The sequence below is a fragment of the Zophobas morio genome, unplaced genomic scaffold (assembly GCF_036711695.1).
Source record: "Zophobas morio isolate AGI-343-1 ecotype UQ-CSIRO unplaced genomic scaffold, CSIRO_AGI_Zmor_V1 ptg000021l, whole genome shotgun sequence".
Classification (NCBI taxonomy): Eukaryota; Metazoa; Arthropoda; class Insecta; order Coleoptera; family Tenebrionidae; genus Zophobas; species Zophobas morio.
In genome coordinates, this window is record NW_026972126.1 from 7,337,267 (window position 1) to 7,448,996 (window position 111,730).

Here is a 111,730-nt window from a genome sequence, read left to right on the forward strand (position 1 = left end):
AATAAAGAATTTTGCCGCATGTAAAAATGAAGCTGTTACATGCAATTTTATTTTTCTGATCAAAATTTAAATAATCAGAAAAATGTTGAAAGTGGCCGACATCTTGCTACAAAAATACAACCTAACCCTTCTTATTCCAAAATATATTTTGAAGCATTTGTTAATTAATATTGTTGCAGCAATTTATAACTTCTTCCAATACGTCATCCACATTATACGTTCTTCTTTTAAACATTGCTTTTTCGCAAAAAATTAAAAGTCAAATGGCGTTAAATCATGAGATCGTACAAATCATGCAAGAAATAAACCTCTACTGATGATCTGATTATGGTATCCTGAACTAAGAAATAAAAAAAAACAACGCCATGAAACCGCACTTGGAAAATTTGAATTAAAAAAAAACGTGTATGTTCTAGAGCATTTAGGGAACTAATCAATGTCACCCTGTAGTCTTGAAGGTTCGGAGTGCTGAGGGGTTGGCATGTAACACGTATAAAGCTCCCACACTTGCTCTTTTATGTCGGTCAATTGTGATTATTCTGTTGCGAGTGAAAACACGTATTAAAACTGATAAGATTAGATTTAGTTTGTAATTCTGTGAAAGGTTAATTGTTTAAACAAAAATGAGCCGCATTCGGTGCCACAGTGTAATTATTGTAAGACGAGTTAATAAGCGATTTTCTAATCTGAAATGAGTCAAAATTTTTGTTTTATTGTTTCTAAATTCACATTTCATTTTAAAATTTTTCGTTGTTACGAGATTTATAATAGTAATCTAAAATCTAATTTTAAGGGAAACGACCTTGAAAATTATTATCTGTTAAATTAATATCATGGAGTCGAAAACGAGAGATTTTTAATATTTTCTTATAATGATATGAGGTTTCGGTCCACGAGGTAATCTGTTAATTGATTTTGATTTGATCCAGAACTGAAATTAATACATAAAATAACCTCATTTAAATTCTTTGTTTAAAATTCTTGATAACGTGGTGTAATTAAATTTTACTTGCTTCATTTCTTAAAATTCTAATATTAATTGAGTTATCGTTATAATTCGAGAAAGATAGGAGTTGAATTTTAACTGAAATAAAAACACAAGACCATATGGCGAAAGCAGATCACACAAGTTCTAGTTAAGGTTTGCATGTTCTGGCATTTGCCCAAAAGGATTTTTAATTGAGAACTTCATGAAGAGACCCGCGTCCACGTAAAAGGTGCAGCTTATACAAACAGATGGTTATTTCGGGAAAATCGGGTAGAGACTATAATATGCGGCAGATCTTTTAATTAATTGTCCATCGCAGACAATAAAACTGCCACTATACGACAAGCAGTCATAAACATAAAACTTTTTCTCTTCAATGTGGCATGAAAAGCAAAGAAATTACTATTAGTCAATAATTAAATTGCTAACATTCAAAATATTGATACAATGATTTATCCAGGTACTTATCAAATATAGCGAAGGTACCTGTCATTTCATAAACCAGTATAATGCACAACAGTTTTTCAAATCTTCCCCCATCCACAATGCAAATTATCTTTTGTAACTTAAAGTCGCCCATAAAATGTGTACCAAATTTAATTATACCTTATTCATTTCCATAAGCTATTATTTCACCAAATCCAGCAGTAATTTTACACACACCATAAAATTTGCTATTATGTGTATTACGTTACCTTTTAATTCTTACGTCTTTTTTTAATACTTTGTCACTTAAATTTCAGGACATCACTCTTAACTGGGAATTTTTATCTCCGTCACTAAAACACAAAACATCCTGAAAAAGTTATTAGAATTAAACTGTTTCCAAGTACGACTTCCCATCAGCTACTCATTTCCGAATTTACAAAATACAGATTCGTGTAACGGCACTGATAAAGATGCAATAGAAATTGTATGTTCAACGAACCATAGAGTTTATCGTGACGCATGCCACAAACCGGTCCCTCATGAGTCGATCAAAAATGAAAGGGGATTTACTACAACACCAAACACTTCAAAGAAACTCGAAAGAAGAGCTTGCGCGTCGTCGACGCATTTCAGTCAACAATAAACTCACACTAGTAGTCTAATAAGTCAGTCTGTGTTCAGTTTTTGTCATGACATCACCAACACTGAAGACGACCACGTGATAGTGACCTACCTAGTAGTGTACCAGCAAAAAATGTTTCAAACTAAAAACTGGGCATTCTACGGTTTAGTGATTGGATTTTCTTTGTTTCACGTCTATTGTATACCCCGGGAATTATTTGGTAATTATAATTGTTATACTCTTTCGATCGATTAGTAATTTGTGACTGTAGACGCCTGATAATTCTTACAAACGTGGAAATAATTTGTAGCTGTTGATATGTTGCTGGAAAAGGTCATCGCCAATTACATTTTAATAGGTGTTTTAGTTTGGTTTTCCAAGAACAGGACTGAGAGTTATTAAAAATATGCGTTTAATTCTGACAATTTTGTTTATAGTATTTGACCTTCTAAATCTGACACTGACATTGGTCCATCACAACAAAATCATTATTCATTACTGTTGCGCTCCGTTGATTCATTTCTAGTTTTCACGAGAACATTATTGATGTTCACTACACCGACCCTAATTAGGTACACGTAGATAAGGGAAAAGAAAACATCAAAACAAGACGTATCTGAAAGACCATGAATCCTCAGAAGATCTCTTTATTGCTTACACGCCGTTAATCATTGAACTCTATGACCTGAAACTACGAAAGGAACTGATAATTATGTTCGATAAGCTGCAATTATGGGAATTTTGTATTATATTTTCAACGGCATGACTTCCAGGAAAAACCGCAACGTATTCTACCTAATAACTTAATATTTGTTTTGCGAAAAAATGAATGTTAAAGAATATCCACTTCCTTTGTTTTGTTTATTCATTGCGAAATTTTGCAAGGAAATAATAGGAAGACTTTATATTCACAACACAACTGCTTATTGTAATACACGTGCACGAAACTTTTGTTTTTACTTTTATAACTTGATAAAGATTTAAATTGTTTTTTTTTATTTTGAGAGCACGTTGTACTAATTTTCGCAAATCTCGTAAGTATTAATGAGGTACTATTTTTAAAAAGTAAAATGATTTATTACACAAAAATACCCCTATACAGTGTTAATATGTTGTTCTAGCACTTTTCTCAGATCAGAACACACTAAACACTACTTTACTTTACGTACTTTCCAGTGAAGATTTACCTAATGAACGGGAATCAGTAGTACTCTAAACCGGTATTAACAAAAACATCTGTTACGTAGGTTCTACGATGAACTTTAAAATTTGATTTATTATTATTATTTATTTTTATTTTTATTTTTTTTTTTTTTTTTGGAAAATGCAAATGTGTGAAAACTAGACGGTGTACATTTTATGTGCAATAGTTTGTGAAATTTGTCATCTTCAGAAGCTTTAAGTAAGTTTGAAATTTCAGTAATTTAGTTTCGAGAGTACCTATTACGCAAAAGGCTTCCAAGGTACAGGCCGAAATAAAAAACGTGTATTTTCGTGTCCTACATTAAAATATTAAACAAAAGTAAATATTCGTCAAATTAATCTGATATCAGTACTTTCTTTAACATTCGCACTCCAAAAGTAAAATTGGTTTAAAGTTATTTAGACAGAACTTCCCTCCTCTGTAAAATACAGCTTTTTCGAAAAATTATAAAATTTTATTTTGTTTATTCTTTTGTAACAACCCCTATAATTAAAATAGAGTGTTAAAATGAAGGTTAAGAAATATGGTATGGATTTGTTGTAACTGAGTTTTTCCGGTACAAAATTTTGAGATGACGCCATCGATATTTTAGCAAGGACGCGTATATCAATTTGAATAGATGCAGTGTAGTGGTGATAATAACAGTACTGTATTGCAAAAGTTTCCGGATGATGGGTTAAGCCATTCTTAATTTGATCAATAAAATAAATTGACTCGTTCATTAATTTTTTGAGTCACTTTGTAAAAGCAGCTTTATAAAATGTGAATGCATTAATAAACTACAATTATAGACTTATAAAATTTTCCACATTTTAGATACGATTCATTCGACACGTATAAATTTTGACCACCGATTTACCTTTAAAACGTTTGCAAAATTTCAAGCATTCGGTTTTGCAATTTCAGTGTCAAATTGTAAAATGTTGTTATATTTTTTCCAAAAATCTGGATGTCTAGGGCAACCAGTCACTACAAATTCATAAACCACAAATGTAAAGATTTGTTATTTTATAATATATAAAGAGCATTTACTATGTAGCATCAGACAAATTTAGTTAGCTTTTTACCATATAGGAATACATGATACTTCTAACATACATATACAATCTGACAACACTTGGTCCGGTAGTTTCCAAAATTTGTCTAATTAAATTCGGCACAGACTGACACACAACATATGATTGACAGACAGACGGACGGAAACAGGAGACTTTTTTTCATAATCTATGGGTAATGAAACGTCGAGAAAATATTCAAATAGCCATTCACTGGATGGACCCTATTACAATACTTTCCAAAGCGTAAGCTAAGGACAAAAGAAGTAGAACAAATTATGTTTTAACCGAAGAAACGAAATTGAATATCTTATGGTGTGACTTTGAGCGAAAATCCCCAAAAATTGAAAAACATTGGGTTTTCTTGTTGTTGACGCTTTAAAAATGTTCAAAACGTCAAATTATTCCATTTGGAGAATGAAATTTTCCAGAAATCAAGTATAAAAAAATTACATTCAAAGTAAATGTTGTTTGTATTTTCGCTGAAAAGTGGAAAACACCTTGACTTTTCTTTGTAGATTCTCGGTTACATAATTTATTTTCTATGCATGTTTTTAAGTTTAGTTGACACGCAACACCTATATGTATTTTATTCATTTTTTTACTGAAACCACGATTTTTTAAGTCATTTCTGTACACACACTTTCTTCGTTTCTTGGTTCCCACTTTATTTTAAAAAATACTTGAAATACTCAAAAAACTATTTAGCAAATTAATCGAGAAATCATTAGGCAGTTATTGTTTTCAGATATTTTTTTGCCACACGTATCAATCAATTAATATTATATAACTGTATACCGTATAAACCTTTTATATTCCGGATCCTAAGTTTCATACTAGAAATGATATCGTTCACTTCATATATTCGCCAATGATTTTATACAGTGCTTGACATGTTTCTAATATCACCCACGAGTTTTTTTTTCCACAACGGATTAAGTTCTTTTGGATTTAATCGATAGTGCACGCGTATCTTTGTCATACTGACTTATAAAAAAATGTCGATAAGAAAAATAAAAGATCTTAGATGGCTACGAAAAATGTATTTCTCCTGCTTTCACATCAGTAGGAATCACGTTACTATTCGTTTAATTTATTTAAATTTTACACGGTACTAACAAGACAATGATTTTTTGTTGCTTACCTTAGTTTCCGTTATTACACAATTACATTGTAATGAAAATTTCAGAAAAATCAAATCGTGGTATGAATAGATATTTAAAATATGGTGTATTCTGAAGTGGTAGTTTCTTAGATTTCTGTGATTCACTAGCAGAGATTGCAGAATCAATCACAACCTTAAAATTATCAGTTGTAACAACAATTTTGTTAACAATATGTTCTTATATGGTATGTTTATTTTCACGATTCACTTCAAAGAACTACTCAATGTAAAATCAAATCATAATTTTTATTCCTGGGATTTTCAAATTCATATTTTATATCCTTTCTTAATTTAAACATTTTTATGGTCGAATTCTTGGTATTTCATATTTCCGAGAATAATGTATTCATTATTAATAAGGAAAGATAATTATTATATACCCTGCAGATCTTACAAATATTAACGTAATAATTTTAATTTAAAGAAAATGTCTGCGTTTGTTACAGATTTCTACTCTTTGTTCGCAGGTAATTAAAAGGGTCTGATACTCTGCCACAAATTGGAGGGAGAGAGAGAGCAATAAAAAACACAATCAAACCATAGATTTTTGAAAGTTTTTCTTTACAACGAATCATACATATTATGAATAATATTTTACAGTTTAAGATAAATTTCACTCAATATTGTGATTATTGGCCGCACTATGCAAGGTACCTACCAATTATCCATATTAAACCGAACAAGCGCGATTCACTGACCACGAAAGTAGCGGCAGCAATAGTCTTGGTTAAAAGTTAGTAGCCACTGCTGATTGCGATTATCAGAAGTCAAGGTTAAGGGTACTGTCAGCTCTAGATAGAAATACGGCACTGTTACGCTTTCGTAGTTTTCCTCGAACTGAGAAACGAAATTTTGTAAACAAGTTTGTTAATTGTAATTATTACGTCATTGTAATAAATATACATAAAACACCTGCATATTTCATATTCAGGCATTTTAAGTATACATTTGAGGAACTAGCAACGCAGTGATATGAAAATGAAATTTCTACGATTTTTCGACCAATAACAATTTTATAATATTTGTTCATAACAGTCAATAATACTAACTCTTACATAGTACAGCAATGTGTAGAAGTAAGAAAACAGTTATGTTGAACAATCAAGAAAATTATCAATGATTTTCTTGGATGCTTTTGCAGAAGCAGTTATAACTCTACTTAAAGTGTATAAACCAATATTTTGTCTTCCCATATTCGAACAATTCTGATTGCATTGTACTTACAGATTTTCACTTTCCAAGAGTAAGATATGGAAGTATAGTAAGCCACTAATTTTGTATACCAAGAAAATTTTACAACCTCAAAGTATCCGTAAGATTATGACTTATAGCCCCTCAGTCCAATCTTGATAAAGATTACACAGGGACGAATCAGCCTTATTTTACAAACAAATGTTAACTTGTTGGTGAAATTATTTTTCCTCAGTATTTAAGTCGAACGAATCGTAAATATCTGACAACCAACTATCTTCCTAAATACAACCCTGAAATTTGTACACATTGTCATCTAAAGAACGAGTGTTCAATCACTGCCTTTTCGTTTTAATATGTGTAGACTTCTTTATTCGTTTCACAACATGAAACTTAAAATATGTTTAAATTGGAAAATTTGTATAAGGAAATATAGATTTTGTAATTAGGCTCCGCCCCATAATTGGAAAATCCATATTTCCTTGCAAAAATGTATCATTTTAACCATGTTTTAAGTTTCTTGTTGGAAGAAGATGTATATTAAGAAAAGAAAAAGGAAAAATATAAGCCCCACCCACCCGACCTATCTCAATTCTGATGATTTTTTTATTCGTCGTGAGCCAAGGGGGCGGAGCTTAATTGCAAAATCCTTATTTCCCTACAAGAAATTACCATGTAGGGCATGTTTTTGAGTATCGTGTTATTCAAAGAATACTATGTACATACCGGGTGTCTGGAAAATGGCGGATTAACTCTTCAGTACGTTATATACGGCGATTTCGGGAGTCCTAAAAAATAATAAAAAAAATCTTTATGATGTAGATTACGAAAAAAACGTAATTTTATAAAAGTAAAATTGGCAACACTGCACACACCTAATGCGTGAATACCTCCGGCTTACTTTCTGATTTCTTAGTAACGATGGTAACTGAAATCCACCTTCGCTTTATATCAGGCAAACATTGTTGTCAAATGGAATTTTATCAAATTATTACAAACACAAGACGACCATATCTTTGTACATTCTAACTGAAATGGTAATTAAACATTTGTCTAAGGAAATATCTATGTTGCAATGAGGCTCCGCCCCATAATTGCAAAATTCATATTTCCTTGCAAAAATGTACCACTTTAACCATGTTTTAAGTTTCTTATTGGGAAAAGATGGCTAGGTATAATAAGAAAAAAAGACAAAATGTAAGCTGTTTGCCCTTACCAAAAATTTAGTGACGTTATTTCAGAATTTACATGCAAACTAACATGCTTGTAGTATACTCTTATTTTTAACCTAATGTAATGTATGAAAATTTTTGAAGAAAAAAAATTTTATTAGGTTGTTTGAAAAAATTGCCGTCGTAGGATTCAATTAATTTCTTTATCTAAACACTATTTTAACAGAAATCACATTATGTGTTGTTACACTTGTTTATAACATTCATCACAACATCAGATCAGTGTTTGTTCTCTCTTTGAAATATTTTAAGGTCCTAAAGTGAGAAGGTACCGTGTCTATTGGTTAAACAATACGTGTTATATAACAAATTTTATATTTTACTCAATATTCGCAACTTTTTATTGTGTATCATGAACATGACCCGTTCTTCTTGTAGATTTATTGTAGATATAGGTTTATTTATGGTATTGGTGATTTTTGGGTGTTTTGTTCACTTTAAGCAAAAAAAAATATTTTAAGAACGTCTCCTTTTCAAGGCTGTTCCTTATTGTTTGAATGTGCGGGACTTTTTCAAATAATCGTTGACAATAAAAGTAAAGCACAGAACTTTTTCCTTGGAAAAAAATTACCAAAATGATTAGATTTTTATATTTATCTCTTCTGTGTCTATGGACACTGGTTCTGTGTATGGAGACGAGATACAAGATCAGGTTCATTTTAAATTGTTGATTTTTGTGCAGTTGAAAAAAAATCTTTTTCCAGCTTTCTTTTTCTGGAGAGAGGTTTAGAACTTTTGTAGACATAGTTGGTAGTACAATAATAATGTTTATTAAGTAAATATATGGGATTTTGTTTCCATTTTATGAGCTGATTAAATTAGTTACCTGTCTTTATTAACCCATTAAGATATTTTAAGATTCGAAATTTAATTATATACATTTTAAGCAAGTGCTTAAACACTGTGTTAAGTCTGATTGCTTCACCTCGTTGAAACCCCATATCTTTATGCAGTTTGATAACGCTAGTATTTTTGTTCCCAAAAAATTCCGTCGCACCTAAATATAGTCTGCGCTTAATTATAATTTAATTACGTATTTATTTTAACTTGGTTAGATGTAACATCACAATTTTAACTATCATACACTGTTGCTGTCGGTTGAGGAACACCTATAAACATTCCTTGTAAATATTGTATAGATTGGCACGATTATTCTCGTACAAAAAATGTGATGTTTCTATTTTTATATAAACTTGAAGTACCAGGTTTTTGGCTAACAATAATTTATTTACACTACCTAAAACGAAATTATTTCCATAAAGTAGAAATAAATTTTAGTCAGTGTCATTTATAAAAAATGATACTAATTTGCATTTTACACTTATTTAAAAAATTAAGTTAATGTTAAACCGGTTAAACACGAATAAAAGTCGGCAATATATTAATAAATTTCAGGGCGACGTTGGTGGTATCATATTAGAGAAATAACAAATGTCCGTGTAATATATCGTGGTATGATTCTTTAATATATTATATTTTTAACTGCTCACTTAATCACGTTAAAAGATAACTATAATATGCGACTCAAACATTTATTTTAACAATGTTTAAATCTTGTCCTGTAATTGACTACAGCCTGTAGGACATCTTAATAATATACAAAGTGTTGATAAAGTTCTGCACAAAATTCATATTTCCGTTAATTGGAATTTTCTTGAAAAATCTTCGGACAAGTCAATTTTATTTTTTAAAACAACACTTCTTGACGTAAAAATTATTTGTTTGCAAACTGACGTTATCAATGTTTTTCTTTTACTGGTAACCCCGTTTTTTTTTTAATTCTGATAGATCTTTTTATTAGTTAAATAGTCAGAAAAAAACTGGTACCTTATATTAGCACTTTTTAGGAAAAATTCTATTAAAGTTGAAAAATAAAAACTGAAATTTTGCAGAAAAACAAAACTACAAACGGCTATCCAACAACCATTTAACACTACCAGCACTAAATATTAAATACTTTGTTTGCCTGTTTACTGGTATCTGGGGTGATATTGCCCATTTCTATTCGAACTCAGCTGTTCTTGAAATCGTCCTGATTGTTTGGTCTGTTCAGGTAGACCTCAGATTTTAAATAAGCCCACAAAAAATCAAGTGACTTTAAATCTGGCGAACGAACCGGCCATTCAAACGGTCGCCCTATTCATCTTCCCTCTACAATTAGTTCAAGAAACTCTCTCACTTCCACGCCAAATTGCGTTTGAACCAGATTCGTTAACTGTGCAGATCACCACTTTCGTGGTTCAGAAACAAAAACTGAGCAGGCTGAAAATGATTTCAAAATTACTAGATATAACAGGTATATAGTAAAGATAATACACAGTGTTTCTGTTTATAAAGATCTTTAACTTGGTCCTAGCAAGAGGTTCAGTCAGAAGTAAATCAACTTTACCTTTAAACAGAGCGACTTGTTTGCCCAGAAACGATTTTTGTTTCCTCTCCTCAACATAGTATCACAAAATTTACAGAAAGCTACATAAAACATCCTCCAACTGAGAATTATTTTTTCAGAGAAGGGTTTATATGGTAGACTAACTGTTTCTATTTGCAGGACGGTTCTATTAAGGTGAACCAAATTTCATTGCTAAAGATTTTTCCATAAAAAAAAGCAAAAGTGACCTTCATTTCCTTCATTTTTTCTGTTAATTCTTCACGATATACTTTTCTTAATTATTTCAATGTACCGCTTTGTTTCAGCCGGTTCAAAATGTCATAATTCTAACGCTCCAGGAAAATGCATCCCTCTCACAAACTGTACTTCAGCGCTGGATGCAGTAAAGGAACAAGGTTTCCACGAGTTGAAGCGTTGCGGTTTTCAAGGATTTGTAGAAGTAGTGTGCTGCCCCTCTACAGATATGCGTGCCGTCCATACGGACAAACCACCTAACAAAGACGACGACGATGACAGAAAAGCTTCAATTAGAGGCGGCGACCTAAACAGAAAGAGCCAAAAAGCGTGCGACAAATATACAAAAAATTTACCAATAGTTCTATCCTACCACATCGTGGGTGGAGAAGATGCACAAGTGGGAGAATTTCCTCATATGGCCGCACTTGGTTTCTACAGCAAAGAAGATAGTGTGTATAGGTTTGACTGCGGGGGTACTTTAATTTCCCCTCGTTATATAGTAACCGCCGCGCACTGTTTTGTAAATGTACAGGCCAACGAGCTGAAGATAGCAAGACTGGGTGTAATCAGAGTTCCAGAAACTGTAGAAAAGCCTGATCCTAAAATAGATTATAACGTCATTAACATCACCATTCATAACGAATATAAGTGGAAAGAAAAGTTCAACGACATAGCTTTAGTCAAACTTGAGAAAAAAGTTACCTTTACCGATAGTATTCGGCCAGCTTGTTTGTACACAAAGAATGATGACCCTGAAAGGTTAATGGTAACTGGATGGGGAGCTGTGGGTTTAGGTAAGTTGTCAGACATTCACACACTTACTCAGAAATACTCACTCGTATACGTTTGCAGGAGGAGAGCGAAGTAGTATCCTCCAAAAGGCGACTTTGAGCCCTGTGCCCGTGCGGGAATGTAATACCACATATCAGGCTAGGACTCAAAAGTACATTATAGAAAATCAAATATGTGCTGCCAACAATGTGAGCGATGCTTGCCAGGGAGACTCCGGAGGGCCTTTGCAGACACAAAGCACAGCTAGCGTATTAACAATCGTTGGAGTAACATCATATGGTATTGGCTGTGGTAGCAAATATCCTGGAGTTTACACAAGAGTTAGTGGTTATTTAGACTGGATTGAAGATCTAGTTTGGCCAGGCGCCATATAGAAAATTGCCATCTCAATACATACGGGTTGACGTGCCAGTAATTGTGATAATTTTTTGTTGCAAACGCCATTGTCTTTGGGATGTTAAGTGCCTGAAACGTAATTTATTGTTAAGATTTCAAAAAAAATTATATTTCTTATGTGATACAATTATAAAGTTTATGTTGATTTACGTTGTTTTACCTATCCACGCATTAGTAAAAGTAATAAATAAAAGTGAATCACATGTTTACTCACGACTGTTGTGACTCTTTATCTAACATTATATTTTTGGTCTCACACTGCGTCAAAATTTTACATAAATTATCATATGTACATAATCATAGTTGACCACTAAAAACCTGTGCATTATGTACACAAAATTTGGTTTTACTACATCCGTCTTTTCAAATTTATTTAAATTGAGCAGTCAGGCAAACAATTATTTTGTTGAATACAGTCCTGAAAAAATGAAATTTTGGTGACATTAAGCACGTCAAAAATGCGTAATTTTTCTAGGCCAGAAATTCTAATTCGTATTTGATTAATTTTAAATAAGATCAAAAATTTCGGAAAAAATTTGCCTTAATTTCTATTTATCATTCATTTCACGTCGTTTGTAACGTCTCAACGGTAAAATATCAATATCAAATTTTCCATAAATTTTAGAACCGATATGTTGAAAAATTAATGCGAAAGTTTCTAGAAAAAATACACTTTGTTACAGATTTTTTTCTATTCTTTCAGATTCTCTCAGTATCCCTGAAAATTCCCTCAGATTTCCTCAGAATTTTTCAAGATAGCTTTGGATCCTTTCAGGTCCGTGCAGACTGATTCTTCCAGGTTTTTCTAGAATTTTCTAGATTCTCTCAAATTCTTTCAGATTCTGCCAGGCTTATCTAGGGGAAATGTGTCTGAGACGGCATGTTAGATAAGATGGCATACTATCGTTTTTACTAAGTTCGAATTTGAATTTAGCGCTTTGAGTAACGCCATCACGTCACTGTGGCGTAAGTAGAAAATGCTACGTAATTTGAGGTTAACTGGCGAGATGGTTTTCATGTTTGAGCAAACTGTAGAAACAGGTAAGTGTTAAAAACTTTTATCCGTCTCAGAAAAACTCTCGTAAGATTTATTTTGAGATAAGTTGAAGGTTCTAGTAGTAATTTCTTATTTTTATTGTAATTGCGCATAAATTCATGACCACAAACCCAACGGTTTTATTCAAGATAATTCTTTAAAGGTGCACTTTCGATTTAAACGTACTTTTATGTGAGATGGCACAGTAAATCTAAAGATGAGATGGCATGGTATGCCATCATGTCTTTATTGTACTGATTTGTCTTACACCATTGAGATTATGTTTTTATTTGTCAGAAATGGGTCCTTATCGGAGAAAATCATCTCGTCAATCATGGAGTGTATATTTTGTAATGAATTATACACTGTCTCCAAAAGTGGCGAAATGTGGATTCAATGTCAGAAATGCAGAAAATGGAGCCACACAGAATGTGCGGGCTTAGTTCGAAAAGCAAAACAGTTTATTTGTGATCTTTGCAAATAATAAAAATTGTACTTTCAGAGTTAACTAATATTTTGTTTCTTTTTCAAAAAGTTATTTTCTTTAATTATTTAATTTTTGGAAGTGTATTTAATGTTTTTTTAACGGCATTTGAATATGTTTATGATAAAAAAACGTTTAAGAAATATTTTCTATTTTTTAACATTTGGTTAATGTTTTTGTTGTAAAATTTTAATGGTATGCCATCTCACCCTTAAGTATATAGATGAGATGGCTTGTGCGGTTGAGATGGCGTAGTGTTAATATTAGTTTATGCGAAAAAGGTTATCGTTTCAAATATGCTTCAAAACATAGTTTTGTGTTAACTAAGAAAATGCCCGAGGTGAAATAAATTAAAATTTTTTTTTTAATTTTTTATGAGGCGATTACAAAAAGCATGCCGTCTCAGACACATTTCCCCTAGATTCGACTAGATTTCCTGAGATTCTTTTCGATCCCCTCTGATTCTTTCTAGTTCTTTCCGATTCTTAGTTTCATATTCCCTCAGATGTTCTTGGATTCCCCCAGACTCTTCCATATTATTTCAGATGATTCCAGATTCTTTCCTTTCGGATTCTTTTGGATTCTTTCGTATTATTCCGGTGCTTTCGGATTGTTTCACATTCTTTCAAATTTTTTAATTCTATTCAGGTCGTTTTAAAACCGTCCAGATACTTTCATATCCCTGCAGACTTTTTCAAATTCTTCCAGATTTTTCTAGATTCTTCGAGATTCTCAGAGATCCCCACAGGTTTCCTCAGATTCCTTCAAACACTTTCCAAATCTTTCAGATTCTTTCCGATCTCGCAATTTCTCTCAGATTCCCTCAAATTCCTCCATATTCTTACAAATGTTTTTATATTATTTCATTTTCTTCTGATTCTCTCCTTCATATTTATTCGATTTTTTTTTTATTATTTCGGATGCTTTTCGATGCTTCCGGTTTGTTTCCAGTGAAATTTGTTTAGATTCTATCAAAGACCGTCAGGAATATTTTTTCAAATTTTTCAATCCTTTTCAGGTCGTTTCAGATCGTTTCAGATGCCTCCCAATTCTTCCAGATTCCTCCAGGTTATTTTTTAGATTCCATTTGATTTTTCTAAATTCTCTCAAATTCTCCCAAGCTCCCTCAGATTCTTTCAAATTCCTTCAACTTCCTTCAGTTTCTTTACGAATCTCTCAAATTCTGTTAGATTCCCTCAGATTCTCTTGGATTCTCTGGATTTTAATAATAATAATAATAATAATTTGCTCCTGGAAAATCGTTCAGATGCTTCCAGATTCCTCTATATTTTTCGAGATTCTTCGAGATTCCCTCAGATACCTCCACAGAGTATGACAAAGTTTGAAAGAATTTGAAAACATCTTGAATTCTCTCAGATTCTTTCAGATTTTTTCGATACTCTCAGAATTTTTTACATCTCATATCGTTCCACATTCTTTCAAATTTTCCCAGATAATTTCAGATTCCTGCAGACTCTTTTATATTGTTCTAGATTTTTCTGAATTCTTCGAAACAGGAAATATCCATCTACCAAGATAAGAGTACCAATAATTGTTTACGTTTATTTTTAAAATATTAGAAAAAAAAACATTTTATTGGCCAGAAATAATAAAAATAATTACACAGAGCAAAATCATTGCTGAGGCATTGCCTCCCCTGCTTCATAGGGCAAGCCGCCCCTGCCTTAAGACGTTTACACGACTTCTGAACATCCGGTTACATGTCAAGGGTAAAAAAATCAAGTGTAGAAGTACGTTATTTTACAAAATTTAAATAGCATTTACTATGCTCAATTTTAAGATGACGTCATCACGTTGTTGGTGGAGATGATTAGAGAAATTTTGGTTAGCGTATTATCATCTAAAAAATATTCTTAAAACACATATACAATTTGACTACGATCGGTCCAATAGATTAGGATATTATCTGCCTAAAATTCGACACCGACGACAGACAGGCAGACAGAAACGGGAGAACTATTTTTTCATACTTCAGAGATCATGAAACGTCTAGAAAACATGAAAGTATCTATTTTATACGAAAATATAAACAATTTAAATCATTATACTTGTGAAGTAAATCAATCCTCTCAAAATATATTAAGATACTTAGTTAAAATTCTTAAAGAATTTCGAATTCTAACTAACATCACATATCTAATTCTTTAGGGTATTTTCCTCTGCAAATTTGTGTGCCCAAATTTTATACAGTAAACAACAGTTCTGAATTACCTTGTTACCTTGTAACACTCTAGTTAGATAAAGATTCCACAGTAGCACCCTTCTGTTTCTTTTAGTTTTCAAGTCAAGATGATACAGTTTTCTTAAGACTACCTACTACATTCGGGTACAGTTTTTCTTTTTCTTTGGGATTAAGATTTATTGTAGTTTGTCTTTTAGTCGACTTTGTTTTACGTTTATTCATATTTTCTTCGATTTCTTAATCTCTATGCCGCTACAGTTGGTGGAACTTCCAGAGTTTTTTTTTACGTATCCGTGCAAACATGTTGCGACGTGCTGAACCCTGTTTGCTAGTATAGGACAACATTTTCGACATTTATTGTAAAAAGGTAGTAGCAACTCTAGGTTGGTCTTATTTTTTTATTCTAATAAACAATGTGGAATCGTTGCGGCAAGGATCAAACATTCGTCAGAATAAAAAGTCGATTACCAAAAATCGGTCCTTCTCAGGACCACCACTTGTTTCTACAGCTAATAATCTTTCGCACTGACCTTTAACAATGGATGAATACATGAATGAACGAATGATAACCAACAAAAAGTCGGTATTACTTTTAATTGAAACTGAAAGTGTTTGCATCGTTTTTATTCGAACGTCTTTCCACCTACTGTTTAAAAGGTGGATCAGTGGCATCGCATCGAGGGTGGTTCGACGTTTAATTTATTTTTTCTATAGTTACACATTACTAGGGTACCTGATGCCGTGGTTACAATTATTGCATATATTTCAAAATCACCCTGTATAAACAAAAAATTCAGTACTTCCTTAAGTTGTAGCTTACGTCACACGAACAAGCGTTTTTGTGAAAATGTCGTTTTACTTTTTTCTGTAGTTACTTTTATTATTATTATCATTTTTTTGTTTTCAAAATTACTCCTAAAATATCTCAAACTTCATTTCTGTTCTTTTAATTGAATTTATTCTGCTCTATATTACGTAAACTATCTCTTACAACAAGGCAGTCATAAATATTTCGTACATCTAGTGACACATGAAATTTATAAATCGTACAGATTTGCCACTTCTTAGTAATGGTAGACACTGTTAAAATTTTAATTAATGTACTTAATATGCTATCTGCCAGAATAATTATAACACTTGAACTTTCGTTGCCATTATTATTAGTTATAACACACTGCCAAAGAGGCGGAACAAATCACCACTTGGATGAAACCCCTGCATAACCAATTTGCGTTTACTTTATTTGTTATTCCCTACAAGAAAAAAAAAACAGCATTTTAACAAAATTCAAAATATTCATTATCATGCATATTAAAGTACCAAAAAATGCGTAAAAGTAAAATATATACACTTTGATAATAATAATTGATGTTTGTGACTCGTTAAAATTTATTATATTGCCATCGTTAGTCATAATATATTTTTTACTGCAAAATTATCATTAACTAAAAAAATCAGTAACGTGTACATTCTTCAACTCCTCACGCCCGTGGTAACACTTGTTTTAAATATTAAAATATTAAATACTAACAAATAAACTGAAGTTGCGCAATTCAAACTTCGAGGACGTCAAGGTATAGTGAGCAATAAATTGGAAGAACCCGGACTTACAACTACAATTTCACTCTGGTCAGTTGCAGTCAGTGTCTACTGGAAAAATGTACTCCAAAATGGAATCAGATATTGAACCACATGTCTTAACCAGCAAATATGCTGACAAAGAAAGACAACATGTAAGTATCTGATAGAAATTAACCATTTTTTTTACTAATTAAAATTCGTTGTGGTAGCTTCTTGTGCAATCGATTGTACATACTTCAAAAATGCCAAACAAAAGTATGGCACCAAAATTAATCGAGGCTTTAAATTTTTGGTTTAAACTACCAAACGACAAACTGGATAAGGTTATCAACATTTTTCGGCTTATACAAGCTACTAACAACACGTACGACTATCTTTTTATTTTGTTTTGAATCAAAATTTACATTTTTAATCTGTTAGTATAATTGACGTCTCAGAAAATGCGATGGCTCGCAACGGCAAGTCTACAGCAAACTCAGTTTACAGTTTAGCAGATGCCCTCAACTCATCTTACTACTGCTGTTTTTTGATTTTAGAGAGACTGCGAGATTTAGAAAATTTTGAGGTCGGTTTTGTTAATTCTGTTATTTAATGATGACTTCACGGATCTATTTTAGGCAGTAAAATTTGGCAATGAGTATTTCTTAGATTCTAGTAAAGGCTACGGCTTAGAAACTTATTGGAGGGACAATATAATATGCCCATCCGAAGAAGAATATGTCAGAATGGGCACTCTAAGTGGGTTATCTGGTAATATTTAATAACCAGAATGTAATATTTTTCATTACAGAGACAGGTAGTGTTATTCGAATTGTTATCAAACTAATGCAACTTCTTAGCGGCAATAAAAAAGATCTTACTAAATTAACAAATAGTTTGGCACAATTTTTCCATATTTATGACGACTACGTTAGTTTACATGCTATGGACGATGTAAGTATTTTCTTTCAGCACTTTTTACCGAACTAAAAATATTGTTTCTAGTATTTACTAAATAAAAATGGTACGGATATGATTAGTGAAGGAAAGTTCAGTTTTCCGATGGTTCATGCGATTTGTACCAAGCCTAATGACGTTCAACTTCTGAGTATCCTTTTCACAGAAATTTTAAAAATTTTACTGGTTTTCTGACGAACTTAAAGTCTATGGATTAATCTAGATATTCATTTTCGTACACTTAAATCATGCGATTAAAAAAAACGAGAGTAACAGCTGGTTGTGGTAAATTTATTGCCTCAAAACGAAAACCAAAGAAATTTGTTAAATTTTTAAAGATTAACAACTTCGGTTCTTTTCAGTTATTGTTGTGGCAAAATCACGCTAATGCAAAAAAATAATGTGACGGTATCTAATTTTACATTTATTTTTTAAATTATTTAAAAATCCACAGTCGCAATTATTATTACTTTAGTACAAGGCTACGATTAAATCAATATATTTACGTCGTGTTTAACTTGAACTTTGAAAGCAAATAATAATTAAACCTTTAATTTATTTAAATATGATATGATATTACTAACAACTTAACTAACTAACTCCATATTTGATATTTATTTTTTTGCGCAACACACTTTTCTTCATATTTTTAAATTGCTTTTTGTACTCTAGAGTCTAACCAAATCTATTTTACTAAACTTTAGCATGCATTGTAAATGCGTATAAGTGTTAAATGCTCATAACAATTAAAGAATTCATGAATTTTGAAATGTTGACGGGTGAAGAAAACAAAAAATTTGTTTTGCGAATCAGCTCTCTGGTTTCAAGTTTTGTGTTTCAGATTTCATTTTCCACTTGACATAAACTATAGGGCATAGACAATTAAAACTATCAAAAGATATCAAAAACCGATGAAAATAAACACCACTACAAAAAAATTATATGTATTGATTGTCAGGAACTTTTGTTTTTCTAGTCAAAAATCACTTAAAATAATGTCAGAAATGTATTAATAAAATACGAGGAATACTGAATATTTTATTACATACAACTGACGTAACTATACTGACAATTCACTAGATGACGTCACATCGAAACGTAAAAGTACATGTTATCTTATCTAGAAACGTATATTATTATTTTACGACATTAACCTGATTCTGATACTTTAAGGAAAACTACGTCAAAGCGTCATTAGTTTTTTTTTTTTTAACTATATATCTGAATGCCATGTGTCATGTTATGAACGCGATAATGCTCTAGTAGTTACTTAATAGTTGCATTGACACAATTATTGCAATTTAGTAAACAACTTTAATTTTTATTTATAATGTTTTTATTATATAACCTTGATTCATACAGATATTCTACGACAAAAAACTAAGGAAGAAGAATTAATCAAGTACTGTCTTAAGTTACTGGAAAAATTTGGAAGTTTGGAGTACACTAAACAAATTCTGAAAAATCTGAAAGAGGAGGCAGAAAAAGAAATGAAACAAATGGAAGAAAATCCTCACATGAAAAAAATCTTCGAGGACATACTTTCGAAGTTAAAAATAAACTAATTTTGAAAGTATTTTGTCTTGGAATTAGACATTCATTTTGTCTAAAGGTTTTATGACAGTTCATAAAATTGGGTGTATTATGAGGATTATTGTTGTGTGCACTTTTGGTTTATTAATAAATGAGTTATATTCTTACTAGTTGTGTGCTACCTATACAGAAGTTAATTCTACTGAAAAATATGTCGCTGATAATAATGCTTGGATTTGGACATGTTGCTAGTTTAAATTGAGTATAAGTCTACGTTGGACCTGGTTGATAATAAAAAAAATCGTCTGCTATTATTCTCTAATCTCACTGCATCCCCAACAATCTACGCATCACTTGAACCCCTACGTTACTCTGACCTACTGGTGCTAACCTACTCTGACAGACAGTAAAACAACTTTTTGTATTTTGACAATTACTATTGAGTCAATTAAGTATAAATATTTCAAATTCTCAACTAAACTAATTGGAACTACACCTACATTGAAGATTGCTAAAAGTAGAATTGAAAGTTTCTGAAGATTTAGCATTGGCTTCATTTCTATCGACAATTGTAGATATTTTGAAACTTTGGTGTAGTATGTTTGTATTGTGTGTGTTAGGAACAATGAAAATGCCTTCATTGGTGTGTTTCTTTCTAACTATGGTATCTGGTCTGTTTAAGTCTATAAATATGGTGCGTCCTAATATACTTGCACTTGGTGTTTTCAAAGAATGGACATAGAGTGTCGTATCTTGGATTACAAGTAAGTTCAAATTTGTTGCTAAATCTTTGTGAATTATTTTGGCTGCGTTGTCATGTCTAGCTTTGTAGTCAGCTTGTGCCAGGATCCTACAGGATGAAGTCATGTACTGAATGGTTTTGGGTTTTTATTTACAACAATCGGTATTTGAAACTTTGATTATGTATTTTCCGTAATTCTTCTTATTAATTACCTTGGTCTTGAATAGCAAACAAAAACCCTTCTGTTTCGGCCTACAAGCTTAGCTTTTTGAATCAAATTAATGAAATGACATATTCCGGGTGATATAAATTTCGTCCAGTTCCTTAGAAAAACGTCCATGTAGTTGTTTTGTTTCAGCCCACTTGTTTCAGCGTCTGAACTGAAAATAAATTAATTTTGATTTCTTATGGCACGACATGGGTCTGCAAAAAAATCTATTATGTCTTTATGACGACATTATAACATGTACCTAGTTCATTTTAATTACAATTACGTATATATGATTATTTTAACCTTTGTTTTTCTAATTACCATAAAAAGCTAATAATAAATGCGCAACAGTATTACCATTTACCTAGTAGTCACGTTTTGTAAAAACTTTTTTTTTATTTCAAAACACTAAAAAATGTTATCGTTTGTTTGAACAAATGGCAAATAAACTTCAAAGTAATTTATGTGGCCACATAAAGTATCGGAATATTTTTGAAACGACGTCTCTTACCATTTACCATTTTTGATGGGGCATCGCCAAGGCCAAGCGGACGTGACAAAATGGCAAGTCTGTCATCCTAATAATTAAAAGTGGCCTGTTATTGGATTTTTCTCAAACCGTGTGCATTAGAAAATCAATTAATGATATACAGTTTATAGATTACCCAGACAACATGATGTCGTCTTTTTCACGTGAACAAATGGTCATCATTTACGTCATAGTGACCAAAGATTTCACGTGATATTGACGTACCAATGACGGTCAAATGTCAATAGATGACGTCATTTTCTCATGAACTATTGACGTGATGTACTGACGTCTTAGAGTCGTCATTTTGTAACGAATTATTGACGTGATTTACTGACGTCCTAGAGACGGCATTTATTGACCATTTTAAGCCGGTTTTATATTTTGATTTTTAGAAAAAAATATGCAATAAATAAAACGCTGAAATAATTTTATTTTTTTATATTGTTTAGCTTAAATAAAATATTATAATTCGTTATAATCACCATCTAAAGCCCAAAACAAAGTATATATTAATTAAACCTAAAACAAATTAGTGTAAAAAAATTAAATTTACTACAATTTTGTCAACCAACAATGAACTTCAATAAACAAATAAAAAATATGTCAATTAAACAAATTAAAGATAAACCACTCCTAAGAACACAAACAAATCTACATACAGATAATTACGAGTATAATTAGTATAAACAAAAAAAAGGATATTGTACAATATATAATCAAAAATAAACGTTGCAATAAAATATGCTATTTAAAGAAAAATCAGTTTTAAAAACACAAAGAAATCTATTTAGTTACAAAGAATATTAAAAAAAAAACTATAATAAACTATAGATCAGTCTTAAAAACACAAACAAATTTATTTACAAAAAATATTAAACAAAAAACTAGAATAAAGGGAAAAGACAATTGAATCGCATTGTTGAAGTTACTTGATTGAAAATGCACTGTACAACCACAGTATATGTAAAACTATCTAATTCACGACGACTTGACTGTCCCCAACACACAAAAAAGTACCGTTAAGAATTAATTCTGTTTTAACAATCATATCAATAACCTAAGTTTTTTAAGTTTGCCTCAATTTATTGCACTGAAAAGAAAAACCCGTTAGAGTGCATGGATTAATGGAAATGCATTCATTTTTTCATCTATGGGCAATAGCAAGCATTTAACTATTATTAAATTTAAGGGATTACAGCTTAAAGCAGAAGACTAATTCTGTATTTTAAAAATGCTAAATTTACTTGAATCTAACGGATAATCGTAAAATGGTTGCATTGACAAAAACGTACAGCCTATCAGGAAAATCTCGTTGTCAATACTTTGTGACGTCCTTCTCACGGCCAGGCTAGCTCCTTCGTCGTTGCGGGGTGATGGGTCGTTCGACTGTCTTGACCTTGGGCGCCAGTGTGTCACAAGAGGGCACACAAAAAAAAGAAAGATGACAGGAAAGCCGAAGAAGAGAAAGAAAGAGGAGTGGAATAATTAGAATAAAGAGAAGAAAAGGAAGGAAAGGGAAAAAAAGGGAGAAGCAACAAATACCCGGTCTAATCACGTATATAATCTGGATTCTATATAAAAAAATAATATAAATTGGGGGGGGCGGCAGCAGCTCGTTGGTAGGTGGATTGACGACCCTGGTTAACCGGCGACCCGTGACGATTGGAGGCAAAACAAAAAAACTGGCACAACGCAAACTGGGACGCACCCGGTTTCTCCCGGACGATCGGCGAGCACTTCCCGGCGATCGGCGCGCACTTCCCGGCGACTTACCGTATTGGTACCAATACGCAGAACGCCCGTTCCCGTCTCCGCGGTCCTGTTGAGGTCAGCTTCTCTTCCTGTGCCTCTCCTGGACTCCGTTGGCCTTTGGTGTTCTCGCCTCAGCCCTTTTCTCGTCTCTCCAAACACGGTCTCCCTCTTCCCAAAGCCTCGACAACGGCCCTCGTCGTCTTCACCCCACGCTCGCCTCTCTCCTTTTTTTTTTTTTCTTTCGCCTCGTCGCTCGTCGCTCCCGCCGAGCTGCGCCGCCGCGTCAATGTCAAATGTCACGTTACAACTTTTTACAATGAAGCGAAATGTGTATGTGTAAATAGTAAGTTACCAAAAAGTATCGTAGTATTACAGGCATCTACCGGTATATAATATCCAATATTAATGTTATATTGTATTTTTTTAACTTACAAAGAAATCTGCTTGTTCTAATATACAAACATAATCTTGTAATTCGTCAAAATTTGTTTAGGTGTGGTTTTGGCGGCATAATTTCTATTTTTGTTTACTTTTTCAGTTGTCAGATTTGATGACGTTTCCATGTTGGAGATTTTTTCACTCGTTTCCTTTAGCATTTCTTTCGTTTCGCACATGTGTTTTGTATTTGTTTCAAATCTAAAATAAAATTATGTTCATTAGCATTAGTTCATAAAAAATTGCAGTAACATACCTTTGCAATATTTTATAGCGCCTCATTTTCAAAAACAATCACCGTAAGTTCTTCATAATCAGTGGGAGTATCTTCAGTGATTAATGGTGGTCTTTCCAGCTTATCTGAAAAAACTGCTTTTGTTATCTACGTACAGTTATCAAAAATAACAGAAACACGTAAACATTATAATGATTACTTTATTAGACATTAACTTACCTACTATAAATAAGTACAACCCACACTGAATGGCATAAATTTGCACAAAACTGCGTTAAAAATGAAGTGAGTAACAGATACACGAGAAAGTTTCGGTGGTTGAGAACCAACTGGAAATATTGGAATGCTTCTCTGTGAAGTGCAATAAACATAAATACCGAAAAAAGAGAAAGTCCGAATGCACACCCCAAACATCTGATGTATTATATGTATAGTAAATACGGATAAGAATAAATTTAATAAAACTGAATATTAATCACTCTCGAATTTTTTTGGTAACCGTCATCACTTTATAAACGTCTTTATAAAATCAAATTTCGACGAAGGAATTCTTCAAAACCTTGTCCCGTTTTAGGGACAATGGACAAAGAATTTTTATGACTTTGTTTGTGTCGTTGGGTCTTTTCGCTCAACCCCAGATGTTGTACTTATAATTTACCAAGCAGGTACTTACAAAATAACATTTCCAGAGTAAACAAGTTTTCAGAAATAATTATTTTATTAGAAATTATTAGAATGAAAAAACTTGTCTTTGGTGTATTTCTAATTAAGCCGTTGTATTTTTTGCTGTAAATATAATCAAGCATTATGAAGGCCACTTTTTAAAGAATACGACGACCCACATCTAATTGATCATATAATCTATAAAAAATTACGAAGAAAGGACGGCCTTTTGACGTCATTAATTGACGTCAAAAGTAAGTCATAAAAATCTCGTCATTTTCACGTGATTTTTTGGGCGAATGACGTCGCCCACGAGTTATGACCAAAAATTGACGTGAATTAGACGACAGTCTGCTGCTTGGGTAGGGGCTATTCGACATCTGTTGTACCACTGACCACTGTACGGGGAGAAAAAATAAAAGTTAAAAAACAATATGTATACAATTTCATTGCAAAAACAAACTTTGCCTGCATTTTCGACGAAGTTAAAAAAAAATACCTGCCACTAATACGACTTACTTAACTAAAAGTTTCAATCTAGTAAAATCTCCGGTGGTTTTCAAAAAAGATTGGAACCTCTGGATCCCGCTTTAGATTAGTTCCACAGTAGAGAAGTAATTTAATATATTTATTTCTCATTATTCATATTTGCTGAATCTTAAATGTCATTAAAAACCACCCACTAGATTTCTATGTAAAACCGAACGTAATTATAATGGCGAACGGAAATTAGGCGAAAAAAATGTAGATCTAGATATACTAACAGAATCTGAAGTTGAGAGAACCGGAAAATAGGGCGAATGATAAATAAAGTCGACGCACAATGAAAAACCACTTGGCAGCTTCGTAAATGTCCATAATGTAACTGTGAATTTTTTAGTAATTTATTTTAATAACTGTTCTGTTACTTGGTATTCTGATATATCAAATCACGTTGAGATTAGCGTTGTTAAGATTGTTTTCAAGAACGCATAAGAAAAGATATTACGTTCAAGCACTCATTGTCTGTGGAAATTTAAAATTCAGATGTCAACTTTGATGACAATTTGTAAAAAAATATCTACCGATCATTTATCCACAATCACTTGAAAAGTGACCTACACTACTCTGACCTACTGGTGCTAACCTATTCTGACTGAGTGAGTGTGGGAGACAAGGGACAAGGTGCAAGCCATGTGTAAAGCTGCTCCGACTTTGACGTCAAATTTGGTGAGTCGATTCCAATTATTTTATTGTTGGACGACACTCATCTGCTGCCGAGTCACCGATTAACAATTTTTGATTTTTTTATGGTGGTCGGGATTTCTTTTGAGGAGAAAATTTAAAGATTTCCGATCTTGCATCCTTATTTTTGGATGCGAGAAGCGTTATCTTATTTTTGCTCTTCGTGGAAATAGGTAATATTGTTACACCGAAAAACATATTGTTTGCTTCAAAAATTTCTAATGATCGAGTTTACATTTATCCCAGTACCAAAGCACTAATAGATGAAAAGTAGTCCACCATCAAAGTAGAGGACAAGAGCATTGGCTAGCGGATTAATAAATCCTGCTAGTCGAATTGTTTTGTCAAATGTTTGTCCATCGATTCCCCACACCGTTTTCGAGGACAGAATTAAATCCTTAGGATTTACGGCTGTAACTCCTATGACATTTATGAAAACAAGTGTTCAAGACGAATTTGCACATGTACTTTCGTAGGCAAATACATGCTCACCCTGACGTTAAAATTAATCTTCCCAATTCTTTAGTCCTAAAGTACGATGACACAAACTACCGGGTATTCTTTACTTTTGGCGACGTTTTCTTTAAGTGTAAAATGACCGGTCATTTTGCTAACGACTGCCCGATTGAAGTTGAAACTCCTCAGACTCCGGTTACAAAATCTGTTACCACCATTAAGGATGTAGCTGGAAAGAGGCAATTAGGAGATGATTCCTCACCAGAGGCCGAAATTCTAGGATCTTACTGGTCTTACCCATACTTAATAAATAGCGCCACTTAATACCCACTGAACTACGACCAAACAATTTATGGACAACGCCCTGGGCACCAGTGATGTTTTAGGATTGCTGAGAACGTATATCGAAGACATAGGCGATGTACTCCAATTGTTGTACGACGTGTATCCTGTAGTCAATTATAAAAGCATAAAAAACAGATGCAGAAAAGTACAAATAAAAATAAAAATATGTCTTGAGCTGGAAAAAAAGTTGGCGCGAGAGGCAATCTACCACATTTGTTTTAGGATGTGTCTATAGACCTCCTTTGTCGCACATTAGCGATGAAGCGATGATATGAAGTTATTGGTGTACATTGGTGATATAACTAAAAGATATGATAAAGTCTACATTTTTGAAGATTTTAAAAATCTTCCGGAGGTGGATGGGCCGATTAACGGCAATAGTTTACATACGCCATCTGCTCAGCTTCTGGTGGATTTGCTGGTCGATAGTCATCTCAGTTAGTTACACACGAAACCAACAAGTTACAGATTAAACCAAACACTTTCGGTGCTTGACTTGATAATAACTTCGGAAGAAGATTCTGTTGCCAGGTTGGAATATCTTAATCCAATTAGCAAATCTGATCGTTTAACTTTGATGACTAATATACACCTTTGCTGTACAAGGCGATTGAGAACCATTACAGTTATAAGAAAAGTAACAGATTTCAAGGCGTTGGGAAAACAGCTTAATCAACTGGATTGGGAATCATATATCTCAGCTGTATCGGTTTCCGAAAACTGGAATTTGTTTAAGACAACTTTACCGACCGCCTCCTCACAGTGTACCTCTACTATTGTTTCAAAAAGATCGGTCTCCAAACCGTGGATCAATAACAAAATTCTAGGTTTGGTACTAAAAAAAGACAGCTGTGGCGCACCTTCAAAAAACAGGTTCCTAATCTAGTTACAAAATCCATAGAGAGTTTTCAAATCATCTTTCGTATATTATTAGGGAAACTAGATTTGTATACGAAATGCGTATAGCCGGTAACACAAATCCAAAAAGCCTTTTCAAACATATTCGTACCATTAGATTGTTAATGAGTTGTTGATGGAAATGAAATTTTAATAAGAGTGTTAATTTTATATTGGAACAGTTGCCTTGTAAAAAAAAAAAAAAACAATAATAATTATAAATAAATGATTAACAAAAGTTAATTTTCCAATTTTCTAATAAAAAGAAGTAAAAGTAAAAACCAGAAATCACAACAGGTTATGGGCCCAGAATACTCGCAAGTACTGAGGCAGTAAAGCTAGAAGAAGAAATTTTTAGAACCTTAACGAGAGAAATAAAACTCGAAAAGGAAGAAAACGTATTTGACAGTGACATAAGAAGAAAAAAAAAAGCAAAAATAATGGCGTTGACAGAAGAGGTGAATTTATTTAATAGAAAAGCTCAAAGATGAAACCACGTATCAGTTGTGGAAATTTCAAATAGTAGTAACATTTAAGGCTTATGATCTGTTTGGAATAGTAAATGGAGACAAGCTTCTATCTAGTGAGGAAAAGGAGGAAGATAAAACTAAATGGGTGAGAAATGATGCAAAAGCGCAAAAACTAATTGTGACGTCAATAGACAAAAAGTACATGATGCACATTATGGACTGCACCACCTCCAAAGAAATGTTCGAAAAAATCAAAAATATTTTTGAAAGAAGCACTTCAGAACAAATATGTAATTTGCTGCAAGAGTTCTACAGCTACACATTTGGAAAAGGTACTGATATGGCTACTCACATTAGCAAAATAGAGAGTATTGCACACAAATTAAAAAGTCTAAATCAAACAGTTGATGACAACATGTTAATGTCAAAAATACTGTCATCTTTACCTCAAAGTTATGGTTTCTTCAGGACTGTCTGGGAATCTACTCAAGATAATGAGAAAACCTTACCAAAATTGATAGCAAGACTACTATCCGAAGAAAACCGTAGCAAGGAAAGTGAGAGAGATATTGCATTTAAAAGTTCAGAAAGATTTTGTAAACATTGTAAAAGTAGTTCGCATGATACAAGATTTTGCCGAAAATGGAAAGAAAAGGGTGCTGGCGAAGTAAAATGTTTTAAGTGTGGATCCTCTGGACATATTGCAAATAACTGTCCCAAAAAGACAAATAACCAATGCAAGATTTGCAAGAAAACAAACCATAAAGAGCAAGACTGTTTCTTTAGAGATAAGACAAAATCATTAGAAAAAAAGAAGATAGCCTTTCTTACAGAAGACAGAAGATTGACAACGCAAGATTTTATAGTTGATTCAGGATGTTCATCCCACATGGTCAACTCGAAAGTGATGTTTACAGCATTAGAAAATATCGAAAGTAACATACAAGTTGCAAAGAAGAATGAAAAAATGAAGGCAGAAGGGAAAGGAACAGTTGAAGGAAGTTCATGTATACTGAATGATGTACTTTTTGTACCCGAATTAAGCAAAAATCTACTGTCAGTTAATGCTATAACAGAGAATGATGGTGAAGTAACATTTACTAAAGAAAAGGTAGTAATAAAGAAAAACAATGAAAAAATACTTGAAGGAAAAAAAATTGAAAGTGGTTTATATATGGTTAGTATAAATCAAAGTAAGGAAGAGAGTTATCTTGCAGAAAATACTTCAGTAAAAGACTGGCATAGAAAGCTAGGACATTTGGGAACAAAGAATATAAAAAGATTAATAGATCTATCGACAGGCATGAAACTGAATAAAAAGAAGTGTCAAATGGGTTTCTGTGAAGTCTGCATGAAAGCAAAGCAAACAAGACTCCCTTTTAATACAACGAGACAGAGGGCAAGAAGACCACTAGAAATTCTACATACAGATGTATGCGGCCCAATCGATCCTGAAACTTGGGATGGAAAACGATACATTTTAACAGTGTTAGATGATTATACTCATTATTGTAGAATTTTTCTATTGAAGTATAAGAGTGAAGTATCAGAACATTTAAAAGATTTTATTAGAGAAGCAGAAGCTTATCATAATCAAAAGGTGGTAAAAATACGTTGTGACAATGGTGGTGAATATACGTCATCGAATTTTAAACTCTGGACAAAAAATAAAGGCATTGTTCTGGATTATTCTATACCCCATAGTCCACAACTAAATGGAAAAGCAGAAAGATTAAATAGAACCTTATTGGAAAAGGCAAGAGCGATGATATTTGACAGCAAGCTAAGTAAAGATTTTTGGGGCGAAGCTGCGTATGTAGCAGCGTATCTGTTAAATCGAAGTCCTACAGAAGCAATAGACAAAACACCAATAGAATACTGGACCAAAATGAAACCTGATCTGTCCAGATTACAAATATTTGGTTCTGTAGCATATGCAAAGACACTGGGAAATTTACACAAACTTGACCCTAGAAGTAAAAGGTATCTTTTTGTAGGATATGCACCAAATGGTTACCGCTTATGGGATGAAAAATCTAAGGAAATAAAAATACACCGAGATGTTATCTTCAATGAACCAGGTAGTCAATCTTTGGCTGATTACAGAAGAACAAGCAAAATAAATTTTATAGAAAGCGACGAAGAAAATCAGGAACAGAATGCAGAACTAGAAGAAAACAATACAGGTGAAAATTCAGAAACCGAAACTGAAAATGAACAAGACATTAGACAAAAACCAAATCAAATAGAAGTACAAAATATAATTTTGGGAGAAGGAGAAGGCATCACAGAATCAAGAAGAGGAGAAGGCATCACAGAATCAAGAAGAGGAGAAGGCACCGCAGAAACAAGAAGTGGAAGAAAATTAAAACAATCTGTAAAACTTAAAGATTATATTGTAAACTTTGTTGAAGAAGAAGCGTTATTGACTTATGAAGAAGCAGTCAAGGGACCAGAAAAGGACAAATGGCTTGAGGCTATACGTGAAGAAAAAGAATCTCTGAATAAAAATCTTACATGGAGTTACGTGAATATAAATGAAGTAGACAAACATCGCATTCTGACAAGCAAGTGGGTATTCAAAGTTAAAGATAATGGAAAATATAGAGCAAGGTTGGTAGTAAGAGGGTGCCAACAACATAAGGGAATAGATTACAACGAAACATTCAGTCCAGTTGTGAACATAAGCTCAGTAAGAATAATGTTAGCACTGGCTGCCAAGTATAATATGTCAGTTACCAAATTTGACGTAAAAACAGCATTTTTGACAGCAAGCTAAGTAAAGATTTTTGGGGCGAAGCTGCGTATGTAGCAGCGTATCTGTTAAATCGAAGTCCTACAGAAGCAATAGACAAAACACCAATAGAATACTGGACCAAAATGAAACCTGATCTGTCCAGATTACAAATATTTGGTTCTGTAGCATATGCAAAGACACTGGGAAATTTACACAAACTTGACCCTAGAAGTAAAAGGTATCTTTTTGTAGGATATGCACCAAATGCATATTTCAGAAGAAATTTTATGCATGTACCAGAGGGGTTCAAATGTGAACAAACTGAAAACAAAGTGTGTAAATTGTCGAAATCGCTATATGGCCTAAAACAAGCTCCTATGAAATGGAATGAACGTTTTACTACATCTTTAAAACTGAATGGTTTAAAACCACTTATTAGTGATCAATGTTTATTTACGAATATAGAAAAGACCATGTTATTAGCAATCTTTGTAGATGACGGATTATTGATCAGCAAATGTGAAGAAGAAATGAAATTGTTATTGAAAAATCTTCAAACCGAATTTGAAATGACAAGTGAAAAAAATCCTAATAGGTTTTTAGGAATTAGTATTCAAAAACATGATGGAAAAGTTATACTTTCACAACAAGATTATGTACAAGCAACTTTAGAAAAATTTAATATGCAAAACTCCAAACCTGTACCTACCCCCATGGTCAAACAAGATATAAGTTCAGAAGATAAAATGGTAAAAATTAATTATCCATTCAGAGAAGCTGTTGGAAGTTTATTATATTTAAACAACAAGACCAGACCAGACATATCATATGCAGTGAATTACTGTAGTAGAAAAATGGAAAATTTTTCAAATCAAGACATTGTAACAGTAAAAAGAGTGTTTCGCTATTTGATATCTACAAAAAATGATGGACTGTGCTACGATGGCCAAAACAGTGAGAGAATGATTGCCTATTGTGATTCAGATTTTGCAGGGGACACTGAAACACGCAGAAGTACAACAGGGTACATAATATTTTTTTGTGGTGGACCCATATCGTGGTGTTCCAGGAAACAGCCAATAGTTTCACTTTCAAGCACAGAAGCTGAGTATACAGGGTGTCTCAGAAATAAGTACATTAATTTTAATCAGTTATAGAGCTCACTGAACTCAACAACTTTTTTTAGTAGAGTTTTGTCAAGAACTTTTTAATTATCAAGTTAAAAATTGTTAAAGTTATATCCCAATTAAGGTTACCCGCCCATGGATCCTCAGTCACCCATGGACACTAATAATTATTACAATTATTAATAATTTATGGTCAAAAACAGTTACTAGGATACGTATTTTCCTAATCTTGTCAATGTGACAAACATTTAGAGAGAAATTGAAAATCCTGCTCCCTAATGGTGTACGGAATTTCATCGACCCAAATGTGGGTGTTGAACACCTTCCCTCGTGTAACCGACCTCATCAGTTGATGGTATAAGAGATACAAAATTTCCTTGTTCGTTTATTTTTCTATTAACCCACTCACAAAAGTTTTGCCTACGTGGTAAGTCTGTTAGTTTCAATAACTAAACTTTCTGGTCCTGAAAGGGGTACATTTGTTCTCTGAGTATCCTCCAAATACTACTCTCCGATACATCCCACTAGACAGTGGTACGTGCTAGTGCCCGGTCGAGCTTCGACACTCTTCAAAACAGCCTCTTCAATATTAGCAATTCTCTTACTACGTCACTTACCCCTATCCTGAGATGCAGGTTTAAAAAATCCGTACTCTCGAAAATGCTGCAACGTTCTTAAAATTGCGCACATTTGGCAGACGACGATTTGGGAGGTTTTTTGAAAAAATTCGTTGGGCGCGAGTGCCGTTTCCCCGAGCTTCACTGTACGTTAAAACGATATCGGTACAGTCCAGATTTGAAAACAAAGCCATTTCAACACATTTCGTCTATAAATTAGAAATCTGTGCCTACTGTGCCAAACAAACTTTAAAGAGACAACGTTTAATAAAAACATTGACATAAAAATGACTGTCAGTGTCAAAACGGTTGCTAGGGTACCTTCTTCATTGTTGTAGTGTTGTTATTATTTAAGTTATTATTTAAGATGAACATAGACGGCTCGTGAATATATGGGTGGGAAAATTCAAAATTCGACTTGAGTTTTTGAAAAAATGCTAGATAAAAAAGTTGTTCCGTTTCATGAGTTCTGTTACTGGTTAAAATTAATGTACTTATTTCTGAGACACCCTGTATATCTGCTGCAGAATGTGTTAAAGAACTTCTCTACCTCAAATCTCTAATTGATGAACTTACCAATGGTGAAGTGAAGATAGATTTGTACGTTGATAATCAGAGTGCAATCTCAATAGTGAAAACCGGACAGTTCAATCGACGGAGCAAGCACATAGATGTAAGATTTCATTTTATAAATGAAAAGGTGCGAGAAGGTATTATAAACATAAAGTATTGTTCAACTGAAAAACAAATCGCCGACATATTTACCAAACCTCTTGGAAACATTAAATTTGAAAACCTGAAAGAACAATTTATGTCAAGCATCAATTAATAAAATTTGGAGAAGGTGTTAATGAGTTGTTGATGGAAATGAAATTTTAATAAGAGTGTTAATTTTATATTGGAACAGTTGCTATGTAAAAAAAAAAACAATAATAATTATAAATAAATGATTAACAAAAGTTAATTTTCCAATTTTCTAATAAAAAGAAGTAAAAGTAAAAACCCGAAATCACAACATAGATCACTTCAACTCAAAGATGATTCCGGTGTAGCAGTCCACGAAAACGACAGTGTTGCGAATCTATTTGCAGACACATTTGCCAGAGGGGTCATAGTAGATCCTCCTCTAAAGGATTTAAGTTTGTCCAGCAACTATAATCCGAACTGTATTGAAGACCCGAGTTTTTCTAGCGAGATAGTCTTAGTAAACTAAAGAAAACAAAAATATACAAATCCCCTGGTCTAGATCTTATTTCGGTCAATGTTTTGAAAGACTGTCCCTCGCGGTTCCACTCTCAATTTTGATGGAAAAATCTTTCATGTCGGAAAAAGCTCCCTTAGACTGGAAAACGGCAATAATTCGTCCGGTTTTCGAAAAAGGCGATAAGTTTGATGCTTCTAATTACCGGCCTGTCACTTTAATATCTCTTGTGGTCAAGGTGATGGAATCCATGATATATGAGCACATGACTGCATTTCTATAGTGACACACCAGCTCATTCCACGCGAACAACACGGATTCTTGCCCGGTAGATCTGTTCAGTCAAACCTCTTGTGCTACATGTCCGACTGGACAAAAGATGCAGATTCGGAACGACCGTTGGATAACGTATATTTTGATTTCTCGAAGATGTTCGACAGAGTTCCGAAAGGCCGACTCTTACATAAATTGGACCATCTTCGACTACGCGGTAATTTGCATCCATGGATTGATTCACTCCTAAGTGACCGAACCTTTAGAGTGAAGACTGGAGACGCTCTCAGTAGATCAATTGATGTTCTGAGTGAAGTGCCTCAGGGGTCCGTACTGGGTCCTCTGCTTTTTATAGCGTATACAGCCGACATTAAAAGAATATTATAACATCGTCTTTTGCCATGTTTGCAGACGACATCAAGCTCTACAACGTCTGCGACAATTTTTCATCCTTATCACCTGACCGTCGTTCGTTTTACAAATGGTTTCAAGTTTGGTTATTGCTCATAAACTTAGACAAATGCGTTACTTTGCATCTTGGTAAAGGAAATCCCCGACACGTGTGTAGTATCGAAAGGTACAGGCTTGCCACCACTGAATGCCATATGGATTTGGGTGTTCACGTTTGCTCCAGCCTCCTTTGGTCTGACCATATCTTGCAGGTCACGAAGAAGCCTAATAAAATGCTTTTTCTTTTAAGCAAAACACTTGTCAAAGCCAATCCCTTAGTTTTTTGAAGCTTTACAAAACGTACGTTAGACCCATCCCGGAATTTGCCAACGAAGTCTTAAGTCTCGTCCTCCAAAGAGATATTTTCCTCTTGGAGGCTGTACAACGTAGTACAACTAGGATTCCATTCGACAAAAATCGAAGATCATACCCCGATAGGCTGAAACAAATCAATCTATGCTCTATCGCTGAAAGACGTAAAAAAGGCGACCTTATATACCAGGCGTTGAGCAACGATCTTTCACCAATTAAATGCCTATTTCCACCGAACACATCTGATTGCACAAGAGGTCATCCACTTAAACTACTTAAAGACAAATTTCGCACCACTGTAAGACAGAGCTTCATAATGAATAGAGTGTTTGATGATTGGAACGTTTTGCCCAAAGATATTGTTTTAGCCTCATCCGTAGCGGGAAGTGGGCTTCAAAACCGAATATGACAAAGATTGTTCTAAAACTTAGTTTTTTCACTTTTACCCCCACTTGATTTAGCGCGGGCATAACAGGCTAGCCTCTACCCGATCGCTCTCCTAATAATAATATTAATATTAACATTAATAATAATTAGCAGGCCTAAGAATGGTAAAATTACTGATATTCCGTTACCAACATATTTGTTTCCTAGTTTTTTCATTGTGCGTCGACTATACGTTCTTTTCGTATAATCACTTTGTTATTGTTGGTTGCATATACAAAAATTTAATTTTCTTTCATAAAATTTAATGCTATAAAAGTATTGAGAATAAAAATCGATAATGGACAACTGGCTTAACTCTTTTGGTTGTAGTTTCGCAAATTAAAAATGTTTATAGTTTATTTCATTAAATTACCGTATGTTACCGTCTAGAAGAGACTAGCCACTTCCTGCGTAAATTGTATGTCGCACTACCAACCCACCAACACAAAATATTGGCAATAGCTTGACATTACTGCAATGACAGTATTGACAGCAACCATGGCAGTAGCAGTGTGCTAGTGGTGGAAAAGTGTGTTATTGAAAAATGTTTCAGTCGTAACAAGACATAAACAACGAATTTTGCTGCTGTTTGTTAAGTAGGACGTGAATACAAAAGAAATTCTTAACAGGAATTTTAAAATGTATTCCAATAACGTTGTGACTGAAAGCGGTATATTGTTTTGAAATATTCAATAAAGCTAACCTCAAAATTACTCTCTTCAGGGGATACTTTTATACCTGCTTCTCAAAGACCTGACGGAACTTGGCGTAAAGCTCGCAGAGTTAAGGAAGGCTATGTCCCACAAGAAGAAGTGCCATTGTATGAAAGTAAGGGCAAACAATTCATGAACAAAAATACGAAACCTGAACCAGTCAAGCTATCGACGGGAGAAACAGCACACCGTCCCATTCCCGGGCTTTTTATTATAGAAGACAAAGAAAAAAAACAACCTAAAAAGAAAAATAAAAGTACGTTTTTATTTACACTCGACGTTCACTCGCTGAATATTGCATGTTTTAGAAGTTGAAGAAGTAACAAAGCAGCTAGAAAACACCACAATTAGTGAAAAAACAAAAGACACACCTGCACAAACAGATCCAGCTAAAAAGCTGAAAAATTTGAAGAAGCGACTAAGGGAAGTGGAAGCTTTGGAAGAAAAATTGAAAAATGGTTTGATACCGAAACCTGAGCCTGAACAACTTACAAAAATACAAAGAAAAAACGACTTATTGATGCAAATACGCGAGTTGGAAAAACAAATTGGCTAATTTTATTAACAAGTACAAGTGTAATGTTTTATTAGGTAAAGTTTTACTCTCTTTATTGGATTAAGGGCGTCAATTTTACTTGATAGTGTCACACTGCCCACAAATCAGTAATTTGAACCTTTTGAAGCCCCTGAATGCCATATACAAGGGTGCAATATTTAAACTTGGGCTTTGAATGGTTTAAAACTCATCCACTGTGATAGTTTGTCCTGTCATTTCATTTTAAATAAAAATGAAAATAATTGCCGATTTTATTTAAAGATTTATTGACTACCATAATTCGCAAGATTTGCTAGAATCACAGGCAAATACTTCTTGGAAGTCCTTGTTATTGATTAAATTTTTTACTCGGTTGGCATTTGTGGCATGTTCATCACCAGTAAACATTTCCATGTTTGCAGACGTTTCACACCACATCTAAAAAAAATTATAATTACATTATATGTGTACTGTGAGAGCAAACTGTACCTGCGCAAAACTAATGAAAAAATATTTAAGTTTATGATTAACTTTTTTATTTTTTATAACTTCCAAACTAATTTTTAGTCCACTGCTATCAGCTATGTTCTCCCCCAATATTGTTGCATCATCCCCAAAGCAATGAATGTGTTTTCTGTAAGCAGCTAAGTCCTGTTCTGGTAGCCATTTAGCAATTTTTCCTGTAGCATCAGCCAAAATACCAGTAGGATCTAAAGAATGAGAAATTTCGTGTCCAATTAACACTCCTAAAGCGCCAAAGTTAAAAATTGTTTCTCGATTTGGGTGAAAAAATGGAGGTTGCAAAAGCCCCAAAGGTACAACTGAAACGAAAAAACTATGCATGTATTCACATTACATACTGTTATAAAACTCACAGATTGCATTTTGTAACACACTGTAGTACGCATTAACATCGAAAGGAGAGGAAGGCCAACTGCAGTACAAATTATAATTTTATTCATAATTATTTTGATTTTAAGTACTTACACTACAGGATTAGTTTTTTCGGAAATCTGCGACAGAAGGTGTTTCTGCTGGAAACTTTTCAGCTTAATTATGTTCATGAAATGATCACTCGTCATTTGAACCTTAAAACATATTTAAAAAAATATATACAGGTGGCAATTTTTTATCGTCTCACTGCTGTGATTAGTGAGACGATAAAATTTAAAATATACCACTTTGTAAAGCTTAATGAAAATGTCAGTACAGAGGACCCGCATTTTTAAGCAAACGTAGTTCTTTAAAAGATATTTTTTAATTCCAAACAACTTTTCTTAACTCGTGACTGAGGACTTACTGTGTGATGGTAATGTTCTGCTGGAGTTCCATTGAAAATTTCGGAAGGATATCCTAGATATAGTTCAATATTATTAATTTTTTCAGCTGTAGCTATTTTTGCTTCTTTACTTAACCAGTGATTATTATGTAAAATATTTACAAATTCTGTTTTAATTGAATTAACCATTGATGTTACTTTTGAAAAAACTTGAGGACTAACAAATGATTTTAAGTATGGAGGGACTAGCAAAGAACCAAAATATTTAATAGCTTTGTCTAGGCACTCATAGTCTCTCGAAATATCGCCAGTAACACCCAAAATAGCATGATCAATTAAAAAATTCAATTCTCGCATATGATGAGTAGTATCTCGTGACAAATCTTTAATAACGGACCACATTATGTAGTTAGCCACCGTTTTCTGTTTTGTTGTGCTAATCAAGAAAAGCACATTTTTTAAATATGCATAATTTTTAATAGCAAGAGTCGTATTATATTGTATCTCGGTGAAATCACCAAAAATACCATTTAAGACTCCCATCCAATCGACAGAAAATTTTTTTAGTACTTTTTTAACAGTCGTTCTTTCATGCCATTGTTTTAAATCCATAATTTTCGCCAAATGCATTTCAAACTTTATAATTTCTTTAACTTCACTCGGAAAAATACGGTCTGCCATGTCGTCATACATGTGTGTCGCGGTATCCAAAATCCACTTTTCATATGCTTCCAACTCTGCAAGATGATTTTTCCCCGTTAAAATATACTGAGGAAAAATTAAATCTCCAGGTTCTACATAGATCACAAACTGCTTAGGATCTAAATAGTCCAAATCAGCGTGAATTTTCAAAATCGGATGAATCCCCAACGTTTTTGTGATTTTTGCTAGTTGATGAAACCACTGGTAATTCGCATCGTTCCAGTTTTTATCAGTTAACGGCCAACCTCCTAAATTTTCCACCAGCGATTTGAGTTCTTGTAAATATTTTGTTTCGTGGTCTATGATTCTCATGCAAGAACGGTGGAATATTTGCGGTTTAACCAGAAGCGGATCATGGCGGGTTAGGATGTTTGATAAGCGTTGCTTTATTTTGTGGTTCACTTCTATCCATGGGTTCCAGATGGGTTCGTATGGTGGTTTCTTTACATGAGTAATCCATGAGTTGCAAGAATAAGCATAAAAGTTTTTGCATGGGTTGATGTGTGGAGATACGAAGGCCAGTTCATCTAAGGAAATAAAATAATAGTTCAGAAATGAAAGAAATCGTGCATAAGTATAATAATTAAGATCTATTGTTTTTCTGGCATATTTCACATAGGTAAAGTGAAGTGAACCTATTTATTAACATCTCGAGTTTTCACTAATTATTGAGTAAACAGTAAACCTTTTGTCTATCTGTCCTAGTTGGTCTGTCTATTGGCGATTTTATTACTGTGAAATTTTATTAAACTGTAAATAATCGTGTAGGTACGTTGTGTTTTACTGGTTGCAGAATATATGTATTGTGTGCTGCATAATTAGTGATTGGAAGAAATTCGTTACTCTACAATTACTTTTTACACAAATACTCAAAAATATTGTTTTGTTTTTCTCTAAGAATCCTTTACCTGACCTGCTGGGATTATTATACTTGGTTTGTCTCTAATCTACGACGAGTTTATTAAGAAACCAGGTAACCATAATATTCATAAGCTCTTCACCATTTTAAGGGTGAGCTCAAGCATGTTCCAGCATAGAGAAATACATATAAACTGCTACCCAAGTTTTTGTCAAAAGTATACGTTCGATTATAATAAACTTTACACCGTTGAAATGAGCGTAAAAAACCCTACCCAGACTGCTTTTCCGTTTTTTAAATTTTGTTGTCAAAAAAAAAAATTACAACGCGTTAAAATTGTGATGAGTATGAGATTATCTGGTTTTCGCTATTTATGGATCAATTTTAAATTTTCAAAAAAATACATTAGCAGAAATTGTATTAAAAAATCCATTGCGCTTTACAGAAATAAAATATCTTAATAAATAATTGAGAAAGCAGGGGCAGAATATTTAAAATTTGTGGTCAAACAAACTTTAGCCATTTTTCTGATCCACTCAAATCTATAACAGGTAACCGATAGAGCCCGTCCTTTTAAACCCCCCCATAATCCGACAATAAAATTTAATGAGGTTGTCCACCCTCTAAGATTTTCTAAACTGAACCTGAAAGTCACAACGCCAAGTAAGAGACCATTAAAGACAGACTTTTAAGTTTACATTATCTTGTAGTTTTCTTCTTTGAATAAAATCAAATTAAACGTTCGAAATCAATGCAAATATTTAAATATCACAAATTTAATAAAAACAAAGAAAAAATCTGAAGTAAAGTAACTGGATGCAAATACACAAGTTATTACGGACGTGTGACGACAAATTTAAAATTGTGGCAGTCAACAAGAGAACAACATTTTAATAAAAACTATGCAGCAGGCCGCACAGTGACAACGGCACCAGAGCTCCTCCTCGTGAATTCTTATGACTCCAAAAGTTGAGGGACACCCGGGTCGCTGTAAGAGTGTGGCGATCGAGCTATATCAATTTCGTTCTAGAGCACAGCAAAATTACCCATAGAGGGCGTTGTGGCACGAGTGGAGTTTGGGGCTTCTGGTTGTGGCTGTTCTCCTACCCCTCTATCTAACAAAGAAACTTGTCGCGCTAACAAGCCGTTACGGTCGCAAACTCGTGATTGGAAATCCCGGCTATTGGTACAAGACGCGAGCGTCACGACTTCCCGACCGCTCCCCTGACTGGTACTCAAGATCTGCGTCTCGACAAGGAACCGCGCACTCCGCTTCCGCCACGTGTTTCTGAGTTATTAGTTATTCCATTTAAATGTTCAATTTCTATAACTCTGATATTAAACTACAAGCGAACAAGCGTGAAAGTTCCAAAAAGAACAATATAAACAACATTTAAATTCGCCATACACTCTCGTGAAATTTGAAACAGCAAAGACAATTTATGATGGAAACATTAATCAACAAAGTATTTACATGGGAAAAAGCTAGCAAAGATTTATAAAAACAAAAAGAAAGATCTGATGTGAAGTAAAGCTTGTGCAGGCACAAAAAAAAATGCGTGAGGTTAGGAACTGCAGAGCATGAAAATTTACGTTCAATTTAAATTATACAGCAAAGAAAATTACTGAGGCTAAAATAGAGAAAACTTGCAGGAGGTGAAAAGTTGCAAAGTTAACAAAATTACATGAGGTTAATAACACTTTATCAACGATTCAAACAAAGAATTTACATGATGTTAAATTATGCCACATTTTATCAACGATTCAAACAAAGCACTTACATGATGTTAAATTATGCCTTGATCCAAGTGACTGGTTACTTAAAAACAATTAGCTTTGAGAGTTTATATCGTGGACTCTCCCCAGCTTATCCCAAACAAACACATGATAAATAAACACAAAATACGTCTGTATTATGTCCAAATGATAACTGCCTAAGGGGGGAAAAATTAATCCGTACCTTAGTCCACGATGTTATGAATTCTACCGCACTTTCCACGGTTCCCTTTCCCGAAGTAGAACAACAATAGGTTAATTTAACTGCCGTAAATGAACTACATATTAGCAATCTTGTGTGAGGAATTAAGAAGTGTTATAATGTAACACTTAAGTATAAGCACACAGAAACCTTATTTATAACTTGATAAACAAAGGATGAGTCCTGACTAAGTGAATCTCATAAAATCTCCTCGCAAGTAATTTATCTGAACAATCGCATGACTGTTAAGTTGTGTTATAACCAGTAATGATTAAAATCCTAACATGAATTGTGAATTTACAAACAATAAATCAAATTTACACCACGTGTTAGCGTCGGTCGAAAATTCGCATATTTCCGATTTCTCTAGCAAACAAGTGAACTTCAGTACCAACCCTCTCACCAGATACTACCCACAAATTCCCCTAGAAGAGCTACCAACTACCAGAAAAAGAACTGAACTTGTTTTAAAAAATCCTTACATTGAACAACGGGCAGTTGCGAGAGAAAGTGGTATAAGGCAATCTCCCTTTGATTCTATAAGATATTAAGATACATTAATGAATTCAGAAAAACAAGCTCTACAAGAATCTCTAAAAAAATATGTCATTAAAAAAAGTTGATTATCCTAGAAAAACGCAAAAAAAATATAATATGTCATTTAGCTCCTTACATTGCTACTGTATTATCTATATTTGTTTTAATGTATATCATATTATTACAAATAAAAGCTCACAAAATCTTTGTTTTTAATTTTTGAAAAACGCGGGATTTGTTGCACTGTACTTCAAGGGTGAAGGAAGTCGTGTTGAAATAACATTAGACCAATTTTTTCTACAATGCAATTAGCCACGTAAAGGCTAATAATTCCGACGGGAGGTTCTAGTAAACTAGCAGTTTGTCCTTCTGCTCTCACGGATCCGGTCTATGGTTACGAGTTGTTTTTACGTCGGAGGTTAAAAATAAATTGCTCTTTTCATCAATCAGTGGTAAAAATATTTCCTGTCTATACAAAAGATAATTCTTTCATCTATCATCGTTGGACCAAAAAACATATTCAAAAAATTTTGTCTTACCGGTTTGTTATTGGTCTTTAATAGCGTGGATTTGTGGTACGTTATTGACCAAATAATACCTTAGGGAACAGTGTCGGATTGAGGACATAGGAGTCCACCCAGAAATTTACAAAGTGGGGTCCTGTGGTATTGTACACAGATGTTGTTTGAGTATTATTACTATTATTATTTTCAGTTTTGCCTGCGTCATTGGCGTTTTGAAAAAATTATGTTCTTTTTAGAATTTTGACAACGTTACCAAGAAAAACAAAGCTAGTGAAAATAATGTGAACTTCCCTCACCGTTGAAGTATATAGTTCGACAAATTCCGCTTCTTTAAGAGTTATATAAAATTAGATTTTGCGATTTTCGTTTCGTGATAATTATTAACCTCTATAAAATGGCGTAATTAACATCCCTGCAACTCTATATGAAATATATTTAAAGGAGGTAACTAACTGGAAAAAATATAGACATTCTCAGTTTCCCAGTATATGCTTAACTTCGACTGTTTATGTTTATATTTCACCCGAATTCGACTTTTAACACGTTCAGATTAAAAGCGGCTAAAAGAAAATTACATTTGGTTGATTTTGTATCCTCAACGCAGAGGAAAGGACACAAAACAATTTTAAAATATCTTTATGATTTTACAGGATTCAATTTTTGCAATTTCAAAGTTAAATTGTAAAATACTGTTATACAATGTTGTTTTTTTTATAAAAATCTGGATGCTAAGGGTAAAAAGTCAACACGGATTTATAAATCACACATGCAAGACTGTTATTTTATAAAATTTAAAGAACATTGTTCGGTAGAATTCAAAGATGACGTCATAATTTTTTGTCGAACAAATCTTGATGAACGATTTATCATCTTTCCTATTACTTGCAAACGTTTGCAATATTTCAGTACATTCGCTTTTGCCACTTCAAAGTTAAATTAAAAAATACAATTTTGAATTTTGTCCCAAAAATTTCGATGCCAAGGGGAAAAACTCAACACGGATTCTAAATTACACATACATGGAGTATGTAGGTAATTCTATAAAATTTAAGGAACATTTGTTCTGCGAAGTTATAAAATGACGTCATAATTTTTTAAATGCCATTAACCAAAAAAATTTGATTAACGATTTACCATGCTTACGATAATCTTAAAAAGCTTGCAAGTTTTCAAAGCATTTGGTTTTGCAATTTTAAAGTTAAATTGTAAAATGTTATTATACAATTTTGATGTTTTTCTCAAAAATCTGGATGTCTAGGGTGAAAACTCGACACAGATTCATGAATCACACATGCAGGGGTATGCAATTCTATAAAATTAAATATATACTTATGATACCAAAAAAAGGGCAAATTATAGTAGTACGTAAAATGGTACGTTTTACCCCACATTTTGTTTTTTAATTTATTATAAGGTGCTTTATCATTTTTCTAAGGAACCAGGCTAATTTTGACGTTGAAGAGTTTTTTTTTTATTTTTAATTTTGCAAGAATCTCATCAGCGATTTCTATATGGATCTGCTGGAATCACAAAATCTTTAGAAATCCACTTTTTAAAAAATAAATTTAAAAATGGAGTGAAATGTTAAAAAATTCATTGAAAAGAACTTTACAACAAAAATTGACTTTTTTATTTTATGAAAAAAGCAATAAAAAACTCAAATTGGATAAAAACTCAACAGAGGTTCATCAACCACATGTGCAGGAGTATCTTATTTTATAAAATTTAAATATTATTTTTACTGTTGTAAATTTTGGAGATGACGTCATCAAATTGTTGATAGGGATTATTAATCAAATTTTGACAACTGGTTTAGTAGTTTCGGAGATTATCTGTCTAATAAAAATTTGGACAGACGAGAAAGAGAGAGAGAGAAAGACGGAAACGGACGTGCTATTGTTTCGTACTGAGTTTACACTGTAAAAAACATACTCTTCTTTAATATTTACATACAGGGTGTCTCAGAAATAAGTACATTAATTTTAATCAGTTATAGAGCTCATTGAACTCAACAACTTTTTTTAGTAAAGTTTTGTCAAGAACTTTTTAATTATCAAGTTAAAAATTGTTGAAATTTTATCCCAATTAAGGTTACCCGCCCATGGATCCTCAGTCACCCATAGACACTAATAATTATTATAATTAATAATTTACGGTCAAAAAGAGTTACTAGGATACGTATTTTCCTAATCTTGTCAATGTGACAAACATTTAGAGAGAAATTGAAAATCCTGCTCCCTAATGGCGTACGGAATTTCATCGGCCCAAATGTGGGTGTTGAACACCTTCCCTCGTGTAACCGACCTCATCAGTTGATGGTATAAGAGATACAAAATTTGCTTGTTCGTTTATTTTTCTATTAACCCACTCACAAAAGTTTTGCCTACGTGGTAAGTCTGATAGTTTCAATAACTGAACTTTCTGGTCCTGAAAGGGGTACATTTGTTCTCTGAGTATCCTCCAAATACTACTCTCCGATACATCACACTAGACAGTGATACGTGCTAGTGCCCGGTCGAGCTTCGACACTCTTCAAAACAGCTTCTTCAATATTAGCAATTCTATTACTACATAACTTACCCCGATCCTAAGGTGCAGGTTTAAAAGATCCGTACTCTCGAAAATGCTGCAACGTTCTTAAAACTGCGCACATTTGGCAGACGACGATTTGGGAGGTTTTCTGAAAAAATTCGTTGGGCGCGAGTGCCGTTTCCCCGAGCTTCACCGTACGTTAAAACGATATCGGTGCATTCCACATTTGAAAACAAAGCCATTTCAACACATTTCGTTTATAAATTAGAAATCTGTGCCAAACAAACTTTAAAGAGACAACGTTTAGTAAAAACATTGACATAAAAATGATTGTCAGTGTCAAAACGATTGCTAGGGTACCTTCTTCATTGTTGTAGTGTTGTTATTATTTAAGTTATTATTTAAGGTGAACATAGACGGCTCGTGAATATATGGGTGGGAAAATTCGAAATTCGACTTGAGTTTTCGAAAAAATGCTAGATAAAAAAGTTGTTCCGTTTCACGAGTTCTGTTACTGGTTAAAATTAATGTACTTATTTCTGAGACACCCTGTATATAGCTTTTTATGCGTCTGTTATATTTTTATGAATATTTATTGCATTTGAAATTGTAACATCCTAGATATATGAAAAATGTAAATAACTGTATAAAATAAAAGGAGTAGATTGTTTTGGGGCCCACCGGGAAATTTCCCGGTGTCCCGGCGGCACAGCCCGACACTGTTAGGGAATTAATAAGAATAGTTGGCATGGCAACTTCAACAGAAAACGCAATCCGGTGGAAACCAACTACTACTTCGTGTATTGCTGGTTGTGTAGATAATCTAAAAAATAAAAAAGGACAAGAAATCGAATAATCCAAAAAATAGAAAATATTCAGAAAATTCAAAAAAATCCAAAAATCAAAGAATTTAAAACCGAAGGAATCCAAGAAACTCAAGAAACCCAATCATTCCAAAAAATCAGATATATCCAAACATCCAAGAAACAAATCTTATTTAAAGTGCATAAAATACTGTGAATTATTAATTTCTTTTTCATCGTTAATTTGTTGCTTAAATCCAAAAAAATAAATAAATTTTTCTGAAGTAAATGCAACCAATACAAGAATGCGCAAAGATGGCACGGGTATTCTATGAAGTAGCATTGATTAAATACATATGTATTTAATCAATGGAAGTAGTTTGTACATACCACAGGTTTACACCATTTCGAGGGCGACAGTTTAGAGACCCAAGGGCCTCCAACCCAAGGGTTGATAAATCGCCCGAGGGTATCAACTATTGTATGATAAATAACTGATACATAAATAACTATTATTAATATCTGGAAATCACGTATTTTTCAATCCAGTCTATGTTATACGGTTTTCAAATTTGATCAAATAACAGTGTAAACCTGTTTTATGATATTAAAACTCATGTAATTATAACTCACACTAGGAGGCAAGTGGTCACTCCATAAAATAGAAATATTTTTCAAACATTTTGCAGTCTTATTCTGTACCCAGAGAGCTATTGAATTTGAATAAATCAGGAAAAACATTGAAAATTTAATCACTGTCATCCATGTCAGTCTAAACGTTCAAGTCAAATTTAAAACGACGTAAAATTTCACTTATATTCAGCAAATTACAAGTTCTGTACAAAAGTCAGCTCAATTTTCAGCATGGAAGTTAATTCACTGCAAAACAACAATTATTAAAAAAATGTGGGATGCCAATTCAAATCTATCTGCCTGGAAAGGACTCGCCTGTTTTATTTTACTGATGTTGGTTATTGTCTACATCCAGTTTACTGAAATGTTTCTATTATTACTGTGGTAACAAGTCTCCAATAAAACTTGAAATATGTCTGAGAAATTATTTTGGTAAACACATAACCGGTAAATCATACTGTGCGGTAACTGATGGTATCCACACTATTTCTGGTTTAAATTTTGGTAAAAATCGTCTCACCTGAGTAGTTCCCTGGTTTTAAAAAAGCCGGAAATTTTCCGGCCGCAGTTTTGGTATCTATTACTACAGTTACGAAAAAACACAACAGATGATGAGCTAACATTTTATTAAACTGCCAAGTTTATTAACCTCATAGCGACAAAATTTTATCTAAGTAGAGAAACTGTGGGTGCTTCAGATAGAGCAAATTATCAAAATATTCCTGGTTTAGATGATTTATTTTGGCTAGTCAACACAAATCAATTCCAAAGTAATCTTCATGCATAAACGGTTTTTTTTCAACTGGACATTACATCATAAAATTACAACAAAAAAAGAAAAAATATTGTACACCTACTACAATATATATCTGTAAATAAAACACTATACACATGGATGTTTCACTGCCACCTACTCTTCTTCCGCGTGGAAGGTGCGGACGTCGGCTGATGCATCTGTGACGCCGGTTCCGAACTGGCCGTAAACTGTAAAAAAAAATACATAACTTACAACCTCAAAAAACAGTTATCATACCTGATTCATATACTGGGTTTTAAACGCCGCCTTCATTGCTGATAACCTATCAGTGGCAGGTCCTCTTGTCTGTGTACTGGGCTGACTTGGTGATTCGGCGGAAACAAAACCTCTTGGAGCTCCGCCTCCCCCTCCTCCTCCACCACCCCCACCACCGACTTTTTCTTTGAAACCCAATCCAACTCCGCCCACATTCGGATTGCCACCTTTACTCTTATACCTTTGTTTCCTATACCAAGAACTCTGTAGTGCTAAATCGAGCACTTCCTGGGGTACATCTTGATGTGCCGCTTCAAGATTCTTCACGATATGACCCACAAATTCTTTATCTCTTGGTGTTATCAAAGTAAACGCTGTACCCTGCTGACCAGCACGTCCAGTTCGTCCAATTCGATGGGTATGGGTGTCTATATCACGAGCTATATCATAATTTATTACAGTGCGAATATGGGGGATATCTAAACCACGCGCGGCGACGTCCGTAGCCACCAGCAACCCACATTCCTTCTTTTTAAAAGCCGTGATAACTTTATTACGTTCGGCTTGTTCTATATCTCCATGTAAGAGCAAACAGTCAAATTCTTTTACTTTTAAGTCGTTGGCGAGCTGCTCAGCATCTACTTTTTTTGTGACGAATACTAAAATGGATCCTGCGGATAACAATTCAACCAAATTGTTGAATAACCAGTCTCTTTTCAACTGTTGATTTTCCATCAACAAAACTTTTTGAGTAACATCTTCATTAGCTTGTCCAGTAATTCCTTGTGAGATCCGTACTGGGTCAATTAAAGCGTCTTTTGCTAATTTCTCGATTCTTTTTCTAAAGGTAGCACTGAATAGTAGTGTTTGCCTGTCAGGCCTCACGTGATTGCAAACGGACCTAACTTGTGGCTCAAACCCTAATTCAAACATTCGGTCAGCTTCATCTAACACCAAGAACGTGACCCTTTGTAAGTTTGTGGCGCCCCCTTTAACATGATCGATTATTCGACCAGGCGTAGCCACCACAATGTCAGCGCCTTCTTTCAAAGCAAGACTTTGCTCCCATTTAGAACCTCCACCATACGCACACACTACTGTTAAATCATAAACTCTGGCAAACTTCTTTGCTTCGTTATAAATTTGTATAGCTAATTCTCTGGTTGGGGCTAGGATCAAAGCAGCCGGTCCTTCTCCTGTGACGACAGAGGGTTGCGCAGACACGTGTATCAAAAGAGGCCATAGAAACGCAGCAGTTTTACCGCTTCCGGTTTGAGCAATCCCTAAAACGTCGCGCCCTTGAAGGGCACACGGTACCGCTTGAGCTTGAATTGGGGTTGGAGACGTATATTCAGCTTTTATAATAGTTTTCAAGAGTTTCTCATCAAAATTAAAGTGCGCAAAAGACGAAATCGGTTTAGGTGCATTTGTTCCAGAGACTGTAATATCAAAAGTCTTGCGCAACTCCGCGACTTGTTTGTTCGTTAAATTTGTGATTTCCGGGTGTTCACTATAGAATTCTTTCTCAAATGGTTTGTATTCAATAATTGAATGATCAATTGGTGGAAGAGGATCAATAATTTTTTTCTTATCTGGAGGAATAGGATTTCCATCTTCATCATACTCTAGATCCGGGTTTTCGTCATCCACTGGTGCTAGTCCCGCATTCGGATTTTCTTCCATGTAGCGATAATACGATTCTTCGACGTCTTCTTCTTCGAGATCATTCCGAATACCGCTTGGTTGAGATGAAGTCCCTTGTTTCTCTTTCTGCATCTAAAAACACGCATCTTAAAGATTTTCTCGCTTCGTGTTTAAATACTAACTTGTTGTTCAATTCCGGCCATGTAAGCATCCAGCGGATCGTCGTCGTCTTCGTCAGCCACGACTTCTTGTTTTTTCTTCACTTCCACCCGTGTCGGACTTCCAGGAGCCGGTATGTAGGCCAAATCAGGTACAGCTTCTTCATCGTCGTCTTCAAAGTACCTGTAAAACACAATTTCAGGCCGTCCTTCACATCATACTTCGATAGCGTACTCATCCTCTGTGGCGGCGCGTTTACGACTGCCGCCCCATGCCGCCGACAGAGCATTTTGACTAATTGCGTTCATTGTCGAGTACCCCTGCTTGCTCACCCCGGTTAGAGGCGGCGGGGGCACAGCGTTGTGGCGTTTTTGGTTCATTTGAAAACCAGAATAATTAAACCCACTCATAGTTGAGGTTAGGTTATCAAAGTTAGAGAGATCTATACTAAATTCTACGAAATGGGTTCACTTGTGGCGGAACCACATTAATTGATGATCTTGTGCACTCGATTGAAATTTAAACACTATAAACTTTATATAAACAATCCATGGATTACAAATAGTAGATGACATATGTCACATACCAAACACGACTGCCAACCACAAAAGCAGGGCCATAAAAGTGTCATACCTGCAAAAAGACTTGTCTGAAATTTATTATTGAAATTAACGTATAAATAAAGAATTCTGTAGTAAAATATTCGTCAAGCAATAATAAAATTAAAGTTATCTCAGTTGAAATTCAACACAATTTAAATCTAGCGCGCTTCGTATTTCTACCGAAACGCAAAGACCCTAGACCACGAAACCACTGACTTATTTGCAAAACGAAAAGTTACCAAACGTCATTTATTTGGTTTTCTGATTTAGGTTATAACTCTGTTGATAAACTGTTGTGTTTACTATTTATTCAGTGTAGTTTGCGTTTATACTTATTTACTCGTTTTTAATAGCTTAATTACGCAATTCGACATAATTAAACTGGTAAGTACGGTACTTTGGGGTAGTGGAAGTAGTGATAGTGCCAGAGTGACTAATGCCTTTAACATGCTTGAAGCGTGACTAAAATCATTAATTGCTTCAGATCACTTGTAAAAATGCCAACCCAATTAGCCAACGATAACACAAATGAAATTCGAGCAAAAATCGCCTACAATGGCGAAATTTTAATTACATATATCGACCACAACATCACTTTCGAAGACTTGTTGCACGAAATTTACGTTATTTGTCGGTTTGCTCCGAATCAGCTATTTACGATGAAGTGGGTAGATGAAGAAGGAGATCCTTGCATTATTTCCACACAGATGGAACTGGATGAAGCCCTGAGATTGTATGAACTTAACAGGGACAATGAAATCACCATTCATGGTAAGTTTGTAGCAACCCTGTTTTGTTATGCAATGCAGCAGTGCATTAAACTGTAACCATATGACTTCATGTGTATGTTATTATGATGATCATTATATCGAAACCGTTTAAACTTAGTACTTGGTAATAGATTTGTGTGTAAACAGACAAGAAATCCATGTGTATTTGTGTTTGCGTTTCATTAATAAGTACCAGATAACTTGGAAAAGATAAATATATGCATTTGAATGTATGAAAATAATGATCTTACGTTGTATGACTTGTCATGACTGTGTTAATTGAGACAGCTAGTGTTTTTTATTGTTATTAAAAAAATAATGCCATGAAGTTCTCATTAGTAAGGAACTGTGAACACAGAGTTGCACTTACTGAATGGTAATAGTACAAATGTGTGCAGCGTTAATTAGTAATTTTGTCACAGTCACAATTTGTCATTAATGTGTGTAGATTTTTCTTAATTTCAGAATTAATCTGAGTAAGCAAGATTCCATCTTTCAAGCGTTATAACGAAAATATATTTTAGGCACTGAAACGTGTAAATACAACTCTGTTTGTAAAACGCTAGAGTCATAACATTTTAGTTTAGTATTTTAAGGCTTCAAGTAATGTAGTGAAACAATCATATTACAGTTCAATCTGCATGTTACCATTTAAAGAGTGTTGTAAGTTATAAGTTTAATTTTATTGTTTTGTTTTGCTCGTTAAAAAACGTAATAGTTATGTTCTGTGACCCGTTAATCATTGTTTTGTACTTCATCTTAATAACAAGTTACGCAGCTACGTTGATTACTCGTGTATTAAACAAATTATGTGGGTCTAAAGTAGAAAGACCAATATTGCGAACGTTGGTAAGTGTTTACAAATCCGGTAATAAATAAAAATGATGTGTTACTATATTTTGTATATGAGATGGAATATGAAAGAGAAAGAGGGAAACACAGAAAGAAAAAGCGAGGAAGTAGTGGACACTAAAATTTTTATAGCAGAAGTTTTATATTTCTTTTTTTCATAAAAACTTGAGACATATATTTTTTTCTTACTCAAAAAATAGAACTTGGTGCAAGATTCTATTTACAGAAATGCCTCTACAGAACTCTAACATCTTTTTTAATTTTATTGTCGGCTGCATGGAAATGGTTTTGTATGTTTTTTTTTTTAATGTTTTTTCGGTGTAAAAAGCAGGTTTCATTAACTTGGTGTTCTTAACGTGGATAAAGACTGTTGAAGGCCGAAACCGGTATCCATTACCAAAAAATAAAATTAGTGAAAAATAAAATTATCCCCAAAAGAACATTAATTAATGTTTTTAATACGTCCATAACCTCGGCTACTGCTCTCTCATCGTACTTCATTACCTTAATCTTAACCATTATTTATTGTCGTAAAACAAATTGCTGTTCACGAAATATTCTTTTTGGTGTGGAATAATGAAAAACGTGAAACTGCTTCAAAAGTTAATGCCCGGGTCTAAGTGTTTATTCGATTTCTCTAGACGTCACGATAACAATAGTTCAACAAATTAAGGTCAAATTCTTCTCATTTGAAAGATCCTCCAATCTCACAAGTACATACATGTAATAAGTACAATAATAAAAGTTTAAATCTCTTGGGTGTAGAAGATTCAGCTGGTGAAATAATTTAATTTAAAAAGTGATGTGCTTATACATTTTGTTACCCACTTTTCCCAACTGTTGAAGTTTTTTAATTTAATTTTTTGCTGCTCTGCAAAATTGACTGATAATTATTTCGAAGTTCGAACTAAATAAAATTAAAATTTGCACACTTACGTTGAAGTTCCCGTTGCAGTTGCTTTTAGAGCTGAAAATTGTCATTTATAAAAAACTACGTTACCAAGTTGTCGTTCATAGTAACTTTGATGTTCAACTTTTACCGTATTTAAAAGGGTTGTAGAAGAAAAGTGGAGAATTTAAATTGGTTACTACAAAAAATTACCATTTTAGACATGTTTTAAGTTTCTTGTTGCCGAAATAAGTCTACACATATTAAGAAACAGGAAAAAAAAAGAATGTAACCCCGCCCACCCGCCCTATCTCAATTGTGATGATTTTTACTTCCCGAGCGTAAGCAAAGGAAGTATTGTAATCGAGTCCGTCGGCCGACTCTCTACTTTTACGTTTTCTCGATCTTTCATGACCCCTAGAAGACGAAGAAATAGGTCTCCCATTTCCGTCTGTCTGTCCGTCTGTCCGTCTGTCCGTCTGTCCGTCTGTCCGTCCGTCTGTCCGTCCGTCTGCCGTCCCGGATTTTTATTAGACAGATAATCTCCGAAAGTACTAGACCTATTGTTGTGAAATTTTGCACTTATATTAAGAATATCATGTAGATGGTAAAACGCTAACCAAAATTTGTCTAATCATCCCCACCACTAATGCGATGACGTCACTTCAAAATTGTACATAGTAAATGGGTTTTCAATTGTATAAAATAACATAGTCCTACACATGTAGTTTACAACTCCGAATTGACTTTTCACCCGAAACGTCTAGATTTTTGGAAAAAAAATCAAAATTATAAAACAACATTTTGAAATTTCATTTTTATTCTGCTAACCAGAATGCTTTGAAATGTTGCAGATGTTTTAAGGCTATAAAGAGCATCATAAATCTTTAGTCAAAAAATATTTGCTTATCCCCTCCAAAAACTTGATGACGTCAGCTCAAAAGTTTGTGGAATAAATCATATCTAAAATGTACAAAATATGATGAGTCTGTACTTGTGATCTATCACTCCATTCATATTTTTTGGATTTGCATATACAGGGTGACTCAAAAAAATTAATGAATGCGTAAATTTATTTTACTGATTTACTCAGAAACTACAAAACCGAATGCTTTGAAATCTTGCAGATGTTTTAAGGTTATAAAGAGCATAATAAATGTTTAGTCAAAATATATTTGCTTATCCCCTCCAAAAAATTGATGACGTCAGCTCGAAAGTTTGCCGAATAAATCCTATCTAAACTGTAAAAATATGATGAGTCTGTACTTGTAATTTATCACTCCATTCATATTTTTTGGATTTGCATATACAGGGTGACTCAAAAAAATTAATGAATGCGTAAATATATTTTATTGATTTAATCAGGAACTACAAAACCGAATGCTCTGAAATCTTGCAGATGTTTTAAGGTCATAAAGAGCATAATAAATGTTTAGTCAAAATATATTTGCTTATCCCCTCCAAAAACTTGGTGATGTCAGCTCGAAAGTTTGCCGAATAAATCATATCTAAAATGTACAAAATATGATCAGTCTGTACTTGTGATCTATCACTCCATTCATATTTTTTGGATTTGCATGTACAGGGTGATTGAAAAAAATTAATGAAAGCGTAAATTTATTTTACTGATTTACTCAGGAACTACAAAACCGAATGCTTTGAAATCTTGAAGATGTTTTAAGGTTATAAAGAGCATAATAAATGTTTAGTCAAAATACATTTGCTTATCCCCTCCAAAAAATTGATGACGTCAGCTCGAAAGTTTGCCGAATAAATCCTATCTAAACTGTACAAAATATGATGAGTCTGTACTTGTGATTTATCACTCCATTGATTTTTTTTTTGGATTTGCATATACAGGGTGATTAAAAAAAATTAATGAATGCGTAAATTTATTTTATTGATTTACTCAGGAACTACAAAACCGAATTCTTTGAAATCCACTGCGAAAAAAAACATAATAGGCATGCAGTCGTCACGTTTCCGACAGCGAGGGAAGTACTGTCGAAACTCTTTAGACCAATTTTTTTTATTCGTCGTTATCCAAGGGGGCGGAGCTTAACTACAAAATCCTTATTTCTTTACGAGAAATTGAAAACATGTTTTTGAGTATCATATTGTTCAAAGCATATTATGTATATGTATTAAGAAAAAAGGCAAAATATAAACCCAGCCAACCCACCCCATCTCAATTGTCAGGATTTTTTTTTTATTCTCAGAAACTTAAAACACGTTTAAAATGGTAAATTTTTGTAAGGAAATAACTATTTTGCAGTTAAACTCCGCCCCCCTGGTTCACGGCGAATAACAAAAATGATCACAATTGAGATAGGGCGGGTGGGCGGGCTTACACTTTACGTTTTTGTTTTAATATGTGTAGACTTCTTTTCACAACATGAAACTTAAAATATGTTTAAAATGGAAAATTTGTATAAGGAAATATGTATCGATTTTGCAATTCGGCTCTGCCCCATAATTGCAAAATCCACATTTCCTTGCAAAAATTTACCATTTTAACCATGTTTTAAGTTTCTTGTTGTGAAAGATGGCTATGTATATTAAGAAAAAAAGGCAAAACATAAACCCGTCCTATCTCAATTCTAATGATTTTTGTTTTATTCGTCGTAAGCCGAGGGACGGAGCTTAATTGTTAAATCCTTATTTTTCTACGAGAAATTACCATGTGAACTATGTTCTTAAGTAATCGTGTTATACAAAGAAAACTAAATGTATTAATTAAAAAAGAAAACCAAAATATAAGCCCCGCCCATCTGTCTCGATCTCAATCGTGATGAATTTTTCATTCGTTGTCAGACCGAGGGGCGGAGCCTAATTGCAAAATCGATACATAAGTACTGACAGAAAGCTACAGTGTAGAAAATGATGGCAGCTATTTAAAATATGAGGGTTTCGGTGAACAGGTGATTAATTGGTTTAATACATATTAGTGGACCTCATTTTCTCTGTCAAAATTTGATTTTCGTGGAATTAGTACTGTCAACCAGAAAAATGTCCCCCTACTTCAAGGGATTTCTTTCAAGTTGGCAGCACTACACACTACTGAAATTTGATTGGTTGAAAACTCAACGTCAACGTCAGCGGCAAGTTTATAAATCGACATTTAGACAAAGCGAAGTCAAATAATAATCTTCTTAGGGAAGACGCAGAAGATAATACATCTTAACGGACAAGATTAATTTTCGTTTTCTTGAAAAATCCTTGGACAGGTCAATCTTGTTTTTTTAAATGACACGGAATTTATTTTTTGGAACCAGCTGTCTTTGCAGTGACGCCATCAACGATTTTTTTTTAAATGGCAACCAACTTTTTCTTTATTTTTTATTTATGAATTAAATGGTCGTAGAAAAAAGTTAGTAGAAGCATACGCATTTTTTGGGGGAAAATTCTATTACAGTTGGGAAAACAAAAATTCTATTTATTAATACAATATTGCTTATTTCTATTCGAATTCGGTGGTTGAGATCGTCCAAATTGTTTGTTTTGTTAATGTGGACCGAAAAATCAAGGGATGTTAAATCCGGCGAACGACCCTCGAAAAAGAAACTTTCTCGCTTTCAAGCCAAAATGCGGCTGTACCCCATCTTGTTGGAACCAAATTCTTTGGTTGGACTATCAACATTTCTTAAAAAACTAACGTTTGTCAGTTCCGGTAGTGCAAAACTAAAAGTAAAACAAAAAAAGTAAAAATATTTAATTATTATTTATTATTTTATATCATTAAAAATATGAAAATTAATTCACAACTCGTAACTGCTATTAACTAATCCATAAAATTAATATTATCGTGCATACCCAAGCTTCTACTTTCCTTAGAATGTTCTTTACTTCTAACACTCTCCATTTAATTACCACTTATTTTGAATTTAAGCCACAAATTAGATGATAAAATGTTCACATTATTTTGATTTGTATAACTTCCTTCTTTAATCGTGGATTTCAGACAAACAATTTTCAGCAAACATCTGAATTGCATTATGTAAAACATACGTGTAATAATGTATTATTAAAACTGTCATTTTTCCATAGTTAATAAAATATTATGTGGAGGAGCCTGGCATAAATTTAATGTACTTCGCTGTTCTACTTAATCTTTTTAAGGACAAGGCAATGGATAGTTAAATTTTAAAAGAATTTGATAACCAGAGCATCCGTACCAAAATTTAATTTTTAATGCTTTTTCTAGGTTTTTGTTATCCATTTTTTGCAAATTTTTAGATCTAGATAAATTTAGAACTTCATTAACTTTGCAAATTTTTCCAAACATCCAAATGTAGACTTGAAATTTCATATTTTAAATTAATAATTTTTCTATCTTGTTCCAAAAACAGTTTTTATTTTGTCCTTTGGTGATTTTTTAAGTTGGACACTTGAGTCTTTGAACAGATGATTTCTTGTTTAAGAATTTCTTCTTTAAGGTGTTTTAAGTTTCTTTAAAATCGTGTTTAAGTGTCTCAATTTCCTCTAGAGTTTTTACGAAAATTTTCCTATTTGATTTTTTTTGAGATCAGTTGTTTGGGGCACTCTCGCACTCTAATGTTTCCCAACCATCATTAAAATTTCAATCCCTGGCCTGTTTCCAATGAAAATCGATTTTTTGTTTTTCCACCTGCAGTGGAATTTTTCTCAAAAAATGCGAATGTAAGGTGCCAACTTTTGTCTACGACCATTTAACTAGTAGAAGGTTCTATTAAAATACGAAAAAAAAAATTGTGGTTTCCATTAAAAAAAAAATGTTTAATAACAATAAAAATAGCTAATTCGCACTCGAGAACTTTGCAGTAATAAATCAGTAAGTAAATTTACGTGCGTTTACAATTATAATCAATTTCTCTTTGGCACTCGTCATGTGTGTTTCTAATTGTAATTGTAACACTGACGATGTGCTACGTGCTGGGTATACTAATTTTCCTACGTCAATAACGTACCTATTGTTATGAGAAAAGCTATAACTTAATATGGTAAAACATGTTGAGTATAATTTGGAGTTTTCTCTTTTTTTTCCTGTTTTCAATATTTTCGAAGAGTTGCTGCGCACAGATTTTACGGCATTATCAATGTATTTTTACAAATGTTGTACCTTTATCTTTAAAATGCATATTAATTTGAAATTTAGAGTGTATTATGTCCACAATATGTTTCAGCACGTCGTTCATTATTTTTAATAATAATTTTGAGTTTCATAAGTTTTAGGGTAACAATCAGTTTTTAACAAAGTAACATCATTGTATAACATAAATTCCAAATCAATATCTTTCACAGCGCAATAGATATTACATTTTAAAAATGGAGTGACAATCCAGTAAAAATTGTTGGCAATCGAAATGTTGAAAATTATATTTCTGGTGTTTTAACGGTAATTTGATAGCTAAATACATTGTATAGCGCTTCGTATCATACGTTAAAACGGTTTTCATTTTATTTCTAAAACACTACAATGATGTTTGCAATGACCCGTATCCCCGTCATTAATTAATTATATTATTTTCAAGTGATGGTTCGTATCAATCTAATAAAATTTCCTATTCAGTACTAGTATTTATTTTGTCATTCTAATACTATTCTTAAAGGAATGGTGATTGTTTCACCTTCTATGACTCAATGCGTCAGTTGGTTGGTTAGTATTATGACCTCATGCACATAATTTACCTACTACTAAACGGTTGCGAGTTTTCACTGATGAGTTTTCCTGCATTATGTCTACTCCGAAGGTACGGTAATTTCATGAACTAACTTTTAAGCGTTGTTTTGTAAAACTCTGAATATGCTATTTGTTAAATTGGAGTTCATTATCCATCCAAAAAAAACGATGTTTTGTCTAAGCAAAAGCAGCCGTAGGTCGGACGAATGCAAAACCATGTAAACCTGAGCTAAAATGTTTGAATTTAAATCCACTAATTTGTTAAAGCTCAGCGATTTAGTTGTCTAGTAAATCCTATCGATTTTCGCAGCAATTTTGAATTTTTTCAATGGAATTAAGCTCACATGTGATAATCTCCACGCTTCAGATCTGTACGATTTTTTTACATAGAGCATTTTTAGATCCTGTTGAATAAGTCCTAATATTTTTTTGACATATTTAACGTTACCGTTTTTTTATTAGATATGCAGGTGTTTTAAATTTCGATTATTTATTTTTATAAATAATAAACTTAGAGAGAGGAGTAACTGTTATTTGAAACACCCTGCATAAAATATGAATATATATTTTTATGTTTACGAATAGTACATATACTTATTTAACATGCAATACTGTAGTTTTTACCATCTTCATATTAAGTAAATTACCCTTTTCTACTTTCGTATTTAAAACCTTGCTTAGAGAACGTAAATATTTTAATTTGAAGTCGTAGAATAAACATAGTCTGTAACACTCGCCCCGGTGCGCTCGTGATTAAATAAAATCGTGTCTAAAGAGGCTATAAAACTTGTTACATTATTATTTTTCTTTAATTAAATATTTCAAAACATGTATGTTTATGACAATTCTAAATAAGCGTACAATTTGTTTATGTTAAGTGTTTACCACGGCTGAAACTATATTAATTTGGGTTATACGTAAAATGAGCTTAACGGGAACATCAGCGGCCTACTTACTGCTGGATATTGATGCAACTTGCAAAAAAAAGTTTTAATGTATAGTCTCTCAAATACTACAAGGTTTTATGGCCCCACTAAACTTAATAGTGGGATATTATAATTCCTTTTGTGTGGCTAGTTACCGGTTCACGCCTAGCGTCATAAATCTAGGATTTGTCTTGCCACCTCAGTATCAGCTTAAACAGTGGCAAAGATTTCCAGCTGTGGATTTGTCTTATTAACTGCTCCATTGTCGTCTTCACAATACCCTTATTTTACAACAGCCATATAACCTTGTAGTATTTGAGAGACTATACTCGATTTTACAATAAAAGTGTAGAATAGCGTAAAAAACGATTCGGACAATCTCCACACGCATATTTATGAACAATAAAAGGAGAGTAGTAAACAATGATTTATTGCAAATTAGAACGATAAGAAATTTACTGTGTAATGACGCAATGATCGGTTACTGTAAGGAAAATTATTTTTATTGTACTTATTTTTGTTAATTTTAAAATGCTTCTTATTTCTTTTGCTTATTGAGCTTAAGCTAAGGAAACATTGTAATACGCCTACATTCAAGTTTTCTCGACCATTCATGACGTTTACATATAGTACAAAAAAATAGGTCCCCGTGTTCGTCTAACTGTGGACTGATTGCTGTAAACTTGTATATGTATTTTAGAACATCGTGTAGATGGTACAGCGCTAACCAAAATTTATCTAATCATTCTCACCAATAATTTGACGACCTCCTTTAAAATTTTCTAGTTTAAGCATTGTTTAAATTTTATAAAATAATGTACTCCTACACTTGTGGTTTATTAATCCGCCTATTTTTATTCACAATTACTTTACAAAAATGTTTGTGCAATATTTGCCGCATTTTTCATATCACCGATATCTCACGCAGGTCCTGCCAGCATCATGTAGGGTGCAGACTAAAAAATTTTTGTCGATATTTTTTTAATTCATAGAGGTCATTACAAAAAAATAAAATATTGCATATAATTTTATAATTTTTCAAAGAAGCGGGATTTGTTGGACTGTACTTCAGTAGCGAGGGAAGTTCTGTCGAACAATTTTTTTTATTTCACATGTAAAATCGTGTAAATTATAAAAGAAATTACCTTTTCATTGTACAAGAACTTCAAGCACGGCAACAACTATCTATGAATATAATTCCATAAACCCAACAAAATTGTCATGAAAAGTAAATTACATCTTCATATTTTACAAAGATTTTTATCATTACTTTATTCTGTTTTGGTATGTATACTTTAGTGCGTAAGTGCGGTATTGACGCATCTTTAATTTAAAGATAGATAAGATATTGATTACGTAACTGTAACGCTTCTTAACAAATATTGTACGACAGCGACATTAAAATACTTCAATGTTTAACATGATCCATTATCTGTAAAGTTTGTAGTAGATATTGTTGTATCAGAACAAAAAAGGATTTTATTTACCGACTAAAAATCAGTGATAAAAATCTCGGTACAAAACGACCTCATTCTACAATTACAGCGCATTTTTGTAACCACAAAGGAAAATCAGTTAAATCGGGCAAAGACTCAATTTTACATGCGATAACTAATGTATGTTAAGTTAAAAAAATTGGTCTCGTATTATCAGACAGAACAGATGGCCACTTTCGTATTATTAGCACTGACTTAGCCATCTGAGCGCTTCTGGACCTTCCTCGTATATTAATATAAAATTTATCATAAAATAAAACTCGAGGCGGATTCATAAATCACAGGTGTAGGAATATGTTATTCTATAATATTTAAATAAGATTTACCATGCAAAATTTAGGTGATGAATTAGACAAATTTTGGTCACAGTTTATCATCTACACGATATTTCTAATATACATACAAAATTTGACAACAATCAGTCCAGTAGTTCTGGAGATCGTGAACATGCACGATTTAATTAGATGATTAAAACTGAGATAGACGACAGACAGAGATGAGATATAGAGAACCACGCGCTTAGTAACTATCCTGTATCTTGAGATGATGTCATCAATTTTTGGGGGGAAATTGACAAGTTTTGGTTATCGGTTTGCGATGTACAGAATAATCCTAAAGTAAAGTAGTAGTATTCTGCTAGAATATTTCTCTTAAGTATAAATTTTTCGTCATATGTAATTGTAAAAATTTGAAGATATTTATGTATTAAATAGGATTATTTAAAACTATTTTCTAATACTTCAAAAACAATACTGATAGTACAATATGTTTTTTTAATGAAACACCTTCTTAGGCTTTGTAACCGCAATTTTTCACTGTTTTAAGAGACACGCCAACGTAATATCAAAAAGAATAAAAAACGGAGTAAAATACAGTAGTAAAATTGAGGGTGTTCAATTTGAAAAATTTGTAATATTTCATTATTTGTTTTAAACACTATTAAAATTTAATTGGTGAATCGTTTCTGAGCAGTCCTTGAAGACAGGACCTTGTATATTGAGATGATTTGACAAAGAAATTGCCAACAACATTTTAATATACACATGGGATATCAAAACGTGAATATTTGTTGAAACCTTTATCCTAACGTAATTACTTTCATATTGTTACGAAATAAACCCATTCGGCGCCCCGGTACGACGCCTATGGGTTTTCTCGAGGGCTTTCTAGTATGTACGGCGGAAGTCGCGATGGAAAGACCTCGATCACGAAATATCTAGAAGGGAACTATGGGTTTAAATAGAGGCCACCTTCGGGAATGATTCATTCAGTGAACGAGAAAATCCAGTAAAGTTGCGCCGGAATTATTTTGTCCATAATCGTCGTGTAAATTTGAGTTACTGAGAAATAAATCGTTGAGTTTTATCAACGTCGATTTTAATTACTATGCTATCAACGTAACAATATCAAGAAGTTAAAAAAAAATACCCACAGTTTCATGGTTGTTATTGTCCTCCCAACTTTTTGCAAAATTCCTCTCTAGACTGTACCAGATGCCCTACATTGTTTTAGTCTTATCCCTGCCACAACTTTTAATCTCCTAACAAAGTTTCCAGTTCCCCAATCGAGTAAGTGTCCATTTTTCAGTTGAACTTCTCGACCTCGCAACCAGCAATAAAACAGCCATCATTTTTCACCAACTTTTTATTTTTCTTAATAATATCGCCGACCACTAGATGGACGCATCATGTTTTTTTCCCCGAAATCCACCCTTCCATTCCAGCGGCCACCTATGGGCCGCCCGTCCAACTGACCAGGCTCGTCGCCGGTATCGATTCGGGGGCGCCACCGTCGCGTCCCGGCCCGCCATAGCCCCCTTGCCACATCGACGCCGCCTCGTCGACGCAGAGCGTACGGCGGCGTCGCGACGTCCGTGCCAGAGCCGACGCACCGGCAACGCTGTCGCACGTCCCCGTTAGTTTTCAGTATACCTGTCCGCTTTTCGCAAAAATCTACCCTTCCGATTTAATTTCGACAAAAAATTACCACCCGAAGAAAACTCGGTGGCGTCGTGACGTGCGCTACTCCAGTACGATCGAACGTCGCTCTCCTCCCGATCCGCTGATCTTTATTTAACCCCAATCGGTCGTAGGTGAGTTTTTCCATGGGCTGGGGGTGAATTGGTGCAGGCAGGCCTAAATGATTTAGTATCTTCTAATAATAGACCGCAGCACGGTTGCGGCGTTACGATTAATTGGCATAAAGAATAATTGGGGTTCGCAACAAGTATTCCGGTTTTTTTCGATTAGGGGTTGCTATTTTTAGGTGGGTGATACCTTTCGCGATTAAATTTAACCCTTTGAAATGTTCCACTTTTGGCAGTGTATGCAAATACTCTGTCGCTAAAGTGCTGCTGGCACTCCAATTTTCTGGTTAGTGGAGCGAATTATTTAGATGTCTATGTGATGTTCTGCATGTTTTGCTTCTACGCGTGTGTGTATGAATGTAACAGCTGTGTTCTCTTCATTTATTAAATATTCACTAAAAGGGCTGTCTAACAAAAGTGTTTCTTTCTTTGGAAAATAAAAACAAACGATAAAATTTAAATCCCTGTTAGTGAAAATATTCAACTAAACACATTTCTTTTTTAAAATCGAACACTATCGTTGCAAAAAGAAAATAAAAAAAAAGTATAAATACGTGTGTACAACTGAAGACAATGCCAAAAAATCGACTTTCGTGTGGCGCTCACAACACACAATTGTAACAAATTGTATTCATGTGTCAAAACAAATCTATATATCAAATTGGGTCATTCAACGGCAACGCTTTAAAGAAGCCGAATTTTTATTTAAGTTTTTTTGCTGTCTAAAGACAAAAAAATACAGTCTCAATTCAAGTTCCTACCCAATGTGTATATGTCGATTACAAAAAAATCACAATAAATTTTAAATATACATGTAGTGTTATTTTATAAATTACAAAAATGTATACATTAAAAATACTAAAGTTGATGAGTATTGCTGTGAAAACCAATGGAGGTTAATTCAAACACAATATATTTTGTAACCAACAAGGAGCAAAAAATATTGCACACAATAATCCGCTGGAATCTCTTTTCTTGTAAGTAAATTGATGAATTCTGTAAATTCTAAGTACATGATTCGCATTTGTCAAGAATATAGCGACGAACACGTTCGCATTTTATTACATATTAATTTTTTTCTGCGACCAACGTGTTGTTGGTTTAATCAGTGTGATAGAATATTTTCTGTTATAATAAATTAAACAAATCACCCTCGTGAATTTTCTCAACTTGGTTTTAACAATCAATATAAATACGAGTTGCTTGTCTGGAGAAAGTTTGGAGAAAATCAATTGAACAAACACAAAAATCAAAAACAAAATTTCCTGTGATTATGTATATCGTAAGAAGATCAAAGTTTTGCAAAAATTGTGTTGGCTAAATGCAATTAAAATTCCTTAAATAACTTTGTAACGTGATACACAAAGTTATTATTCGTCGATTGTTAAAAAACGTGGAGTATATTGTCGGCTTTTTTGGAATTAGGTGGCTTTTGTAAAATGATATTTTAAACACCCTAAAATTTTTTGTAACTTCGTAACGCAGAAATTGTTGGTGTTTCACTTGATGTCAAGAGTCGTTGAAAAGTTTACCACTTTGATCACAAGGTATAGATTTGCTTATTGATCGAGTGAAATAATTCTTATGCTTACTGAATTATTAACATTTTGAGCAATCTAAAATGTTTGTCAGGTTTCGAGTTATAAATGTATATATTTAATAGCACGCGTAACAGCTGTGCGTCTTTTTAGCATGCAAGGGATGGTCAACATCGATTCGGTAAATATATTTTTTATTTACCTACTGACGTAATATTAGTGTGGGTATATTTTAAACGCATAGTAGTGTAAAATAATTATTCAGTAGCAACAACTGTATTATTCATCTTCATATCAATTAGATATTCTGATGTGCTACATGATAAGATCACTTTAATTTCTTTGTACGAGAATATAATTACCTTCATTGGAATCCTTTTCTGTTTAAAATTCAAAACAAATATTCTCTGTTAGCTGTTGTTTACGTCTTATGCTTTTTTAACATTTAATTTAGATTCGTTGTTTAGAAAATTAACTATTTATGTCTAGTCACAGCGACGTAATTCGCTCAAAGAATATTGAGTTTATATAAAATTAAACTGTAAAATGTCCTGCGTATTTCACTTATTATTATAATATCAATATTTACACATAAATATCATAAGACGCTAGAAAATTTACAAAAACCTGTCTTAAAATTGTCAAATAACTAGATCTTAGATTGGAAATGAAGACGAAAGCACGTTGTCGAGTTCACTGACGCGTCGTTAAAAAAAATCTCGTCTAGGCAGCCGTGGAATTAATTTTTTTAACTGTGGTGGCAGTGCCGTTGTTTTTCGTTACTCACCAGTTTGACATTTGTATTGTCAGTGTAATGAAAATCCTCGAAACAGAACATAAAATTTTTATTATCCATAGCTATTACCGAAATGGAGTCAAGCAGGAAACCGCTGAATGATCTTACTTTCCAATGCAACAGAATTTGTTTAAATAAATTCCGTGGCTGACTACACGACTTTTTTTTTTCATATTTTTCTTCTGGCCAAGTTTGCTGTTTTGAAAACGCGTCGACTGAAAGTGGCGGAATTTACACTATTATTAGTTTTTGCATACAGTATAAATGTGGCAAAAAATGTTTTCACGTGGACTTAGTGTATAACTAATCTCATCTTTGTACAAGATGATTACAAAATATCGTACAAGGTGGCTTTGAAATTTCCTGACTTTTGCCGCCTCGTTGTGATGATTAATGATTACACGACGCCTGTCACAAATATCAATCATAACCTAACTTCCTTATCTGTGAGAATACAACACAAACTTTTAAAATTTCTTGTGATTGATTGAATACAACTAAATGAGTAATTTATGCTATTTTTAGATAGTAATAAACTGATGAAAATAACGAACTGAATGTATACGACCGGTTCTAGCCATCCCTGTACATTTCTATACCGCGTTCCACTTTGAGTTGACAGTACACAAACCCCATAAAAAGCTCGAAATTCTCGAAAAATTGATTGAATTTGATAATTTTGAAAATACAATTTTTTCTTATCACACCACATATTTTGGAATCTGTTTGAAATATTTGACGTAGATTTTAACTAATACTTTATCTAAATATTGTCCATTTTACCAATCTGAATTTTATTATAATAGCGTTCGTATATTAAATTGTTTATTAACAACAATTAATTTAGAAACCGAAAATAAATGTTTTCATTTGTGATCTAGTTTTCGTTGCCCATTATGTCATCAAATTACGTAGGTCGTGTCTTAAACTAGAACATACACCATCGTTGCGGTTGTTGCCTATAATCTCGCGGCCTAAATTGTACATCTTTTTTTGACAGTGAATCAAAACTGTCCAGGTGTTTTGGCATAGAAGTGAAATTTTCATCTCGAGAAAAATGTTCTCCAAAGATATGCCTAAGTCTTACTTCTGTAACCACCAACAAGTGGGTGTATGAAGCCCAACTCTGTTTTCAGGAATTTCGTGAAAAATTCCGTGGTGTTGCTATTCTTGAAGCTAACTTTTTAAGAAAACTCAGTTATGTGTTAAAATTATTTCGTGAGATTGGTAGCATTAAGAGGAAATCAGGAAGTCGCGCATTAACAAAACGAACTCCCGAGACTGTTGAAAATGTCCGAATATTTGAGCTCATTTTCTTCGAGTTACGGCTGCGAAATATCAGAACATGCTGCAGGAATTTATTGACCAGCTTGATCCTGAAGGATATTTTCAGCATGACGACGCAACAACCCAAACAAGTTTGAATTTTCTAAGGGAATTTTGTGGCGATCGTTGAATTAGCTCCCAGACAAACCATATTTACTTTAGATTATGTCTTTTTCCTGGCTTTAAAAAACACTATTTTTAAACAATCAGTGGATACAGTTGAAGATCTAAAAGTGAGAATCGTACAAGAGTGTGATAGTGTTTCGTCGGAAGTTCTTACTCGAATATTTGAGAGGCCAACAATTTTAGCAGTTGTAAATTCAATTAAATATGTTACTTATCAAAAGAAATTTCAAAACACTCAGCAATGTTTAGTTATATTTCTCTAAAAAAATTAAACAAAATTTTAATAAAAATGGAATTTTAACACAACTGTGGAATTACAAGCACTTTCTAGACCTTTCTTTTTCAGAAAATCAGTACGTTTTTGATGAATAAACACAACGCCACGAGTTCTCTCATATAAAGTGCGTTGCTTATGGCTTTTCTCCGCTGCCAACGCAAAGTGGAACGCACAGCAGACACGAACTTCCCATTTCCAGCGTTTTACTTGAAAATGACTTTAGTTGTTAAAACAAGAAAACTGATTTTATAGAACACTGATCTTTTTATTAATCTTACACTGTGAACTTTCTTATTACAAATGTTCAAAGTTTTGTTGTAAACAAGGGATTGTTTATAGAACAAATCTTGCGAAAAAATTACTTTATTTCGTTTTTATGTACTTCCTGCGAAATGTATAGCAAAAATAATGTTAAGAGCTTATTCGGAAAAGTTATAGAACTTAAATTTAAGTATGGAAATTCGAGATTTTTCACATTTTAAATAAAATTTTCCTTGGAGTATTTCACGCTTCCGTGGTTCATGGTCTTTTTGACAACAAAATGCACTTTATCTGAGAATAATTTAAATATAGTTAAGGTGCAGATGTAAATACAAATCGCATTACTGTCACTCGATATCGAAAACATTGTCTTCTTCAGTTTTAACATGTTCGTGAATAATATACAGGGTCAGTCACTAAACTTGCGGTTCTCGCTACCTCAATTACCGATAGGAAAAAAGTTAGCGACTAAAATCGTATGGTTCTTTCAGTAGAATACATTAAAATTATTTTCCACTATACAGAGTGTTTTGTTTTTAAGGCATATCACACAACTTAGTTTTTTAAATAGAACATTCTAATTATTTTTACATAGTTTATTTTTGAAATTCCCATATGTTATTAGATTGCTAAAAAAATTCAAAAAAATTGGAATTACGCGGTAATGTTTCATTGGACCGAGTTGTGTGTTACGCATTAAAAACAGAACACTCTGTATAGTCGACTTTGACTTTGTTTTCCATTTCTAGTCATTAATGAGATATCGAGTAGCGCAAGCTAAGTGACTCCACCCTGTATGTACTTAGATTTTATAAGCATATTAATTTCAAATTTTGTAGTATTTTTGCTCAATAGTTAGAACTGCAGTTCATCATGAGTTTAGTGAAAATTTCACTATATAGAAAAACTTTTTTCGAATTTGCATACATGTTTAAAAAATGTATGTTTTTTTTACTTATTGACGATTGCTTAACAAGCTTCAAATACCGTGTCGTAACGCTTAAAAACTGCGAAATCCAATTGTGTTTAAATGTATTGATTTTTATTAAATATTAAATTTCCGACCGGCGAAAATGTCGTAAATGTCGACTCCATCTGGAAAATTCTATAAAGAATAAGGAATTTTTTTTATTGAAATTAAAGAATTTTTAGCTTCAATTTTAAGCTCGCATACACATTTCCGAATATTTATTATTCGTACCCTGATCAGCGCCATATTTGAGTCTGCAAATAACTAGTAATATCAGAAAATCGCCACTTTCGGGTTTTATTAAAGCTGTTAAATAAAGAAACGTGTTCCTCAAGGTTCAAACACTTGTCATTTTGACGTGCAATCGCCCAATTTACTACTTAACTTTTTATACGCTACTCGTCCATACATTTTAAATTACACGAGAACTTAATAGACTGGCATATTGATCCACATTTACTTTTTATAGCAGGCAGGCATCTTTTTAATGCTTTATTTAAATTTGTTTTTACCTACATAAAGTGCGGATCAATAGATCCCGTGCTCGTACACGATCTCCTGCGAGATTAGCACATACGATATAAAATGAAATAACGCTCAAATCCAAACAAAACTATCATATTTCTAATAAAAATCCCTCTCGTGGGTAATTTTTTGCTCTGAAAAGAAAAAATATGTTGGTAAAGTTACTTCTCGTGAGAAACAGATGGCGCAAGGAAACTGATTTTTTACACGAAAAAAAAATTGTCTCAAAACTTTGGTAAAGATTTCTTAGATAAGTAGCAGCTTTTAAAAGATAAGAAGTTCTTATAGGGTGGACGGAATTTTCTGTCCCCTGCTTAAAAACTTCCTGAGTTTTTCACAGCTATACGCAAAGTAAGTGCAAAGTTAACTTTAGACAAAATATCTTAGAATATTTACTACGATCACTGTTGGCTTTAGTCGAGTTTCGCCGTTTTATTCAAACTTTAAATCAAAAATATTCAAATCTGTAAGCTCATCCGCTGAATGCAAAGCTGTCAGAAATATGTTCGTTGTACGAGATTGCACCAACTTTACGTTTGCAGCCAATAATTAAAAATCCATAAATAAGCTCCCAATTTATAACTCCAAAACTGAATTTATCTTGCACATTAAATCATACATTCAGACTTAGTTTGAATGTTTTAACGCAGCGACTCAGTTGCAGGTTACGTTTCGTTGTGTTCGATTTCCGTCGCTTTTGTCCCTTTTAATTTTCCATTATTTCGTCGTTCGTGAAGCGACTGAAAAAGAAACACGCATTTTAAAATCACGATTCTTTAGAAACAGAATAACAAAAGTGACTTATTCTTCTGCACCTATTGTTTGTTGCGAACGCCACTCGGTTAAAAAAAAATCATTAAGGCCTGCCATTTTTACCTCGGTGATATTTTAAGTAGTGGAGTGCTCCTGAACAGCTTACTTGGCTCCCAAGCATTTTGAAGTGGAAATGTCCAACGTATGTGCGATTGTTGCTTTTAGTGTAAAGGGCTGCGGTTAAAATGTCACGTTGTACAGGAGAGAGGGGAGATAACACAAGAAAAGTGTTAGCACATGGGTATTTTAACTTGTTATTTCACGCGTTTTCTTCATTTTTTAGAAATTTAACTATTAATTTAATTTAATATACAAGTGTCCATACTAATACCATATTTTTGCATTAAAATACAAATATGTTTCATTTATATAAAAAATTCAAATTATTTAACTTTTGGCCGCACAGGCAGGATATCTAGAAGTATTCTCCAAAAAGCCACAATCTTATAAATTAGTTATGAGATCTCCAAAGAAAAAATTAAGGCTGGAATATGTAACTTAATGGAACCGGCTAAATATATTATTGAAGGCTTTGATGGTGCCTTTCTCTTCGTCTTTGAACAAATTTCCGAGTTCATGGAGGAAATTGTGGGACAGCTTGATGTACTCACGATTGCTTTTAAATACAGTCCTGATTTTAATGTATGTACGCTAATATCGCTAAATTACACTGTTTAGAATCTACATCGTGATTATAGAAGGGAAGAATTCGCATTCTTTAAAAAAAAAAGTATTTAACGGTATTGGGATCAAAGGTTTTCTCCGAACGAATCAGTTTATCTCGCTGAATTTAGTTAATGTTTGAATACAGTCTGTAAACAGTGGCTTGATGATCACAGTGTTTCATGTTTTCTAAATGTGTGTAGTGCGTTGATTACACAGGTATTGGTTATCTCAAGATATTGTTGGTGGCACGTAAAGTGGAAAACATACAATATGTAGGATCAATATTACCTGGAAATTGTCAGCCGAACTGTGGAACCTCGCATCACGTCTCGGTGAATATTGTGAGTCAATAGTGAATGTATTTTATGCCCTGTCAAGCACAACCGAGACCCTTGCTGAGACGCTACTAGCAATTGCATTTGTATGTAATTTTAATTTTTTAAAGTAAAAGTTTTGTCATGGGGCTGTTTTCGTTTGGACTTTAGTTTCGGAGAAAATCTAATATCAAGAAAAAAGTTGACGAAAATCACACAATTTTGTGAAAATTGAAGTGTAGAAATTCGATAAAATGCTGCCAAAAACTTCTATTTGAAATATTCCATAAAATTACTAAAAGATATCTATAGTTAATTTCTGTTTTCTATAAATTTCGGGCAAATTTGCCTCATTTTCTTAAGTTAAAATAAACCAAGATCCAAATAAAATGCAATTTTATTTTTTGACAGCAAGTATTTGGGTACTTTAAAGTTGTCAAAAAATGACAAAGGCGTCCATACTTGCGAGGAGTCAATACGTTTGTCTCATATGGCGTTGTAAATACATATTTAGAATATAATATTTCCATTATTAACAGACTTATTGTTATGAAATTTTAAATATAACTTGTCCACAACCTTCTCTACATAACGCGAGGACACTTTTTTAATTTATTGTCACCTTTTTTTTAATATTTTAGTGAAATTTTTCATCACGTATCTTTAAAAATGTGTCATTTATGTATGGAAATTTCGGAACGCGGTTTTCACCACTATTTTCAGCTTACAAAACTACATATAAATCGTACCGAAAACATTGTCGACTTTTTTCGGAAATAAGATATGATAACAGAAAATTATATCGAAGAAAGAGTTGATTTTTACTATTACCTCATTTCCGACCAAAAAAAAAAAAACAGATTAATGTTTTCGATGCGATGTACTCACTAAGCGCGCGCTCCCCGATATTTCATTAATTATGAGAAATAGAAAAAAAAAAGTTTAAAACTAAAATTGTACAGTTCTTTGAGGACCATGTATTAAAAGTACATATTTTCAACTGTACTTAAAAGTATTTAAGGCGTAAAGCGTAAAGCACAACTTAGTTTTTTCAAATAAAATGCACATGGTATTCTTATACATTCTGATTGACCAATTCTTAAGCTTAATAGCCATAGTTTATTTTCGAAATTCCGATGCGATGTTGCTAAGTTTAATTTTTTTAATTTGATAACGGAATGGTTCACAAAAAAATTGCAATAGTTATTTGTAAAATCTGAATCACAATATTTTGTGGATAGATTAAATAAGGATGTTAACTTTATTCTGGTATAAATAAAATTGGGTTTTAGTGTGTAGTGTTTATGAAAAAAAAAAATAATTAAATTGTAACAATTTTCAAATATCGATATTTTAGTTTTTTGGAATAGAATTATTATTTTTTGTTCTTTTTTTTTGTTAAATATTTTCTATACTTCTATATCTTTTTATATAGTTGGAATAATGTGGCAACGCAGCATCGGAATTTCAAAATGAAACTAGGGTTATAAAACCTAGGTGGAGCCTAATATGTATATAAAAATTATGTAGGTATTCTATTTAAAAAATGTAAGTTATGTGCTATGCCTCGAAAACAAAGCACTCTGGATAGACGAAAATAATTTTATTGTATGTTATCCGAAAACTCGCACAATTTTAGTTCTGACTTTTTTTCTACTTCTAAAAATGAATGCGATATCGAAGACCGTGCGCTTAGTACTCACCCTGTATAGATTGCTTTGTAAGCTAAAAACAGTGGTGAAACCTGCGTTCCGAAATTTCCTTAAATAATTGAGATATGTATTTTTAAACATAAGTCCGTGATGAAAAATTTCACCGAAATTTTAAAAAGAAGGTGATAATAAACGGTGATAAACTCTTTATAAAAAACTGTAATATTTAAAATTTTATGGTAATAAGTCTGTTTATAATAGAAATATTACATTCTGAAAATGTATTAAAAATCCTAGGCCCCAAACCGGACTTAAATACTGTTTTAAAAATTCCACTCTTGTTCTGAGAAATTATAAAAATACAAAATGAGAGAATTCAAAAAACACGTAGAAATATTCGAATTTAATGAAAAAGTGGTCTTTGTACTACGAAAAATATCATTTTTTATCATGAATTATAACTGTTGATGGTTCAACAGGTGGTTACTACGTGTAAAAAAATCCATTTGTTAAAAAATATGACTGTAGCTGTAGAGTTTCGTTTGATTTTAGCATCATTTTTGATAAATTACACTTTTTCTTCTCTTAACTTATTAAATAGAAGTTAAAAAACAGCAATTAAGACCATTACGAAATTCGAAAACTACCAGGAAATTGATAAAATAGTCAACACGGAGCATCGTGACTTGAAAAAAGCAAACGTGTTTTGTCTTTGGTGTAATGTAACCTCGTCGTCTCGGTCAATAAACACATCGCCGTAGAACTGCGAGCGTCCGCCGGAAATAATTCAAATGGATTTTGTACGATAACCTCAAAACGCAAAACCGGTGTTTGCTCACAAGTTGATTATTAGTACAGTCAATCCAGCATGGGAGCTTGCATTTTGTGTAGGCAGCATTTTTTGTAGGTTTCGTAAAGATGGCCGCCGTGAGTGTAAACGTGTAAACTCAGTTTTCGGGACTGGGGAGTGTTGTCATTTGTCGCCATCTTGAAAATAAGGATGCGATTATTTTTTTGATTTATCTCCGTAAACGTGAGTTTGGCAAAAAATTATGCAGGACATTTTTGTAGAGAATATAATGGTTTGCAACTTTTGTTAATTTTGGCGTGATATTAGTAATAAATTTGAAAAACGAGGGACGAAAAACGACATAACGCTTGAAGAGAAGATATTTGTTATTGGAGTCCACACTTATGTTGTAAACCGGTTTAGGAGGGTGGCAGTGAAGAAAAAAGGTAAAGCCTTAAATTAATTATCAGTTAGGTAATGGGGGAAACGGAAGATTTATGGGAAATGGAAATGGAACATGAAACAACACAGCTACAACGGGCGAATTATGGTTAACTACATAAGAGCGAACAAAACACACACGTGAAAACAAGATTTAAGAGATCTTTCTTTGTTTTTCATCGAAAGAAGTGTTCAGCTCCACTTAATGCTACCTTCATTTTTGTTTCACTGTGTTTTATTTAATCGTGTTGTATTTATTATTATTATTAATGTTGCTGTAAAAAGTAAATATTACTATCTACAAAAATCCTGCTCAAATTTTTATCAGCCTTAAGGTTACGGTGTTAAACGAAAAAAAGTAGTTGCACCCTTAATTTTAAAAACATTCCCTTTCGTTTATAATATTGTAGTTTTTAATACCACGTAATCCCTGTACAGTCAACGATTGTGACAGCCCACCATTCGAGTAACAATCGCAGATGCGTTAAAAATTTCCACTTCACGACGCCTGCGAGTACGCCTTCGGGGCGGGCACTCTACTATAATAACTTTCAGAGGACGATGCCTCTTTAATTTCGGTTAAGCTACCTCCCACAATGGCCTGGGGTTACTGGAGCGCCACGACGGTATCGGACCGCGGCCGCAGCCCCCGACGGAACCAGAATGGCACGGTCAACCACCAGCAGAGCATGCCGGTGACCATCGAGGACCGGCCGTCGGTCTCGCAGACGTACGCCGGTGTCCCCGTCAACTCCAACAACAACAATACGTCTTCGTCGACAAACACCACGGTACAGAGTGAATTCGAGGAAGTGCCAACGTTCTCCAGACGGCCTTCCCTGGACCTGACGCTGGTCGGTCCCCAGGGAGCTCTAGCGGGTATTCTGTGTGCCGCGCACAGTAGCAAGCAGGGAGGGACGCTGTCGGCGGGTAACACTTTGACGAGGGTGGGCAGCAAGCACACGGCGGTGGAATATGCCGTGCCGCACCATCTCTATCACCATCATCCGACGTACATTGAGTACCATCACAAACAGTTGTCGTTTTCGGATGACGATAGTAGTTCTGAACCAGGATACGCCACAGGTTTGTATATTGGCTCGGGTGTGTGTTCGTTTGGCATTGACCAGTTATGACCACTGACCATTATTGCTGGGAGCGCTAAATGGGAACATGTGCGAAGCGCGTACATGCTTGACTTACGGGACTATGGGGAGCTGTAAATTGTTGATGAAAAAATATTAACAAATAGCGTGTCTAGACTGGGATGACGTTATTTTTGATGATATACAAGGTTGCTTTATGGATTAGTAGGGTGCTATTACGCAAGTCCTTTGTTTATCTGGTTGACCTGAGATGCAATAAATCTTAGAGGCGTTTTTATGACATTTGCACTTTCATCGACTATCGATCAACAACGCACCTACGTTTTATAGTGTGTGAATATTTACACTCAGTATAACGAGTCGTCTATGAAAATACGAATAACCTAAAAAACAGCAGCGATGTGACAACCCAAAATAATGTTAATGTAAAATTAATATTTACTTATAAAAACACTATGCCTAAAACATTATTATCATTATTAAAATTATTATTTTGAAATCCTTTACTTACTGAAACGATAGGTATTCAAGCAAAACTTTTATCATGACAAATATTAAGACTGCGTTGTATTAATTGATGAAAATAATGACAAAAATAGACAGCATTGATTGAAATTGATTTGTTGGCCATTACTCCCAGGAGTCTCAAATAGCTAGTGTGGTCAGCGGTCGTAATTTAGTTCTCGCCACCACCAAGCGTGATGTTGCCACCAGTCATTTTCTTTTCCTGATAGGAATCAATTTTGCACATCACAAGTGCATCTATGGGCTTAGAATGCTCAAAAAACAGATTGGAATATAGCTGAGTAAGTTTTAAATTTCAGCAAAAAAATTATTTCTAGATACAATTTGAAGGTTTTCGTAGTATTTTGTATCCCATTTGATGGAGGAATCGTTGAAAGTACAACAAAAATTGTTCAGTTACATTTCTCATGTTTTTGAATGAATATCTTAAAGCTACTGTAGCCAAAACTTGGAAACTACACCCAGTCGTCTCCTTTTCAAGAAAAGAATCAATTTTGCATAACAAGTGCATCGATGGGCAATTTCAACAAAAAGTTGATTTATAGCTAAATTTTGAACGTTTTCTTGGTATTTTTGGGCCCGTTGAGTGCAGGAATCTATAGAAAATACAAGAAAAATTTATTAAAAATTACGTTTCTGACGTTTTTGAACGAATTTCTTAAAACTACGCCAGCCAGAATAAGCAAACTATATCCAGTCGTCTCCTTTTCCCTACATTTTGAATATTTTCTTGACATGTCCGAGTTCCTGGATGCAGGAATTTCTATTATAATTTTTCCAGTATTAGAAAAATTATTAAAAGTTACGATTCATAAGATTCACGTCCATTACTATGAATGTAGATAAGATGTAATAAGCTAATGAGGAAGAAGGACAAAACACTATTCTGATTATTTAAACTAACGTTTCGAGAACTATATTTTCTCTTCTTCAGGGCTGTAATGTGTGAAATTTGTATCTAACATTTTATGAAAATTAAATCTTACATTTTCCACTTGACATTTGTTTCATTAACTAAAACAATTACGTTAAAACGGTTGAATGATGAAATGTCAAAATTGTCAGAAAAAAATAAAATTTGGGTTCTTGGTCATTGTTGTCAACACCGGATAAATTTACTAAATGATATAACCTCAATAAAACAAAAACCAAAAACCGTGAAATACTAACAACCCCCTGTCAATGTTAATCTCCAACTAACAATCCAAAATATAGCCTGTTGAGAACGCTGACGTCCTCTCTATGATTTAATGAGTTGTGTGTAAGTATATGAAACATTTCACTAATATTCGTTTTGTACTTTGCTTAAAAATTACATTTCTGTTGTTTTTGAACCAATTCAATGAAGCTACAACAGCTAGAACTTGGAAGCTATACCAAATCGTCTCCTTTTCCCAAAAGAGTCGATTTTTCATAACATAAGTGCATCTATACTAAACTCACTTGACATACACCTAGCAAAAACTTTTATGACTTAAGCGGCTTAAGCCAAACCATCCATATAGGTCAAACTGACTATTGTATAACTTAACTCAGTTGACATCTACCTAGTAAAACTTTACAGATCCATTATGGCAACAATGGACAGTAATAATCCTTGCGCTTCGGGTCCATAACTAAGATTACAATAGCCAGTTTGACTTCTAAGGGTGGTTTGGTTTAAGCCGTTTAAGTCAAAAGTTTTACAAGGTATATGTCAATTGATTTTGTCATTTGAAAAAAATAAGTTTTAGTTTTTTGTTTTAATTGTTTATTTTGTACGTAAAGTTCGAATCAGTTGTAATTTTTTGAAATAATTTCTGTCTTATGTTTTTAATAGTTGATTAAACTCTAAATTTTATTTTTGACAATACCGTGGGAGAAAAATCTAGGAAAGTTATTTTTTTCAAATTTCTACTAATAAAATGCTCATTTTGTATGTTAAATCTCGCTATTAAAACAATAGTTTAATCAAAAGGATGAATAAAATGTTTATAGCGACACTTTATTCACACTGTCATTGACAACACGAATAAAGTAAAAAAAAACTAAAAATTCGCACTACCACTGAAATATTCAACTAAAATTTGCAACGCTTGATAGTCCACCTCCTGTAAAACAATCCTAATGAAAGTACAGGCAGCGTAGGCAATTTATCTTCTTCAAATGTTCATCATATTAGTAATAGTACAATTAATATTTATGTATATAGATTACCTAAACAATAAATTTCTTGAAAAATTTTGCGAAATTGGAAAAAATCTTGTATGATACACGTGAATAACCGAATTTTATCCACTCAAAAATATTATCACACTCAGCTTCGCCTCGTGTGCTAAACTGTTTCTTCGTTGGATAAAATTCACTTTTATTCACTTATACCATAAATAGCTATTATTTATTTCCGATGTGATCAAATTTTGTATCGAATTGCGGAAATTTGTCAGATTTGCGAAAATACATCATATAAAATAAAATGAAAAAATTAAACTTAATTCAAAATGTTTTCACAAAAAAAAAATATTGTTTCGAATTTTTTCTGCTTGATATTCCATTTTGAGTGAAAATGGCTGTACCGTTGGTATTTCTTATTAAGTTTATCTAAAACTATTTTTAATGATGTTAAACAGGGCGTTTCTTTTATTTCATACAACCCCTGTAACTTTTTTATTCTTAAAGGTCAACTTGTAGTTCTTTGAGCAAATTTGTATCATTTTAAAAGATCTGTGTAATGGCAACCTCACATTTTTATTGTCACTTCCAGTAGAACCGGAAATGACGTCAACTTTATTTTTTTATGGAACACTAAGTATATTTTTTCATAAATGGAAAAACTGATTTTTCTAAAAAAAAAACAAACGCAACCATCAAAATCAATACCTAAAAAGTTATTCAATAAAATAGACGAAAAATTAATATTGATGACAATCTTATAGCTTGAAAAATTGACACTCATGTCATTTATTCGCATAAGTGATCTTTTAAAATCATACAAATTTACCTAAAGAACTCTATGTTTATCTTTAAAAATAAAAAAGTTACAAGGGTTGTATCAAATAAAAGAAACACGTGTTATATTATTAATTACAATGGAATGTTATTTGTGAAAAATTCATTGTTTGTCTTTTTTACTTCCAAAACCTAAGCTAAGGAATTATAGTAGGATTTATCCGAGGAATGGCTACTTTCATGTTTTCTCGACATTTCTTGTCACCTTCAATTTTTGCGTAGTAAACACCATTTCAATTTTATAAAAAAATACTCCTGTACTTGTATTTTATGGATCCGCCTTGTTTTTACTTATTATTATTTTTACTGTTTTATGTTGATTGGATCATTTTCAAATAAGAAAACTCACTAGAAAGTAGGTATAGCCTTGCGCTTTATCATATTTTTGAACAATTGTTTGACCGTTTATCCAATTTCACCGAAACTGATATTGGTATTATCGCAATTGAAGAAAGTTATTGAGAATCATCCCATTTCCTCGAAACTTTTAGTGCAACACTGATGTTTAGTACTTTATTGTTTGCAATTGCGTATGCAGGGTGATTAAAAAAAAACTGTTCATATTTTGGATCCTCCAAATATTTGTGTAACATTTTATCAATGCAGGTGCAATCGAGTCTTCGTTTCCTATCTTCGGTGGAGAAGTGCGAGCTGACACTCCGCGTCAGACCAAATATAAACAAGTCAACAGATTGTGTTTTCGTAAGATAATGCATTCGAATCAAAGGCAGTGGCGGAGTATGAATGAATAAAGTATGATACATTGATATACATATAAAATTTGTACTTCTCGAGCGTAAACTACTTTATTAAAATGTCCCATCATAGAAATCTGGTGAGAACGAGGGAAGTACTGTCTAAATTTTTCTCGATCTATTTAAATCAAATTCAAATCTGAAATACAAGGCTAAATATGACAATATTGTGTACCATGTTCCCAGATTATCGGGAAAATTAGGAAAGCCGTTTTTGATTTAACCAAGAGTATAAATTGCTATAATCAAGCAATATTTATTTGTACTATTTATTTATTAATTTTTGAGATGACGATGACGATGACCAAAGGGGACGATTAATCAAATTTGAATTGATGTTCTGGAATCATTTAACCAATGTTTGTGGCTTATCGAAATTTCAGAAAATTCGTTATGTCGATTCTAGGAAAAATTATAAGTATATATAATTTTGAAATGATTTTACATCAGATTTTTGAGAAACCGACCAATTTTGGTTAGCATTTGACCGTCTGATGTGTACTTAATTTTTACAGTCGCATAATTTCGAAAATTATCTATCCATATAAAATCCCCAAAAGGCAGGCAGAAGGAAATGGGCGACCGACATTTTCTTATTCTATAAGCTGTGAAACGTCTCGAAAACATGAAATAAATCATTCGTCAATATAACCCTATTCTCTACTTACTAGCTGCTATAATATATGAGGTGTCATATTTTATAAATATTTTTTTCTTAATTAAGAACTCCATTAATGTTCTTATTTCTAACAAAATGTAGCTTAAAATAAAATTAGAAAATGCGCCACTATGATATGCTTTGTTTTTCATTTTCACGTAAAAATATTTGTTTGACTAGTAAATCACAATGCTATTTGAGCGCACGCAAATTTTTTGCGAGGCGGTAGTCGAGACTGCCAAGATGTTCCCAACATTTATCAACTTAGTTCAGTTCAACAACTTTTTTGTGAGCAGAGAGCCGAGTAGTTGCACCACAATCGTAGTAATAATTAATTTCAGGTAATTACACCACTGCGAAAGACTTTGCTTCATAAACTATGCCAGTGGGAAATCTTGAAACGGGCTACTCTAAACAACAGCAAACTCAGATGTTGGTGTTCATGAACTGCGTACATAAAAGCACCCCTAAAAATGAAAATTACACGCCAATTCGTTGCGTATTATTTTCAAAATGACCAGCTTTCATATGCAAACATTCGTACTTGACATGTTCGTCGCGCGAATCGGACAACAAACAAACATCGTTATTTTTTACAAATGAAAATGAAAAAGTTTTGTAACGAAAAATTTTTTAGAATCACAAGCTCATACGCATTGTATGGTGATTATTAAATAAGCGTTGCGGGTATTATTACGGGCACGAACGATTTAGTGTTATTAGTAATTATTACACCGCAGTTTACAACCCAGGGGTAATTTTCTTACACTTATTATAAAATAGCATGGCAGCCGATTGCCTCTTGTAGTACTTAAGTTTAATTAGATTTTTATGTAAAATTTTTATGAAGTGTAATAATTAGCACTTGTGAGTTAAGTGCTGTTCCCAATCTTTTTCTCATTCTATGAAGACAAATGACGCTCGATTTTGAAAACGTGGAATTGGAAACTGAATTTACTAATTAAAACTAATCACTCACAACAGAAGCAAATAACTCATATACGAAAGACTTAATTAAACGAATTCCTAAAAAACTAACATGTGACTGGAGTGTAATATCTGATCAAAGATATGCAGCATTTGGCAATATAACCTACATATTTTATGCTAGCGTGTCTAGAAAAAAACCTCAATTTATCAGATACTTCTGATGAAATTGGTTCTGCTACATATCACACAGTTCCAGAAAAAAGATCAAAAAGAAACGGAAAAGAGCGATATGAATAATATATTGCCGAGTACTTTACAGTAATGAACAAAGTCTGAGATTGGTGTTTTTCTAAAGCAGCGTTTCCCAACCTGTTGGGACTTATTATTTTTGTGCCCCCGTAAAGGGGCCACTTTAGGACACACTTCTAAAAATAAAATGCTCTTTATTAGTGAAAAAGGAATTTTTAGTTCGTTCTAACTCTTTAACAACTGTTTTTTAAGTACAAGCGACGGGATCTCAATCACAAGCAACTTCCGGCCCAAATCATTCGGTTTAGATCGATTGTACCTGTCTCCAAGGAATCTAATATTGGATTGGATTTTAAATTTTCAGACAAAATTTTAGGTTGAGGCAAATTACCCAAGTGTTGTGTTTGGAGTTTTAGAGTATGTAGTAGGGAAAAGTTGAGATTAAGTTTATACTTTTACAGTATGAGTTGTAGAATTTGACTTTCATTTTATATTGCAGAAGTAGTTCACTCTACAATTTTATGACTGTGGATAATACCATATTGGTTACTAGGATTATTAAAGGATTTCCTTTATGGCTACACAAATGTCAAGTTAAACTTACTAGGCTAGATGAACTTTCCTGGCCTCTGAAGCATAATCAATTTTGTTACTAAAGCGTATCTGTCGGTGGCAATTTATCCCAACTGCTGAACCTTTGTAGATTTGTAAGAACAGAGTTCCATACCAATTTTATCAATCTAAAATTGTAAGTGAACGAGATTAGTTAATAAAGCAAAATAGAATACTGTCTTAATCGAACCCATTGTCGAATAATTTATTTCAACAATTCTTTTAACTCATCGTTATTATTTACATATACAGTACTAAAACGAGGACACTATTCATTCATTTAATAAAGCTAACTTTTGTGAATAGATATTGTTTTCACACGTGTATGAAACTTTGAAGGGCTGTCTATTTATATCGTGTTGTATTTTGCCAGTGCTCGCTCATACATATATATGATAATTGATAATGATAACCATAGGTTCATACATAGTTGGAAATATAAAATTATTACCATTAAACATAATAGCATTGTTGCGGTAACCACTTAAAAGAGATATTTACACATTATTAGTACCTACACAAATTAGATTATTTCAGTTTATTCCCAGTATTTCAAGAGCTACCCTTACCATTTAAACCGCCACCCAACTTGCCAAAAGCAATTAACCAAATTTTCTCCTAAATCACTAATTGTAAGAAGCTCTATAGAAATAAATTTTTTGTCATATCATCGCCCTTCCAAATTGCGCATTATCAAAAGCCTCGATCGTACAATGTAATTAGCAAGGGCTTCTAATGACGCTATTAATAATCTAGAAAATGTCTAACGGATATGGAGACCTGACTAAAACCCGATGCGGTAAATTTTTAATTGGATTAAACGGGTCCCGTTTTACATGGATGCTACAAAGGATTACTCGTGTGTGTTTTTTCCATGTTTCGATTTTTGACGAGTATTTTTCCACAGTTCGTGGATCCCTAGATTTAATTTCAGATTAGACGGCACCGAGACGCCGGAATTATTGCGATTAAAGGTCCAAATTAGATAGTAAAATGAAATGTTGGAGCGATTATAGGCACTATAACGAGTTATGAGCGTCTCTCCCATTTCAACACTAATTTCCGTTTTTTCAGTATCGTACCTGCCTCCATTGTAGATATTAACGTTATTCATAACATTAACTCTTTTATGCAAAAAACGACCACAAAAGAATTTTTTTGTATAGCCTGAAGTGGGCTCCGAACAATGTACGATCAGATAGTTAAATATTCGTTGCTCATTTTTAAAAGTATTATACCTTTGTTAAAGTTGTTGTTAGATATAAAAGTAAAATCTTAAAACCGAAGACAATTTATTTTAACACAAACAGTGGGACTATAGCATTTATGTTTCTTTTTATTTTTTTTTTAATTTTCGAAGATCTGAAAAATGTCATGAAAGTTTATATATGTATTTATTTTTGTAGAACGTTTTCATGTCTAAAGTTATTTATTTGCCACTTAACGTTAATAATAAATACAAATGCAAATTGCATACAACGCAAACGGCGATTTTTCGTCATGTATAGTATAATATTTTTTCTATAACCGTTATGAAATATAAAAAAACTTTATTATTGGTGCAAACACCTAATTTTATGTATTTTTTTTGACGTTTCACAACGGGTAGAATACGAAAATCTCGGTGTCTTGGTTCCGTTTACTTGCTCATCTAAGACAGATATATTATGATAAACGTCATATTATAAATCAAAATTAAAATATTTATGGTTTTATACTCCTCAGCAATTGACAACTTCATGTAGAAAAAATTAATTTTTAACATATTTATATTTTATATGGCGAACATTAAGTACATATTACGAGTGTTTTTGACTTCCCGAGCGTAACCCAAGGAAGTATAGTAATCGAGTCCATCGGACGAATGGTCACTTTTATATTTTCTCAACGTTTCATGACCCCTCCAGTACGAAAAAAGTAGTCTCCCGTTTCCGTCCGTCTGTCTGTCTATCTGTCTGTCGGGTGTCTGTATCCATTTTTAATAAACACGTAATCTCCGAAACTGCTGGACGGATTGTTGTCAAATTTTATATGTAGGTATGTTAGAAATATCATGTAGATGGTTAAATGCTAGCCAAAATTTTGCTAATCATCCCCACCAATAATTTGATGACGTCATTTCAAAGAATTCTGTGTTTATTTGATTTAACTGTTATACAACAAAATACTCCTATACATGTAGTGTACGAATCCGCTTTGAGTTTTTCCCTAATCGTCCAAATTTTCGGAAAAACATAATCACGGTATAATAACTGTTTACCATTAGCGTAAGACATCCCGTTCGTGGTCCAGTTGATTCGACCAATTTTTTTCATTTATGATCTAGTTATCCAATAACTTGTTGACAGAATAAAAGTTATAAAATTGTAATGGATTTAGCATCTAATTAACGTTTTTCCCTAAATGTGCATTATTGTGATGAATTCGCACATTTCACAGCATAACCTAAATATGAGTTGTCTGTGGCTGAACTTATTTTTTAGAATTATTGTAGAGCTTATTCTTTATCATACTTTAATCACACATACAGCGCCACTGTCTATGATTCGAACACAGTATGTTACAAAATCACACTTATTTATATATGCCCTGAAGTGCACTTGTTCTTCCGCATCGGACAGGGGCGACTCATGACTTGACAAATTGATTAATTGTAATATTAAGAATTTTGGAAAAGATTTGTCTTAATTTCCACTGTTTCATCATTCATTTCAGTTCCTTTACAATGTTTCGACGGTAAAATGTCAATATCAAGTTTTCCATAAATTTTGTTAAAAAAATAGTTATTGCGACTAAATTCGCGTAATTTACATAAAGTTGTTTGCAACAAATTCCTAGCTCTGAGAATATCTGTGAACAAACTTACTTTGCAGATCATAAAAACCAGTATCAGTCTGTTGAAAAATTATTGTGAAAGTTTCTACTTTGTTATTATACTCACTTAAGCTTAAATAGACAAAAATTCCCATTTAAACATGTTCCGATCAACATTATTTCAGCAAGGACACGTATGTCAATTGCAATACGTGAATTATAATACTAATAATAAAACCATTCTTGAGATTTTATCAGTAAAAAAATAGTCACAATTTAAAATTAAAAAGAAGCCACCCCCAATTGAAAATTTGGACGTGTAGGGGAAAAACTCAAAACGGATTCGTACACCACAAATATAGGAGTTTATTACTGTCTAACACTTCAATCATTTTAATATAGAATCTTGAGATGACGTCATCACATTTTTAGATGGGGATGATTAGCCCAATTTTGGGTAGCGTTTTACCTCAGTAAAAATATTTACTTTACCATCTACATGATAATCCGAATATACAAAAAAAAAAATGACATCAGTTGATCTGCTTATTAAAAATTGACAGAGACGACAAGGAAACAGAAACGGGAGACCACTTTTTTCCTATTCTAAAGGTCATGACATGTCGAAAAAACATGAAATTAGTAAATTGCCCGATGGACTCGACACACTATTAGAAGAATAAGGTTACATCAATGTTGAATTAAAGCGTGAAATTAAATATTTTGAAACATTCATTCCGAGATGCTGCCATCCTTTGTAGAAATTATATACTCCGAAAATCTGAATTAAATATACATTCTAAAAATGTAATAAAGATACCATTTTTTATCAATGAGAACGCAGCAGATTATACATTTTAATATAACGCAGTATTTGTCGAAATGAATGGCATTCAATTCTAAATTACTGTGATAAAATAAAATTTTACTCAAAAGAAATTGCCCTTTTCCTACGTCTGCAATAAGCGAGAACGATTAAAAACCGATATTTTTTGGTTTAAAATAGCCACCAGTAAACACGAAGTTGATGCATCCAAATAAGATTTTAATTTTAAGCGATTTTAAATGCAGATTGCTGGATTTTTAACTATCCCATTATAAAGACCAGCAAAATTAATATTTGAACACCGCAGTTGTTAAATTTCGCTTTGATACTCTTTATAAAGGCATTGTGCATCAAACACAAATTGAATAAAAAAAAAAGCTGCGTTAAATGGAAGAATGGAAAAATTACTGACGCATTTTATAAGTCTTTTGAATCGTTTCAGAACTTCAATAGGGACATGAAATTTTTATCTACGTTAAACGAAAAAACGAAGCCGTAGAAAAGCCGTAAAAAATTGTTTTCCGCATCCTTATATGGCGGACCCAAGCGTTTTCATCGAAAGCAATTTAAGACACAAAAAGTATTTTTGACAACAGATCTTGTACATACTTTAGACGCAGCGACTTTAAGATATTTTGAAAAAGGTAAAAATTTTAATTTGGGTTGAGCTTTTTTCGTAAACCAATCAACAATGTTTTTTGTTATAAAATATTGCAGGACAATGGTTTTGGTTATAAGGCCTTCTGTCGAAAATGGTCAGTTTCACAACGTAAATCATACACATTTGATACTATCTAATTTACTTCGTTGGGGTTTCTTTCATTTCTCAGTTCAATCCTAAATCACAAAGTAGCCATATTGGAGCTCGATTGACCTATTTCATTGTCTTCCAAGTCAATATCAGTTTCATATGTAAATTTACGACATCTTCCGCACTATGAGGGGTCATAAAATTTAAATTAAGCAGTGAAATGAAAACCTCAAGCACAAACACGAGAATTATCGTTGCCTGAACTTGAGATACTTTTTAGAAACTTGATTTACCTGTATTTTGGAAATTTTTGCCATCCATTTTTATAAACATTTATTGACAATACTGTTTGCTTAAACCATAATATTAAGTATCAAATCCTGTAGTTACCCCAAATAAATTAATATTGACGAACACATTTAAAAAGCAGTACCAGGAATGATTAAATTAGTACGTTATACAAGAAACCCTTGTTTTACTTCTAACCTATTCAGTAATTAATTCATTCTGTTATTTCGCCAATTGTCATCACCCAAATTTTTTTCCGGGCGGAAGGACTTGTGAACTCATCTTGAATGACAGGTGGTGTGGCATTACACGAACCTTCATGCAGTCAAACTAATTACATATTAATTTTAGTTAGACTTAAGTACATCTTACGTGAATTTGCCTGTGGAAAGTTAAAAATAGAAGAGACTGTCAAGGTTCCACCAAAAAAATACATAATCGGTTTTCGTTTCGATGATTATCTCTCTAATAAAACAGACAGACGGAAACAGGAACCCTGCATTTCGCATTCTACTCCCTCGTTATTCATTCGTCAAAAGGCGTCTATTTCAGTGCTTCCCTTAACTATTCCTCGTAAAATAAAAAAGCCTCTAACAGGTGACCATTGAGCTTTAAATAGGAGTTATAGATTTTGTAATCAAGGTGTAGGGTTGATTAAGAAACAAAAGCCGTCCGGGGCGGCGACGACGCGTCAATCACCGCCCTAGAAAATTGCGCCGATTCCGGAAGAGCACCTGTCGGTCCATTCCGGTCGACAAAAGGACGTTGGAATCCGGGACAATGCGCCAAACCGCATTCGAGCACGTCGCAACGCCGGCCTGCTGGATTCCGGGTTACATCGCCCGGAAAGATAACAAAACGGACTTTTTTTTTGAAAGACGTCGACGTCCTGTCAGATGGCTGAAAGGGAGCAAATCGCCACCAGTTGTGGCTTTTTATCGGCCGTTTGACCCCGATCGTGACGTCACCGACAATCGATAGGGCCATGTGGTGGCAAGACATGGGTTCGTAAAAAACGGCAAGACACGTAAGAAGACGCATGATCGGCGGCGAATTTTTGATGTGGATACGGGAAAGGTGAATTTGAGGGAAGCCTCAAAGGGATAACTCGGGATGTATTAGACGGGTGTGTCTTTTATCGTAAAATTGACGCAGATTTATGTATGCTGTGTGCGTCTGGGACTCACCTGCTGGAGTGCTGTCAAGAAGTTCAAGTTCTTCCAAAGGCAGCGAAGTAAGGAATTAGAATACGAGTACAAAGGTTTTTTCTAGAGATTCGATTACGAATATCTAAATTAAGACAAGTTATGACTTTTATCTGGTTTTTACGCGCTACCTTATATTATTTAATAACATTAGTGAACCGCTTTTTTTAAAAAATGATACTCGTGTATTTTTTTAAACTTTTTGATGTCATGTACCAACACGGGGATAATTTTAGTAATCTACCTAATCCGTAACTTTCATAGGTAGGTACGTAGGTGTGGCAATTTATGTATAATTGGCTTCATTTATCATTTCCATCACGTGATCATAGCGCGTCGTATGAATCAAGCAAATACTTCGCGTTTATATCTGATTTGGTTTTTGAAATTGCAAACAGAAGTCCTTATTTATATTAGTTTTTCATTCCTGGCATTTACTTACTGTTTAAAATTAACTATATAAATGTCAAGAATTCGACTGCCTCAAGTTCAGATCACAGCGTTTTTTTTTTTTTATTATAAAAATGATTTATCAGTTTGTAAAAAAAGGCTATAACGGTATGTTTTACTGGGTTTTTTGATTTGTTGATTTTTGTTGCTTGAAAAACAATGTCAAATGTGTATGTTACTGATTTTCTTAAATACATAGACATTCTCAAATTAAAAAATGCTTAACTTCGGCTGTTTATGTTTATATTTCGAAAGAATTCGATACGTCCAGATTACAAGCATCAGCGGTTAAAACAAAATGAAATTTTATTCATTTTGTGTCCACAACACAGATGAAATGACTGATTAAATAATTAACTATACTCAGTTCTTTTCTCAAACACACTAATAAATTTGAAGAACATTTAATCGGCAAAATTGTAAGATGACCGACCAATTTTGATTAACCATCATTTACCAATAATAACCTTAAAATACTGGCAAGATTTCCCAGCATTTGGTTTTTGCAATTTCAAAGTTAGATTGTAAAATTTTGTTATACAATTTTAATTTTTTTTCCAAAAATCTGGATGACTGATGTATAATGTCAACGGGGATTTTTAAATCACACATGCAGGAGTCTGTAATTCTATAAAACGTAAAGAACATTTTTTATTCGGCGAAATTGACGAAAATGACGGTTATCACTTTTTTTAGGGGGGCGTATAAACGAAAAGATTTTGATTAACGATTTACCATGCTTACGATAGCTTTAAATCGTTTGCAAGAGTTCGGAGGATTCGGTGTTACACTTTTAAAGTAAAATTGCAAAACGATGTTATACAACTTTGATTTTTTTTTCAAAAATCTGGATGCCTAGAGTAAAAACTCAAGACGGATACATAAACCACATTTTATAAAGTCTAAACAAGAATATCTAAGCCACATTTTGACTAGTGTTTTACCATCTACACAACAGTCCTAATACATATATAAAATTTGACAATAATCAGTCCAGTAGTTTCGGAGATTATCTGTCGAATAAAAATCTGGGCACACGGCAGACAGACCGACAGACGGAAATGGGAGACCTCTTTTTCATGTTCTAGGGGTCATGAAAGGTAGAGAAAAATAAAAGTAGCCAGTTGTCCAATGGATTCGATCACAATACTTGCTCAGCTTACGCTCAGTAAGTAAAATCATTTCTTAAAAATATTATATTAATTACAATAGTTTACAAAATCTTACTTCCACGTACAAAACTATGCTTTTGGAAGGCCATTCTGCATCCTGAATCAGAATATGTAGTGAGAAAAATTATTTCACGTCTGGGATACTACGTGAACGTATATTATGAATATGATACTAGTTTTATTATAAGAAACATTTGTCTTATAAACGAGCTACCATACGGTATTTTTTCTACTTTTCGAAATCTAGGGAATTTTGAGGCAGTTGGGAAGATTTGCATAATGTAAGAATGGCGGCTATGGAAAAATTAATTTGTATTTTCATTAACTTGAACTGTTGTAAAAATGAATTGGGAAGGTGCCGTTCAATTAATTAAATTATTGAATCATCGAGATCTTAATTGACGGCACACTAATGCCAACCTTGAAAAAATAAATTATACTTACTATTTTAATATCATTCTTACAGCACGGATGTTTTCTTGAATGAACACAAAGTGAATATAATATAATTGAAACGTTTTTCTTTTCTTTTTTTTTTTTTGTCTACCCAAAATCGTCCAGTGCCATATGTTTCCAATAAAATAAAAAAATGGTCCAAGTACAGTCGAACAAATCCAGTTTTCGAAAAATTTTAAAATTTGATTTTGCGAAATGTTAACTATTTTATGATAATCCCTGTGGGTAAAACATACGGTGAGAAAAAAAACACTCGGTAACGATGGGATTCGAATGGCGCAAGTCGGTAATCAACCATTAAGCAAAATGGAAAAGCGAGCTAGCGGACATGAAAAATGTTGCACAAGAACATTGTAAAGTAATTGTGATAAAAATCATGGAAGTTTTATTTTTAATTTATGAAAATTTTGAAATTTTATAAAATAAGGTATTCTTAAACTGGTCGCAAAATCAAATTTTATCATTTTTGGTAGAAGCTGTATTTGTTGGAGTGTACTTCGGGGGATAGGGAGATTTTGTGTAGTACTCTAGACCAATTTTTATTTTACCAATAAGTCCAGATACAGACAAAACAGTAATTAAAACATTGCAAGCAAACATTGTAAACACAAATAATACTTTTACTATTTAGCAACGTAAATGAAAATAACGCGACTATCAAAAACTGAATAAACTTAATTAGAACTAACTTTTGATCTTTCTTGCTAGTTTTTGAATTTTAACTCAAAATAATTACAAAACTAAATTGGGGGAAACGTCGACTTTCTTAAATTCCAAACGATCTAAACTCGGAAAATGTCTTTATATCAGGGCGTATTATTTTATTCAAAAAAAACTACAAGATGAGAACATCAGGTTGACATAGATCAATAAAAAGTAATGGGAATCAGACGTTCATGTCACTGTCCAGTATTTTCTTTTTCTAATAAAATCTTACTGTATTTTAACAGTTGTAGCATAAATTGTAGCTCAAAACATTGCTTTATTGAAGAAACCAGTTGTCAGTGACAGAATGACAAACGATAATACCAACCGATATCAATAATTATAAAAACATCCCTAGGTTTTTGTCGGACTAGTCCGGCAATTTTTTGGTTTCTGACCGTAAAAAAACATATATTCAACAAAACACAATATTGTTATTCATAATTACGATGATTTTGGGAAGTCAGTGATAATAATAGAACAGTTCTATTCAGCGCCAAGCGTGCAATATCCATTAACGCAGAAACATACACTTCTGACAATTTGATTTATTCCATAGGGGAACGTATGTTGAGACGAAAAAATGTGTATCGACCTTTTTTAATATTTGTAATTAACTGCTGATCAATAATAACGCAAAGATCCCTAATCCCAGAAATGGTAAATAGTACTTTTTATTATTCAATCTCCACTATTTCTAAGTTCCAGCACGCAAGCAAATTGTTGAAAAATTCCTGCCACCAGCTCTCTAAACTATGATCTTTTGGTACCCTGCGCAGAACTAAACGCTTTTAAGAGCGGAACTACGCAAGCAACGTTGCAGTCAAATTAAAGAAAAGTTATTGTCATTTTGCTGTAAAAAAACTAATGTACTACAAAATTCACATAGAATAGAGGTACGAGTATAAGACCGAATGAATTGCTTGCCCTATAGTTTCAGTGTGTCCCATTTGTTGTCAAAAAGATGGATATATATATTATTAAACCACAACTAAAAAGCATGTCTCACTATAATTTTTCGGCGAATTTACTTATCAAAATTTTGAAACCACGTTATCATGTTTTTGAAAAGAATTCCAATTAATCGATCGATATACCACCTTGGTGCGAAAAATTTTAGACTACCTAATCGGATTAATCAGTCGCATGTATAGGCATCTTATATAGGACATTTAGACGAAGATCGAGGCCTAATAAATAAGATACCTGTATGTATAGGTACACAATCAGAAACGTTATATTTGCATAAAGCTGCGAGTATTTAGCGACGAACTTTGACATGCAGTTATATAGCTTTAGTATGAAGTTGTTATCGTGTAATATAATAATATTTGTTCTTACCTGCTGTTGACCTGTGCAAAACTTTGATAAAGAGGTTATGGTATAAACAGGTTGCGGTTGTTACTATTTCTTTGTTTTTTGATTTTTGGGCTTATCGGATCTTGGGTAATCGATTGCGATAACGTTAAAATAATGGGATTCCATTGAGAAAAATCGGATTGCTAAAGAGATATCCAAACAACGTTATCTCGCAAGCAGATAATATTTTATCTCGATTCAGTATGCGTACCTGAAACGCTTCTTGATAGTAATGTGCGTGTAGTGAAGATGGGTCGTGTTACGTGACCATTCGCCCTTATTCAATTATGGGTGATGGTAAACCGTGGTGGAGCAGCATTAAATTATGGAAGGACATGTGTGAGGCTGCTATCCTTTACTCTTTACATCCAACCTCAAGTTACGACTCGTCTTCGTTGTGGTCTGCGACGTATCCTGGAGGTTGGTCGTTAAGGAGAAATAATCATTCGGACGTTTTTCAACCAGCGCATTTTCCATTATTCATTTTTTCATCCATGAAAGGGGTGCGATGCGCCCGATGTGATTACGTCAACGCTATTTTATTCAAAGAATTTTAATTATTTTTTTTGTTTTATGGAGCCACCGTACACCTCTCAACTTGATAAAATGTTTTATTTTTATCTTATCAGCGTCTATTGGTTAATTCGCCGCTTCGATTTTTTGTCTAATTTATTACAACTGTCATGGAGGAAACGAATTATTTATTTGCATCAATTTTGTCCGCAGTTTTTCCAAATGTGCCGCCGCAGCCGGGAATGCCCTGCCAAGGGGAGGACAGTAAGTATTTCCCAAGTTTATTCAATCGTAAATTTGTGGGGGCGGCAACCACGCTCGCCAACAAATAACAACAAACTACGTTGGCAACACCTCTACTACCATTTTAATTGCCGTTGCGAACTTCCATCACAAAAACAATATTTTCCAACGCTTCTACTAACGATTTAACTTCGACTAATGTTTTGCGAAAGTAATTAAACTGCTTCCATTAATTTCTTACACGAACGGTTGTGTTTTGTTTGAAATAGTAAAAGAGCGCCAAATTCAAATCCCTAACCATGCACACAACTTTTTTTACTTTTTTTTGTAAAGATTTAAAATGGCGTTGCCGCAATGACAATGCTGCGTGAACTACATTGAATCATCGTAAAGGCGCCACATTTTTAACTTCATTCCAGTGGTACTTTCAGTAAATATTAATGTTATGCATAATTTCAGGGAGTATTTATAGGAGGGGTGCCAGGCGTTGGAGAAAACTATATAGGGTCAACGGTCACATTTTTCAAGCCAAACGTTTTAATAGAGTAAGTTTTTACTAATCCAACGTGTTAAGATTATACAATTCGTGCGTTTCAGAGAGCGTTTTGCGCATTCTGCAATGACAGAATATGGGGCTTAGGCCGTCAAGGTTTCAAATGCATCCAATGCAAGCTCCTTGTCCATAAAAAATGCCACAAATTAGTACAAATACCTTGTACAGTTGAATTAGTAGAACCGTCTATTCGAGAAGAACATAATGGTGAATCCCCCTTAGTAACACAAACCACAAATAACGAGATTATAACAGAGCTCCGAGATAGAGAATATTCAGAACCACCTCCAGATGTCACAGGTAAACAAAGAAGTGCAAAATGACAACATAACCTCACTTTTAATCCTTGACATTTCCGCATTTACCGAGTAATTACTATACAATTATCAACCATTTATGTATTTACAGTTTAATTTCCTTAAATGACCTTAGTTTAATTTAAATTAATTTGCCTGTCCCTGTTCGCTTCATTTCTTGAATGTTACCGTACATAACCTCAATTTTTCTCTTTTTTTTTCCAATTCTTTTCAACTATAATCATCGACTACCTGCAAGTTCGTCACACCACATCTTAGTGGCAAAAGTTAACTAATGCCCTTTCCTGCCAACTTCTTGTCGTTTTCAGAGTTTCTCTCGCCGTCACCAGTCCCGACCTAACCTCAACTTTCTGCGCCGTTGATTTATGCAAATTTATGTTTCATGCAGGTGAATCGGTGCCTGTGGAGGACCCGAATCGTCAGTCGGACGACCTGGAGGCCGGTTCTCAGCGTCAGTATTCGTTGAACGACTTTGAGCTGATTCGAGTGATCGGGCGAGGTTCCTACGCGAAAGTGCTTATGGTCGAATTAAAGAAAACCAAGAGAATCTATGCAATGAAAGTGATCAAGAAAGCCCTAGTAACTGACGACGAAGATATCGATTGGGTACAAACAGAGAAACACGTGTTCGAAACGGCCTCAAACCATCCGTTTTTGGTTGGCTTGCACTCCTGCTTTCAGACTCCGTCGAGGTTGTTTTTCGTTATTGAATTCGTACGAGGTGGTGATTTGATGTTCCATATGCAGAGACAGAGGCGATTGCCTGAAGAGCACGCTCGATTTTACGCGGCTGAAATTTCGTTAGCGCTGAACTTCTTGCACTGCAAGGGGATCATTTATAGAGATTTGAAGTTAGATAATGTTCTTCTTGATCACGAAGGACACATTAAATTGACTGATTACGGTATGTGTAAGGAGGGAATTAGGCCGGGTGATACGACCTCGACGTTTTGTGGAACGCCTAACTATATAGCCCCGGAGATTTTAAGAGGGGAAGATTATGGATTTTCGGTAGATTGGTGGGCTTTGGGGGTGTTATTGTATGAAATGTTGGCGGGAAGGTCGCCGTTTGATATTGCGGGAGCTTCGGACAATCCCGATCAAAATACCGAAGATTATTTATTCCAAGTGATTTTGGAGAAGACGATTAGGATACCGAGATCGCTTAGTGTGAAAGCAGCTAATGTTCTGAAAGGTTTTCTTAATAAGAACCCGGCTGATAGGCTAGGGTGCACCAGTCATGACTCCTTTATGGAAATTACTACCCATCCATTTTTCAAGAGCATTGATTGGGATCTGGTAAGTGTAACTAAATTAGCAACGACAAAATTTTTACGAAGTTTTTGAGTTATGTGAGGCACTAAACCAAAGTTTGAACATTCCAAGTAAAATATCTAGAGGCAAAAAAAACTAAATTTATAGCGGTTACCCTTGTTGCGTACGGGGTTACGAAATCGGTGCGCAACCAAAGAAATTCCGCAATGATTTACTGTCTTTAACTATTAGCTAACTACTAAAAGTAGCTTAAAAAAGATGAAATTCAAGTTGCGAATTACCCGTGTATCACATTTTTTGTAGTATGTTGAAAAGGCGTAATTTTATCATTACGCTATAAGTTCTTTTTGTTGTGTATAAATAAGACTTACGATGTTTATCTTTTGTGTAAAAATCAATAGTCCTAGAGACCCGTCGTGTTTTATTGGATTGTGAGGTTTATGCTTCTCGGGTCGGATCAGCTGGATATTGACATGTTCCCTTTTAAACTGGTTTTATTCAAAATCCATACTTGCTACAGAACCGCAGCTTCACTTTTGTTCATAAATACTTTCTTCTGTTTATTTATGGAAAACTTGGTTTTGATTTAGTTATTCTAAAATAACTATTCGTGGTTGGATCCAGAGAAAAAAAATGTTTTGCATACAGGGAAAACAGAGAATATAAATAGCCGTTCCACTACTACACTACAAAGTTTCTGCATAGTAAAACACTCTTCTTAGTTTTTAAGTTTTGTAACCTTTGTGTTAAAAAAAATCTTGAGAAGTAATAGAAACGTTTTTATTTTTCATACAAATGAAAGTTCATTACTTTTTCATATACATAGTATCATTTGACATTAAAATAATTGTGGAGATAATTGTTACTAACCGGGCCATCGTCATCACTTTCTCCGTTAATACACCATAAGGACAAAAGTATATCGTATTTTTTTTTTTTTTTTGAAGACAAATCTAAAGATCAACAATACATCAAGTGATGAAATAAATAATGTGAAGGGATATTAAATACATTCTTATACATGTTTCACTTACATTTTAAATTATAAATTCTTAAGTATAATGAAACCAGTGCTAATGTTGTAGTTTGAAGTTGTTTAGTGTTGGATCTAGTTATTTTGTATGTTATTCGGTTTATATTTAATATGAAATTACTTTACATACATATTTAGAAACAGTAGTAATGAAATCGTTTCTATATCTTTATTAACTTTATCAGTACCTTTTGGATTAAAATAATACTGTTATTACGAGTAATCTGGCATTACACATACTTAACTAGTTCACACAACCTCAATGTGAAGATTATTTTTTGTATTTCGCAAAAGTCACAATATTTGTTTTGAAATTTGTAAACGGAAATGTGCATTTGCTACTTTTACCAAATTTTGTTTAGCCAGTGACTAGGACTGACTTTTGATAAATATAAAATAAAATACAAAAAGAGAATCTAGCATTTATCCTTCAACTGCACTGGTATAGGTATTCGACCAAATTATATTGAAACCATGATAATAAAATCTTTTTAAATAATACAGTATGACTTAATGTGTCAAAAATTTCCGAAAAGTTGAATAAACTCTGACAGTCACTTGTGTTTTTTTGGGCATCTAAATAAAAAAATTACAGATGTATTGAAAACCGATATGTTTTTGGTTAATTGACCGTCTGTAGATGTTTTATCTAAAGGATTTATAATTAGGGGATACAATATCAATTGTCTAAAATAAAACGGGTTGCGTATGATCTCACTTCCACTACATTTTTTTCCCTCCTAATTAATTTGGCGTATTGATTAGAAACAATAATAATAACAAAACATAAAGTACGGCAAAAGATAAATACAAACGCCGTCAATTATTTTATGAAGGGTATTCAGTACTTTGGACCGCAACCTGAAATAAAACCATTACGCATTAGGAATGCATTTACTAGCTTTACACAGGGTACAGCTTCGAAAGCGACTGGAGATTTTACAACGGCAGTACTCATAATTGGAGTCATTTGCATTTATCGTTTGCCGTACTATACTAGGTACGAGTATGTAATTTAAAATATTCGAAAATGGTAATTTTTTTGGTGTTATTCTGAAAATAGTTCAAGAATTGTGCCGATTAATTATGACAAGCCTGCAAAATTGAAATGTTAACTTGTTTTTGTTTTAACAACTGTTTCACATATTTGTTGTATTGCGAAATACGAATATAAATTTTATTTTTGCTAACACGTGAGGTTTATTTGGAAAACGAAATACTAAAATTTAAGAAAAAGACAATATTATAGAAAAATTAGATACTCCGATTATTTTGTATGGTGTCTGGAAAATGGCGGATTAGCTCTCCTAACAATCAACTGGTGAGTCTGGGAAAAATAGGGAAAAAATTTCTTCTCACATTTTGGTGGAGTTCTAATGATTTTAAAATTGGTTCTTTTGCTACGTTTAACAACTAAACAACATATTCATTATCACAATAACTAGTAATAAATCTTTTAGTTAATATTTCTCTCGCCTATGACCATGTTTAATTACCATTTAAAATGTTCAGTTTTTTTTTATTTCGGGAGACTCTTGGATACCCGTATTGTATTATTTTGGAAGCCCATGGAGATTTTGTTTGTAAATTATTTAAAACAATTTTGGGGGACTTTGGTGTTCTATTTTTGAAAAATTCTTACTTGACCTGTTTTTGAGTTAATTTTAGGACCCCCTCCCTCTCTTTTCTTAGATGGGATGCCATTTGCCAAAGTCGGTCTTATTTTAACAGGTTCTGCCCCCGCCCACCCGCCCTCTCTTTTTTTAGAGGGTATGTCATTAGCCAAAATCAGTTATATCTTAGTAGCTACTAGCCCCGCCCACCCACCCTCTCGTTTTTTAGAGGGCATGTCATTTGCCAAAATCAGTGTTATCTTAGCAAGTACTGATGAAAAAATGTTCAAAATTTGGAAACTACGAGTTTTCTTATGTGCACAAGGGAGGAGTGTTGAACATCTTCCGTAGTGCTTAGTTGGTTATGCTTTAATGGATTTTTCTTTTGTTGATTTTGTTTTTGTTTATAATTATATAAATGTCTTATTAAAGGTTTTTTTTTTGTTTACTTATTAATGAAAAATAACAGCTTGTTTTCTTAATAATAATTCACAACGATTAATGACTACTGATTGTTATGGTTATTGTCCAAAAAAAGTAAAAGGTGGATTTCAGTCACCATCCTTACTAAGAAATCAGAAAGTAAGCCGGAGGTATAAAGTTACGTTTTTTTCGTAATCTACATCATAAAGAAGTTTTTTTTTTTTTAACTTTTATCCACTTATTAAGAATCTTTGTTAAATCGGTGTCATTTCTCGTCAAAAGTTATATTTAAACTTTCTGTGGTGCTCATTATTATTACTTCAATTGGACACTATTTCTTTATTTTTGCACTTCAAATATATTATATTCCATTTCAAATAGCTGAAAGCTTACTATCGTATTTTTTGTAAGGCGATAACATATATGCATGGAATTTTTAATTTTAATTTTTTTTTTTTAACTGTACGTGATGGATTTTTTTTAACTATTTTGACGGTAATTAGCATAACAATCTATCGGATTCATCTGTTTTTTTTTTAAGACAGGTTTTTCACCGCAGTCTTGGATTATTTATTATTAATTGTAGAAAAGCGCAAGTTTTTTTCTTTCTCTAATTTGTCTAACAGTGGGAACTAAAAAATTAATAGAAATACCGTATATGGTATTTAAAAAAATCTTACGATAATTGCCAACCATTCATATGGCCAAATATATTCACCATTAATTTTATTTTTATGTTTATAATATATATTCACCTAACACTTACCTACCACTCCTCTTAATTTTTTATTAATGACGATAAGATGCCTATAATAAATAATTAATGATTACAAAAATTACAATTATAACAACGATTATTATTTCTGTACAGTCTTTATATTCACGACAGTGACCAGCTGTGAAACCATGTGAAATTTCTACCGAAACCGCAGTCTCACTTATTTCATTCACGTAGCAAATCCTTCGGGTTTTCGAAGCATTTTTACTTGTCTTTTACTGAAATGAACTCAACTCATATTCGACATATTTTGTTCTTTCAAAATTTCACAATTTCACCGCCACTTCATCTTTGCACAGAGACAATTTTAAAATTTGAATTGTGGCCTTGAGCTAACTAAATATCCCGTACTATAAATTATGATAATCTCTAGACGACAGAATTTTATTACTCGCTTGCAAAATGGTCATGTCATTTGCTTTTGAGGATGCACATAGTACAATCAGTTTGATTGTTTCTTGTCGCCGCATATATTTTAACGCAATTAAAAAAAAGCACTTTCTGGTACAATATCTTTAAATCAAATGGTGAACCCCAAGGTTGGAAAAGTAGCCCTAAATCTGGAGCAGATAAAAACTGTGAAATAAGTTATATGACTGATGGCCCTCTTAGTTCCTAATAAACCCTCCTCCAGATGGACGCAGGTGTTGAAGGTGTTAATTAACTTGTACACAAATGCTAAACTGTGCATCGTGAATAACTTGATGTTGATCCATGTGTATTTAAATAAATAGTTTGAGTATTTGTAAATGACTTAGGCGCCTGGGAGCAAATGCGTTATCTGTTTTGTGACGAATGCACTTAAATATTTACGAAATTATCCGTGTTATTGAACTAACATTAAACAAGAATGAAGTAATCATATTTGTAGTCTTCACTTTTGCTTTGTTTTTATGTTAAATCGTACAATGAGAACAAAATTTCGGTCCCATAATTGTGATCTTTGTCTAATATATCATGCTGGTTGTAGAGCGTTGGATGTTCTAGTAAGAATTTTCACTGAGATATTTCTGTAACAATTTAACAAAAAAACAAAGTGAAAAAACTTGGCAGGGTTAGCAAAACCCGATTAATATCTGTCATCTTCGAACGATTCCATTCCATCAGCTCATTTTTTGTGAACTATTTAAAGTGTAGTAGTCATTTAAAAGTTTTGTCTAAGATTCGACTGTAAAATACACTCTTTGTTACATTAAACCAGTCATTTCAATGCTACATTTAGAAAGTCGATTAAAGCAAAAATTTCAATGGCATGCGCGAAAAGTTTTGTTGCCATTGCATTGTTTCTATTGTCAATTGTTTTGCATTGTATGATTTATTTTTGTAATCGTTAACAACTTTTATAAAAATGTTTGTTCGTGACCCAGAGAAGCTTGTTCAAACTTTGTGTAAAAATGATGAAATCCCGTTTGCGGCGAACTTTATTTGTTTATGCCGACTTTCATAATAATAACAATAATAATAGTGATGTCATTGCACATGTAGTAACTGTATAAACATACCCCAGATGGCACTGTACCAATAGTGAGGGATGTACTTTTAATATTTTTTTGTGCCGTCAAACATTTAAAACTCGGTTATTTTATTGCAAAATATTTGCAAAAGCAATAAATACGCGTAAATGTATTAAAAAAGAAACAAAATGTGAAGAACAAAAGAAAATTTGTAAATAAATTATTAGTAGCATATTTTAGTTTTTTCAAAATACATATATTGAATCTGCCTCACTAGATTTCATTGTGACACCATATGTGTCTAACGCCTTGTTATTTCTTTATCTTTTCAAACTCAGTCATAAACAAGAAGTTAAACCTGCGTTTTGCAGGACTGGATTTGTAAATGACCAGACAATTAATTCATGTCGTTTTTTAGCTCGAACAGAAGCAAATTCCGCCCCCTTACCGGCCCCGACTCGACTCCGACAGAGACCTGGCTAACTTCCCGCCCGAATTTACGGATGAACCGGTGCACCTCACCCCTGATGACCCGTAAGTAGTGTCAATTCTTTTCGCCAACCATGTTGGCATCTTCCTATCGAGTTCATATCAAAATTTTTCGTTGCTGCAAATACATATTGTGTTAATATTGATTCCTTGTAACAAAATAAACTCCAACCTAACGTGATTTTAGGCACGTGATCGAGAAGATCGACCAATCCGAGTTCGAGGGCTTCGAATATGTGAATCCCCTGCTCATGTCTCTAGAGGATTGCGTGTGACATAACGTCCTTTGCGCTTTACATCCCAACAATTTACCCCCACCTCCGCTGCATCGTCATCCCCCACCACTGTTCCCGCCGCCGCCGCCGCCCCCCGATATCGACGACTACGACGACGCTGGTTATTTGCAAGTTGATATGAGGCCAAGTAAGTCCATCTTGCAAAACATTTTCTGCCTTCCTCTAAATTAAAAAGAAACACTAAGTCGGGGAGAAGGAGTAAGGAGCAGCAACGGCAGGCGCACCATACGTTGGTTCTTCCATATTTTAAATAACAATGAGAGTGGGGATAGAAAATGTTCCTCCACCATTTTTTTGTTGCTAGCACAGATCGCAGTAGGTGTTGACGCCTCTAAAAAGTTAATATTGTTGCAAAAACCATGAGTTTGTATTACAATACTAGAAAAATAATTGCCAACGAAGCTTTGTAATAATAATCATAGGGAAATTTTCTGCACTCAGACTTGATAGTTGTAAATACAAAATAAAAATGGAGATTTGACGGGAAAGTAGGTTGGTATTGTTTTCATTAAATTTGTTTCGATTATTGTTATTACGGTCGTTGATGTTTTAACTCTTACGTGATGTTTGGAAAACAATTTATTTTTTGTTGAGGTTTTTTTTTCTGTATAGTACTGGTTTCGTTGACCTGCACATTCCTCTGATGTATTATTGAATTTAGTATTAAAATAATTGAAACAAATCATTGACTGATGACGTCACAGTAGACCATTCGTGATGGTTACTAGAATTTTGTATAATATACACAAATTGAGAATGACTATATAATATTTAGAGTAGCCACAAAGTATATATCTCGCTTTACAACTTTATTATAACTGTTGGTATTCCTTCCATTTATTATTTTTTTTAAGAATACAATGTTAAGAATTATTTATATGAAGTTTAAGTATTATTTTTTACATTCCAAATACTTTGGGACTGTCCATTCACTTATATGTTAGCGTTACAATCTTAGGTTCCATGATGTTTGTATTATTTAATAAAGAACTAATCAGAACACGTGTTGTCAATATCAACCTTGAATTCAAAAATAATTTATTGAGCATCGTTACATTTATCACAATCAGGACTAGATCTGTTACATTTTGCATAGATCAATCAACTTTCGTTTTCAAACTCTTCAGGTAATCTTGAACCGCTGCTGATCTAAATATAATGACTGAGATGACTGATCCTATCGTCGCTCCCAGCCAATATACGACGAGATGTTCGACGAACGTGTTCCCTTCGCATCCCAGCTTCAGCGAAGTGGCCAGCGCTGGGTTGTAATAGCCTCCAGAGAGATTGAAAGCTACGGAAAGTGGACGGTTATTTACGGTAATAACTAAAATCTGTTTCCTTATTCATATTTTATAAGCGTGTGGGTAGAACGCATTATGTTGTATTGATGCGCACAACGTTGTTTCATTTTTTATTAACGGGCTATGAGACGTTTTAATTGACAGTCGAGTGTGTCGTATCTATTATTAACAAGAAAATCGATATGGGAGGCTAAGACTGATGAGAATGGTTAGGTGGTACCCAATTTTGGGGATAGAAATCTATTTCGATTAAGTGGAAGTGGCTTTGCACGCAGTGACAGATCACTTGTTTGTCTTTGTTTGTTAGGTGATTATTTGGATTAAAGCGCCCATCCATTTGAAATATTCACTTGGATGATAATCAGTAATTTTGTTAGTCCTCAGTCACATAGTGTGGCTGATTACTATTTAATATCTGCCGCTATATGCTCCCATCCAGACAAGAAAGTGTATTGGATGAGTCTCAAACGGCATAAACCTATGCAATGCACACCAAGTGTTTATTAAAAATTGCACAAACTTTAGAGATAAATTTGCTGAGAAAACTAAGACCCCTTTGCTGTTATGCCAATTAATCTTTAAATTTTAGCAAAGTTTGTACCAAAATTACAGTAATATTTCGCTTCAAAAACTTTCTTGCTTTGTTGTGTATTTCGCATTTACTTCTGACACAGGCATAAAAGGACAGATAATAAATTGATATTTATTCGACAAAATTTTAGTAAAAGACTTACCTCTAAACTACGCGAAATGAGTGTAGGTCACAGAATAACGTCTGTTTTCCATTTAGATAAGGATAACTTTGATATCTGTTTATTTATGGCCTTTTTCACGTCTGATAGCACTGGTTATATTATTGTTGTTTACCTAAGGTAAACGGATAACATTTATCATGAATATAATGTAATGAATTCATTAGTAGCTGTGTGCGAAATTCAAATAAATACATTTCTAGTGTGCACAACTTTGATTGTGTTAATTCTTTACTAATAACATAGTGGCCGCAAACCAACATTTATTTTCTTTATTATTTAGCATTATATTTATTAAACACTTTAAGCGATCTATAAAAAAAACTTCACATTCATAATCTTGCCAAACTTATGAATAAATACAGAGTATTTAGACCTGGCGGTGTCGTAACTTTATATCACTGATGGTTTTGTCAAAAATGACATCAACTTTTTCTTTTCATGTAGGATAGACAATAGTTTTAAGTGTGTTAGTTACAGTATTTTTCAGTTATTATTTTTTTTTTGTGGTGCAGTGGTTGGTTTAATGCTTTAAAAAATTAAATGGCGGCTCTGAATGTACCTGTTCTGAATACTTGTACATCTTTGCTGTTTCTGGAAATGACATCAACTTCTGCGATGTGATAACTTTTTGGATGGGTAAAATATATTATAATACAGCGTGATCAACAAGTACTGTTTCAGTTAGTATCAATGAATTTTGTTTGAAAAAATTTTACTTCCTATTGTAAAACTTACATGGTACACAACAGTGACGTTTACTTTACCTCAAAATTTGTTTGTTGATTATTATTATTATTAAAATGTTATAACCAAACTTTCTTGAGGGCTTAAAACTGAGATTGCACCAAGAATTTGAATCACGTTTGAACAGCGGAAGAAAATTCTCAGAATTGGTTAAATCTATTGCCAACTTAAGCATTAATTTTTCATCACGCTGTATTTTTACCTCCCGAGTGTAAGCTAAGAAAGTGCTGTCGTAATAGGGTCCATCGATATCTAGTGACGCCAAGGGTACGAAAAAATTAGTCTCTCGTTTCCGTTTGTGTCTGTCGTCTATGTCGACTTTTATTAGATAGATATTCTCCGAAACTACTGGACCATTTGTAATCAAATTTTGTATGTATAAGGAATATCATAGGTAGTAAAATACTAACTAAAATTTAGCTATGTAATCATCCCCACCGATAATTTGATGACTTCCCGTCAATTTTTTTTAGTAAATGTCATTTAAATTTTATAAAATAACTTATTCGTATACTTGAGGTTTATGAATCCACCTTGATTTTTTACACTAGACATCCAGTTCTATGTATATAAATTAATAACCTTTTATACTTATTGTATCAACAATCGGCAGGTGGTTCCTTAGAAGCGCTTACAGGTTTTTTCTTCAACTGTGTATTTTTTTCTGTTTTTAGTGGTATACCATTTCACTTAAATGCTTTAACATCTTTAAAAAAATAGATAAACAAAATGATCGAAGGTTATTTCGACAGAACTTTCCTCGCCCCTGGAGGACTTATCCAACTTTTTCGAAAATTTATAAAATTTGATTTTGCGAATTTTATTTTTTTTACATAACCCCTATAAGTTAAAATATAGAAGTGGATATAGTAAAGCAAAGGTAGGTAAGCTGTTTGCATGTTTCAAATGAATTTTTCCGTCGCAAAATTTGAGATGACGTCATCAACATTCTAGCAAGGAAACGTATATGAATTTGGATACATGGAGTGTAATACTAACAATTAATTTAGAAAATGGAGTAAACCATTTTTGATTTAATCAATAAAATAAATTCCCTCATTAATTAATTTTTTAACCATTTTAAATAAGGTCAGAATATCAAAATATTAAAGAAAACAGTCGATTTTTAACGGCACCTTTGCTATAGAGGCTCGATTTTGCATTGATACAAACGCAGTAATCCAAAAAACCATAAACTCAGAACAGGAAGCGGAGACGGCTGACGGTCACAATTTACAATTGTTTCTGCTTGTTTGATAACTTGTCTATTTTTTTTAATGTATGTCTTAGTATTTTGTTATTTTATTAAGTTATTTACACCCCCTGAAGTACAGTCCAATAAATTTAGCTTCTTCGAAAAATTATAAAATTTAAATAATCCATTATAATTTAAAGTTGGGATATGTATGGACTACTAAAATACAGTTGGGGGGAATAAATTGATATATCGGAGACTGAACCCTAAACCCCTCAGATCCAAATCTGATATGCTTGCCACTGAGCTATGGTACCTGTTTCGTATGGTTGGTTTTAGGTATAAAGACCAGTTTTACTACAAGAAATATTTGATAATAAAAATTTTAATAAAAACAAACAAACAAAATCAAGCCAAATTCATACCAAAAGTACAGTCATATACTATTTTATAAAATTTATTGATCAAATTGTTGGTAGGTATGATCTGAAAAACAATAACATTACTATATTCTCAAATTTTTATGAAAATTGGTACTCATTTTTTATCATATCAATAAAATAAATGTCCTCATTTTTCCAAGAAACCATAAACTCAGATCAAGAACGGGAGACGACCCACGGTGATAATTTACGATTTCTGCTTGATTGATTGATTAATTGACTAATTTTTTTGAGTGCAAAATACATTTTTTGGCATTTTGTAAATAAAGAAAAATCGTCCAAAGTTATGTACAACACCCCCTGAAGTACAGTCCAACAAATTCAGCGTCTTCAAAAAAATATAAATTTAAAATAACCCTTATATAATTAATTTAAAGTAGAAATATATGTATAGGGACTGCTAAAGTACAGGTAAACCAGTTATAGTGCCAGAAAAAAAAGGGTTACCGGAGATGGAATCCCGAGCCCGGCAGAGGTAAAACTATGCATGTGATTGCCCATATTTCGTATGGTTGGTACTTAAAGACCAGCATTACTACAAAAAATTATGAATCATAAAAACTGTAATAATAACAAACAAAATCAAGGCAAATTCATGAATCACAAGTCCAGGAGTATGTTATTTTACACAGTTTATATAGCATGCACTAAGAAAAAATTTTAAATGACATAATTAAATTGTTAATGGGGATCATTAAACAAATTTCGGTTATCGTTGTATCATCTACAATTCTACACGATATTTCTAACGTTCACATAAAATTTGACAACAATCGGTTCGGCAGTTTCGGGGTTTGTCTGTCTAAGAAAAATCCACACAAACGACAAACTGACGGAAATGCGAGACCTACTTTTACTTTCCGAGCGTAACCAAAGGAAGTATTGTAATCGAGTCCACCGGACGAATAGCCACTTTTATATTTTCTCGACGTTTCATGACCCCTACAGTACGAAAAAGTCTCCCGTTTCCGTCTGTCTGTCTGTCTATCTATTTTTAATAGACACGTAATTTCCGAAACTGCTGGACCGATTGTTATCAAATTTTGTGTATATATTAGAAATATCATGTAGATGGGTAAATGCTAACCAAAAATTGGCTAATCATCTCCACCAACTGTAAAATTAAATTGTATAATTTTTTTAAAGAGCTGGAATTGTCGTATTATACTTATAGCTTTCGATCAATTTTTTATTGATCAAATTAAGAACCTCATTTTTTAGATTTGTTTATACGGGGTCACTCAAAAACAATAATGCAGCAAAATTTTGAGGTGACGTCATCAAATTATTGGTGGATATGATTAGATAAATGTAATGTTAAAATTTTCGGGAAAATTGAGTAAATCATTTATTACTTAATTAATGAAATAAATGGCTTCATTTTTCCAAGAAACCATAAACTCAGAACATGACTAATTTTTTTGATGCAAAAAACACATTGGCACTTTTTATTAAAGAAAAATCGTTATTTTCTTAACACAAAAAAATTCGTCCAAAGTTATGTGCACCCCTTGAAGTACAGTCCCAACAAATTCACCGTATATGGACTGCTAGAGTACAAGGCAACCATTGCCATTGTAAGGGACATTTTTTATCCGAGATCGAATCCGAACCCTCCAGAGGTAAAGTTAATGTGCTTTTCGAGTTTCGTCTGGTTGGTATTATGTGTTTAAAAACATAAATAAAAAAATAATAACAAAATCTAGAGAAATTCAGTCTATAAAAGTTCAGTTAAATATTTGATTGCGATTAAATTTTTAACACGGTGTTGAAGTAGCACGTGACCAACTCTACGCCAATCAGACGTAGAGAAAACATGAAAGTAGTCATTTGTCAGATTTTACAATATTTTCATAGCTTACGCTCGGGAAGGAAAAATATGGAGGTAATGGTGGACAATTCTTCTTTATTTACTGTACAAGTATATTTTGAGATATTTTTTTTACATCGGTGCTAAGAAATGTTTAGTGTAAAATAATAGAAAACAAACTGTTACGCTCAAAGGAACATGACTCTGAAATGTCAAGTATATCCAAAAAATACAAAAGAAACAAGATTGTATGAAGAGAGTTTTCCAGCAAAACAAATTCCAAGAAAAATATTTCTGTGAAAATCAGGTAATAAAAAACATTATATTTAACGTAGTCTAGAACATTTCCCAAATAATAAAAAGTAAAGACGTTATAATGCTAATATTATAGTCATTCGTTGAAATGTTCTTAGTGTTAATTAACTATTCGAACTTTCAAACAACTGTCTGTTCAAATTACGCAAACGTGACGCTTACTTTAGGGATCAAATCCAGGACTGAAAAACAGTTATGTATATGGGATATTAGAGTAATTTTTGACCTCCACCACAAATTCTAAATTTTGATCAACAAATGGAAGTCAACCCAACTCGTGCAAAATCACTACGAATGTATAATATATGTACTTAAGAGGCCACTACTTACACTCAGGGCCGGTTTATCAATGCTCAGTTAAAAGTGTCTGTTAAGTAACTGTCAGATAAGGGTAACTAGCAGTTAACGGAGGTAAAGTGTTTATCAATGCACGATGTTTCTTCCAGTTTCGTAGCTCGAAGTTTAGCTGTTACTCTCTTAAGTTGGTAACGCTCACCCCACTGGAAATGAGTTGTGATTGGTCAGTTCAAAACTACCCCGACCTTGAAAGTTCCATCAGATTCGATCCGCATTCGATATTCAACAATTGTATATCGCGTTTCACGTGATCAATCATGAAAAAGCAAAATTTAGCATTAGAAAAAAAGTATTGGAAATTAAAAATGAAACAAGTAGGTACACCTATAAATAAATACAGAGAGATCGAAAAAGAAATTAGTCAAAGTTGGCCATGCACGAAAAGACGTTTGTCTTAGTTTAAAATAATTTTTTGTTAATCGTCACGGTGACAAAAGTAATTTGCACTGTTATCAAACGAAATTAAAGCTTTTTTGTTATTAGAATCTTCAGAAATGGGATAAATTTTAGACAAAATTGGAAAACAGTGATTTTAATTCATTCTTATGTGTTTTCTCTGTTAATTTGTTGCACAACATAAGTCCTCATTAAAAGATATAAGATTTATTTGGATTTGTTAGGTTATGTTGCCACTAACTGGTAGATAACGTTTTAACTGACAGTTTGAACTGTCAGTTAATTTATCAGGCACTTTGACCACCAGTTTTGAGCTAGCGGGTAATGATAAATAGGTTAACTCACAGACAAGCTTTAACTGCCAGTTACTTTAACTTAACTGCGCATTGATAAACCGGCCCTCAGTGTCAAGGATAAACTTTCCGCAGTAAATTTACGTTATGGTTTTGGCGTGCCCACAATCATTGTGCTATTTAATAACTGAAATGGCAAAGTTTAATTTTCAAGTAAAGCTTTTAAATACATCAACTATTAATTTGCCTTAAATAGATGAATTATAGTTGAGGATAATTTAGGGAGTTAGGGCAGTTAAAGTCAAAACTTTTAATTAATGACTGTCCCAGTTACAACATTAAACTAAATTTGCATTAAGAAGTTTTGATTAAGCTGTAAGTGAGTGAGTAAGTTTTTGAATAAAGATGCTGCATCTCTACCACAATTTGCTTATTTAAAACGGTATTGATTAAGGCTTTTAATAAACATAACAGCAAACGAAGGTTTAATAGTGACGAAAATGTATGCATAAAAACGAAGCAAAAAACACTCAGCTTCCTTTTAAAAATTTATTGTAAGAGACGAGGTTTTTTCACGTCCGTCCTAAATATATCGTCAATAAAATATACGCACATCGCCATTACTGATTCTACGTCTTTTTCAGGGCCAAAGGTAAATCTAATATTTATACTCTCCTTTTAAAAATAAACGTTTAAATTGAACTTTATTTCCAAGTAATACAATTTCTTGAAATAGCAGGAAAAACATACCGATCAGTTCGAATCAGAACAAAAACATATGAACAAAATAACGTATACCAACAAAAACACTTACCCATAACAACCATCATCGTGCTAAAGAAAGCATCCAAAACATTCCCGAATTTAGTTCCAGTTTCACTCAAAAACCTCGAAGTTATACGACAAGCACACGTTCCTGCAGCCTCTATAAGGGCACCAAGAAGCATGTGAACCTGCAAATCTGCCACACAGTCTTCAAATGCTTTACTTCGGTGCGTTTCAACCAACTCCATCGCCCATAAAATTTGGACGTACCGAAACGTGACTATGGCTCCCAAAATTTGCGAAAAAATCAGAAGAGCCGCGTAGCTCACATCTTGAAAACCTTCTAAGATTTCTTCGACGTGACTGTAGGGGCAAGCCGTTGCATTTTCCCAATTCTTGCCCCACCAAATGGTTAAAAGACAGAGGTAGAGGGCGTACGCCCATATTCCCCAGTTGTCCGCAACTGTTAGACGAGACTGATTTGTTATATTGTATGAATAAGAAAATTTGTAATGAAATCATCCTTGGACGTGAAGTGAAATGATTGTGTAATTCGACAGATTCCGCTAGAATTCAGTTCAGAGATAGAGGTCCGAAAACTAATCGCTGACAGTTGTTAGGTAGTAGTAGATGTTCGTCACCAACGGTTATAAATAGTAATAATGGTTTCTAAGTTAGCAGCCACATCTATTCGTCACAATAAAACATCTGATGATGTAATAGTGTTATAAAATTCGACTAGTTTATAAATGAAGCGTCCAGGCCTCTATTTACAGTCGTGCTCCAACAGTGATTTCACGTCGGTGATAATTTAATCACAAATTTTCTTAATTTGGCAATACTGTACTTTTTACTGTTGTTAATTTTTTTAATCGTGGAGCGATGTGCGCCCCACAATCCTTACTTTTAACTATAATATAGGCCGTAATACTCAGGATCCGAGCTACGAAAGTTCGGACTCTGTCTGGACAGGCCTGCAACTTTTGGCTACTTCTTACCTATGATTAATTCGAAGCAAGCGGCACATAATTCGAGGGTCGCTACAAACTCCAACACCATGCGTTTGAAAATGCTATCGCTAAAGATGGCATTGATTATTTTCCGTGTCAATGCGGCCAAAAAAAGGGCAATGATGATATAAGTGGTCGAGATGATAATAGGGTGTATGCCAAATATGTTCCGGCGTTTGCTGGAAGAGACACTTTATCAACGCCGATGATTACCGATTACATAATCGGCGCGCAGCGCAATTTGTTTATTTAAACGGTTTAAAATGAACGCGCCTTTTGGAATATTAATCGAGTAATTGAGTCTCACCTATAACCCACAACACCCATCCGTTTAAAAAATCGGGACACTTTCCTGGCGAGACTTGCCGCCATTTTTTCGGATTTTACCACAGGTTAATTGTTGGTGGATTAGTTTTAATCACAGCGATAGAGTTAAAGGTTACGCGACTTCATGATAATCAAAAGCAACTGCCCAACGAAAGGTTATAATTAGTTCAAATTCTAGGCTTGTGGTCTAATTTTAAGCCATACGCACACAGCACATTCAGGAAGAGACTTGTTCGGAGGAAACAGAAAAAATGTTCGTCACGACAACACATGTGGTCTACATGTGGAGGGGTCTGGATTAGAAGACCTTGATTGCTTGATCAAGTACTTATTTATGATAATTGATGGTAAATAGTTCATGTTGAGTATTACTGCAATTGGCGGTATGGTAGCTCGAATTTGCCGGAAATAATTAGATTCAATGTAGCACTAACCTTTGATCTGACATTTTCCACGACAACTTTTCATTCACAGATCATAGCACACTAGGAGTGGATAATAACAACAACAATTTAAGTTTTACGTTTCTTTATTTTTTTCGCTTTTGCTTTTCGTTTTATTTTTTTCCTAATACAGTTTATTACAAGTTCCGATAAAAAAATTAAAAATCCGAGAACATAACCGACAAATATAAGAACAAATGCCCCTTGGAGTTGTCGTAGACTTAACTTTCGCGCAACACTACTTTCTTGCTGCATCGCTTTAATTCTGTTCAAAATGTACGTGTATTTATTTGATAATGCGATAACTATGCCATGTGTATTCATTTGGCCAACCACATAGTCGATTGTATCTAAAAAGGGAAATCCTTTATTCACGACGATGTTCATAGAGTATGAAAGGATCTTGTTCTTCAGTATAAAAATTTTAGGTCTGCCCCTTCTGTCAGTCAGAGGAGGTTCTTTATTCGCAACCATATACTTAATAAAAAAATCACTTCCTGCAACACAAGTGTTCCGGTCTGTGGCAACTCTGTCCATCCAAAATTTAAGAGAATCATTTACTTGAAAAACTTGGCGTATTTTCACCGACATTTCATCTTCACCGTGACTAAAAATGTCTCCCTCGACAGGCAAACCACCTATATCCCATCCCTTGCTAAACACTCCCTCAAGCGAATCCACCTGATGTTCCTTCTGTGGGTGTGTCAAATACTGAATAAGAGAACTGGTATAGACTGAACTAATAATAATACTAAAAATCGCCAGACCCCAAAATACAACCCTGACCCAATCCGATCGCGGGTGTTTAAAAACGGCTATAGTCAAAATAACTTGAAAAGCTACAAAAAAGTCATATCCCAATACTTTATAGGACTGAAACTCCTTTTTGGAAAAACACGTTACCCGAAAAAAAATAGCGCTGGTGATAATAATGGCGATGCAAAGAAACCACAAATACCAACTGAAAATGGCTATGAGAACTCTCCATTTAGGTACAGTCTGAGCAATAGGAACAATCCACACTAAATCTGAGTAAAAATGAGGCACAGCATGGTCAAAATCTTGATCATATTTCGGAATTACGAAAAAGTTGCCCACACCCAAATAAGAATCTCCATAAACTAGGTCCAAGCCGTTAGACCAACTTCCATTTTCATTTTTATCACCCCAGGATTCGTGTCCACTCAGAGTTATATTCATTGTAGCGTTAAGGCTATTTCCGATTTCTTTGACAAGTTCGATTTCGAATCCTTTGTCTTCGCTTATTACAAATGGATCGATTTTGCGAGCAACTACGTTAAGTACACATTTGTAAAAATTGTGGCCAATTTTAGACGCATAATATGTTTTTATGGGGTTAATTTCACCCTTAATACAAGTGTTAACCATTATTAGCCCAGTGCTATCCAAACACCGCCTTCCAGCGTTCATACCAAACTCCATCGAATACACAACAATTTTTCTTAAACTTTTGGGAATAAGTAACAACACATTGTTTATGAACCTTTGCCACATCATGTCCAAAATTAAAAAAGCCCGACTTTCGTAATATCTCTCCAGGGTTGAATAATACACCAAATAATACGCTTTAGGGTTAAAACTATCCATCTCCATCAACACTTCAAGTTTTGCTTCGAAAACCTCAACACTATCAACCACTATTATATAATACGTCGTGTAAATCTCCACTGTGGAGTTCATTCTGTAATCCTCGATCACCTCTATGTTGAACTCGAGCATAACGTTAAGCCTTTTTATCAAATTCTGCTGAATTTGGAACCCTGGCGACGTCAAGTTTGCAGTAGTAATGATGGTTAACAATTCGACGTTGGCGTTACTTTGTGTGGCGTTCGAATGTACATAGTTGAATTGTTTAGTTGCTACTTTTTGCAAACAGTTGACGGCGTAACGTTCGTGGATTGGGCCATATGGGTTCAAATGAGGGCGACTTATGGCCGACATTACCGAAATGGCGAATATGAAACGATTAATCATGTTTATGTCTGAGAGACTGTACTTGCACTAATGGTCTCTGGTCTGTAGATGCGAGTAATTCATGTTTGGCATGTGTAGTTAAATTACAAGATATGTTTAAGTTGCGTGCCAACAGGTGATGATTCCTGGCAAGTGATAGGAGAACACGAATAACATTTTAAATTAGATGATCCGAGGTTCACGAAATCACGTTTCTTTTATTTGGATGTGAGAAGGGGATTTTCCATGGTTCTCGGAATGAATTAAGCTGTACATGTTAACTTATATGTAGAACAGTTTTACTGGGTATTGTTTTACTTGTTGTTGATAAGACTATCGTGTTTTTAATTATGACAGTCATGCATAAATTTTTCGAACACTGTGAAAACTTACACGTAAGTTGATGATTGAGAAAATATAACAAGAGTCTTCGGAACTCTGGGCCGAATGTCAGAAAAAGTTCTGAAGATCTAAACTGTAGAGTCATGAATACTAACAAG

The 111,730-nt window shown here is 33.4% G+C and overlaps 8 protein-coding genes across 10 annotated transcripts; 5 read left to right on the plus strand and 3 right to left on the minus strand.

The window, feature by feature from the left end:
- Window positions 1–2,000: 2,000 nt before the first annotated feature.
- LOC135132770 (serine protease persephone-like) lies at window positions 2,001–11,845 on the plus strand. The gene is made up of 3 exons (XM_064060967.1): window positions 2,001–2,259; window positions 10,581–11,306; window positions 11,365–11,845. The coding sequence occupies exons 1-3, from the start codon at window positions 2,172–2,174 to the stop codon at window positions 11,676–11,678; spliced, it is 1,128 nt and encodes a 375-aa protein (XP_063917037.1). The 5' UTR covers window positions 2,001–2,171; the 3' UTR covers window positions 11,679–11,845.
- A 5,011-nt stretch (window positions 11,846–16,856) lies between these two features.
- LOC135132777 (terpene synthase-like) lies at window positions 16,857–19,620 on the plus strand. The gene is made up of 8 exons (XM_064060973.1): window positions 16,857–16,997; window positions 17,058–17,156; window positions 17,214–17,368; window positions 17,425–17,569; window positions 17,622–17,742; window positions 17,795–17,937; window positions 17,989–18,091; window positions 19,303–19,620. Exons 2-8 carry the CDS (start codon window positions 17,082–17,084, stop codon window positions 19,503–19,505), a joined length of 945 nt encoding a protein of 314 aa, XP_063917043.1. The 5' UTR covers window positions 16,857–16,997; window positions 17,058–17,081; the 3' UTR covers window positions 19,506–19,620.
- Window positions 19,621–33,235: 13,615 nt separating this feature from the next.
- On the plus strand, window positions 33,236–34,583 carry LOC135131661 (uncharacterized). The gene is made up of 5 exons (XM_064059507.1): window positions 33,236–33,355; window positions 33,412–33,727; window positions 33,802–34,052; window positions 34,130–34,450; window positions 34,533–34,583. The coding sequence occupies exons 1-5, from the start codon at window positions 33,236–33,238 to the stop codon at window positions 34,581–34,583; spliced, it is 1,059 nt and encodes a 352-aa protein (XP_063915577.1).
- A 480-nt stretch (window positions 34,584–35,063) lies between these two features.
- Window positions 35,064–36,101, plus strand: LOC135133243 (partner of Y14 and mago-like). Its single transcript, XM_064061574.1, has 3 exons — window positions 35,064–35,248; window positions 35,302–35,547; window positions 35,600–36,101. The coding sequence occupies exons 1-3, from the start codon at window positions 35,218–35,220 to the stop codon at window positions 35,845–35,847; spliced, it is 525 nt and encodes a 174-aa protein (XP_063917644.1). The 5' UTR covers window positions 35,064–35,217; the 3' UTR covers window positions 35,848–36,101.
- Window positions 36,098–46,296, minus strand: LOC135133237 (neprilysin-1-like). The gene is made up of 6 exons (XM_064061566.1): window positions 46,194–46,296; window positions 37,127–38,334; window positions 36,814–36,914; window positions 36,702–36,760; window positions 36,316–36,647; window positions 36,098–36,264 (listed from the first exon to the last, which is right to left on the minus strand). Exons 1-6 carry the CDS (start codon window positions 46,294–46,296, stop codon window positions 36,118–36,120), a joined length of 1,950 nt encoding a protein of 649 aa, XP_063917636.1. The 3' UTR covers window positions 36,098–36,117.
- Window positions 46,297–46,392: 96 nt separating this feature from the next.
- On the minus strand, window positions 46,393–90,283 carry LOC135133235 (ATP-dependent RNA helicase DDX42). Of its 2 annotated transcripts, none has more exons than XM_064061563.1 (4): window positions 90,095–90,283; window positions 48,512–48,671; window positions 46,707–48,461; window positions 46,393–46,657 (listed from the first exon to the last, which is right to left on the minus strand). In XM_064061563.1, exons 2-4 carry the CDS (start codon window positions 48,530–48,532, stop codon window positions 46,574–46,576), a joined length of 1,860 nt encoding a protein of 619 aa, XP_063917633.1. In that variant the 5' UTR covers window positions 48,533–48,671; window positions 90,095–90,283; the 3' UTR covers window positions 46,393–46,573. The 2 variants fall into 2 exon arrangements, with proteins under 2 accessions (XP_063917633.1, XP_063917632.1); XM_064061562.1 differs by lacking the exon at window positions 90,095–90,283 and adding an exon at window positions 48,723–49,278.
- Window positions 49,351–100,099, plus strand: Apkc (atypical protein kinase C). Of its 2 annotated transcripts, none has more exons than XM_064061565.1 (8): window positions 49,351–49,474; window positions 49,575–49,861; window positions 90,839–90,889; window positions 91,328–91,413; window positions 91,466–91,721; window positions 92,127–93,037; window positions 98,733–98,848; window positions 98,991–100,099. In XM_064061565.1, the coding sequence occupies exons 2-8, from the start codon at window positions 49,588–49,590 to the stop codon at window positions 99,076–99,078; spliced, it is 1,782 nt and encodes a 593-aa protein (XP_063917635.1). In that variant the 5' UTR covers window positions 49,351–49,474; window positions 49,575–49,587; the 3' UTR covers window positions 99,079–100,099. The 2 variants fall into 2 exon arrangements, with proteins under 2 accessions (XP_063917635.1, XP_063917634.1); XM_064061564.1 differs by lacking the exons at window positions 49,351–49,474; window positions 49,575–49,861 and adding exons at window positions 61,668–61,774; window positions 72,819–73,349.
- Window positions 100,100–100,120: 21 nt separating this feature from the next.
- On the minus strand, window positions 100,121–109,141 carry LOC135133241 (aquaporin-11). Its single transcript, XM_064061572.1, has 4 exons — window positions 108,794–109,141; window positions 108,475–108,665; window positions 107,526–107,939; window positions 100,121–100,393 (listed from the first exon to the last, which is right to left on the minus strand). Exons 1-4 carry the CDS (start codon window positions 108,856–108,858, stop codon window positions 100,197–100,199), a joined length of 867 nt encoding a protein of 288 aa, XP_063917642.1. The 5' UTR covers window positions 108,859–109,141; the 3' UTR covers window positions 100,121–100,196.
- Between the last annotated feature and the right edge of the window lie 2,589 nt (window positions 109,142–111,730).

What these genes read in the sequence shown, in the direction of transcription:
- LOC135132770 (XM_064060967.1), top strand. Translation starts at nt 2,172, where the DNA reads ATGTTTCAAACTAAAAACTGGGCATTCTACGGTTTAGTGATTGGATTT. An exon ending in TATACCCCGGGAATTATTTG is followed by an intron (nt 2,260 to 10,580) that starts GTAATTATAATT and finishes GCTTTGTTTCAG; the next exon opens with CCGGTTCAAAATGTCATAAT. An exon ending in ATGGGGAGCTGTGGGTTTAG is followed by an intron (nt 11,307 to 11,364) that starts GTAAGTTGTCAG and finishes ATACGTTTGCAG; the next exon opens with GAGGAGAGCGAAGTAGTATC.
- LOC135132777 (XM_064060973.1), top strand. Translation starts at nt 17,082, where the DNA reads ATGTACTCCAAAATGGAATCAGATATTGAACCACATGTCTTAACCAGC. An exon ending in GAGATTTAGAAAATTTTGAG is followed by an intron (nt 17,570 to 17,621) that starts GTCGGTTTTGTT and finishes GATCTATTTTAG; the next exon opens with GCAGTAAAATTTGGCAATGA. An exon ending in TAATGACGTTCAACTTCTGA is followed by an intron (nt 18,092 to 19,302) that starts GTATCCTTTTCA and finishes TGATTCATACAG; the next exon opens with ATATTCTACGACAAAAAACT.
- LOC135131661 (XM_064059507.1), top strand. Translation starts at nt 33,236, where the DNA reads ATGTCGGAAAAAGCTCCCTTAGACTGGAAAACGGCAATAATTCGTCCG. An exon ending in TAATATCTCTTGTGGTCAAG is followed by an intron (nt 33,356 to 33,411) that starts GTGATGGAATCC and finishes GTGACACACCAG; the next exon opens with CTCATTCCACGCGAACAACA. An exon ending in GGTCTGACCATATCTTGCAG is followed by an intron (nt 34,053 to 34,129) that starts GTCACGAAGAAG and finishes AGTTTTTTGAAG; the next exon opens with CTTTACAAAACGTACGTTAG.
- LOC135133243 (XM_064061574.1), top strand. Translation starts at nt 35,218, where the DNA reads ATGTATTCCAATAACGTTGTGACTGAAAGCG. An exon ending in TAACGTTGTGACTGAAAGCG is followed by an intron (nt 35,249 to 35,301) that starts GTATATTGTTTT and finishes TACTCTCTTCAG; the next exon opens with GGGATACTTTTATACCTGCT. An exon ending in ACCTAAAAAGAAAAATAAAA is followed by an intron (nt 35,548 to 35,599) that starts GTACGTTTTTAT and finishes TGCATGTTTTAG; the next exon opens with AAGTTGAAGAAGTAACAAAG.
- LOC135133237 (XM_064061566.1), bottom strand. Translation starts at nt 46,296, where the DNA reads ATGTTAGCTCATCATCTGTTGTGTTTTTTCGTAACTGTAGTAATAGAT. An exon ending in TGTGTTACAAAATGCAATCT is followed by an intron (nt 36,648 to 36,701) that starts GTGAGTTTTATA and finishes TTTTCGTTTCAG; the next exon opens with TTGTACCTTTGGGGCTTTTG. An exon ending in TTTTCATTAGTTTTGCGCAG is followed by an intron (nt 36,265 to 36,315) that starts GTACAGTTTGCT and finishes AATTTTTTTTAG; the next exon opens with ATGTGGTGTGAAACGTCTGC.
- LOC135133235 (XM_064061562.1), bottom strand. Translation starts at nt 48,898, where the DNA reads ATGAGTGGGTTTAATTATTCTGGTTTTCAAATGAACCAAAAACGCCAC. An exon ending in TGGCCGGAATTGAACAACAA is followed by an intron (nt 48,462 to 48,511) that starts GTTAGTATTTAA and finishes GCGTGTTTTTAG; the next exon opens with ATGCAGAAAGAGAAACAAGG. An exon ending in AAACCCAGTATATGAATCAG is followed by an intron (nt 46,658 to 46,706) that starts GTATGATAACTG and finishes TTTTTTTTACAG; the next exon opens with TTTACGGCCAGTTCGGAACC.
- Apkc (XM_064061564.1), top strand. Translation starts at nt 72,860, where the DNA reads ATGGCCTGGGGTTACTGGAGCGCCACGACGGTATCGGACCGCGGCCGC. An exon ending in GCCCTGCCAAGGGGAGGACA is followed by an intron (nt 90,890 to 91,327) that starts GTAAGTATTTCC and finishes GCATAATTTCAG; the next exon opens with GGAGTATTTATAGGAGGGGT. An exon ending in CACCTCACCCCTGATGACCC is followed by an intron (nt 98,849 to 98,990) that starts GTAAGTAGTGTC and finishes ACGTGATTTTAG; the next exon opens with GCACGTGATCGAGAAGATCG.
- LOC135133241 (XM_064061572.1), bottom strand. Translation starts at nt 108,858, where the DNA reads ATGGCGGCAAGTCTCGCCAGGAAAGTGTCCCGATTTTTTAAACGGATG. An exon ending in TTGCTTCGAATTAATCATAG is followed by an intron (nt 107,940 to 108,474) that starts GTAAGAAGTAGC and finishes CTCGTCTAACAG; the next exon opens with TTGCGGACAACTGGGGAATA. An exon ending in CACGATGATGGTTGTTATGG is followed by an intron (nt 100,394 to 107,525) that starts GTAAGTGTTTTT and finishes CACTTTCCGTAG; the next exon opens with CTTTCAATCTCTCTGGAGGC.